Genomic DNA, 144,179 nt, shown 5'->3' with positions numbered 1-144,179 from the left:
TACAGTAAGTTGATGATGATAAATTAACAACTAGTTTGTTTCAAACTTGCCTCCTTTAGCCTGGTTTGACCAGATTGTGTCAAAATAATACTTGTAAGCATTCGCATGAGAGAAAATGCAGATTTAGGGTGGTTTTGAAAAGGAATGTCAGCCTATGCACAAAATAACTTAGATCTGGTCTAATTATGGAGGTTAGTTCTGCGGGGAAGGAACTTTTTGGTACTTGCACAGGTAAATACAGGCAGCTTTATATCAAAGGAGGAAAAGAAAAGATTAAAGGGATCCATCCTTAAGTCTAACCTCCATAGTTAGACCAGGTCTAACTTATTTTGTGCATACAGACATTAGGATTTATTTTAAATCCTTGAATTTTAGAGTGTAACCCCAGATTCCACATTTACTAGATTTTTTTATTCAAGGCAGTATTTTTTTGCCGTAATGATTGATTTTGACTGAAACAAAACAAACACACAATTTGCATGCACACAACTACCATATTTGTACATGTCCATTGCATATAAAGCACCGTCAGCTATTCAATTTTGAAAAAGAAAATTGTAGTTTTTTAAATACAGTAATAATATTGTACAGATGGAATCAAATAAATTGAAAGTGACTGAGTGTTATGATTGAGTTGAATGACTTTACATCAGTTATTTTTTAGGGTTTTGTGAAAAATAGAAACATTTTGCTTGGACCTTGGAATATCCTTCGATGTTGTGCCCATCAGAATATTTCTCGGTTCCAAAAGCAAAATTTTAGGTTTTTCACAATACCTGCAAAACCAATGATGCGCAGTATAACGTCTAACATCATTATAATGTCTAATTAATGTAATGTTGCTAAATCGTGCATTGAACATTGCTGTATTTATTGAATAGAATGCTCATTGTTCAGGTTAATAGACTTGTATCACTTGTTGGGAGTGAAATTTTTTAAAACAAGTACAAAATAATGCATATGTACTGAGATGTTGATGTGTCTAATGCAGGAACCCTAAAGGTGGGCGTGCATTGAACCCATCACCATATCCGTACGAGTGCATTTGTACCATTTCTCAAATATTGGGATCATTACACTGACTGAGGTGCCATATAAATACACAGGAATAAATTCTGCTTCTCATATTTGGCATACAATCAACCGTTTTGGAATAATGGTAATTCATTAAGGGTGATAATTACTCTTTGGTAGATGTTTGACTTTTATTTAGCCTTCATAACTGTAGATATGGCTACTATAAAAGAAGTTCATTACATGAAATCATGTTTCTCCACACATTTCCTGCTGCAGGGCAGTAGCAAGCAGGGCGGCCGGGATGCCATGGCGCCCCACTTTTTGAGAAATTTGTTATGTTTTTCTTTATATCTTTATTTCAATATTGGCGTATATTTGTATTTTGACCGCCCCACATTCAGGGCTGTCAACTCTCACGCATTGGCCGTGAGTCTCACGCATTGGGTCACTTTCTCACGGTCTCACGCCAAGGTAGTATAATCTCACGCCTAGGTAGTAAATCTCACGCAAAAAGCTGGAAAATGAGTATAATCTCACGCATCGTCATGAATAATTTATTTGTTGCTCCTCCCCCGCTTTTCACATTCTCGAGCGCCGTGGCTCAAATAATCATGGTACAAAATGAACATTGGAGTCGGTAAATCCCGGTCTCACGCCAAGCAATTCAAAAAAGTTGACAGCCCTGCCACATTTGTGATGGCCGCCCCACATTTTTCAACCTTGCTGCGGCCCTGTCCTGCTGCACCATACCAAATAGGAAACTAAATGGATAACATATCCATATTTGTATGTAAATGTTTCAAATGTTTCAAATGCTAACTATGTTTACTCTTGTTTTATGTAATAAAAATATTTATGTAAACTTGCCATAATATCCTATTGTGATTATTATGTGTCGCCTCCAATTTGGAATAATATGCATTAAATGTGGATAAATATCCCATCTTCAGTGTTGCAAAAATAATGCAGATTTCTAGGCCCAGTTTACATTAGTTATGTTACTTTATGCACACTTATCCAAATTTATGCATGATTATGCCAATATCTCATTTTAAATTGTAATCTAATTGAAATTTTAGGCTGATTTTTATTCATTTGTATGCGTACATCATTCATATACAGATTTATGCACAATTATGCAAATGTATGCTTGATTATGGTAATTTCTGCTCATTTTAATGGTTAATTTAATTGAAATCTTAGGCTGATTTGGAATAATTTTGTATACGTACACCATTCCTATAGATTTCTAGACCCATAATTATGCTAATTTATGCACACTTATGCAAATTTACGCATGATTATGCCAATATCTCATTTTAAAATCTAATTGAAATTTTAGACTGATTTTTATTCATTTTTATGCGTACATCATTCATATACAGATTTCTATCCCCATAATTATGTAAATTTCCGCACAATTATGCAAATTTATGCATGATTATGATAATTTCTGCTCATTTTAATGGTTAATTTAATTGAAATTTTCAGCTAATTTGGAATAATTTTGTATGCGTACACCATTCCTACAGATTTTTAGACCCATATATATGTTAATTTATACACTTATGCAAATTTATGAATGATTATGCCAATATCTGCTCATTTTAAATTTTAATCTAATTGAAATTTTAGGCTGATTTTTATTTATTTGTATGCGGATATGCGTACATCAATAATCATTCATATACAGATTTCTATCCCCATAATTATGTAAATTTTTGCACAATTATGAAAATTTATGCTTGATTATGGTAATTTCTGCTCATTTTAATGGTTAATCTAATTGGAATTTTAGGCTGATTTTTATTCATTTGTATGCGTACATCATTCATACCCATAATTATGTAAATTTCTGCACAATTATGCAAATTTATGCATGATTATGATAATTTCTGCTCATTTTAATGGTTAATTGAATTGAAATTTTACGCTGATTTGGAGTAATTTTGTATGCGTACACCATTCCTATAGATTTCTAGACCCATAATTATGTTAATTTATGCAAATTTATGCATGAATATGCCAATATCTGCTCATTTTAAATTTTAATCTAATTGGAATTTTATGCTGATTTTTATTCATTTGTATGCGTACATCATTCATACCCATAATTATGTAAATTTCTGCACAATTATGCAAATTTATGCATGATTATGATAATTTCTGCTTATTTTAATCGTTAATTGAATTAAAATTATGTTAATTTTAGGCTGTTTTGGAATAATTTTGTATGCGTACACCATTCCTATAGATTGCTAGACCCAAATTATGTTAATTTATGCACACTTATGCAAATTTATGCATGAATATGCCAATATCTGCTCATTTTAAATTTTAATCTAATTGAAATTTTCGGCTGATTTTTATTCATTTTTATGCGTAGGCATACATCATTCATATACAGATTTCTATCCCCATAACTATGTATATTTCTGCACAATTATGCAAATATATGCATGATTATGATAATTTCTGCTCATTTTAATGGTTAATATAATTGAAATTTTATGCTGATTTGGAATTATTTTGTATGCGTACACCATTCCTATAGATTTCTAGACCCATAATTATGTTAATATATGCACACTTATGCAAATTTATGCATGATTATGCCAATATCTGATCATTTTAAATTTTAATCTAATTTAAATTTTAGGCTGATTTTTATTCATTTTTATGCGTAGGCCTACATTCATATACAGATTTCTATCCCCATAATTATGTAAATTTCTGCACAATTATGCAAATTTATGCATGATTATGATAATTTCTGCTTAATTTAATGGTTCATTTAATTGAAATCTTAGGCTGATTTGGAATATTTTTGTATGCGTACACCATTCCTATAGATTTCTAGACCCATAATTATGTTAATATATGAACACTTAAGCAAATTTATGCATGATTATGCCAAAATCTATTCATTTTAAATTTTAATCTAATTGAAATTTTAGGTTGATTTTTATTCATTTGCATGCGTGCATCATTCATATACAGATTTCTATCCCCATAAATATGTAAATTTGTGCACAATTATGCAAATTTATGCATGATTATGCAAATATCTACTCATTTTAAATTTTAATCTAATTGGAATTTTAGGTTGATTTTTATTCATTTGTATGCGTGCATCATTCATATACAGATTTCTATCCCCATAACTATGTAAATTTGTGCACAATTATGCAAATTCATGCATGATTATATAATTTCTGCTCATTTTAATGGTTAATTTAATTGAAATTATGTTAATTTTTGGCTGATTTGGAATAATTTTGTATGCGTAAACCATTCCAATAGATTTCTAGACCCAAATTATGTTAATTTATGCACACTTATGCAAATTTATGCATGATTACGCCAATATCTTCTCATTTTAAATTATTCATTTGTATGCGTGCATCATTCATATACAGATTTCTATCCCCATAACTATGTAAATTTGTGCAATTTCAGCTCATTTTAATGGTTAATTTAATTGAAATTGTTGGCTGATTTGGAATAATTTTGTATGCGTACACCAATCCGATAGATTTCTACACCCAAATTATGTTAATTTATGCACACTTATGCAAATTTATGCATAAATATGCCAATATCTGTTCATTTTAAATTTTAATCTAATTGACATTTTAGGCTGATTTTTATTCATTTTATGCGTACATCATTCATATGCAGATTTCTATCCCCATAATTATGTAAATTTCTGCACAAGTATGCAAATTTATGCATGATTATCATAATTTCTGCTCATTTTAATGGTTAATTTAATTGAAATTTTTGGCTGATTTGGAATAATTTTGTATGCGTACGCCAATCCTATAGATTTCTAGACCCATAATTATGTTAATATATGCACACTTATGCAAATTTATGCATGATTATGCCAATATCTGCTCATTTTAAATTTTAATCTAATTGAAATTTTAGGCTGATTTTTATTCATTTGTATGCGTACATCATTCACATACAGATTTCTATCCCCATAATTATGTAAATTTTTACACAATTATGCAAATTTATGCATGATTATGACAATTTCTGCTCATTTTAATGGTTAATTTAATTGAAATTTTAGGCTGATTTGGAATAATTTAGTATGCGTACACCATTCCTATAGATTTCTAGACCCATAATTATGTTAATATATGCACACTTATTCAAATTTATGCATGATTATGCCAATATCTGCTCATTTTAAATTTTAATCTAATTGACATTTTAGGCTGATTTTATTCATTTTTATGCGTACATCATTCATATGCAGATTTCTATCCCCATAATTATGTAAATTTCTGCACAAGTATGCAAATTTATGCATGATTATCATAATTTCTGCTCATTTTAATGGTTAATTTAATTGAAATTTTTGGATGATTTGGAATAATTTTGTATGCGTACACCATTCCTATAGATTTCTAGACACATAATTATGTTAATTTATGCACACTTATGCAAATTTATGCATGATTATGCCAATATCTATTCATTTTAAATTTTAACCTAATTGGAATTTTACGCTGATTTTTATTCATTTTTATGGGTACATCATTCATATACAGATATTTCTATCCCCATAATTATGTAAATTTCTGCTTGATTTTGAGAATTTTTGTTCAATTTAATGGTTCATTGAATTGAAATTTTAGGCTGATTTGGAATAATTTTGTATGCATACACCATTCCTATAGATTTCTAGACCCATTATTATGTTAATATATGCACACTTATGCAAATTTATGCATGATTATGCCAATATCTACTCATTTTAAATTTTAATCTAATTGAAATTTTAGGTTGATTTTTATTCATTTGTACGCATTTGTACGCATGCATCATTCATATACAGATTTCTATTCCCATAATTGATCAGATAATGATCAGGCTCCTTCATACCTTACAGACTGCATTACCATATATCAATCAGGTAGACAAGGTCTACGATCTGCTGCAGACACTTCTCGTCTTGTCATCCCACGGAATCACCGGGTGGTTGGTGGTGGGGCTTTCAGCATTGCTGGTCCCAAACTTTGGAACAACTTGCCATCATCCATACGGTCATGTCCCACTGTCAGCAGTTTCAAGAGCCATCTAAAGACTCATTTGTTCACCTCATAAGATTTTTTGTTGTTGTTTTCCTCTTTTCTTTTTGTGTAAAGTGCTATGTTCATATTCCTTGATTTTGTAATAGCGCTATATAAGTGCTGGTATTATTATTATTATGTAAATTTCTGCACAATTATGCAAATTTATGCATGATTATGATAATTTCTGCTCATTTTAATAGTTAATTTAATTGAAATTTTAAGCAGATTTGGAATAATTTTGTATGTGTACACCATTCCAATAGATTTCTAGACCCATAATTATGTTAATATATGCACACTTATGCAAATTTATGCATGAATATGCCAATATCTGCTCATTTTAAATTTTAATCTAATTGAAATTTTCGGCTGATTTTTATTCATTTTTATGCGTAGGCATACATCATTCATATACAGATTTCTATCCCCATAACTATGTATATTTCTGCACAATTATGCAAATATATGCATGATTATGATAATTTTTGCTCATTTTAATGGTTAATATAATTGAAATTTTATGCTGATTTGGAATTATTTTGTATACGTACACCATTCCTATAGATTTCTAGACCCATAATTATGTTAATATATGCACACTTATGCAAATTTATGCATGATTATGCCAATATCTGATCATTTTAAATTGTAATCTAATTGAAATTTTAGGCTGATTTTTATTCATTTTTATGCGTAGGCCTACATTCATATACAGATTTCTATCCCCATAATTATGTAAATTTCTGCACAATTATGCAAATTTATGCATGATTATGATAATTTCTGCTTAATTTAATGGTTCATTTAATTGAAATTTTAGGCTGATTTGGAATAATTTAGTATGCGTACACCATTCCTATAGATTTCTAGACCCATAATTATGTTAATATGTGCACACTTATTCAAATTTATGCATGATTATGCCAATATCTGCTCATTTTAAATTTTAATCTAATTGACATTTTAGGCTGATTTTTATTCATTTTTATGCGTACATCATTCATATGCAGATTTCTATCCCCATAATTATGTAAATTTCTGCACAAGTATGCAAATTTATGCATGATTATCATAATTTCTGCTCATTTTAATGGTTAATTTAATTGAAATTTTGGATGATTTGGAATAATTTTGTATGCGTACACTACACCATTCCTATAGATTTCTAGACACATAATTATGTTAATTTATGCACACTTATGCAAATTTATGCATGATTATGCCAATATCTATTCATTTTAAATTTTAACCTAATTGGAATTTTACGCTGATTTTTATTCATTTTTATGGGTACATCATTCATATACAGATATTTCTATCCCCATAATTATGTAAATTTCTGCTTGATTTTGAGAATTTTTGTTCAATTTAATGGTTCATTGAATTGAAATTTTAGGCTGATTTGGAATAATTTTGTATGCATACACCATTCCTATAGATTTCTAGACCCATTATTATGTTAATATATGCACACTTATGCAAATTTATGCATGATTATGCCAATATAATTTCTGCTCATTTTAATGGTTAATTGACGCATTTGTACGCATGCATCATTCATATACAGATTTCTATTCCCATAATTGATCAGATAATGATCAGGCTCCTTCATACCTTACAGACTGCATTACCATATATCAATCAGGTAGACAAGGTCTACGATCTGCTGCAGACACTTCTCGTCTTGTCATCCCACGGAATCACCGGGTGGTTGGTGGTGGGGCTTTCAGCATTGCTGGTCCCAAACTTTGGAACAACTTGCCATCATCCATACGGTCATGTCCCACTGTCAGCAGTTTCAAGAGCCATCTAAAGACTCATTTGTTCACCTCATAAGATTTTTTTGTTGTTGTTTTCCTCTTTTCTTTTTGTGTAAAGTGCTATGTTCATATTCCTTGATTTTGTAATAGCGCTATATAAGTGCTGGTATTATTATTATTATGTAAATTTCTGCACAATTATGCAAATTTATGCATGATTATGATAATTTCTGCTCATTTTAATAGTTAATTTAATTGAAATTTTAAGCAGATTTGGAATAATTTTGTATGTGTACACCATTCCAATAGATTTCTAGACCCATAATTATGTTAATATATGCACACTTATGCAAATTTATGCATGAATATGCCAATATCTGCTCATTTTAAATTTTCATCTAATTGAAATTTTCGGCTGATTTTTATTCATTTTTATGCGTAGGCATACATCATTCATATACAGATTTCTATCCCCATAACTATGTATATTTCTGCACAATTATGCAAATATATGCATGATTATGATAATTTTTGCTCATTTTAATGGTTAATATAATTGAAATTTTATGCTGATTTGGAATTATTTTGTATACGTACACCATTCCTATAGATTTCTAGACCCATAATTATGTTAATATATGCACACTTATGCAAATTTATGCATGATTATGCCAATATCTGATCATTTTAAATTTTAATCTAATTGAAATTTTAGGCTGATTTTTATTCATTTTTATGCGTAGGCCTACATTCATATACAGATTTCTATCCCCATAATTATGTAAATTTCTGCACAATTATGCAAATTTATGCATGATTATGATAGTTTCTGCTTAATTTAATGGTTCATTTAATTGAAATCTTAGGCTGATTTGGAATATTTTTGTATGCGTACACCATTCCTATAGATTTCTAGACCCATAATTATGTTAATATATGAACACTTAAGCAAATTTATGCATGATTATGCCAAAATCTATTCATTTTAAATTTTAATCTAATTGAAATTTTAGGTTGATTTTTATTCATTTGCATGCGTGCATCATTCATATACAGATTTCTATCCCCATAAATATGTAAATTTGTGCACAATTATGCAAATTTATGCATGATTATGCAAATATCTACTCATTTTAAATTTTAATCTAATTGGAATTTTAGGTTGATTTTTATTCATTTGTATGCGTGCATCATTCATATACAGATTTCTATCCCCATAACTATGTAAATTTGTGCACAATTATGCAAATTCATGCATGATTATATAATTTCTGCTCATTTTAATGGTTAATTTAATTGAAATTATGTTAATTTTTGGCTGATTTGGAATAATTTTGTATGCGTACACCATTCCAATAGATTTCTAGACCCAAATTATGTTAATTTATGCACACTTATGCAAATTTATGCATGATTACGCCAATATCTTCTCATTTTAAATTATTCATTTGTATGCGTGCATCATTCATATACAGATTTCTATCCCCATAACTATGTAAATTTGTGCAATTTCAGCTCATTTTAATGGTTAATTTAATTGAAATTGTTGGCTGATTTGGAATAATTTTGTATGCGTACACCAATCCGATAGATTTCTAGACCCAAATTATGTTAATTTATGCACACTTATGCAAATTTATGCATAAATATGCCAATATCTGTTCATTTTAAATTTTAATCTAATTGACATTTTAGGCTGATTTTTATTCATTTTATGCGTACATCATTCATATGCAGATTTCTATCCCCATAATTATGTAAATTTCTGCACAAGTATGCAAATTTATGCATGATTATCATAATTTCTGCTCATTTTAATGGTTAATTTAATTGAAATTTTTGGCTGATTTGGAATAATTTTGTATGCGTACGCCAATCCTATAGATTTCTAGACCCATAATTATGTTAATATATGCACACTTATGCAAATTTATGCATGATTATGCCAATATCTGCTCATTTTAAATTTTAATCTAATTGAAATTTTAGGCTGATTTTATTCATTTGTATGCGCTACATCATTCACATACAGATTTCTATCCCCATAATTATGTAAATTTTTACACAATTATGCAAATTTATGCATGATTATGACAATTTCTGCTCATTTTAATGGTTAATTTAATTGAAATTTTAGGCTGATTTGGAATAATTTAGTATGCGTACACCATTCCTATAGATTTCTAGACCCATAATTATGTTAATATATGCACACTTATTCAAATTTATGCATGATTATGCCAATATCTGCTCATTTTAAATTTTAATCTAATTGACATTTTAGGCTGATTTTTATTCATTTTTATGCGTACATCATTCATATGCAGATTTCTATCCCCATAATTATGTAAATTTCTGCACAAGTATGCAAATTTATGCATGATTATCATAATTTCTGCTCATTTTAATGGTTAATTTAATTGAAATTTTTGGATGATTTGGAATAATTTTGTATGCGTACACCATTCCTATAGATTTCTAGACACATAATTATGTTAATTTATGCACACTTATGCAAATTTATGCATGATTATGCCAATATCTATTCATTTTAAATTTTAACCTAATTGGAATTTTACGCTGATTTTTATTCATTTTTATGGGTACATCATTCATAATACAGATATTTCTATCCCCATAATTATGTAAATTTCTGCTTGATTTTGAGAATTTTTGTTCAATTTAATGGTTCATTGAATTGAAATTTTAGGCTGATTTGGAATAATTTTGTATGCATACACCATTCCTATAGATTTCTAGACCCATTATTATGTTAATATATGCACACTTATGCAAATTTATGCATGATTATGCCAATATCTACTCATTTTAAATTTTAATCTAATTGAAATTTTAGGTTGATTTTATTCATTTGTACGCATTTGTACGCATGCATCATTCATATACAGATTTCTATTCCCATAATTGATCAGATAATGATCAGGCTCCTTCATACCTTACAGACTGCATTACCATATATCAATCAGGTAGACAAGGTCTACGATCTGCTGCAGACACTTCTCGTCTTGTCATCCCACGGAATCACCGGGTGGTTGGTGGTGGGGCTTTCAGCATTGCTGGTCCCAAACTTTGGAACAACTTGCCATCATCCATACGGTCATGTCCCACTGTCAGCAGTTTCAAGAGCCATCTAAAGACTCATTTGTTCACCTCATAAGATTTTTGTTGTTGTTGTTTTCCTCTTTTCTTTTTGTGTAAAGTGCTATGTTCATATTCCTTGATTTTGTAATAGCGCTATATAAGTGCTGGTATTATTATTATTATGTAAATTTCTTCACAATTATGCAAATTTATGCATGATTATGATAATTTCTGCTCATTTTAATAGTTAATTTAATTGAAATTTTAAGCAGATTTGGAATAATTTTGTATGTGTACACCATTCCAATAGATTTCTAGACCCATAATTATGTTAATATATGCACACTTATGCAAATTTATGCATGATTATGCCAATATCTGCTCATTTTAAATTTTAATCTAATTGACATTTTGGGCTGATTTTTATTCATTTTTATGCGTAGGCCTACATCATTCATATACAGATTTCTATCCCCATAATTATGTAAATTTCTGCACAAGTATGCAAATTTATGCATGATTATGATAATTTCTGCTCATTTTAATGGTTAATTGAATTGAAATTATGTTAATTTTAGGCTGTTTTGGAATAATTTTGTATGCGTACACCATTCCTATAGATTGCTAGACCCAAATTATGTTAATTTATGCACACTTATGCAAATTTATGCATGAATATGCCAATATCCGCTCATTTTAAATTTTAATCTAATTGAAATTTTAGGCTGATTTTTATTCATTTTTATGCGTATAGGCATACATCATTCATATACAGATTTTTATCCCTATAATTATGTAAATTTTTACACAATTATGCAAATTTATGCATGATTATCATAATTTCTGCTCATTTTAATTAATATTGTATGCGTACACCATTCCTATAGATTTCTAGACACATAATTATGTTAATTTATGCACACTTATGCAAATTTATGCATGATTATGCCAATATCAATTCGTTTTAAATTTTAATCTAATTGGAATTTTACGCTGATTTTTATTCATTTTTATGGGTACATCATTCATATACAGATATTTCTATCCCCATAATTATGCAAATTTATGCATGATTATGACAATTTCTGCTCATTTTAATGGTTCATTTAATTGAAATTTTAGGCTGATTTGGAATAATTTTGTATGCGTACACCATTCCCATAGATTTCTAGACCCATTATTATGTTAATTTATGCACACTTATGCAAATTTATGCATGATTATGCCAATATCTACTCATTTTAAATTTTAATCTAATTGAAATTTTAGGTTGATTTTTATTCATTTGTACGCATGCATCATTCATATACAGATTTCTGTTCCCATAATTATGTAAATTTCTGCACAATTATGCAAATTTATGCATGATTATGATAATTTCTGGTCATTTTAATAGTTAATTTAATTGAAATTTTAGGCTGATTTGGAATAATTTTGTATGTGTACACCATTCCAATAGATTTCTAGACCCATAATTATGTTAATATATGCACACTTATGCAAATTTATGCATGATTATGCCAATATCTGCTCATTTTAAATTTTAATCTAATTGAAATTTTAGGCTGATTTTTATTCATTTTTATGCGTAGGCCTACATCATTCATATACAGATTTCTATCCCCATAATTATGTAAATTTCTGCACAATTATGCAAATTTATGCTTGATTATGATAATTTCTGATTAATTTAATGGTTCATTTAATTGAAATTTTAGGCTGATTTGGAGTAATTTTGTATGCGCACACCATTCCTATAGATTTCTAGACCCATAATTATGTCAATATAATGCACACTTATGCAAATTTATGCATGATTATGCCAGTATCTACTCATTTTCAATTTTAATCTAATTGAAATTTTAGGTTGATTTTTATTCATTTGTATGCGTGCATCATTCATATACAGATTTCTATCCCCATAACTATGTAAATTTGTGCACAATTATGCAAATTTATTATGCATGATTATGACAATTTCTGCTCATTTTAATGGTTAATTTAATTGAAATTTTTGGCTGATTTGGAATAATTTTGTATGCGTACACCATTCCGATAGATTTCTAGACCCAAATGATGTTAAAATATGCACACTTATACAAATTTATGCATGAATATGCCAATATCTGCTCATTTTAAATTTTAATCTAATTGACATTTTAGGCTGATTTTTATTCATTTTTATGCGTACATCATTCATATGCAGATTTCTATCCCCATAATGATGTAAATTTCTGCACAAGTATGCAAATTTATGCATGATTATCATAATTTCTGCTCATTTTAATGGTTAATTTAATTGAAATTGTTGGCTGATTTGGAATAATTTTGCATGCGTACGCCAATCCTATAGATTTCTAGACCCATAATTATTTTAATTTCTGCACATTGATGCAAATTTATGCATGAATATGCAAATATCTGCTCATTTTAAATTTTAATCTCATTGACATTTTAGGCTGATTTTATTCATTTGTATGCGTAGGGGGCCTACATCATTCATATACAGATTTCTATCCCCATAATTATGTAAATTTCTACACAATTATGCAAATTTATGCATGATTATGATAATTTCTGCTCATTTTAATGGTTAATTGAATTGAAATTATGTTAATTTTAGGCTGTTTTGGAATAATTTTGAATGCGTACACCATTCCTATAGATTGCTAGACCTAAATTATGTTAATTTATGCACACTTATGCAAATTTATGCATGAATATGCCAATATCCGCTCATTTTAAATTTTAATCTAATTGAAATTTTAGGCTGATTTTTATTCATTTTTATGCGTAGGCATACATCATTCATATACAGATTTCTATCCCCATAACTATGTATATTTCTGCACAATTATGCAAATATATGCATGATTATGATAATTTCTGCTCATTTTAATGGTTAATATAATTGAAATTTTAGGCTGATTTGGAATAATTTTGTATGCGTACACCATTCCTATAGATTTCTAGACCCATAATTATGTTAATTTCTGCACACTTATGCAAATTTATGCATGAATATGTCAATATCTGCTCATTTTAAATTTTAATCTCATTGACATTTTAGGCTGATTTTTATTCATTTGTATGCGTACATCATTCATATACAGATTTTTATCCCTATAATTATCTAAATTTTTACACAATTATGCAAATTTATGCATGATTATGACAATTTCTGCTCATTTTAATGGTTAATTTAATTGAAATTTTAGGCTGATTTGGAATAATTTTGTATGCGTACACCATTCCTATAGATTTCTAGACCCATAATTATGTTAATATATGCACACTTATGCAAATTTATGCATGATTATGCCAATATCTGCTCATTTTAAATTTTAATCTAATTGAAATTTTAGGCTGATTTTTATTCATTTTTATGCGTACATCATTCATATGCAGTTTTCTATCCCCATAATTATGTAAATTTCTGCACAAGTATGCAAATTTATGCATGATTATCATAATTTCTGCTCATTTTAATGGTTAATTTAATTGAAATTTTGGCTGATTTGGAATAATTTTGTATGCGTACACCATTCCTATAGATTTCTAGACACATAATTATGTTAATTTATGCACACTTATGCAAATTTATGCATGATTATGCCAATATCTATTCATTTTAAATTTTAATAAAAAATTGATTTCAGCAGAGCTGAAGACTAAATAGCAAGCTTACACTTAGTTTATGCTATCTTCAGTAGATAGCAAAATTGATTTCAACAGAACTGAGCACTAAACAACAAACTTACACTTAGTTTTTGTTATCTTCAGTAGATAGCAAACATTGATTTCAGCAGAACTGAACACTAAATAGCAAATAGCGAGCTTACACTTAGTTTCTGCTGTCTTCAGTAGATAGGAAAAATTGATTTCAGCATAACTGAGCATGAAACAGCAAACTTACACTTAGTTTGTGTTATTTTCAGTAAACAGCAACATTGATTTCAACAGGCCTGAGCACTAAATAACAAATATCAGCTTACACTTAGTTTGTGCTATTTTCAGTAGATAGAAAAAAAATTGATTTCAGCAGACCTGAGCACTAAACTGCAAATAGCATACTTACACTTAGCAAAAATTGATTTCAGCATAACTGAGCATGAAACAGCAAACTTACACTTAGTTTGTGCTATCTTCAGTAGATATAGCAAAATCGATTTCATCTGTGAACTAAAACAGCTGTTTAGTACAAAACTGAGCACTAAACAGCAAACTTACGATTTGTTTGTGCTATCTTCAGTAGATAGCACAAATTGATTTCAGCAGAACTGTGCACTAAACAGCAAAATTTCACTTAATTTGTGCCATCTTCAGTAGATAGCAAAAATTGATTTCAACAGAACTGAGCACTAAACAGCTAACTTAGGGCCTACACTTAGTTTGTGTTATCTTCAGTAGATAGCAAAAATTGATTTCAGCATAACTGAGCACTAAATAGCAAATAGCAAGCTTACACTTAGTTTCTGCTGTCTTCAGTAGATATAGGAAAAATTGATTTCAGCATAACTGAGCATGAAGCAGCACACTTACACTTATTATAGCTTGTGTTATTTTCAGTAAACAGCAACAGAACTGAGCACTAAACAGCAAACTTTCACTTAATTTGTGCTATCTTCAGTAGATAGCAAAAATTGATTTCAGCAGAACTGAACACTAAACAGCAAACTTTCACTTCGGCTGCGGAGCAGGCGACTACAAGCTTTCTCCAACTGTTGCGATCTTGGGCAAGCGAAACAATTTTGTTTGGCTGCAGCATCCCTTCAGTATCTCCCAGGAGGTGCTGTACATACTGTAAGTACAGTGTCCGCGGCCGTCCCGGTTTCCTCTTCCCATGTGGTGGAATATAAAGGGCATATTCTTTCACAGGCTCGTCATCTTCAAGACGCAGTATATGGCCGAGAAATTTAAGTTGATGAATCTTGACTCTGGCAACCAGTGGAGTGGTATTGGTCAGGTTGTAGATGGTTTCATTTGGGATCCGATCCACACGCTTGATGTTTAACATGACTCTGTAGCAAGATGTTGCAAAGGCATTGATCTTGTTTTCCATGTCCTTGGTGATTACCCATGACTCGCACCCGTACAGAAGAATAGTGACACAAGTTGTCTCAAACAGCTTGATTTTAGTTCCGATTGGCAGGGATGGGCTTCTCCAAAGGCGTTCCAGTTTCCAGAAAGCGGCCCAGGCTAGTGCTTTTCTTCTTTTTAGGTCTCCAACACTAGAGCCCATCTTGGAACCCAAGTACTTGAAGTCTGTGACATGGTTGATGGTACCACCATAGACTTCAAGTGCTGGCTGGGCGTTACAGTTTGCAGTCATATATTCTGTCTTAGGTGCGCTGATGACAAGGCCTAGATCTGCTGCTGCTGTTGCAGTCCTAGTAAGTTGTGACTGGGCCCGGGCTATAGAAGATTCCAACAGGGCAATATCATCAGCAAAATCCAGGTCATTCAGCATCCTAGCAGGATACCTGCTTGACCGACGTGGTAGGTAACAATTCCAGCATCAATTCCAGAAGTTGATTTCTTCAGGAGATAGTCTACCAGGATAATGAACAGGAATGGTGCCAACACATCACCCTGAAGCACTCCAGTTGTTACTTGGAAAGGCTCTGAGATACTTCCATCTACCATGACTGCACTATTGGAGTCCTTGTAGAGCACCTGGATGGCACTGACCACAACCTTTGGTACTCCATAATGCCGCAGCACTGAGAACATGACGGACCTGTTGATGGAGTCAAAGGCTTTTTTGAAGTCCACAAAAGTGACTGTCAAGGGAAGTTGGTACTCCTTGAAGCCTTCCATGATCCTCCTCAAAATGTGTATTTGCTGAGCACAGCTTCGACCTGATCTAAAGCCAGCCTGGTTGCTTCTCAGTAAAGGATCAATGTGAGGTCGAATCCTGTTCAGAAGGATCTTGTTGTACACTTTTGCGGCAATGGACATACCACGGTAGTTTGTCATGAGCGAGAGGTCGCCTTTCTTTGGTAGCGGAATGATGACATTTGTGACCCATTGACGTGGCGGTGTCAGAGTTGAGAATACTTCCATACAGAATTTGAGAATCATATCAATCATGCTATCCCCTCCTCCCTGAAGTGCTTCAGCAGTTATAGCGCAGTCCAATGCTGCTGCCTTGTTGGTCTTCATGGCTGCTATTGCTTCGACTACTTCTTCACGAGTTGGGGGCTCAGTGATAATAGGAAGATCTTCAACAGCTGGTGCAGGAAGTTCTGAAGCTGCTGTGCCACTGTCGTTGTTAAGGAGTGAGCTGAAATATTCCTTCCATTCCTCAAGCAGTTCATGGTCACTGGTTGGGGCTGATCCATCTCTCTTTTTGACTTTTACCCCTTTCCTTGAGTTCTTCCCAGAAAGCGAATGTATGATTTTCCAGGTGGTGGTGTAATTCCCCATTTCATCGGCCAGCTTCAGGTCTTCCATCTGCTTATTGAGTGTAGCAAGCTCATCAGATTTATAGGAGTTGTTAAGGCTGGTGTTCAAGTTCCTCCATCTTTCTCTAGATTGACGAGACTTTGAAATGGAGTACCTCTTTTTGGCCTCATCCCTTTCAAGTTTAAGTCTGATGGTTGCACCTGATACCCAACTTGGCAGTCCGCATGGCTTTTGCTTCCCAATAACTTCCTCAGCAACTTCACGAACTGCTGTCTCAAAGGTCTCATACCTATCAGAGATGGGTGTGGCATCATCCATGCTCAAGACTTGGAATCTGTTTGTTAGTTCCAGCTGAAATTTCACTTTTGTATCAGGATCTTGCAACTTCTTCCAATTGAATTTTGGTCTCTTGCAAGGTTTTCCTTTGCTTGTTCGCAAACTGGTAGCTAGACGGACGCTCACAATACGATGATCGGAGTCCACTTCTACTGAATTGTATGCTCGACAGTTGCGGAGAGAATTTACCCACTTGCTGTTTATTAGAATGTGGTCTAACTGTGCATGGGTGGTTCCAGCTGGATGAGTCCAAGTCCAGAGACGATTCCTGGGTTGGGGAAATCTCATTTGGGCCGGTCTGAGGTTGTACTCCTGGCAAATGTTGACCAGACGCTCACCTCAGTAGATAGTAAAAATTGATTTCAGCAGAACTGTGCACTAAATAGCAAAAAGCATACTTAGGCCCTACACTTTGTGCTTTCTTCAGTGGAAAATTGATTTTAATTGAATATTCACTACACAGGGATCGATCCAGGATGGTCAATAAGGAGGGAGTGCAGAGACTATAATTGCCTTATTTTGCATGAATTCAATTTAGTGGGGTGGTACCCATGACCCCCCCCCTTCTGGATCCACCCCTTGCAGCAGGTTATATTTCTAGACTATGGGGGGGGGTTATTATCCTCATTACAATAATCATGAAAAATTGCTGCTTTTCTACAACAATCTAATATTTAGCTAATTCCAATTAGGTGTAAAATGGAACTTGTATCAACAATTAATATGCAATCAAAAATCAGATTTCAAACAGATATTGAAATTAATTTTTAAAAGGTAATTGCTTTCAGTCTGATATGCTTGTCAATTTCTCATTATTAAAATTACTTACATACTAAGTATGAAATATGAATGACATTAGATGTGAATACAAGTCATCGAGATTGACATACTTACTCCTTGTATGTGACCCACTTTTGATAAAAATCTCATGTGCATCATTGATCTCATTTAGCAAATCACATCGTGATGAAAAGATTATGAAATTGCCAGTTTGTAAATCATTCAGGTTTACATAATGGATGAGATCATTATGTCCTGCAAAATATGTTCAACTTTTTCTCTCTCTTTTCCTCGCTCGCTCTCTCTTTTCCCTGTTTTTAATCAAATTAGTAAAAGAAATATTCTTTCAAAACGCTCGAGATATTTCCTGAAACAACTTTTTTCCAAAATTCTTATTAAATGAGAGCCAACACCACAGGGATTCATGAAGATATTATGACTTGACACATCTCTATATGACTGGTGCTATTGCAGCATACCACTTGCTCACTTTACTCTCTGAGATAGACTTTGATCAGCTCGTAATCGGCGGGACTTATTAGGCTTTTACCTCTACGCCGAAAAGTAGACCCACGTTAAGATTGATATAGTTGATCTGCCTGGTCAATATTTTGTGTGTTAAAGAAAGTAGACAAAGTATAGGACTTCAATTAATAATTTGTAATACTTCTGGCGAGATGTCACAAGACATTTCTCCAAATAAAGTATATTGGTATTAATCCGCGATGTTATAAGGCCCGCCGATTACGAGCTGATCAAACTATATAGGCCTTTTTCTCTCCTCCCCATCATGCAATATTCCAGGGGTATGATATAGTACATCAACCTCATGTGTGTTCAACTGATAGTCTTTGCAATAATTTTGTCTTAATATGGCAAATCGATTCCATAATCGGTAAAGTCCATTGATGTTACTGATTTTTAAATACACAATAGACACAATTGATGCAGCTATAGAGCGATGTAGAACATCTGTGTAAGAGATAGTGTTAATGTAATTTTTAACATTTCTGGAAATAAATGAAATGGATGCCATTATTATATCACTGCATGTCCTGGAAGTGATGCAGCTATAGAGCGATGTAGAACATCTGTGTAAGAGATTAGTGTTAATGTAATTTTTAACATTTCTAGAAAAACATGAAATGGACGCCAATAGTTAGAGAATAAATGATAGGATTTTGTCTTTTGCCTATCAATATCGTGTCATAATGGATGGGCTGGCCAATATTTTGAGTAGTGGATGCCGGCGCAGCCGGTATCCACTACGATAAAATATTGGCCAGCCCATCCATTATGACACGATATTGATAGGCAAAAGACAAAATCTATCATTTATTCTCATTCTTATTCAGTTTTAATGTAATTTTTGCGAGAAAAACTGCCTTTTTTCAGAAAAAAATAAAGTTACTTTTGTGAGGACATCCCCGTTGTTTTAAATGAACGAAACCATCACGAACATCTAAGCCGCCGAATCGCGTTCTTAGTTCTCGCACGTGTATTACGCGAACGCATTATCGCGCGATCATTGAGGAGCAACAAGCGTGCCGCTATTGCGTGGCGGCGCGCGCCCTGACTAATATCACTATCAACTATTGTGAGATATTATACACCCGAAAACCAATCAAATTACGTGAATTCTTTACAAGACGCACCCATTGAATAAGAATATATTATCACTGCGCTGCGTGTCTTGTCATTAGTCTTGCACGCTCAAGTCTATAAAACTTATAAAAAGTTATGTTTAAGTAACAGGAAACTTTTTTCTTGGTGACCCTATGTCTCAACAACACCTAGAAAAATTGGTTGTTGTTGTTTTTTGTTGTTTTATGAGTATTGGGGGTTTTTTTTACCTCCAAGGATACGAGTCATAAACATCAGAGTGTAAAATGGATAATGGATAGTAAAACTTGATTGCAAATATTCAATAGTAAAACTGAGCACATAACAGCAAACAGCACACGTACACTTAGTTTGTGCTATCTTCAGTAGATAGCAAAACTTGATTTCAGCCAAACTGAGCGCTAAATAGCAAACATACTTAGTTTGTGCTATCATCAGCAGATAGCAAAACTTGATTTCAGCAGAACTGAGCACTAAACATCAATTAGCAAACTTTATACACTTAGTTATAGTGCTATCATCAGTAGATAGCAAAAAGAGAATTTAGTTGAATATTCACAATAACAGGTTATATTTCTAGTGTAACATGTAGTAGGCCTACGTACCGGTACAATAGTAATGCGTATTAGGCACAATATGCCAATGTTATGTAGGCCTACCTTGTCGCCGCCCGGGTAAAATAAACCTTGTATGTGTCATTTGCAGGTTGCACACTATATAGAAGATTGGGTTATTCTAGTTGAAATCCACACACGCCCAATGGAAGACATGATCTTAATCTCTCACACAGGGAGTGTGAATTTCAAATGGAATTACCACTTGAAATTCAAACTCCCTGTGTGGGAGATTATGGTCACATCTTCCATTGGGAGGTGTATGGAGTTCAACTGGAATAGCCCATTTCATATACCTGGTTCTGGACCTGACTCAGGATCAGATGACAAATGTAATGTAAAGAAAAGATTATTGTTATGAGTTTAATGTTGAATAGCAATATTTATCACTAATTTTGTTACTTATTTTGAAAGCAATTTGAACCCATTTAGAATTAGAAATTAGGCTTCTGTGCGACTTTTGTGGCTCTCATCCACAGATCCCATTATAAAGGTCATGTTCTCACCCAATGACCCCCTATTTAGGTCCGAAAAAAAAGCCCGTCTGTCTCTCACCCAATTAGCCCACATAGGCCCCTGCCAATTTTCTAAGAAATTTCATTTCATAATATCATTGTCAAGTTTTCGGCCAATGCAATTTGCCAGCTTGAGGTTTTCTGCAAATCTTTTGACAAATTTTTGACCTAACTGACCTAGAAAAAGTGGTCATCGATATACCAAATGGTCAACCAAGTGGCAGGTATACGGCTAGACGTGATTTTTGTAAACTTTGCCTAAAATGTTTTCAGCTCCCATTAACATGATTAATTAACACGTTATATTAACTATCGAGGGATATCCCTGCTCTCAACTGCTGGTAAAGTTCTTGCAAAGATTCTCCAAGCCAGATTACAACAAGTTGCCAGTAAGATACTACCTGAAAGCCAATGTGGGTTCAGAGCCAGTCGATCCACAATTGATCCAATCTTCACCCTGCGCCAGCTTCAGGAGAAATCAATAGAACAGCAAAGACCACTTTACATGGTCTTCATCGACTTCACCAAAGCATTCGACACCATTGATAGAGAATTACTTTGGAAACTACTGGAGCATTGTGGTTGTCCAGACATCTTTGTCAAGATCATTCGTGAATTTCATGATGGAATGCAGGCAACTGTTCTATAGTTGATGGTAATACAACTGAGTCCTTCCCAGTTTGTCATGGTGTTAAGCAGGGATGTGTGTTAGCACCAACCTTGTTTGGTCTATACTTGGCATCTGTTTTGGAAATTTCATCTGACAACCTATCAGATGGTCAGCATGGAGTTTTCCTCCGTTCTAGGACAGATGGTAGCCCGTCTACGTGCCAAGACCCGATGTCAAGAAGTCTGTGTGCAAGAGCTTCTATGCTGATGGCACCGCCCTGGTAGCTCAATCCATTGAAGACCTGCAGAACATGTTGGACTGTTTTGTGACTGCATCAGTTGCATTTGGCCTTACAATTAACATCAGTAAAACTGAGGTCATTTACCAACCTGCTCCTGGAACTCAGCACCAAGATCCTGATCTCTACATACATGGGGAACCTGTCAAATCGGTCTGGGGAGTGTGATATCCATGGACTATTCCGTCGATCTGGAGATCACAAGACGAATTCAGAGTGCCACCAGTGCCTTTGGATCTCTGGAAAAAAGAGTTTGGTCCCAGCGTGGTATAAGACTTGCGACCAAATGTAAACTGTATCGCGTGTTTGTCCTACCCTGTCTCCTGTATTCTACTGAGACCTACACACTCTATCGGAGACACATCAAGAAGTTAACTTCCATTCAACTTCGCCACCTTAGATGTATCATGTGAATAACATATGGCAGGACCGAGTCCCTAATGGAGAGCCCTTCAGAGAGCCAAAATGGAGAGCGTAGAAGCCATCCTAGTGAAAAGCCAACTGCGCTGGGCCGGTCATGTCGTGAGGATGCCTGATGAAAGACTACCGAAAGCTGTGATGTATGCTGAACTCACAGAAGGAAAGAGAAAACGTGGTGGACAGAAACTTCGGTATAGAGATATGTTGTGAAGCGTCATCTGAAGACAGCTGACATGGATCATTGATGGGAGACGAAAGCTAGTGACCGGGTCAATTGGAGGAAGAAGATCCACGATGCTGGGAAAACAGTGGAGCGGAAGCGAAAGGAGAATTACCTTGAAGGATGGAGAAAGAGACACCCATCAACTTCGACAACTGTGCCTTCATCGAACTCGATGGGCAGCCGATGATGATGATGATGATATTAACAGTTATTTTTAAGAAGCAGTACCGGTATCAATTCTAAACTAGTTGACTTAAATAAAGTTTTTTTGGAAAATACCGGTACTAATATTTCTAACAAATTGCAAGCTTGGGGATTTCTACAAATTTTCAACACTAAAAGAAAAAACACTAAAAGAAAAAGTGGTCAAAAATGAGTCATGTTTGCGGCATATCCCGCGTATTATACTATAAATAATAATAGTCATCATTTCTGACCAGCACAGGCCTGGACCAGCATTAAACACAATTTAGCGCCCTCGCATTTTTATCGAGTTACGGTATACGCATTTGGTTGTTAAGCTAATGTCATTCAAAACAGCATTCATGAACAGCCTGAACAGGTTGGCCCAATATTTTTTGATGGTTTGAAAAAGTGAAGAGCAAAAAAACAAACAAACAAACAAACAAACAAACAAACAAATAAACAAAAACCAAAAAGAAAGAAAAGAAAGGATAATAGGTGCTACATAGCAACCGGTTTTTTTTTTTTTTTGGTTTTGTATGTATAATTGCAAATTTTGTCAGATGAGTAGTTTCATGTATAAATTAAACTTCAATTAGGCCTACTTCACTAGTGTGGAATATCTCAAACCCACCAAAACTGTTGATGATTTTAAAAAGGCACTTAAATCACACTTCATTTTTACTGCCCATACAAATAATTGACCTTGTATTTGAACTCTTGCTGTACACGTTAGGACCATTATAGGCCTACAAATAATTGACTTCGTGTACATTAGGCCCTATATGATATTTTTTTTTAATGTTTTGGGTTTTTATGTATTGGTTTTCATCATTATATATATCTCCATGTTTTCATTCAGTTTATACTGTTTCTTTTCTTAAATTGCGCATTGAACATCTTGTATGGTGTGTGCTCATTATAAATCCATCTTTCTGAAGATCCGGCTGAAGATGTTTAATGTGGTGGGGTGTCCCCCCACCAGGCAAGAATACAAAAATCCTTGTTCTTAGCAATGTTCGGTAAAAACATTGACGGGTATTTTACAATATTTAATTTTACACTATTTACAAATAGGCCTAGTGTAAAATTATTTATTTTCACACTACTTTATTATTTATAAATAGTGTGAAATTATAAATTAGGGTGCCCTAGAGGGCAATCAGACACTAATTGTAAGACTATATACGGTATGCATACACCTACTTATATTACTGTCTTGCCATTTTCTTGAGAAACAATTGGCTCTCATCATTATTTTAAATAGCATAGTGTTCTAGAATATAGGTCTTGGTATAATAGGCTAATAAGTTCCGTGCCAGGTTTCGCCTACATACTTTATTCCAGTGGCACAGCTGTGCTGCTGTCCGCACAGGTCCTCTATCGCCCTCTATCATTTCATATGATTCAGCCCTGAATTCAGCCTCGAATACAACACAGTGACGGCAAGCTATTGATGTTTTATTGGTTGCTATGACTGCAAACAAAAATACTCATTTTTTCCCAAACCACTCTTGACTGCCTTTTGGTAATGTTTCATCGCATATCTTCTATTAGTGACGCTTGAAAATAAAGTCTTAGGCAGGTCTTGGGTTTGTTTTTGAACATGATCAGCTGATTCTCAGAAAAGATGTTATCCATAGAGTTGACATGACATTTTCGATTAATTATTGAAAAACTGCAGCATGGATTAGGCCCGATTTTATTAAAATAAATGTGTAATTAAACCCTGCTTTAAAGTGTTTTTAGGATAAAAGCAAATATATTGCCAATATTTCAACTTCTGAAACATTTTACCCGAAAGGATATACTTGAAATAAAAGAGAAGAAGGTGAAACAAATTAGAATTCCCAAAACTGGCAGGTTCGGCTAGACATGGTTTTAAAACTACCTGCCGATTGACCAAAAAAAGTTTTCATTAGCAATTGGACCAATTAGCAACATTGTTAGAACAATTTCACCACTGAAAAAAAAATTGGGGTAAATTATTTGCAAAGCTCTATTCTGATTGGTGATTAAAGTGAAGATAACATGTATTAAATTGACCAATCAGAGGCAATGTTAGATCGGCAGGTAGTGCTCAAGGGGGTTAAACTTTGCCTAATTTTTTTTCAGTTGCTATTAATTGACACGTTATAACATTTATTTTTAAGAATTCTAAACTAGTTGATACAAATTCAATTTCTTTGGGAGATCGTGATATTTCTAAAAATAAATCCAATAAAGCTCCTTTTTATCGTGAACAAGTGTTCCCCTCCAGGCTGTCTTCGCGTGTATTACAATTTATTGAATTTACAAGCAGTCTCCTGTATTTTTTCCACTTATTTTCTTCTCGCCCATTTATATGCATTAATGTGGGTTTTTTTACCCAGTTTATATAAGTTATTAGATTTTAAAAACATTTCTCGGCTGATAGCCTACCATTTATGTTTTGACATACATTGTACATCACACAGTACATGTTCTTGTGATGAGCGTTTACGATAGGTTTTTTTTCTTTCATTTCACCTCTACTTTTCACGAAATCTTATATTTTCTCATTACATACAGCAAATTGCAGACAATAATTTTGCAGTATCGATGAGCGGAGAGAAAGAAAAGATGTCTTTCCCTCATGAATCGAGAGATGAAACTGAACTTTTCTAATAGCATCTCGTTCTCTGGTTTTTATAGTGAGCCAAAAATAGCAAAAGTAATTATACCATAAAAGGATATCTCGTAGTAAGACAAAGTCCAATCATATTCTCTGTACAATTAATACAGTGAACCCCAGACGTGAATGGTAAGAAACAAACCTCATCATTCGCTCACTAGCTTCGCGGTACAGTGATTGACCTTCTGTCGTTTTCTGATTGGCTAACCTTCGCTAACCCTTATTATCATAAATGAATTATGCATTTACTACACTCTCACGGTCTGTCGGTTCCGTATGGCTGTCGAGAGTCGGGGCCGGTGAAAATTTTCGGTGATCTCTCCGCTTCGCTCTAAAATCAAAACATTACTCACAACTTGGCCCTGTAACACCGCAGACCTGGACCTACAAATACATAGAGCTGGTCACTTCAAGGGTGCCTTTTTAGGTGAGACTCCGTGGAATTTTCAGGCCAGAAATCATGGATGTTTTACCAAGCGGTGGAATATTTCAGGAACTAAAAATTCTACACGAGACGGGATGTTATAGTGGCTTGCCATCACTCGAAGAACACTGGCATCAAGTATGTACACAGTATTTTTGTTATTAATGATTCTCATATTGGCATCGCCGATTTAGCTGCACAAAATTACCTATTTGGATTAATCATATGTTGTTATGTATCTTGCAAATATTGTCTTCAGTAATGAGCTGAGTTTTACATGCAAATGCACGCTGTCAAACGTGGTACCATATAAATTTCCATGTCTAATTTTTCCCCAGCCGTGCACATGGATATATTTTCCACACAAGCTATGGTCCCTGAATCGACGTGATCTGGGATCATTTAAATAGCTGGCGTCTGCTCTGCTATTATGCTAGATTTTATGGAGCTGAATTTTGCACAGTTCTGCTTTTGAATTCTATTTTGAACCAATCTATAAAATTATATGATACCCAAGGAGCCTATATAATGCACCAATTCATTGGAAATTGCATCTGTTGTGATGGATCTATTGTCACATGTTTCCCAGGCCATGTTGATATTTTTCATCCTCAAATAAATTATGACGCTCAGATGTTGAGGATGTTTTTATTTATGACTTTTTTTAAATTTTATATTTAAAAAAACTCTTACCTCAATACTTATTAAATGTATAAATCCCGGATTAACAGATGGATTGCATTTTTTTCATCTGTAAAACTTTGGAATTATAATAAAAGAAATACCCTACTACTAGTTAGTACGTACCATCCCGGAGTACCGTACCGTGGCATAAGCTTGCAAATAAATACGATGAAGATGATGATAAATAATAATAATAATAACATCAACATTAACAATATTTTATATTATTATCAAAAAATTGCTGTGATTCTCGACTCGGTACTGTCAGCACAATACGCAAGGAGTGTGGGATCGGTAGCATGTGATTCGAACCTGCCCCTACAATACATGGCAACTTGAGCATACACCCTTATTAATTAAAATTTATCCAAGAAATAAATTTGAATTATTTCATAATTTGTTTACAATTTATCTCAACAAAATACTGAATGAAGATAGTGACAAATTTCGAACCGGTACGTTGTTTGTTAAAAAATCAGCTTTGCCAACATAATTACAATGTAGCTGCAATTATTATTTTTTCTGTTCACGCAAACATTAGGAAACAACAGATATATCATGTCAAGCTTAGCGTTTAATGGAGCTATTTATCATTCTGACGTAATACACTCATTAATTAACAACTAGCTCACTAAGACTAGTTAAGATCAGTCATGAATATTAATGAGATTAGTGATGAATTAGTCATTAAAGATGTAACTGTCTATAATACAAATAAGGAATGTTGACTGTTGAGTGACAGCAGATTGCATGTATTACAAATCGCAACCAGGAAGAAGTGGATGTGTTTGTATGTGGAGGTGGGTCGGATGTGTTGGGGGGGGTGAAGGGGACAGAGCTGTACATTGTGTGACATGTATGCAGCTTTGTATGCTGTACATGCTAGTTCTGAGGAATTGATGATGATGTAGTAAGGCTCCTTTTTTTTTAAGTGACAATATACACAGAGAATTATCAATGACAACATGTAACCAGGAAGTGGCATGACTTATTTACAAATGAACAACTTCAGTCAGCATCATGCTAAGTAATGATATGACCTTTAAAATTCTAGAGAATAAGCAATAAGCATAATCAGTGATGGATGGATAATGTACAACATAGTTTAGGTTTTATTTATATCCTGTTAAGATATTTAAAGTGGAGTATTTTTTAAAACTTCAGGTCCATATGATACCCCATATTATTTATGTTGTACATGTATCGATCATGCAAATATATATGTGACAAATGTGTAGTCACTGTCAGTCTGGACAGTGTGTGTCTATTACTATGCTTTGGTTTTACACTATACATCGGTGTACTTGAAAGACTGATACCCACTTCCCCCCCTCCTCCAGTCCTCAACACCCTACTTGTCCTATTCTGGTGTCAGGAGTGGGAGGAAAGAACTGTCCTTTAAAATGATGGTGATACAAGTAGGGGGTTTAGAAATATGCGCAGAGTTGATACAAGTAACAAGATAGAGTGGTGCGATTCGTAATGTTTATATAATGCCAAATTGCCCCCCCCCACACCCACAAAAAAAAATGGTGCCACCAAAGTTGTTTTTTGACCGGTTTTTCCAAATCTTTGCAGCCTACATGTGTGCTGCACATAGTGTGTAGCTCAACTATTCTTTGACAGCTGATCACAGTGTAGTTGTGTCAATGATGTCATGTCATAGATCCATATATCCTAGGGACTTCCTCCATACTTCCTTCCTCCAAGTTCCTTCCTTCCTGCAATCCACCAATAACTGCCTAACCTGGCTGGTCACTTGTCACTCCCAGGTCACTCAAATTTGGGCCTCTAATATTTAGGCTTTCATTGCAAACATTTTCAATCTAGATCAAGGGTTAAATCATCTAAAAAATCCACCCATTGTGGAAACAAGGCAAGTGGGTCAGCCAATGAGGAAAGTGGCCTTCCCACTCCTGCCACCAGAATGTTCTTTCAATTCATTTGATATTCAGTAAGAACCAAAACAAAGTCCAGCCTACGCCACCAAAAATTGCCAATAAATTAAGCAGTGTGGTCATTCCATCTTGAAAAGTGAGAGGGTCATTTGTCAGAATCGTAAGGGACACCCATGGATGCAATTGGCGTAAATGCTGCTGTATATAATCTTTATGGTCAATCGTTGACCAGGAAGTTCAGGAACACAATTTGTAAAGTCAAAAAAGTTGTAAAACCAGGCTCCATTTCATTTCCCTGGATTTTGATTTGAGTTTTAGAGTGACTAACCTACAACTTTCCTGTGGTCACTCAAGTGGTCAGTCACTTCGACTACAAACTGATCAGTAATTCAATTTGACAAGTTCACTGAAATCAGTTTCTATTCTTCCCTCTACTTTTGAGTATTGGGCCTCTGTTCTCATTCACATTATCTGCAACATACTCCTTCACTATTAAACCAGTGACTCAAATTTCATATTGAACATAGTGTGGCTGTTGTGTAAAATACACATTGCATTAGGTTTTTTTATTGATTGCATAATGGTTTGTCCGCTTTATCAATATTGCACTGATTCATACCTATTGAGTAATTGATCTAATTTGGTAAAGTGCAAATGATAAAGAAAACTGACCTTAAAAGTTTACAGACTTATTTAAAACTTATGTCAATAATTATTGAGCACGCTTTGCACCTATGTTGGAAAATTTACATTAAAAGTCGAGCAATCCCACTTGCTTTCATGTGCAGATTTAATTCTCTGTGGAATATGGGGGGGGTAAATGAAGCATTGTTTCGCACAAAAATCCATTGAAATGATCACTTGTAAGTTGTTTTCAAAATACAGAATCAGAAATTATCCTTGTCTGCCAAATCTGATTGTTTTGGGGCTAAAATTATGACTTAAAGCTTATAAATGTGTATTTAAAGTAAAAACACTTGTAACAGTCTCAATTCCAATTGCATAGTTCATCAGTAACCCGCATTTTTGACCTCTAGCTGTGGGGTATGAGTTTTTTGTACCCAATACATTCAAAGGTCATTCCATGCATGTACAAACCTATAGTGATCACAGAACTTTGTCTTGTCAGATGAGCTTGTTCGAGATCTAGCTACGTACATGCCAACAGTGATAGAAAGGGCCGTCTTCCAAAGGCTAAACTATGGTGACATATTCTGTCTGTGAGTGAGCCAGTTATTAGTTGTCTTAAGCCCACTATTTCATCCAATTTCTCCATGTACTGATTAATTTGATAGACCTACATGTAGGAAGAGCTCACTTGCAATTTGACCTTAATTGAAAGATCCCAGGGATCATCACTGAATAGAACACTCAGTCGGAAGTCATATTTTTATTTTTTCCGTAAAATTTTGCTTGAGAGCATGAGCCGCATTTGCAAAACGTATTGTACTACATTGTCTATATGAAAAAAATACATAGTTCCATATCGACATCGCTGTCGGTAGGCTGCACCTAGGAAAGAAAATGTAATATAAAAGCATGCTTAGAACAAAAGATATATTGTGATTTTAATCATAGGGGACAGCGTGTATTCACACTGCTGAATTATATCGTACATTCATTTGGGCAATACAGAATTAGGCACATACTGCCGTACCGACCAGTATCATGATTGTCTGATTTATATCACAGCCCGCAGGACAACAGCATACACATCGCACGACACATCGCACTATTCATCATTTTTCTCTTGACAACCGCAGAGCTCGGACATTTTTAGAACACGGCATCAGACAGAGTTATAGGCAGTGATGGCAGTAGAATTTCAATGCTTTACTTGATATAGAAACAGGTGCATGAGGTCTGCTTGCCAGCGTTTAGCTCATCTTCCTTTAATGAAGTCATTGATGACAAGTGATGATCACTGATGATACTTAAGGTGGCACTTGTGGATGAAAATAGATCATGAAAACATGTTTTTACTTTCAAGATTTTTGCATTTCTCCGAAGTCATTAGTGATTGAAGTGCTTTTACTGCTTTTGACTTCAAGTTCATGACCTCCAATATTTTACATTTTTCCATGAATTGTTTTTTTAAAATTAAAGTCTGGTCTATTATAATAGTCCTAAAATGCAAAGCAAAACATTGGAATGTATGCTTACCAATAATCAAGTCTTATCTCTCCCTCATTTTAAGAATCCATCGGCAATGAATTCTTACCCCCCCCCCCCCCATTTTATGAAGCCTTGATGATGCAGCAACGCGTACATAATGATAAGATTTGAAATAAACCGGGAAGTTAGCATGGTTTGGTTAGTGTGATTGAGGAGTTGTGATTTTGGAGTTTCTTAGTGTTAGCATGTTGCGTAAATCTGGCCCATAGTGCAATTGTACATTATAGTTTGGATAATTCAGAAAACCAAGGCTATCACCTTAATGTAGAAATCTGTGGTAGTGTGTTCATCAGCTCTGCATCATCATTAACTAGATGATCCAAGGATCTGAATGAGGCAATGCCATAGAGATGGATAGGAGTAGAGATCGTGATTTGTTTTGACGTGGGTTGGTCCATGAAATCCTATTTGTAAATTTACCTGTCAACTAGTGGATTAGACAGATGTGTATGGTGGGGGTGTTTGTTTGTGTGTTTGCATGTGCGGTGTGTTTCATGTGTACTGCATATTAATGTAGGCTACACAGTGGCGTAGCCAGGGGGGCAAAGGGGGAGCTGCCCCCCCCCCTGGCGAGAAGTCTTGCTCCACCTCTTTCCCCCCTGTGGGATTCTGGCTGCCTTGATATGCAAGTTTTTTAGCCCTTTGCACTTTTTGCTCCCTTAAAAGTTGGCTTGGTCCCCCCCCCCCTTGCCCACCCTCTGAAAAAGTGCTGGCTATGCCACTGAGACTACATTTACATTACGTCATTGTTTTGTCACATGTCGGTGTGTGGAGTAGCACAATATGCATGTGGGGGTGTATGGGGTGCACAGTTTGATGTGACTTTGTGTCACATGTGTGTTTGTTTTTTGGGGATCGTGTACAGGAGAGATGGGTCAAGGTTTTTTTCTCTTGACCATTTGAAGGAGGGAATGGCAGGTATCTGAAGAGCAATGTGATTTAATCAGAAGTCTGACTTACCGAATTATTTTTATTGATAATTTTATGATAATAGTAATAATACTGATACTGCTGCTCTGCTGAAAGAAACATTCAAATAACAACTTGATTTCTTGTACCGGGTAATAGTTGCTCAATTCCTTTTAGTGATTTCAGTAAAGAATTTGAAATTTGAATATCATTTGGAGAAACTTTAAATACCAAAGTAGACAAACACAAAATCATGATAAACCAAGTGACCATGCATATGTCGGTACCTGGGAAAAGAGACCTTAGTTGAGAATGCCAATTGTTGAAAATCATTGAATGATAAAGAATGCGACACCCACATGTTTGTATTCTAAATTGTATCCAAAATACAAGGCATTTCAAGTAGAAACTGTAGGCTCAGTTTCTGATTGAACAATTTTATATACTACCTGGTCTATCATTGATCTTGCCAAACAAGAACACTGTAAAATTCAGGATTTCTGCATTTTTTTGGAACAAACACATGTGCTGGTGCTTATTAGGCCAAATAAAAAAATAAACATGTTTCACGTCCCCTCCCGCTTCCTTTTTTGAGGTTTCTTCAATATTATTTTTATTTTTTGAAATTCAGTTATAACTTTCAAAAAATATGTCTAGGAAGTAGAGGTGCTTTCTATAGCCTTGCGAATATACAAGAAACACTTTTATAAGGTTTTGTGATGGTTAGAGGGAGCCTATCTCTCAACCCAACAAATAAAAAGAGGCCTCCTCCTTTTTCCAGGCATTATTGTACACGCTAAAACAACTCTAATGGGTATTTACACTGATTTTGCGAAAAAAATAAAAAGCCCCCTCTTCCTCCTTTTTTTCAAAAACCCGGACGTGAAACATGTTTTTTATTTTACTTGGCCTTATGGAGAAAATGCAAATTTATGTGAAAGCATTAGAAGCCAAAAATCTGAAATTAAGTCATAATATGTTAAATGTGATGGAATCTGTCAAAGCAAGGGAGTAAAATTGTAACATTTTTGTAAGTTCATTGATCTTTTGAAGATCTATGAACATTATAAACATGAAAGCATGTGATGCTGAGTTTGTTAACAGCATGATTTAAATCATGTATTTTGAAGATCTATGTTTAAATCATAAGACACATGTTTACGTCATATGATTTTTTGGATGCAGTTCATGGAATAATCAGCTGGACCGACCATCATGAGCATTGGGCACCTAGGTAAAACCATGGAAGTACAATGTACGAGAATATTGTACTTCCATGGTAAACCTAAAGTGTGTATTCCTTGTTGCTTGCACAAATAGTACAGTGCGAAAAAATTCAATTACAACTGCCCAAGGCATCTCATACGAACAGCAATGTCACACTGACTTTCAAGTGTTTATAGCTGAACGGAAATAGCTTCAATAAAAGCATTGGTTTGGCAAAGCCGTAGAAATGTAAGCTTTAGCAATAATCATGATGGTGTCAGCGAGGAAATTGATTATGTTGCTGACAAAGCCGTTAGCTGTGACATGCAAGATACAATCATCAATGATAGGCATTGTATGTCAGAATGTACTATTTGAGCTAGGCTAACAAGTCCTAAATTAAACCTATCTGCATCGTGAGCCAACAGGTAGCTAAATTGTCAAGTTGTTGCTTCTAAGCAAAAAATATCTGTAAAATTAAAAAAGAGAAGGTCTCACAATATTTCAACCAGTTTCACCATACTGTACTAAGTCTACTGATTAAAGTTCAAAAAATCTAGTCAAACAGTATTTTACATGGAAAATTTAGGCACAGTTATATCAAATTCTTATTCAATGGGTGCGTCTTGTAAAGAATTCACGTAATTTGATTGGTTTTCTGGTGTATAATATCTCACAATAGTTGATAGTGATATTAGTCAGGCGCGCCGCACGCTTAACGGCTTGCACGCTTGTTGCTCCTCAATGATCGTAGCGATAATGCGTTCAGCGTAATACACGTCGCGAGAACTAGAACGCGATTCGGCGGCTTAGATTTCGCGATGGTTTCGTTCATTTAAAACAACGCGGATGCCCTCCCAAAAGTAAATTTATTTTTGTCTGAAAAAAGGCAGTTTTACTCGCAAAAATTACATTAAAACTGAATAAGAATGAGAATAAAAGATAGGATTTTGTCTTTTGCCTATCCAATATCGTGTCATAATGGATGGGGTGGCCAATATTTTTATCGTAGTGTGCGCGGCATCCACTACTCAAAATATTGGCCAGCCCATCCATTATGACACGATATTGATAGGCAAAAGACAAAATCTATCATTATTCTCTAATTATTCTATTATTTTTTGCAGAATTCCTTTTACAAATTTTAGCGTATCTAGCCGTCCAGTGCATATTATTTTCCACAAAATCCTATGCACATGCTTGAAGTTGTGCGCGTATATGTGGTGGTTAACGCTTATTAAAGGAACCTTGCAACAGATAATATACTTTGGTAAGATAGTCATGTGCATTTACCATATAAATGTATGTTCATTTTATACTCCCGGGCCCCTGGATGTACATTGTAACCTGTACTGGTGTAGTAAATGTGCATGCACTGAAAATATGGTCATGATGTTCAAATCGGTCCTGTCTTTGTAGATCTGATCTGAGTATAGATGGTTGATAGTCTCATCTACATCTAAAGAAATACTGGACAGGACCAATTGGTATCGATGTCCAGATAGTATTGGATAAACTAATAAGTATGATTGTAAAACCTTTCCAAATGTAATGTTATGTTATGGTAACAAAATCAGACAAGAGAGCAGCAAGACCAGCAACATCATTAAACCTCATACAATTATATCTCATTTCCATCTTTATCATTATAAAAAAATATCAATTTATTTTTTGCAATAAAAAGTTACATTTGTCTGCACAAATGTGACCTTGTGACTTTTGGATTTAAAGGAATAGAAGGAATTTGACAAGTTAATGATGTATGGTGCATGCTAGCCATTCAGCAACACAGTGCGATCAGACATTAGATGATTAAGTAATTTGCATTGTTACACACGCTCCTCACATGCCAGGCTATCTAGCTAACCGTGCACAGATACACGTATCCCGCTTTTCACAGACCAGAAAACAAATTATTTGGATGGTTAGTATTTTCACACATTTCCACACTATGTTTGTGCAAAAAAGAAGAGTTCTTCTGTATCAAGCTCAATTACCAGCAAGAAAAGAATAACTTTTTTTAAGTGATGAGCATTGCTGTTCGCTAGAGCATTATTTAATTAAATTTCTGCTTGTAATTGATAAAAATTGGGAAGACATGAACATTAATTTGCTTGTCAGTGCATTGCTATGTAGGGTCACTAGGCTGTCTGTAGTTTTCTGATCAAAATTTTGATAATTGATCGTCACTCAACAAATAGCATGTTTCAAGTTCACATACCGGTAATGTAATTTTGATAAGAGCTGAAATGTTTAAATTATGGATTTACTTAGGGATTCAATCATGTTTCACCGTTGTTAATCACCGTTTAACAACGATGCGGCCGCGTCGTCTGCGTGGTTTACTTCGCGAGGGCAGCTTTAGCTGCCCGTGCGAAGTAAACCATGAACGCAGACGCTGATTGACGCAGTTGTTAAACGGTGATTAACAATGTGAAACATGATTGAATCCTTTCAACAACGAAAAGAAGCTAAATATCGTATAATTCACGATTATTTTAGGAGGAATGTCAGTTAATCATTGCCACTCAGCCTTACAAAAACTTCGATGATTTCTCTTTTGATATCAGCAATAAAACTACAGAATAAAACGGCAATGTTTAGCCGCTACCTGAAAATACTGAATTCAACTTGTAAGGTGGCATACGCACAAAGGTTCCAGGCATGACGAATTTTACGCTCTCGCAGAACGCGTAGTCTCGCTGGCGTTCGGCGTATCACGCTACAGTAAAAGTGTGGGTTCATCACGGTTTAACAACGGTTGGCTCCTGTACAAAGGTATAGGAAGAGTTGTTGAATTTAGTGTCTACATATAATAGGATATGGTTTTCCCTGGTATTTAAGTAAGGGACTGTCTTAAACTTTGTCTGTAGCAGAAAAAAGTGTGATTAACCAGTCCAGATTTAAACCGGGCCTTCAGATAAATTTGTAAGTTGTCGGGGAAACTGATTGGATCCTAATGAAGTACTTTTGCGAAAGAATCCACAGATTCAGACATGTGTTCAGTGGCGGCAGGAATTTTTTTGGGGGAAGGGGGAAGTGAATTTGGGGAGCAAAATCAACAAATTTTGTGCAAAATTGCATAAAAAGTGGAGATTTTCATAATTTTGGGTTCTTACTGGGGGGAGTTCTGACTGGGGGAATCCCCCAGTGGCACCGCCACTGCCTACAGTGTTGGCAAAATTGACACAGGGCAGCAGTTGCACATGTACATGTAGTAGACATGATTTACAATGTCGATAGGTACATGATATGACAGCATGTTGGTACAAGAGCAAATGTGAAACTGAACCTTGTATCATGAACTCTTGACATGATCATATTCTGACAGACATTTGATCTAGGATTCCAAGGAACTGTAAATTTACATAATTCCGGTTATCTTTTGATTTTGCAATAATATGTGATGGCATTTGTGACCCCTGTTTCTCTCATATTTGTTTGTATCGATGTGTCATAGGAAAGATAGGCTGACTGATCAGTTTTACTCTTGGAATTCAGAGACTTCTGTTGTACACATACATACTCTTGTTTGTACCCAGTGGTGTACCATGCAATTTTTCTAAGGCTGGGGAGGGGGAAAATTGCAATGTTAGCCTACTGCCATGCTCCCAAAATGAATTTCTGTGACAAATGCATGGAAAATGTGTGAACATTTGGGTTGATTTTGATCTAAACTGAGAGGTTAAAAAAAAGATTTGCATTACAATATTTAGTTGAAGGTGTCTCACAGTCTTTTGAAATTCCCCTCCCCTTCTACCCAATAATATGCCTGGTCAGTGGTCTAGATGTAGTAATCTACTGCCCGCATCCTCTATATTACACCACAGTCATAGAGGCTTACATGTAGGGGTTCTTTTCAATTCAAACAATATCTTGAAGAAACTAAAAAAGGGTCAGATTTTGAAATCACATAAAAATTATTTGCTTTATCATTGTTGCTCCATGCTTGAACCATTTGATCAATACCAAGTTTTTGTGCTTGAGAAGTTATGAAAGAACTCATTGGCCTATGACATCAATAAGCCTCAATAGGTGGATGGTCTTAGCGTGGTCACAAAAAGAATAGCAGTCAGGACTGAGTCTGTAGATAATTTTGACGAAAATTATGAAAAAAATATGCAGTGTATTTATTCTGTGTCTGTAATTTATATAACATTCCAAATGCATAAACTGAATTTTGTGCCGCAGGGTCTTCAATCAGTAATATTGGCATTGGGACTTATGCAATGTATATTGGATGACTTTTAAGTAAACACTTGAAAATACTACAATCTATGTTTTATCGTTATTCACATTGACCCCCGTCTGCATGTTTCCTGTGCTTGCTCATGAGTATTTATCCAAAAGACGAATATGTAAACATGGTATTGTGGAATTGATTTGGTCAATAGCCCTTTCAGTACTGAAAGGGTTTAGTTCATATGTGACAAATTTAACATTAACGATTATGAAGTTTTACAAGCGTGTAATATTATGTTATTGTATTGCGTTATATTTTTTTCCATTGATTCCACTTTTGACATTTAGGAAAAAAACAGAATTAACATGTTGTATAATATAAAGGTCAATGAAATTTTTTGTGTTGGTTTAAAGTCTTTCAACTTGTTTATCATCAGTTAACCGTAGCGTCCCCAGTTGTTTTGCCTTGTGTGTGTATGTATATACAACAGGTACGCTAACTTGTCACATGCGTATGGTGCGTGGGAATGCACACCGATAGTAACAGGTCTTTGGTTGAGCATTCCGGCCTGGACACCTAACCCCTTTCCCACAAGGTTGCTGAATGAATCACTGATAGCCCATTCAAACCCAGTCAAGTGGTTCCAAATTCTATTGTAGTTACCCAACAAAAGCACAGCATTTATTCTGTTACTGAGCTAAGGTTGATTGGAATATTTTCCCACAATGCATTGGCCAAGCAATACTACAGGATGAAAAGCTTGACATACTGTACATTGTGATTGTGCAGAAGTAGGGATCTTTTGGCGAGAGATTTGATGCCCCAACAAAAAGGTTTAAAAACAGTCTTATGGGTAAAATTTTGACAATTTTTGGAAAAAGATATTAAACAATATTCAGATCAGTATCAGAACTTATCTAAACAAAAAGTGTCTTTCAGTGAGACAGAATTGAAAAAAGAGGGGTCAATAATTTTCGTTGAGTGCCCCCATCCCCTTTCCCTGGTGACACACAAAGGTGCAATGATATTGCCATAGGTTACTAAAATGAATGGGCAAGGAAGGCACAATAAAACAAAACAAGAAAATAATAAACAACATCAAAATTGATATAAAGGAATAAATACCCATTGCCAGCTGCTGTCAGTCATGCGAGTACTCTATTTACACAACACCGCACTGCATGGTGGTATTGGGTTTATTCTTCACCAGACTCTAGTGTGTGTATTGTTGCTAATTCCTGACAATTCTTTCCTCTCTAGTTCTCCATATTTGCATTGGGTATGCCTTTTTCCTTGCATTCCAATGGGCTTATTGTTGAGTGCATAGTGCATACAAGCATGACTTTAAAGTTTTATATAATTGTAAGGATTTTACATAAATAATAAAATTTATTAAAAGTTTGAATCAACTTTGGGAGCAATTGGCAGTTTAGTGTTGGAAACTGATTGTAAATTCACTTTCAAGACTTTTTATTTAAGTTTGACTGAATTGAATCAAAAGCTTTCCACAACCCTTTAAGTGAACTCACAGATCGTGGAAAGCCAGTTCATACAATATTCCAAACTGTACAAATGGGTAAGCTTATAATCATAAATGAAATTATATACAAGTGCTGCCATTCAGTGAGTACAAACATGCCTAGTAATACTGGTTCTGTGATTCCTGAGGGGAAAGTCCTGAAATCGACATGGTGAAATTGATCAGGAAACTCAAGGTATGCGCAGTATTGAAATCTTTCCCCTTTAGAAAAAGACTTCATCAATTAGTGTTAAATTCTTTTCTAAATATTTTCCCTTAGACTTAAGTTTGTGGTTTGAGGATTAGCTAATGTGGAGTCAATTGGTTTTATTGTAAATTTAGAATTCTATAGAATGGATATAAATTTAGCATCAAGTGAGCTATGTGAACTTCACCTACTTTTTCGGGGCTATTTCTTATCAATGATACTCATTTTGAGGAATATTGCAGGGAAAACTGCATTGTATTTGAATTTTGAATTAAAACCTGGCCAGTGTAAACTTCAAGTGCCATGAAAAAATCAGGACACTTTCATCTAAAGAAAAAAAAGAAAGAAAAAAGATAGGTACTTGAATATCTTTGATTTTCTGATTTGAATTTATTGTCATAATAAAAAAAAATTATTTCATGTCTGCCTCTCTCCTCACTTTCTTTTCTTTCTTTTCTTTTTTTGCCACATGCAATATCAAGAAAGTTCACCACAGGATATTTAACATGGTAACCGATGACTTATACTAGGGTTTCTGAGGCTTGTTAAATTAGAGTTGTGCAGTATGAATTACAAACAACTACAAGCAAAACATTTTACAACATTTTTATGTATTTTATACCAAATATGAAAAAACAAAATAAATTTAAATCGTATAATGTTACAACAATAACAAAATGGTTGAAAGAGAACGCGCAATCCAGACTAGAAAATGGAGTACATGTAGGTACAATGCCATTTCTATATCTCGGCAGGGAAGAGCAACAACAACAGCAATCAAACAACAACAGCATCAATATACATTTGTAGCAGCAGCAACAACATCGTACAAGGTTAATAATATGCATTGGTGACACAAGTTTGTGTAGGTGTAATTAGTAATTTGCATTAATTAACGGATGACTAAGCCATGAAATTATGCTGAATAATATTGAATATTTTTGTGATGCATGTATTTTCATGCTTTTATGCTCCAAGCAGAAACTGTGAAAATAAGAATGCGCTAGGTACATTCTTAACATGTATTATAGGGCCTTTAAAGTCTGTAATAAAAAAGCTTAAATTCAATAAAGAAACATGTAAATAAATCAAAATCAATGAAGCTGGGGAAAATGAATGCAAACAAACCTTATTTTACAGAATGGAAGATTCACAGTGATTATGTAATCATGGGTAATTAACCTTGCATTAGGTCTCAAATCCGAGCCTATTTATAATCATGATGATTATACTAGGAAATCTGAATATTTATCTATTGTATAGTACAGAGACCCCTGCATTATTAAGCTGAGGATACTTTGATTTAAGTAGCTATGCATGACTTGTTGGTCCCATCAATAGTTTTTCATTATAATATGCAACCATTGCTTTCACTGATTCAATCAATTCTTGAAGACTTATCAGTGTACTTTCAATCCATAAAATGATGCATATATTTTAAACACATGTGCGAACTTTTGGTTGAATTATTTCACTATCAGTATCATGAGATTCAGTCACCATGTAGCATGAAAATTTCTGATGTAGGCCCTTAATTTTATTCCATTTTTTTATGAACCTTTCGAATACTGTAACCTGTAAGCACAATTTTTTGGCACAAAATTTATGCAATTTGAAAAGAACCATTATTTTGCAAAGAGCTTTTAAGTTGTTGCGGTATATAATTTTTGCAAATTTGATACATTTTCTTGAACTCGTAGGCATAGGAAAATAAAATATTTGCCAGCATGAAAATTTGTCATGCATCCCTGTCATGCATGCAAGAATTTTCAAGATTTATCCTTTATTTTGGTTACCCAAATTTACATGAATAGCATTGTATTGTGGGTGAGTAATCCAGGCAATTATCCAGTAAACAGGTAGTTGTGATAAGTTTACAACTTTTCACTTTGTGTTCTACCAGCATAAAAAAATACACAAAACATGCCAAGCATCTATTTTCATTCCATGTTTTCTTCAATAATGCATGTAATAGAAAGTTTGTTTGAGCTTACTAAAAATAGGCACAACAGCATAATACAGCCCATTGAATGCAGTGCAGATCTCTGAATGCAAGCTATGTGACTTCAAATACACTATGAATTGTGTTTATATTTCTGTTTTATAAAAAAAGCTTATTATGTAAAAGACTTTAAAAAGCTTATTATGTAAAAGTTTTGGTTAGGATTTGAAAGTAGGGTCAAAGTTTGCTTTTAGGAAAGGATACATTTGAATAAACTAGTGAGCTTACGGAAATAATAGAATATCCCTTTGCTGGTAGGTGTTTGTGGTCCAGGGTATACATAGCAGATCTTCACATGTAGTTGTGAAATAGTATGATGTCATTTTGCAAGGTGTGAATTGCTGTTTGGAAACTCACAACTGCAACTAGTGGAAAACATGTTATGTTTGGTGTGTTTGATAAGAAATGGCTAGATTGTGTGGTTCTGTAGATATCAAACAGGATTTGAGTAGTTCCTACTTGGTTTATGGTTACTAATTTTATAATATTCTGCAAACATATTTACGGTAATGCTTCCATTTAGCAATTTAAGTGACATGTTCAGAATATCATAATGAAAAAACAGTGGTATATTTGAACAAGTTCATTTATGTTGCAAGTACAAACACAGTGGTAGTAGTAGTAGTAGTTAAAGTATGCTTAAATTTGGAAATTATTTTCTTTCTGGGGAAATTTTTGTCACCAGCATTCAGCAGACATCAGATGTACTAATAATAACTCAAAAGTAATAACTTCTTAAAATAGATAGCAATTTCTTCATATGCAACATTATCATGATTATAGATAGTGAAAGGCCATTTTACCACTTCAAGTACAATGCAGAGAGAGTAAGCTTATTCATGGGTCATCATCCACTGTAGACATTTCTTTCATCATCTATAAAGATTTGACTATGGTGTAACAATAGGATGAAATGACATGAAGAATCGCTGTCATTGTGGCCACCATGGTTAAAGAATGCAGTTGGGCATAAAAATGGGATTTAATACTTCAATCAAATTGTCAAATTTGTGGTGAGTTTTGATAAAATCATGAGTGCAGTTTAAGATTTAACATGTCTGTGTTCATGATTATGCATACTAAAAGCAGATTTATCAGCTTCATAAGAAGTCATATTCACTTCAAACAATTGAAGTGGAATTCTTTAGCAGACAACACTGCCACCATAGAAGATGTCTCTTTGAAACACCTGTTAACAGCTTCCTGTACATTTTGCTAGACTAACAAAATACCGGACTAGAAATTTGCATGCGCATGCAAACCCTGACACTTGACGTTCACCAAATATCCTTGATTTAGGGTCTTTGCTCTCACGAAGTGTTGACCAATACAACTTGAATGTACCTTTCCAAAAAATAATTCATATTTTCTGAAATGCATTTCACTTGACAATGGTTGTCTACTGAAGATAGCAAATTTCAGGGTCTTGGTCATGCATTTTTCGAAATGCCATTGAACAATAATTATAACTATTGAAAGTGAGATTTTTGTTACAAGGTCATATTATAATTGTTGGCTAAACAAGTTCAAAGCCAAAGAACTTTTTAAACTGAAACCACTGCTACCTTCTTACAAATGACCTAACACCCACCAAAGAAAAGAAATTACAAGGTCAGGACATTGTCCCAAAAAATGCTGTGTCCGCTGGCATTCAGGGCATTGTGTGGCTGTGGGCTCTATTACAGGGAGAAATTCTTGCAAGTTTTTAGCTAATGCAGTGTTGGATGGTTGTCAATAGTAGCCAGCCACATGGCATTGAACAAGACTTCTTCCTAGCCCTGTGGCAGACTTCCACAGGAAGCATGAAATAGTATCACTCAAAAGTTCATTGAACTTATCTGCCAGGTACTTGTAGGAAGGTGATGATGATTGCTAATCCAGATTTGCTCAATGCCATTATACTATAATAGAACTGGCCAAGTTCCCTCATATCACAGGGACTGTCTTTTGGAATTTGCAGGAGAGCATTAAATAGCTCTTCTGGAGGCTTTAAGGAGAGCTGTTTAGAGCATTTACAATAGAATGTAAGGAGAGAATGGTCAACTAAGGAGAGCTTAAAATCACCTTCCTATATATCAGAGTTAAGAAGAGCAGCAGAGAGCGATTGCAAAATAAAAGGCAGTCCCTGACTGATATCCTGATGTCCCACAACTTTTGCATGTTATAGCAAGAATTGTGACATAACATATTGTGCATATGAACTGGGCAAGCTTCATGAACATCACACATCGTGCATCCTCCTTGCTTTGAAGGGGCCATTAGGTTCACACGATATCACAAATTTTGCATGTTATGCATCAAATCGACCACCTTTAACATCAGCACAACTTGACTCATCATCTATTCACTGTGGTTCGAGTGAAACTGCAGATAGCTAAGCTTATAACCTGAAACTACTGATTAAATATGTAAATGAAAACATGTAATTTTATGGTGATTTAATAAAGCCAAAGTTTGTATAAATACAGTCGCTTGCAAATTGTGAATAATTTAGGCAAACTTTTTGCCAAAATTTCATTTTAAAGATTTATTTTTGCAGAGGAGTATTTAGTAGCCAACATAAAAATACAGTAAGGATTTGAGTGGCATAAACAGTACAAGTAGGAAGTTGATACATAGTATTAGTAAAAGCATCTTGTCACCAAGGTTACCGACTTACCGCTATTACTGGTACCTGGGAAAAAAGAAAATATTTTTCCAAAGAATAAAAGAAAGTTTGAAACTAATGGGGTCAGCCAGATTAATGATAGATAGAGCAGGAGGATTTGACAAGCTTGTGGTAGAATCCTATCAATGGACATAAATCATTATTTTCTTTATGTGAATACACTTTCAGAAAGTCTTTATAAGCCTGGCTATTGTTTTGCTTCTGACTTTTGTGATATAAAGATTGCAAATAATAGTTGCATTAGATAAATCCTGTATTTTCCTAATACCAGGTCAACTGAAATCACCTTGGTCTACATTCCAAACCCTGCTCAAAGTGCAATGGTTTACTGCACCAGTGATCACAGTGTCACCAATTCCTATTGGTGCAAAAGATCTGAACTCATTTGCATATCAAAACAGAAGCAGTGCCTTGATTGGTGAAAAGCTGTTGCCATCCACAGGTGGCTGCAGGGGATTGACTGATGCAGACTCAAGTGGTTTTTGATTGGTTGAAAAAGTTGAATGGGTTGTTTCATTGTTGTGAATGAATAGGGGTGTTACCCATGCATGAACGAGTGAAAATCTTGGCAGTGCTACCAAAATCGTAGTATTTGTGGAATTTCAATCCTGCAGACATATCCATTGACTGTAATTTAGAATTAAAGTCTTGCATATTTGAAATACATCTTTATCCCCTTAAGGAGAGGATACAATATATTTAAATACTTTCATGATTATATCCCGAGAAGGAAAGCTTTTTAAAAATTACATAGAAAATGGGGAAGGACTTGATTTCCAAAGTGTTGATTTTTTGGCCTCATAATTATATGAACAGTTAATTTGAATGTTTGGTTATTCATGCATGTAATTTTACACAAAATTAGGGTTAGGGTTAATTTAGGGTTAGGATTAGGGTTAGGAATTAGGGGTAGGGTTAGGATTAGCTTACATGAAATAATTACGTGAATGATCAACCGAATGTTTTCTTGCAATAAAAACACAAAAATTTGTCTTGCCTGTTTTGGTGTGGGGGAGGGTCATTTGTGATATTTAGTTTTCTATGGATGGGACTGTATACATTTACTTGTCACAGCCTTAGAGATATCTAATTAAATGAGATCTATAGTCTGAAGAATGCAGTCTGATACTTAATATTGTGTGCTTCTTCTCTACGACTAATTAGCTGTCATGTACTATTTGAAAGCAGCAGTAGCGCCTATATATTGTTTCTAGTTCATTATCGTGATTGGCATGGATGGTCAATTACATGCACTAGGATCCAGAACATGCTCATCTATCAGGGCACGGTTCTTTAACCCAATACATCTGTACATTCATTAAATGACCTCTGAAAATTTGGGTACAAAAACTTGTACCCTGCAACTCGAGGTCAAATTTGCACTATGAGTGTTTAATTGAGGTTATTGAACTATGCCATTGGGATGAGGCCATTGTGGTCCAGTGATGGCTGCTCTTGGTAATCATTTGGCCATGTCCAATTTAGACCGATACTCAATGTAATGGTCAAGTTAATGACAGGATAGAATACCAATATTGGGCTATTCCGGTTGAAATCCACACTCCCTGTGAAGTCAAGACCTTAATCTTCCACACAGGGTGTGTGAATTTCAAATGGAGCCACTCATTCGTTCCCCATTTGAAATTCACACTCCCTGTGTGAGAGATTAAGGTCATGTCTTCCACAGGGGGTGTATGCATTTCAACTGGAATAGCCCAGTTTGCACCAAAGATTGAATTGAGCAGTAAATCTATAGTTGGCGTAATTAAACTGTGAATCTCAGTTGTAAATCTATTGATGCGCCATTCATTACATAGTCCCTGGTCAGTTCTGTGGAGCCTCTATGGAGACTTGTCCAGACTAAATATATTTGGATAGAGAGAACTGTGATTGGACTTTTATTAAATTTCAACTTGGTCAGTTTTTTGCCTGAACTAAATTAGGATGTATGGGTAATGAATCAAAATCAAAATCGGTAGAGAACTTGATATCTAGGCGTAATCAATATTTGCCTGCAATATCATGCATAAATGAAAATAGTCATGGTGCATGGTGACCCAATTAATTTCATGGTGATTTACATGGAATGCTGATTATATCTTGTTATGTCACTCAGTAGTACCCAATGTAGAAGCTGCAGTTACACATGTGGCGTCACAAACATATCAAGCGTAAACAGCGAGCCGGGCAGCCCGGCAGGCCGTTACGTTCCTTTCTCTCTGGATGGTATAGGTCTACTATAAAGCAACAGAGCCCATTGGTCATGTTACCAATGTAGTACAGCATTAGTCCCTGATTAGCCTAACCATACCAAAGAGCTATTGGCAAGAATAAAGTTAGATTAGGTTATACATTTTTTCAACTTATTGGCAAGGATAATAAACTTTAATATGTAGGCCCAGCCTCAGAATGATTATTTCTTACTAAAAGCATAAAATCCATTAGCTTCCATGGGACGCTGCCCCCTGGGCCCACCCCCTGGGCCCACCCCCTGGGCCCCATGGGATGCTGCCCCCTGGGCCCCACCCCGGGCCCTGGACCCCATCAGGGTCCCTAAGGCGGGCTCTTGGACTCCACCCGTTAGGGCGACCACCAAGGCGCTCGTTTTGTTTGGATCATTTTGTTACAAATTTGGCAGAAAATTTAAAGCAACACAGTTTTAGTTCCCAGACAAGATATATTTTGATGATTTTTGGGATGGTTTCTGATCTGATTTGGGGGACTAATAACCCTGACATGTACTAGCCACAGATCATAATCTACAATACATGATCATATCATTATCATAGGAACACTTAACAAGTTATCAAGTCCTGTATAATCTCTTCCCATCTTCCGTGGATGTTTCACCTCCCACGCAACACTTCCTTCCTCCATATCCTTCCACACTACAATCAAGGTCAATATCATAGCACTGGACTGGATCTACCCAGGTAAAGACTCCACATCGCAGCACGATGCTGGTGATGAAATTGAAAGCTCATTTCAAATTTCATTGTGCGATACTGCAACGTTTTAAAAGCATGTCAAGGGGTCTGATCTCCTTTTATGGTCATTCTGCTGATCTTGATTTTATTAAGCCAATCACAAGCGTGCACTGAAAATTCAACTCTCATCACAGACGAAATTTCAGATTGCATCGCGCTGCGATGTGGAGTCTGAATCTGACTTGAATGCTAATATTATTTGTTTTGTGATAATCTGATATTGTGGTCAAAACCAGGATATGTACCGGGATTTGATTTTGAAAATGCCGTAATCTGAAATTATAATGAATACAGGAAGCTTGTTTTTATAATTCCTTACTGGGGGCTGTAGTTTCCTGTCGGTGTTTAATATCAAATTTATTTTCAATTGCATGATTTGGTTAGGAAAATTTAGTAAAGGATAGAAACATTGGAGTGGAAACCAATCTGAAATTAATCAGACTGGAGAATGCCAAGTCATAGAATTAGGTTAACTTCAATGGAATAAAGTGTAGTAGTAAGCATTATGTAAGCATTTTAAGAAGACTAGGCAAATAGTCTTACTATTGAAAGGGTGGTAAGTCCACATAGTTGCCATACCAGTGCATTTTGTTCACCATTATGAACTTTTTGTGTTGTGTTTGATGTTTTCAGAATTAACCATCAGAACAGAATCTATTTTGAGTGTCACTGGAAGGGTTAATGTTTACTATAGCCTATACCATAAACAAGATGTCAAATTTTTATGAAATGTTTCATTTTAAAATTGTTTTAAGAATAATTGTTGAACCATTGGAAGACATTTTGCACTGCATTTTCCTAACATTGATTTCAAATGTTGTGAAATTGGTGAGAATTTCTGAAATAATTTTTGTTTTACCAAACAGCGTTCCATTATAGATCTTCAGATAGTGGGTTAACACATAGTTTTGCAGATATAAATCAGTGATTTTGCTCTCAAATTGGTACTTAAATAAATAAATAGAAGGCTGAAGCATTTATGGACATGAATATGCATGAACTGGTACTGTTTTGATGAAGTGATGGTCACATGGCCTAGCATAATGTGATGTTGATGTTTGGTGCAAATAGAGAAGGCTATATCGTTTGCTGTTTTGATGAAGTGATGGTCACATGGCCTAGCATAATGTGATGTTGATGTTTGGTGCAAAAATAGAGAAAGCTAAATATAGATACACATCATTTCCTGCTCTGTTTGTGGGTGGGTTTGGGCAAATATCATGAATATAGATGATGAAAATATTGGCTGAATACATAATATGTTTGAGTTTAGGAGTAAATACTGTAAACAATAGGCCTACATCCTCAAAACAGGTGCTTGTGTATTGCATAAATTGCAACTTTGCAGCAAATAGATGCATAAACAGGCTGAATCCAAGACCACCATGTTCTGGAAATTATGAATTACATAGAGCTCAACTTGCTCAAAACCATCTACTTCCATGAACCAACACAAGTTGAATGTTAAGCTTACGGCAGTTAACCAGCCCGCATTTATCTGCTCATACTTTTGTTTACAAAATTGGTACCCTAGTAAATTGAGTGGATTTCCATGTGCTGCAGGGATCCTTACACTATGGACCACAATAGCCTCACCCCAATGGCACAGTTCAATAACCTCAATTGAACAATCAGGGTGCAAAATTTGACCTCATGTTGCAGAGTATGAGTTTTTGTACTCAAATTTTAAAAGGTCATTCAATGAATGTGTAAATGTATTGGGGTTATAGAACTGAGCCCTGATAGATGAGCATGATGTGGATCCGAGCGCTTGTGTGACAAGTTAGCATTAAGATCAGGGGAGGGATACTGCAGACAGTGGCTGTCATCATCCTAGCCATCCACCCATTCAGTCATGCCAAATTAAGCTTCACTGACTAGTTTGCCTCCAGCATTTGAGATCAAGAAAGTGGTTGTATAGTAGCATCTTAAAATTGGAGAACATTATTAAGTAATTGCACACGCATCTTCCATTTGAGAACATCATTAAGTAATTGCACATCACACATACAACAATTTATATTTAAGGAGAGCATGTTTTAGGCGAGTTACAATATGGGCGAGTTAGGTAAAGGCGAGTTAAAAAGGCGAGTTACCCCCCACAGAGTCAGGCTATTTTTAGATATTCCCATGGGTAACACTATGAAGTCCCAGTGGCGAGTTACAGTAACACTATGAAGTCCCGGTGGCGAGTTACAGCAACACTATGAAGTCCCAGTGGCGAGTTACAGTAACACTATGAAGTCCCAGTGGCGAGTTACAGCAACACTATGAAGTCCCAGTGGCGAGTTACAGTAACACTATGAAGTCCCAGTGGCGAGTTACAGCAACACTATGAAGTCCCAGTGGCGAGTTACAGTAACACTACGAAGTCCCGGTGGCGAGTTACAGCAAGACTATGATGAAGTTCCAACAGTGAATTAAGTACTGTGAATTAAGTCACAGTGTATTAAGTACTGTTTTTTTTTTTAAAGCTGCTAGTCCAAAATCAGCAAAATCAGTTTCCATTTATCATATATTTCTCTCGGGCTTGCAATGATCTTGGGAATTAATATATAGAGACAGTGCTACTCTCGCCTGTGCATAGGCTGCCCTCTTCTTCTAGTATAAATAAAATCCGAAAAAGTTATACAAATAAAAGTCATAAAACTTTTTTTAACACTTTTTAAAAAAAAAACACAACACAAAGGGCACAACACATAATCAGTCAATTGATTGATTACTCAACTATTTTATGTACCATGAATAATCGGATATACAAGCAACCACTAATATAAAAGAAACCTAATCATATCTCACTACTCTTGAAATAAAAAATCATACAAATACATTTTCATCAACATCAGTGGCGGTCACTGTGCATTTTACTGATACTGAAATCCTTTTGTTTTTACCATCAAAAACTAGTTAGGACATACTGCACACACAGAAAAAAAAATCAAATTGTATGTGCCAAAGTCAAAACACATAATGCCTAGGCAAATTTGTACAGTATTAATGGTATTTGTAATAACTATTGATTGCAGTATTTAAAATCAAGGCTGATATCTATTTATATGATAAAGTATAATATGGAGCGGACATGAGTCAAAGAATACATTAATGGTATCAATTTTTTAAATAATCATTTTTGAATTTTGACCAAAACTGCATTTTTCACAACTCGCCACATGGACTTTCCGGAAATTCACAACTCGCCATGTGGACTTTCCGGAAATTCGCAACTCGCCGCGTGGACTTTCCGGAAATTCACAACTCGCCTCGTGGACTTTCCGGAAATTCACAACTCGCCGTGTGGACTTTCCGGAAAACACTGCAGGGGGTAACTCGCCATTTTAACTCGCCACGTGGACTTTCCGGAAAACACTGCAGGGGGTAACTCGCCATTTTAACTCGCCTTTTTCTAACTCGCCTATTTTTTAACTCGCCAATAACCTGTTCTCATATTTAAGAAGGGCTCCAAAACCACTTAAACATTGAAGTATTTCAAGCCATAATTTGCAACAGATGCAGTGTGTGTGTGTATGCATGTAATCTTTACAATCAGGTGGAACTTTAGTTTTGAACATAATTCTTGAAGAAATCTGGATGCGATTCCCTTTGAATGTGAAGGAAGTTTAGGGGTTCAAAATTCTACTTGATCAGAACAAGCATAGTGGATGTTCATGTAGACTTCAATTATGAGTTTCAAAGCTTTATCCTGTTAGAATTTTGCTTGTTGCAATAACGTGGGGCAATGTGCCAAAATATCTGCCTTTTTCTTCAAGTTCAAGGCAGAGATTACAATTTTTCAAAAGGGACGTTTATTAGAAACAAATTTTCAGTGAAAAAAAGCTTTAAAATTGTGGTAAACAAACAAATTATTTAACTTGCTCCAATTCATTAGCCTTTGATTTGATCAGATTGAAATATATAGTCCTACTACCTGTAGGACTAGATGTCTGCCACAATTGTAGCCTCTCTACAATTTGACATGTTTAGCCCCCCAATGTCATTCATTCCCTGGCCTCAAATGTAAAGTGGAAAATCGGTAGAGTTTAGCGAAAGGTCAATGTGTTGGAAGCCATACTGGTGCACATAATAATGAAAAGGAAATTAACAAATTGTCGCAATTCATATGAATGTGTGTGGAGCAATGTGCAGAGTGGCTTGTACATTGTATGTTAGCTGTAAGCATGATATAAAGGATGGGAGATGATTCAAATTACCAGTGCGCTTTGACGTTTAAGAATGGGGTGAAGAGCCACTTGTGCGAGTTCCAGTGTGAGCGAATTTTAATTTTGCAAATGTTCAAGAGCAGAGGGTTATCATGTGAATAACAATAAGGCGCGTGATTTGGGGAAGTTCACCCTTTTAAATTGACACCTTTTTCTGCATGCCTTTAACTCCCATGATGCTGACACCCCTTCAAATATGCATCCATAGCATATGTTTTAAAGCCTCTCAAATACATGTATGTTACACTGAGGTGCATGTCAGATGATGGAATTAAATGTTACCGGTAACGAATTTGACAAGATGACGACACAATTTTATTTTGCTAAATGAATGCTATAAATCATTTTTTTTGCCCAAATTTCCTTGTTTTTATTTCTTTTTAGCCCGTTTTGAGCATTTTGGTCGTATTTCATGCACGTTTTCCCTTTTTTTTTTTTTTTCTTCAGAATTTACCCTTTTTTTATTGAAATGTATTCCATAATGCCTGTAATGTTGCAAATTGCATAGAAAATTTTGGGTTTATTCTTTGTATAAAATTTTTGAAAGGATATAATAGATCCAAATTCTGTCATAAAGTAATGTAGAGGAACCTTGTGAACATTTCAACATGACCCTTTACATACATTATACAGTAACTGAGCACCTTACAGCATTCAATATTTACAATGTATACCTGATTTAGGTTTAGTCAACCAATAGTCAGGTATTGACAACGCTGGGTATTGACTAGCGGACTGTATTTGTTTGATGAGCCAGTAGCAAATTACGCATTCAGCCATTTTCACTTTATTGCACTATTTACATGGTTTACCATTATATAGTATTCTATTGCTCACATGGTCAAAGCATGATCAGATAAAACTATTTACTCACTGACCTGGTATTTTTTCCTGTTTTTAAAGCCATTGAAATTTCTTATCGTCAGAATATTTCCGCTAATAAGTTGAAATTTTTCAGGAATATTAATTTTCAGGCTCAATGCAGCTATGGTGTAAATAACAATGTGTGAAATGACATACATATTAGATATCGGTCTATGTAAGACTCAAAATCGCAAATTTAAAACAAAACAAAACAAGCAAAGTAGTACAACATCAACGAGGCCAAAAAATTCCAAACACAAAAATGACTGCTTTAATTGTACAGTACCATACATGTAGTTTCATTAGGTATGGCTCAATGGTTGCTCACTTTTCCATTGCAAACTGACCCATGTGTGACTCTGTAAAAGGAATTGATCTAAATCAGCACTGTCAACTAGAAAATAAAGCCAAAGATTAATTGTAGAAATGGATAAGGGAAATTAGAATTGAACAATGAAAACTGGCCTGTGGTTGGTGTTAGGAGACAATCGATCCTAATCTAAGATGGGTGGGAAAAAAATTTCAATTGGAAGATAAAAAAAGCATGATATATTTTTGGTAAGAAGATGACCTGGGAGATTTTTGATATAATATTTGAAAATAAATGGTAAGTGCAAGTGTCTTATCATGTCAGATCACTTGTAATCCGGGGCGACAAAGTAGCTTTTAAAAATTTGCTTTTCCAGAAAACAAACACGCAATTTTAATTGAAAATGCTTCAATTTGCTAATGGTTTGCATAGTTAGTTGTAAGTTGTTGCAACTAAAGTATGCTAGTGATGGAAGGACTTCAGCAATAGCATGGATTAGTAAGAAGTTATTGATGATACTAACTCATTTGTCAAAATTGTCCTCTTCGGCCTGATTGGATTAGATTGTGTGACACATCGAATAAATGTATACGCTCAGATAGACATTTGATTTGACATTTATCATTCCAACGACTTGGAAATGTAGGCTCTAAATCGTATTTTCCCTCTAATGTATAACCCTGCATTACGCATTCCAGATCAATGATGGTTGGCCTATTAGTAAATTCTTTAGTTTGTAATCTATTCAAATCATTGTAGATTAATTATTTATAGGATTTCAACTATTGTAGGAATGACAAAGAAAAAGCTTTATAACTACTAAGTTAGGTATTTTGTTGAATTATATTTATTGATTTATAAATTAAATGAGTATTAAGGGGGTACTACACCCCTGGCCAATTTTGTGTCTATTTTTGCATTTTTCTCAAATTATAGCACATTGGTGACAAGTAAGATATGTATATTATAGGGGCAAGGACTACAACTACTGTACTGAAAATTCAGCAACTCAAAGCAATTAGTTATTGATTTATTGATCAAATATTGGTTTTCCCTCATTTTTGACTGTAACTCCACAACTGTTGTCTGTGCTGAAATAAAATTTCCAGTGCAGTAGTTGTAGTCCTTGCCCCCGGTTCTTGCCCCTATAATATACATTGTCCCCTTACTTGTCCCCAATGCGATATAATTTTTGAGGAAAATGCAAAAATAGGCACAAAATTGGGCAGCCTGGGTGTAGTACCCCCTTAAAATTTAAATAAATGGGCTTTTACATGAATTTGAGCACCCATCCAAAATGACTTTATTAAGCGCCCTGGGCAGTTAATGGAACTAATATTATAGGTAAATCTATGTGAGAACCTTTTTCCTATAGTAATGTTTCAATCGCTGGTCATTTTATCTGTTACTTCTTCTCTAGCAATGTCTAGCAAGATGGCAAATAATATTCAGACCTTATATAAATGGTAAGTAGCCATTTAAAATACAATTATAGCAGTGGTATCTGTCTACATGTAATGTTAAGTTTTGAAATGATGCCTGTAATGAGCATTGAGTGGGTACTTGAGACTGGACTGCAAAAATGGAAATTGAGTTCTTATAGGTGCTTTAAGGTTTCTGTCTCTGAATATCAGTTTAAAGGGACCAGGGACTCCTGTCTGGAGTGGCTACAATTATTTGAAATTCTGATGGGCATGGCAGTTTTGGGTTTTTCAGGAAATTTCCCAGTTTAGGATATCATATGGAATCTTTGTTCAGGAAGTGAATCTTTAGGAAAAGCTTGAAATTATAAAAGGGTATGTCACTGAGATTCATTTAAATTGCTGAATTTTGCTTAATTCTTTTGATAAAAGGACTATTATTAGCTCTTTTGTAGAACACTTTGGGTTTCTGGCCCGGCTTAATCAGGTTGATGTGTAGACTGGTGACATGGAGTTCCTCTGTCAAAAGCCAAATGACTTGCATTGCTATCAATTTACACCATGCAAATCTGACTTGAAATATAATTTTTCATTTATAATACTTTTACTGAATCATTAGCTGAGTTGACTCCTTCCTGCAATTTGCAATGTTTTATGCATCACTTTACTCACATTTTCAAATATTATGTTTATGAAAAAAGGACTTTTACTTAGAAATGTGGTATCGCAATTTTATAAATTCTGTATAAAAATAGGTTTATTTGTAACATTTTGGTTAAATTGTGAAAATTTTGTAACCTTCAATAAAAGAAGTGAGCAATTACCAGCACTCAACATCCACAGAGGGTTTAAAGTTTCTGGGTCCCATCATCATCATTTCCCTTTCCTCCCAATTAGGCTTGACATTAAGTGACGTATCCAATAGCCTTGCTCCATTGTCAAAGCCATCAACGAAATCTCCATGGAGATCAAGTTTGGAAAACCAAACACCAGCATATGTTCTCAAGAAGGCCGCCGAGCCTCTTAAAATTGGAAAATTGACACCCATCTAAGTACTCAATGTCAAAATCACTCCCATGTCCTTTGTAATGGATTATAATGCTGTATATTCTCAAGAACAAAATATTTTAATATCATCTACATGTACACATTCACATATGTAGATGACCTCTGTGCGACCCTATTTAGATTTGAGCTGGACCCCAGAAATTCTCACCATTTTTAGCACTGTCCCTTGTGGGAAGATATTTCATTTATTTGCTTTCATATTTCAAGTGAACTACCGACCTTTTTGTCATAAAAATATGTAAACCTATCAAGATATTTCTTGCCTGGCTCTATTTTGTTCTTGTTGAGTAAGTTTTTGACAGCTATGTTTATCAAAATTATTACTGGTGATTGGAGTACATGGGATTGTTTTATTTTCTGACTTCTCAAGTTTTACCTTTCAACCTCCATTCACAAGGGTCTACAACATGCTCATCTATCAAGGCACAGTTCTTTAGCCCCAATACATTTGCACATTCATTGAATGACCTTTGAAAATTTGGGTACAAAAACTCATACTCTGAAATTTGAGGTCAAATTTTGCACTATGATTATGTAATTGAGGTTATTGTACTATGCCATTGGGATGAGGCCATTGTGGTCCATAGTGATTTCTCTGTGATAATAAATTTGATTTTGATGACACACAATATTCTAAAAGTTCAAAATCAAGGGATATGTATGAAAACTTCCCTTATTTGATATCAAAATACATATCAAGGAATATTATTATTCATCCCAAAATTATGAAATCAAAATGTTCAAATTTTCAATGGCACAGTTCGATGAGCTCCATACATAGAGCCAGGACATAGAGCTCTCGAAATTTGACTTCAAGTTGTGGAGTACAATTTTGTATACCCAGCACATTCAAAGGTCATTCTATGCATGTACAAACGTATTGGGGTTAAGAACTGTGCCATAGTGGATGAGCATATCCGAGATAGCGTCAGCCAAACTAAGTTAATCGTAAACAGTAGAAGCAAATTCCACTTCCTTTGCATCTTAAAACAAATCAAATAGCTCCTAACGATGGTATAATTGCCATTTTCATAGACTGCATGTAAATGTCATCACTATCATTCCCCCGTTTCTCCGCAAATTCAAAAGCAAAAACGGCAGTGTAAGATAAGACTGGCTGGCTGGCCTCTTTTGATGTTTGAGATATATGCACATAGAGAACATGGTTGGTTGCAAGAGGGTTCTTCTGAGACTAATTATCCAAAATGGGGCAAGCTTCTTGTTTCACTTCCACAGAGAATTTGTGCACAGTGCTTTAATATACATCCTATGAATGCATAAGGATGGGTAGCGATCTTCCTTTCATCATCATGGCAGATACGTTGAAAGCTCTATTTTTTGTAGGTGTAATTTTTCATTCTGTACCATTTTGAACTATTTTGCTTATTTTAAATTCACAATTTTGAGTTTTCTTACATAGACATATGCATTGAAGTACGTATTCGCATGTTTCTTAGTTCGGGGTAGTTCTGCAAAAATGAACGTGCTGCTAAAATAACCACTTCAGCAGTTACTGCATTGAGTCTCATTTATAATACAGATCTCACAAAACAGAATAGATCCATGACTGATTTCAAAAGGTTGTTTTTCTTTTTTTAAGCATTTTTATAGTGTGACTGTTGATAGCATCTCAATATACCGTAAGGTCATACTCACCAGCTAAAATTCAATAAAAAAAATTAACGGTATAAGAACTTTTTCTGCAGGATTTAAAAGGATTTTGCTGAAATTTTACATGCATGCAACTGAAAACGAAATGGAATGGTCACATGTGACGGCGTAGTAAAAAACGTTTTTGTCATATAGGGATGCTTATTTTTAAACCACTGTTCATATTATTCATGAAAATATAAATGTTTTATTGAAAGTATAAGTTATCAAGTAACTTCCCCAGTGCTTTGCATTGCAAACATTTATGCATTGCCATGTTCTGTGGTATTATTCATTCGAAACACATCACAAGCTTTTGATATCAAAGAATGATTTGGTGGCACAATTTAGTACAGATTTTCTGATTGGATTTAAATTGTATTTTGTTTTTATAAAATACAAGGGGATGTTGCCCTGACCCACATTTTTTCATATTGTGTTACCATCTAATAAATGAGCAAAACTGACAATCATTGAATTGAAAGATGATTGCATGAACATGTTGCTCACTTCTAATATTCTAAGTGTATTTATGCATGTGAACAGTAGGGTGGATCAAATTTGCCTCATTTTATGAAAGCACTGTGTCCCGGCACTGTGTAGGCTAGCAGTGTAAGGTAAAGCCATAGAGTGTGTTTCTACAGAGCCAAATACCATTTATGAAACGGTATGGAACCGTTTATCACTCCTGTGGAAACAGTTTGCAACGCCTTTTCAACGCCAACGGAAACCTCGTTGGAGTAGGTTTTTGGCGTTGACGAAGCAGGTAGATTTTCTGTAGAAACAGACCGATAGTGACTAGTGTGGGGAAGGTTCACAAAAACAGTGAAAATCAGTCAAAATGTTCCATTTTTTAAGTAAAAAACATTGGAACCTGGCATTTTTTGGAGGAAAATTTCCCAAATTTTAGAGAAGGTCCACTTTAGAGCCTGCTGCACCGTCCCTTCCTCAAAAAAAATTCTTTGCGATGGACCTGTAAGCCTTATTCAGAACCATTTTAAATGTGTTCTATTACACTAGATCCAAAGTGGGACCTATTTAGTAGCCATATAACAAACACTCTTACCACACACAATTGCAAGTTTACAGAGCCTTTACACAATGAGTAAACATATGGCTCATTGATTCTTTTGATTTCTTTGTGATAATCTTTGGTCAAGGATTTCCTTTTCACACACCAATTCTTCCTGTAATGATCAGGCAAAGGATATGAAAAGTAGTAGACCTTGGTGCCAATCTTTCTCATCAAGTGATTACTTTTGAGCCTTTTCAAAATCACTGGTCTGGTTTTACTCTGTAAAATAGTACATCTATAATAGGTAATTAGTTGTTGATGAATGGATGGAATTCATAACCTGAATAATATGTTATTAGCCAAATGTGACCTACTCCACAAAATGTTGCAAGCAACCCTCGAATTAAGGATCTGAAGGGGCACAGCAACTTTTTTAGGGCAAGTTGATAATTGCCTTGGATTTTCACTGAAAAGGCAAGGCAGCACAGCAGTTTGTAATATTTCAAGAGGGCATCATGGCAACTGTTGAAATTTTGAGAAGAGCACCAAGGCAATTTCTCAAAAGTGAAGAAAACACACACAAACATAGATAGATGATTTTATAATGAAGGGGCAGGGCTGGGGCACCGACAGCAAATTCATTAGAGGGCACAGCAAGTGACTGCCTTGGGTAAAGGACATATTTTGAGGGCATTACGGCAGTGGGGATGGGCACCCACGGCAAAATGCCATGGGTGCTGTGGGTTAATTCGAGGGCTGGTTGCAAGTTGAGAGCAACTAAACAATTGACTGTTCTTTGCTGGAAGACAGTATAGTCGGTTAGCACTGGTTAGTGGTATCCCATGCGAAAATTAATTCAAGCTTGATCAGGATTGCTGGAAACTTCCAGCTTTTACTTGAATAACCAAGCTTATCCAAGCTTTGGGTAAGGGAAAAATCCCGACTAAATTCAAACCTTGAATATTCTGGTTTTAAGCCAGGATAAAAAGCTGGAATGAAAATAATCCAAGCTTTTCCAGCTCGTTCTACCTGTAAGAGCTTGGACATCTCAAACTTGGAGAGAAAAGCTTGAACTCCAACATTATGAGAATGTCCTTTTGTGAATGGGACATAATTGAATAACATTTTGACCTCAATTTTAAATTGTACAGTATGATTTTTTAATACAGTCTACATGTATTCAAAGATTATATTGGGGTCCTGATAAAATGAGCATGTTTGCGATCTCCAAGATTAAAAAACAAAAAACAAAAATTTACTGTGCTGGTATCTATTTATTTTCTTTCAAAATGTTGGCTTAGTATTTAAAGTTAGTGCAGGCAACAGAAGCAGTGCAGTAGTGTGGTAGCAAAGTGCCCAGAAAGGAAAAATGGATCAAAATTATTGTGAAAGCATATAATATCAGACATTGTATCTTTAATGATCTTAATTATTTTATTCCATGTCATGCATTGCTATTTCAGAAAAATATCTAAAATGAAATAATAAAAAGCATGCAAAATTAAAATGTCTTTTATTTGTCATTGTTTTATTTATTTTTTTTATTTTATACTGGGCGCAATTAATTTGTCTTGCATTCTCCAGACGTGTATGTTATGATAACTCGGTACTCCACTTAAATTTACAAAAATACTGTCTGCAATCAAAGATGGCCCCCAGCCTGTCCAGTATATGCAGCAACACATGAAACAAAAACATCTCGTAGGGATCAGGTGTTGAAATTCACGAGGCTCCCAAGCTCCTATTTCCCTCGCTATTTAAAGTGACTCTTATGCGTTTGAATCATCTGAAAGCAGTTTTATTTAAAAAAAGCATATGCTGGAGAATGATAAAATGTGAAATTTTGATAAGTCACATGGCTCTATAGGTCAAAAGTTCTCAAACACACACAAAAAAAATCAGTATTTGATATCGGACAAACTACAAAACCTGCTGAGTTGTGAATCAACAAAATTTGCAAGGCACTAGAGTCGATTACTTTCAGTGTTATTACAGGTTTTGGGGAAAAAGTGACAAATTTGACAAAACCTGACTGTCGTACCGGTCAGTGCCTCCAAAACTCATCCCGGAGTAGCATCGTTTTTGATAGTTGGTGATGTGTGAGAAAATACACGTAGAACAGACTATCAAGAAGTGAGAGAATAAAAATCGCTCCATGCCATTTTACAGTCTTAGAATTATTCATATACCTTGTCTATGATGTACGTATCAGTCGGAGGTTGGTGTTGCTGCTAGGCAATTTAGTAGGTTGTCAACGTCGTTGTCGTCTGCTGCGAGGGAAAACAAGTCGTCGATCGACGACGAGGTGCATAATGGATGTGGCGAGTGTAGATTACTATTAGCCTTAATGTGGCACCACAGTTTGTAATTATGTTTGCTCCGACTTGATGTAGATGAAGATCTCGGCGTACATTAACTTGATTCAGCGTTAATTTATTGTTTTTAGATCGAGGGGAAAATATTTTTGTAATGAAGTTTGAGTTTTGGGCACATATAAGGCATGCATTTGGTTGATAAAACAAGTTTAATGTACATGAAGGGTGTATTCATTCAGGTACTAAAAGTTGGAAGGTTTGTGACGATAATAAAGCCCTTAATGTTTGCAACAAGACCCCATTTCTTCAGAAAAAAAAATTGTTGCTTGGCAAATCCACAAGATCGGACAAAAATAGCATAAGGTAAAGGGCAATTGTCAAAGTAGCAAATATTTTCATGTTTGCTGCTCGGTGTAAGGTCATTCAGGCGATTGCCACAGTATACACAGTACGCATTTGCAACAAGACCTTTTTTCTTCTCGGGGCGAAGGGGTTAAAATATATTTATTGCACATTAGAGCTATCAGATCATACAAAAATAACGTAAGATGATATATTGATAGATCTTTTAAGCGATTCTCGCAGTAGAAAATATTTTCACGTTTGCAAAAAGACCTTTTTTCTTTGGAAGATTATTTGCTACACAATATATGTGATAATACTGATAAGCCATAAAATCAGGCAAAAATAGCGTAAGGTCATTTGGCCGATTGTCAAACTAGCAAATATTTTCATGTTTCAAGAAGACCTTTTTTTCTTTAGAAAAGTATTTGTCACACAATATAGAGTCATAAGCCATAAAATCAGGCAAAAATAGCGTAAGGTTATTTCGCCGATTGTCAAAGCAGCACCTATTCTGTTTCTATCTTGCTGATATGCTCTAGGAGTCAACATGTTATAGGCTCATATCACGCTCTACTGACGTCTTTAAATAGGGTTCTTCTGCTATAGACATACTAGAGATCAATGTTAATTCGCTCCATGCGCATGTTGACTGCAGACGACACGTCAATTTTTTTTTTAATTCAAAAATTTCAGAATTGTAAATTGTCATGACCATATTTAGAATCAGCATGAAAAATGTATTAAAATGAGTACAAACAAGCCTAGTATTGGTGCAGTGGTTCTTGAGATAGCTCTTACTATTTTGAGAAAATATGTTTTAATTATGTTGAAGCCTATGGCTTGCATACAGAGCATTAACCCTTATGAATGTTATGTCAATACCAAATGCATCAAATTTATCGTAACCATTTGAAAACAATATTTAAAATTTCATTTTTTTTTCATGATTGTTTTTGAAAACTGCATGAATTCAAAAACAGGCCTAGTATTAGGTCAGTGATTCTCAGGATTTGTTTTTGACATTTATGAAGATTTGTTGCATTTTCAGATATTGGTACAATGCAACCAGTCGCCAGCGAAAGCATTATACCCTCTGGTTTTAATCCATATAGCAATAATTTGACTGAAATGAATGTATCATCTTGGATTAATTTGTTGAGTGACATGGCGACCTGTTGACGATTTTAACAATGATTTTTGCGTCGTCGCTAGCTAATGAAGCTGGTACGATAAATGATGGAAGTACTTACAATGTAGGATGGAACATATTGAGGCAAAGAGAATGATGATTAATATGGGGATGGGAATTGTTCAATATGGAAAGGAGGCGCTACCAAGAAATTGTATTTTATTTGAACAGTTGTTTTTACGGTTGGAGAGCAGAGGTTGGAGAGATTGAGAGGGGAAAACAGGCCTGTTAGGTGATGGAAAAAAAAACACTGGTCTATGTAGGGTGTTCAGGGTCAGTCGGTCAGAGGTTTTCTTTTTACTTCCTTTTTTGAAATGTCTGAAATTACTTCAAAAATCTTTAAAATCTGTAAAAACCTGATTGTACAAGTACTTAGTAGTAGTAAGCATACAGCATTAATCTATAGAAATTAAAAATGAAACAATATATGTTTGAGATATTGCTTAAATTCTCTACCCAGGAAAAAATGTTTATTTTATGCTACATCCATCAGACATCATCTGGTGTCTGATGAATGGAGTGATTGATTAATTCTAAGGATTAAATAGGAAATATAGTTACGCATCGTGTAGCAGAACAACCAAATACATCGGGGATAAATTTAATGATACAAAAGGAAACCGGAATATTATAATTTAATCATAACAACAGAAAAGAATCCACTCAATAAATTTAAGACAAACAAAATAAACAGTGCCGAAATGTTCTCCAAAATAACAAAACTGTGATTCGAACCCACAACCTTCTGCTTGCTATTGGTACTACATCCTGTAGAATGATAATTAACCAGTTGTTTTTATTTTCCTTTAATTTATCTATTTGCAGAACTGTCTTGAAATGGAAAGATACCTGAAGGCGGAACCATGCCAGACTCACAACAAGAAAATAAAGGAACCCGAAAACCCCTGGAACAAATTTATCCTTCCCAGTTGCGACAGAGACCGAGAGACGGAATCAATGCTTGGATACTCTGACAGCGAGAGCAATGACAGTAAATTTGACACAATTAGTCTCAGTTCCAGCAGTAGTGTATCATGGGATAGCTCGGTGAACTTTCACCGTCACCCCTGCATCTATAGTTTGTGATCCTTTCAAAACTGAGTTCAGGAAGGTCAACGAGATCACGTTAACACCGCCCTCATCGCCGGAACTTAGTCGGGCGGCTATGATGCCTGTATTACCTGTGAACCAATTAGTTGCAGTTAGTATGGTGAATGGACATCACGGGATGACCGACAGAACAACAATGGTGCGGAATATAAATACAACAACGCCCTCATCGAGATCGTCAGGGGGAAATAAACGGACTGAATCACCTGATAATAAACGTCGTATCCATAAGTGTCAATTTCCAGGATGTAGGAAAGTTTATACTAAAAGCTCACATTTGAAGGCACATCAAAGAACACATACAGGTAAGTTTAAACACTATGGACCACAATATTTAGCCTCATCCCAATGGCATAGTTCAATAACCTCAATGATACAATCAAAGTGCAAAATTTGACCTCAAGTTGCACAGTATGAGTTTTTGTACCCAAATTGTCAAAGGTCATTCAATGAATGTACAAATGTATTGCGGTTAAAGAACTGTGCCCTTATAGATGAGCATGTTGTGGATCCTAGTGAAAGATCCATGTGATGCATGTATTTTTTGCGCTTTTCTTACACACAGGAACCATAGATTATCAAAAATCTATGCAGGAACTATGAAAATGAAAATTTGGAATATTGACCCTGTACACGTATTCGCCATCTTGCAGTCTTATTACCAAATGAGGCTCTCCATGCAAACGCATATGGTCATTTTTGTTTTTCGTCTCTTTCTAGCAACACGCCATAAGACTTTCACAAAGTGTACGCTCTAATTAAAAGCATGCATATGAAAGGTGTATATACACAACACTCACTTTTCAAACAGAACCTCATTTTGAGATGACTGCGAAAAGCATCAACAGCTTTTATGTATATACAGTGTTTATGGGGTTTTGCCCACAGAGTGGCTTTGGGGTTCAACCCTGGTTTTTTTTAAATCATACAATATCAGCCCCTGTTATGAGCATATTTCGGCCACTCAGCTCCAGGGTAAGCTGCAAGCCACCCAGAGTTGGTGGTTTCTGGGCGGCTCCTGAAACATAAAAGGAACATGTAAATTTGTATTGTGCATCTCAAACTGTGCAATATTTACCAGGAACTCGGAACCACTTTGAAAACAGTTTCAAGCTCAAAGTAAGACACAGATAGTAAACTGATTATTTCAAGAAAGTAGCATTTAGAGAGTCAGAGTCATTGTTTGAAGCACCCTGTAAATTGATACAGCATTTTGAGAAAATACATCTAGTAGCTTCAGAGCTGGGGGAAGCTTAAGTTCAACAAAACAACAGATATTTAGACACATGCATCTTTGCCCTGTAGACAAACACATATCAAAGAATCACCATAGCAATAAAGCCGACAGGTGAGTTGGCCAGACATCAAATTACATAAGCCAGAAAACAAAAATTCCATCAATTTGATCAACCTCTGATTGGTACCAGGATCTCAACATGCTCATCTACAAGGCATAGTTCCTTTAACCCCATGCACAGTTTCTGATGGAATGAACTTTGGATTCACAGAATGAGCTCTGAATATATTGGAGACAAAAAGGTTGATGAACTGAGCAATTGGGATGAGACCATGTTGGCTCATAATCATCAAATTGGGCTATTCCAGTTGAAATCCATACACCCCTTGTGGAAGACATGACCTTAATCTCACACACACTACACAATGAGTATAGATTTCAAATGGAGCCACCCATTTAGGTAAATCAGATCAAAATCACACTTCGTGTTTGGGAGATTAAGGTCATCCCTTCCACACAGGCACTAGGATCCACAACATGCTCATCTATCAGGGCACAGTTCTTTAAGCCCAATACATTTGCACATTCATTGAATGCCCTTTGATAATTTGGGTACAAAAACTCGTACCCTGAACATGAGGTCAAATTGTGCACTATGATTGTTTAAGTGAGGTTATTGAACTATGCCATTGGGATGAGGCCATTGTGGTCCATAGTGAGGTTGTATGGAATTGATCTGGAATAGCCCATTGCATAATCTCAGGACGCCTGTCACCTGGGGCTGCCAAATAAACTTGAATGGTAGAAATATTAGGAGCTGCAGCTGCAGTCAATGCATTCATTGGTCCCTGGATTTATACCTCAATGACCTTGACCTTGAACTTCTTACATACTACACATTCTCTCATGTCTATCTTTTGAACTTTAATGGAAAGGCTTTTAAAGCAACCAAACCAATGTATAGTTTCAGTGCACTTTGCTTGAAAGCCACAGCAACCTTGGCTCATAATGTAGTCAATAGAGGACTAACAATAACTTGCTTACAGGTAAAGTGTTATTTTAAAGGGAATTTTTGTTTTCAAGGAAATTATTTTTGGTTTCCATATTTGCACACAGTTTCACAATAGTTGTACATTTTGTAGTATTTTCTGGTTCTTAAAACTGATATACAGACAAAGTGAACAAGATTTGGTATAATTATATTTCACTTCCATCAGAACATGAAAATGAATGCATCGTGAAATTTCCACCTTCCCCAAAGTTCACCGGGAGTTTGGTGAAGGGGAAGGTTATTCCGTGTTGGAATGTCTGGGTTGATTTAATGTTATAGTGTTATGTAAGTTGGCGGAACATTAACATGTTCAGTGTAGTTGTGATGCTTCATATGCTGCGGTGTTAATTCCCAGACACCTTCAAGGGGGAATGTGGTTGTGTAGGGATTTATTCAGACACCTTGAAGGGTCGCATCAAATCTCCAAAGAGCCCCCACGTATGTGCCAAAATGGTTTCCCAGTGGCATAATCCAAAACTCTATCTCAGAATTTAACCTCAAGTTAGGTTTTCACATCAAATTCTTATGATGTATGCATATATGTCCATTGCACCCCTACCCAGTCAATCTAAAAAAAGTCCACTTTTTCTGTAAAAAAAAACATTGAAAATCAGCCCTTTTTTTTTTTTTTTTTTTTTTTTGACGGAAAAACTCTCAAAAGGTCTGCTTTTTTAGGGAAAAACATTGAAATTAGCCCTTTTTAGAAGGAAAAAATCATAAAAGGTCCATTTTTAGCTCCCCTCCCCCACAATCCTGGCTACAGGCCTGCCTGTAAAAGTGCACTTTATGACTAATATTACATCCTTGTTCTGATGAGTTTTGTCAGATAATATCCTATTATTAAATTAAAGCATTTCTGGCATCAGAGAATGTTTCCTCCTGATTGAGATCTCCGGATAGAAGCAAGGCCACAAGATGATCATTAGCAAGACTTATGAAAAGAAAATGTTTGAAGTTATTGAGATTGTGTTCGGTTTGACTGGAATGTTAACAATAGCAATGGATGAAGGAAGAGGAACTCGCAGAACATTATCAAGGATCATTTAGAAAATCAGGATTTTTTTTATTCCAACCCATTTTACTTGAAATACATTAAGAATAAGATCATCTGTGGATTATGTGAGAGTGAGTTAAGAACTTAAAATTTTAGTAATTTACATGTAGTTACGGAATGTTAAGTCTGAGGAAAGGATACTCTTCTTTAATAGCAAGATTCAACAGGGAAAAGGGTTTAAAATGATTATAAATCCTTTTGATATATGTTATTTTAATAACTGAAAATAAGATTATCAAAATAATGCAAAAGAGATTTAGAAGCACAATTTGTCCATGATAGAATGGACAGAAGAAAGAAGGGATCCTTTGTTGAAGAAAGTTGGATACATACCAGAGAGCCGAGGCAGTATACAATGTAGTCAAGGAGACAGAGGGATAGCTTAGACTAGGGTCACACAGGAAATTTGTGGAAAATTATAGTATAATTTGCGGATTATGATGTGTAATGAACAAGGGAGCACACGGTAAAAATTTTATGATTTAATATGTTGTTATTTTGCTTCTGTGAGAGATTTGCACCCACAATCTGCTCTTCATAGTGCCGCCGTGCTTGTGATGTTGGGCTATATTCTGTAACTGCATTGATTCAAGTAATAAGAAAAAAAATACTGTCGGCTCCGATAGCATGCGTAAACCTTTTAATTCCAGGTAGAATCTTAATTTTTTTTATCTTATTTATTTTCTATTAGAGATAGGATTAGGATAACAAGCAAATTGAAGTATCAATTAGCAAATTGAATTTGAAGTATCATGCTCAATATAAATGAATAGTCGCCATATTATAGGCTTAGTTATCTACATGAGATAAGGTCCAGGAGAGTGATTGTAGGTCATCAAGATCTCAACAAATGCCTTTGATCATTACCAGTGGGTTGAACTGAGCGATGAAACCAACTTTGCTGTTTTTTATTCAATAAAGCCCCATTTGTGCGAGCATTGTGATTCCATTCTCAGAAACGCTAAATTGATAATTTGTATTGTGTCTCGCACAGACTAAGATAAAAGCAAGACATGTACAGCCAGAATAAAATCCAATCCTTTGCATATTATTATAAGGATGTAAATGCATAAAAATAATAGAGAACTTACAACATTCTTAGATTCAAGTGTTCAATATGGGCTAGGGTTCTGCATCCTGGTACATTGTACACGGAGGGGGTAGATGAAGAGAAAGATAGAAAGAAGGACAGTGTCATAAGTTGAATGGGAGATACTTTCAGACAGCAACAAAAAAAAAGCCAAAGAAAGACAGAAAAAAAAGAAAAGTGCATATTGACAAAAGCGTCTATTGGAAGTGGAAAAGGTAAAAAAATACATTTCACTATGTCTATAAACAGTTCCCTAATGCGATCAATGCATCCAACTGTAGCGAGAATTGAAAAGCATTCAAACATTTTTCATGACATTTTTATAATACATTCATGCTCTAATAAACATTTTTGACCCAAGGATAGACATTCCCTCTCAGACATATGCTAGACTGACATTATGTAAGCTTGAGTGAGCCGACTTATTGGTACTTCAGTGACTGATATTTGATCAAAATCGTAATTTGTGAGGCCTAGGAACCTTTTATCATGTTTATGTGCAGTCCATGATGTTTTGTACATGTATGATGATGTGCCTTTCTTCACTGAGCTACAATGATAGCTCAATGACCCCCTGTGCCATACGTTTCAACATAATACTTAATAGACACACATCCCTGAATAGACCGAGTTCTGAGATATTTTCTCAAAATATCAAGATATATTTCAAGAACCACTGAACCAATACTAGGCTTGTTTGTACTCATTTTAATGCATTTTTCATGATGATTCCAAATTTGGTCATGACAATTAACAATTCTGAAATTTTTAAATAAAAACAAATTGAAACTTGTCGTCTGCAGTTAGTTGATCTCAAGTTGCAGAGTTTGAGTTTTTGTCCCCAAATTGTCAAAGGTCATTGTATGAATGTGCAAATGTATTGGGGTTAAAGAACTGTGTCCTAATAGATGAGCATTTTTAAGATCTTAAATGTTTTAGTGATCTGAGAAATGTCCTCAGATTGAATTTGCACATTAAAAAAAAAGACCCACAGAGTTGGCACTAAATATATTGAATGAGAAAATCCTCTGTATGGCCTGAAGACAATTTAGATCTCCATGTTGCATCATGTGATCAACTTTTCCCTGACTAAATACGCAAATCTGTGGATTTAGGGATAGCTAAACCTTAGGCAAACCTCTTCAATGGGATCGTCTACAATGGAGTAAATCTGGACTAGTGTTTGTACAGGTTGTGAGATTGCACAATTGTATGTTGTCTCTCCAAATATACCCAATGGTAGGAAGTATATGGTTTATATAAACCAGTTGTGTTTATAATGAGAAATGAAGATAGCTTGCATTCATTTAAGCATGTAGCATCTGGTATGTTTAAGGAATGTTTAATAGATTGCTATTAAGTATTATGCTAGAACTAAGATGTCTGTAAAAACATCTTTGCACTGCAAATACATAAAAAAGATGAAACATTAATTTTACCCTTCTTTGCATATGCCGAGCCAGCACGGTGCTATAAGACACTAAAACAGTAAAATACTTGATGTTTTTGTGATTGAACATTACTGTTCAGCGTAATAAATACATAAAATACAATAAATCTTTAGTCTTAGTATAATACTATCAGTGTAATAGCGGTTCTTGAGATAAAAAGTCTTCTGTTCTATGAAATTTGACTTTATTATTATCATATTCAGCAGGTGCAATATGAAAATCATAAGGTTTTAATGTATCAAAACATGTTATTTGAGTGACATTTAACATCATTGCTATGTAAGAATGTTTAGTCATGTCAAATGTTTTTTATAAAAGCAGTTCTGAATCACCCTATGAAAATGAAACTGAAAGAAATTGGGTTTATTGGAATTGGGCCCAGATTCTTCACATCCTAACATGATTAAATTTTATAAGCTCCAAGAAAGAATGGTAGTGTGGTGGTATTATTCATTGTTTGTCATGGCAACAGTTGCCATAGAGACATGTTATGTTTGATTAGACCCAGTTTGGATCAAGTGCATGTTGGTTTAAAATTCCCCTAAGATTTTATAAGCAAGTAGGGGCCTACATGTATAAAGTGTACAATGGAGGCAGCTGACAAGAAGTGGTATTTAAAAAAAAAATCTTCCAGAAGAAATTAAACAGTTTCATTAATTCATAGTGAAATTTTACTTTCAAGACTTGTCCTAGCTGAGTCTGTTATCAACTCAAATTCATCAGGACCAAACAACAATGTTAATGCATGAATCAGCCAGAACAGAAAAACTTGAGTTCTATTTTTGTGAAGTCCAATCATTTAGCCCTGACATTTTTCGATGACTAACTGAAGATTGACCAGTGAACTTTGTGTTTTTCTTCTGTACAAAATGCAATTCAATTGATTAGACAAAATTCAGTCATCCAATGCTAACAGGTTTGACTGTGCACCATACCATAAATGAGTCCCCTTTTGGATTGCCGAACTTTTTCTCATCTCCCATGGTAAAACAGGTTGTTATTCTGTTCAGTATCAGCATGACATTGCATACAACTATGTGACTATTTTGACCCCTAGCTGACCCTGATTGACCCCTCACCCTAGGTAGTACACCCTTGGCAGTGGCAGTGTAAATTTCATTCCATTTATATAATATTACATTTTGTGGAATCTGTGCATGCCAATTTCTGACCCTGGTACTGCTTGCAAGCCCTCTCCTGTTGATATAGGGATTCCTTTCAAATGCCTGACATTTTATAGAAAATTTGGCTAACATTTTAAAGGTGTAGGCCTACATGTATTTTGTGATTTATTTTAAATCAATGTTCAGAGCTTATCTTTGTCAAATGAACAAATCTGCAAAAAATCTTTATTGTGCACACAATCATGATGTAGTCCCAAGTTTTTGATGTAGGCCGAACTAAAAACTTTTTGGAGTAAGTTGGGGGCATGAGGCTGTGGCTCACAAAGTACCCCTCTAAGTGTGGAAATTAGGTGACTGTATCGTCATGGGGCCTGGGGATATTTTTACATAAAATGATGAAAAGAAAAAATGGAGATAGTAAAATTCAAAGATTTTAAAAATACTTTTATTATCAACTGTGTCCCTGAAGTGTCAGTTTGATCCCGAAAAAAAGAAAAGAAAAGATAACCCATTCAATAATAGACTCAATTATTCCCTCAGAATACTATATTTTATGCATTCATTTAATTGACAGGCAAATTGTATAGCAATAATATGAGAAAAAAAATCATCAAAATAATAAAAATCCCCTACTTTGCCGAAAAGTTGAATGTACTACACCATGCTGAAGATTGGCAAAAAATACTACTGTAGTCGGGCTGTGTGAGTGACTTCAATCTTCAGGTGGGTGCCAACCAGCTGAGAATGTTGTTCATTATTAACCAATGTAAAACCAATTACCATATCATTGGAGACCCAGAATACAGTGGGGGAATACAGCCTTATTTTCGCTCCTTGGGATACAACCCAAAACAGTAATTTTCGCAGCGATTTGATTCACAGTACATTGATTTCAAAAACATTTTGTGTATTTTGGGACTTACTTCCAGCATTTTAACTATGCAACATGTGATGTGCAATAAAAGCTCAGTAATTTGATGAAATCAAGCAAAAGTGCCACAGAAGTGTAGTAAAAGTTGAAAGTTAAAGTCATTTGAAAAATAATTTCCACCTTATTACCCAGGTCTCTCAGGAATGACCCTAGAGAATGGTGAATTTGGTTGAGAAAGAATCTCCCTTTCTCTCTAGTACTACATGTAGTAGTAATTTGCTAAATCTAATTGACTTTTCTTGTTTCATGGGTCATGTAGCTAGGGCAGAATGATGTTAGAATGATTTTGTTACCTGAATGCATTTTGTAAAACATTATTTTCCCAAGCAGAGAAATCCAAATGTTTTTTCTCATTTACAGGGGGGCAAAAGTCATATAGGAAAGGATTTGATATTAATGTGGAATTTGTCTTTGAATAGAATAACACTTGTTAGTTAAAATCAGTCAAAATTGTTTTAAACCAATTGGGAAAATACAAAATTCATGGTACACATTAATACACAAAGTTCACGAACAGGTTTCTTATTGCATTCAACTATCACCTGTATTTCTATGCCCTGTATTTCTATGCCCTATCTTATGGCATTTACATCAAATTTAAGCCGATTACAATTTCTGTATTGTAATGCAAAAATCGGAAAATTTACTTTTCATGAAGGTGTCCTCATTTTGGTCCATTGCTCACTTTGACGCAATTTTACATGTGGTTTGTCAACTTGAATTGAAAAACAGCACAATAGGAAGCACACGATCAAAATATTCAATCACATGAAAATTATCCACTAATTCTCAATTTTCGGTGAAAGAATTCATGGGATTTTAATTTAGCTTAAATGTAGTAACCCTGGCCTGGATGAAGTTCATTTACTTCTTCAAAGACACCTATATGATGCCATAATGATCTCATCCCCAGTGGCATAGCACAATGACCCACATTGAAGATGCAAAGCTAAAATTTTGACCTCAAGTTGTTAGCATGAGTTTTTGTACCCGCCACATCCAAAGTTCATTCTGTGAGTGTAGAAGTATATTGGGGTTAAGGAACTGTGTCTTGGGGATTGTCATGTATGAGATCTTGGGATGCCGACAACCTGTGAAAGTGACTTTCATTGATGGGTTGTTAATAAAGAAAGGCTTATTCATTCATTCCAAGGATAGATGTGCAGTGACCATGTCCAGACCATCTGACCTGAGATAAACTTTGCGCTGTCAATTTGTGGATGGACTGATACATCATTGATCTGTAGGGAAAATTGTCTTTGCAATGGGCCTTTTGCATGAAAAGAGAGTAAAGTTTGTAAAAGGATCTGACTATATGCAAATTAAGAAAAACTGGAAGTATTGCTGTAAGTCATGAAACTAGAGCGGTTACCGCACCATAGCTGAACCATGGGGATTTGGCAGTATATTGTGATATATGTATATATCACTCCTTTATAACCCCTTAATGCCCTTAAATGAATTAATATTAAAATATTTTAAACATGTTTAGAATGTCATAAAGATCATTGCATTTAAATATCAGCTCAATTGGAGCATTTTTGACAACTTGACCTTTGACCCCTTTATGACCCCTTAATGACCTTAAGTGAATATTAAAATATTTTAAACATGTTTAGAATGTCATAAGGATCATTGCATAAATTTCAGCTCGATTTGGAGCATTTTTGGTTAAAATGACCTTTTTTGACCCCTGTGACCCCTTGGATGACCTCTGATTTTAGGAAATATTTTTATTATATTCTTTACTTCTTTCTCTTTTATTTGACACCACTTGGGGGTTCATACCTTCGTGGCATTTAAAGATATGTCCATTTCAGACCAAATGGTTGGTAAGGAAGTAAGTAAGTAAGCAAGTAAGTAACATACACTCATATAGGCTGATACCATTTCATGGTTCAGCAAAAATGATCAGGCAGAGCAAAATTAAGCAATTGAATGATTGAGAACAAGAAATTCAATTTAATCAAACGATCGATCTGTAGGCCCTATATTTTATTTGATTCAATAAATCATACAGTCAATCAATTAATCATTCATTCAATGAATCAAGTTGTGACCTATATTGTAAATTCAGTCCTAGAAAGAATTGGCAATTTGGAAATCTCTCCGCAAAATTTGGTCATTTGAAGGGAAATTTTGCTTTTCTGGATTAAGAAATACATAAGAAATGGTGGGAAATCCTGATAAGTTGGAGGAAAATTTATCTCACACAAAATTATTTCTTGTGACTCTTGACTAGATTGCACTAGAATTTAAATATATATGAACCCTTCAACATTGATTTAACAGACCAAGTTTATATTATTGTATTTGATTAGAAAGATCCTTGTTCCATTTTATATCTTTCATAAGATAACAATGTATGTACATAGGTCCCCAAATGTACACAAACGAAGTTTCAGACAAGCTTTTATTAAGCATACGTCAAAATGCGTGGGTTTCCTAGCGACACAATTTGATAAAAGGACAACACGGTATCTTATCCAATCATCTTATCACAGTTGAGAACACTCTTGACAAGCTCGATGACGACTGTCGTCTTAATTTTATCCTATTATAAATGGTTTATAAATTGATAAATTTGTTGACTTATTGGATGTTCGTTGTGTAGAGATGACACACCAAGTGTAAACAAAACATGTTGTTGACAATTTTTATTTCGGCCTGTCATCTTATATATGGGTCATGTGGGATATCACGTGTTGGATGAGTGCAGGATAAATGCTCATTAATTTAAATGCTTGTTTGTGTCCATATTAAGTGATAAACAGAACAAAATATGTTGGGTTTTTTTATTACCGGTTACATTAAAATTTGTGTTCTACATCAAATTGTCATGCTAGGAAATAAACAGATCGACTACTCAGTACCAGAAGTAGGTAAGTACAATATAGCTGCCATGTGTACAATATACTGTGTGTAAATTTCCAAATATTCACAGGGCAGCTATTGCACTTACTTCTGGCACTGAGCAGTTAAGATATGACATATTTTTGTTGTTACATAAAATTGTTGTTTTGATGACTGGAGCCTCTGTAGAATAGGTTAACAGTGACTGCAATTATTTCTGAAGATCTGTGGAATTTTTTTCTCACAAATTCTCTTTCTTTTATGCAGGGTATTAATGAGACTATGTTGGTTCTTGCGAATCTGATTGATGCATACAAATTGGGTGGGAAAAAAGAGGGAATCCAGAAAAGTTAAAATAAAGAAATTTATAAGAAATTACTGTATATTGCTATCTTTGTATACAAAAATTGGCTTGTATCTTAGCAAAAAAAATGCCAGGTCTTTTTGCAACTTGACAACATGATCAACCCCCTGTGACCAGTTATTGACACCTATCAACCAAGCATTTCATTCAGATTTAGCTTTGACATATCAGCTTGGATCATCCCCTTTGTGTTATAAACTGTGATGATACTATACTACAGAATCCATCAACACAATGCCCGACTTAGCCAAATGACCAATTTCCTTCGCCACAATATAAATTCTTTATGTTCCTCTAGACAGTGTACAATTAATCAAAGATATATGAATTAATAACCTTTCTCATCACATTCACAGAGAGTATATTAACCCTCTGCGCACTACCTGCTGATCTAACATTGCCTCTGATTGGTCAATTACATGATATTTTCACTTCAATCACCAATCAGAATGGAGCTTTGCAAATAATTCACCCCAATTTTTTTGAGTGGTGAAATTATTCTAACAATGTTGCTGATTGGGCCAATTGATAATTAAACTTCTTTTTTGGCCAATCAGCAGGTAGTTCTCATGGGGTTAATTAAGATAGCTGTAGGTAAATGACCAGACACAGTCTGAATGTAGATCACACTAAACCGCACAGACATATGTTCGCTATCTATAGGATGGCCCCTAAGTCACCTCTCTCCTTCGTATTGAGTATGTAATATTAACCTGCTGTACGCGAATATCAGTCTGACGATGCACTGCACGTATCGCAATCATTCTATCACAAAATCAAGACATCGTATTTTTTAAAATTATATTTGCATTCATCAAACATAAAAATGCAGTCAGATATGTAGAATGTAGGTCTAGTGGTTCTTGTATCAAATCTGGATTCATCAAGATCAAATATGTAGATGATGGATCCACGGCGTTCAAAACATTTTAAACCTCTGACTATAAGTTCATCAAGTGCCATGATACATGTGTTTTGGTTTCACAATCCCTTTTAAATTTGACAAGTCACAAGAACCACTGGATTGCAGTCAATTTAATAAAGTTCATACACAATCTTGAAAATGTAAGGTTCATTATTATTATGGGACATTTTGCAGAGATTTTCTTGTTGATTATCATACACCGACTCTCACTCGTAGAGAGAGTTAACATGGAATCTCATTAACAGTGATGTTTAAGTCCATGCTAAGCTAGGTTAATCTGGTACGGTTCAATAAATTTCACTAGGAACACAAAATTAACCATGCAGAATTCCACTACCTTTGGCTGTTATGACATTCTAAGCCCCCTCCCCATTTCCAGGCTGTTATCCTGATAGTCATCGGGAGATACTTATCCCCGCAAAAAGAAGAGGCTTTTCTATTTTGAATACAAGCTCCCATAGTTTGTTTATTTTACAAAAGCCGCAATGAGTGGAAATTTTGCCCCTGGGTGAAAAACGTTTTTGGTGTTGAACCATAGGATTTTGTTACATTATCGAGCACAGTGACCTGAAACAGTCATTGATGCTGAGCTGTTTTCTGTGTTTTCTCGTTTGACAAACATTTCATAGATTAAGCTGCAGGATTTCTGTTCTTTTGTGATGTAGTATCGTTTTTTACCTTCACGCTGTACAACAGTAGCTGTAAGTGTTGGGGAGAGTGCATTGACCGATTGATTGATTGTGCACATGCTATTTCTTTCCCATTAAGGTAAAAGTCGTTTGAAAATTACCCTTTCCTCCTGATAATTGCTATATCATTTTAAAAGTCTTTTTTTTTAAGTCTTCTTCCAAAATCTATAATAATAGTGATTTTATGCAGCTTCTTGTTTAACATTTTGGAGAAAAAAGCAATTTAGTTAAATTTTATTCACTTAAAAGCAAAGTGTAACCATGAATATTGACACGAAAATGCAGTGCATATGGATAGTGCTCTTCTGATTCTGAAGCAGCACTTTTACTGCAGGTGTAAAAGAGCTTTTTGAATAAAATTAATGAAAATCATTCAATTTTTTTGACAAAATTTTGACATTTTCCTTCAAATTTGCTATTTGCACTGTGTTGTAATTTGTGTGTGATTACAAGAGAATTAAAACTGACAAAAACTCAAATTTGTAAAAAAAATGAACAGAATTTCCAGAGTTTTGTTAAATTTGAACATATTCTGCCCCTGTAGTCTGCCCAGTCATTTCATCTCCAGATATTATAGATGAGACAAAGATGGAACAGGCATCTAAGTAGCACCAATGGCAATTAGCGAAGATTAGTATGCAAATTAGTGTAAAATTATGAACTAGCACGTAGCTTTTGTTATTGTTTTTGTTGCAAATTTCACCACAAGGCATATTTTTGTCCCAAGATAATCACAGCCCCTCAATAGGCTTAATTAAAGTCACACAGTTATGTAAACACGTTTTCATAACTTTGTGAAATACACTACATACCAAAATTGATATAGGAGTGCTGTATAAATGGTTTAAGTCCTGAGGTACAATAATAAATAAGCAAATAAAATCTGTGTGGCCAAAGGCTCTACATACTGTTAGCAAGTCTTATTACCATTAATACTGTCTAGCGAACCTGACTGCAATTGTTTATATATTTGGGGATAAACCGACTAAAGATCAGTCCATAATACTCCAAATCTAAAACGGGTCTTTAAGAAATTGCATCATTTTTCAATAAAATGTTTGGTGTTATTTATTTGCCAAGTTTAACTTACAGTGCGTTTAAGTTTAATTCCATGAAAGAAAGACACCATCGTATAACTTAGCTTGTCTGGAACCAGAAAAGGTATATTGAGGAAGTAAATGAAAATAACTTGTGTATGTGATTTCCATTGTAGCAATAATGAAAAGATCAATATAATGAAGAAAATGTGCTTCCTGATTGGAAAGAACACACCTATTATCATGGAATTGATGGGCTTTTACCACTGTGCCAAAAGATAGCTGACATTAAGAGTGATATTGTTGACCTGTCTGGTCTATAATTTGTGCGTTTTACTTCACTTAATAATATTCATCACACTTCTGGAGAGATGTCACAAGACAATCCTCCAAACAAAATATATTGATATAATCCATAATGTTATAAAGCCCGCTGAATACGAGCTGATCAAAAGATAGCCACTGGCAACTGCAATAGCCACAGGAAGATGTTGTGCACATCATTTACAAGTTGGCAAGAATATGTGTTAAAAAAGCACCTTGCCGTTTCAAAATTGTAGTTTTGCAGTGCAGATTATGTATCATACAATGTACATGAAGTGTTGTTGACTAGACTGTTCTTATACATGCATGATGGCTGACAGCCTGACACTCATGTATTCTGTATATGATGGGGTTATTGTTGCATTACTGCACTGGCATAATACCTTAAAACAATTGTTTTTAGGAGTTATAATGACATGCAAAATACATGCTGTTGTGTGATGTGTCATCATAATAGCATTTTAAACTAACTTAACTAATTGCAGAAGTCAATTTAATTTAAGCAACGGGCTATTCCAGTTGAAATCCATACACCTCCTGTGGAAGAAATGACAAAGAGTGTGAATTTCGAATAGGGTTAGTTGAATGGGTGACTCCATTTGAAATCTACACTCCCTGTGAGGGAGATCAAGGTCATGTCTTTTACAGGGGGTGTGTGGATTTCAACTGGAAAACCCCAATTTTAAGATAATACTATCTGTTAGAGTACATCAAATTCCATGCAGCTACTTATCATGCAGCGACGTCTACAGACGTTATTCAGGGACGAGACTGAGCTTGTGTTGTCAGGTTTTATCGCTATCTTCGGAAGATAACATGTTGAGGCAAATTGGTAGTAAAATATAAGAGCGATCAAATTTCAAAAATACAGTTTTATACATATCCAATTTTACTTTATGCACATTATGCAATGTCTGGTTGGTTTAGTTGCTGTCTTCAGTAGATAGCATGTTTGAACAGATAGAATTAAGTAGATTTATATTTTGTTCAAATACATCCAAGAGAAATTTATCGTTCAGAGCCCATTTCATAAATAATGCACTTGTCTCATAGGCATGTGTTGCATGTCTAAGCTGACATTTTAGAAGACGAGAGATGTTTTTATGAAGGTATAGCGCAAATATGAAAAATATTATTTCTTAAAATACATCCAGACATAGTATTGAATCATTAATTAGTATGCGCATATTGTAAGCATGCAGTGCCTGTAGAGTTGTCTTTAGAAGATTGTTTGAACAAACATGGGAAGCAACTCCACTCACATATTTGCAGGGCTGAAAATATTTTGATTTCCTGTGAACTTAAGTTAAATTTCACTCAAAGACAGTAGATTTGTCATAATTTCTTATGTGTCTTGTTATATTGGGAAAACAGATTTCTCTCCAAATCCCAAAATTTCCAAGGAATGTGCTTTCTGTATTTATTTTATTCCAGGCCTGCATAATTGGCAATTTAGAAAATGTATCATGATCAATTTTTTTTTATAAAGAGTCAATGATTATTTGAACCCCCTGAGCACTACCTGATGATCTAAAATTGCCTCTGATTGGTCAATTACATGATATCTTCATTTTAATCACCAATCAGAATGGAGCTTTGAAAATAATTCACCCCAATATTTTTGCGTGGTGAAATTATTCTAACAATGTTGCTGATTGGCCCAATTGATAATGAAAACTTCTTTTGGCCAATAGGCAGGTAGTTCTCATGCGGTTTGGATCTGCACATGTGAGTTAGTATATGCTTGGTCATCTTCAGTAGATAGCATGTTTGTATGAAGCCATTGAGTAAATATACACAAACCGCAGACATGAAATGCCCAGCATTCTTGGGTTTCTTTGGTGTGTGGGTTGGATAGATACAGATAAATGGTGAACTGGATGGATGAGTGGTCAAGCTTACTGGTCAGTCTGCTGGACATCTGGTTGATGAGATGATATGGAATATGGCATCAAATTTGTTTTTGTTCTGCGTTGACTGACCCTTGTCCAACTGGCAAGACACAAACAGACATGCATGTGCAAGCTTATACGAGGGGGTATCCAAAAGTTTTTGACATCACCCAGAAGCAAAGGAGCTATATCGATGAAATTTTGTCAGTGTAATTATTGGTCCTTATGTACATTATGGTCCAAAAATGGTCTCATAAGTATGTTTACTTTTTTTACAGTTGGCGCTAGATGGGCAGTAGGCGCATAACCTGTAAAATGGTGAAAATTGAGGCACGCAGCGTGATTAAGTTCCTGCATTTGAAGGGTTAGGCCTACAATGCTCAGAAAATCTATGATGAAATGAAACCTATCTAAGGTGATGATTGCCCATCATATGGCACTGTTGATTTTTGAAAAAGGAATTTCCAAACTGGCCACATGTCCCTCACAGATGAGCCAAGAAGTGGACGTCCATCACTTTTGGATGATGCGGCCACAGTGAAGAAATTCAAGAAAGTGGAGAATCTTGTCATGAAAAGGTTATGCGCCTACTGCCCATCTAGCGCCACCTGTAAAGAAAGTAAACATACTTATGAGGTCATTTTTGGACCATAGTGTACATAAGGACCAGTAATTACACTGACAAAATTTCATCGATATAGCTCCTTCGCTTCTGGATGATGTCAAAAACTTTTGGATACCCCCTCGTATACAACCCATTGCTGATCGAGATTGATGGGCATGGGAATGTAAAGGGCTCAAAAGCTATAAAATTCGTCACCCGAGATCGCAAATTTGAGCCCTTTTCCTTCTCAGCTTGCATCACTTTTGCCTATCGATCGCTATCAGCAATATACCTTATGCACACATCAACACCACAGAAAAAGAAAAAAATGCAGAAAAGCACCCATATGCTTCATAATCATTATTCCTTTATTTGCAGCTTTACCTCATAATTGAAAGTCTCACAATACAGAATGTCATGATCAAAAGTTTTATAATATAATTGCTTGGATATGCCATATGGATAGTATGGGGTTTGTTTGCATGCTGAAATGCTCAAAAATCTCAAAATATAACAAGATATATAACATATCTACACTATCTGCAGTGATAAAGGATGGCATGGTAGAACCTCCATTCATCAAGTAAAATTCCAGGGTGACATGACCAAGATATGACATCACATACCACCAGTCTGATAAATGATATACTATAAAAGTGGGCATTTTCGCACTACATTTATTTTCGCGGTTTTTCATTCCAAGGTGCTACGCAAAAATAATAACATGCCAATATATTCTTTTTAAGTTCAATGTAAGGAAACTAAGAATTGCAAATTTAAAAACAAGGGAAAACGTTCAAAATTAGCAAAGCGTGAAAAATTAATCGCACAAAATTTCAACTTTTACAGTATTCGTCCATCCTCGGGCATGACGGGCTCAAGAAATTTGAATCCATTTTACGCTATTATTTGATATGATTATAAAGCCACATCATTGATGAGATATGAAATAGGACACGTGGCATATCTACATTCATTTTATTGTATTAAACATAACATTGACCACATGGGAAACTAGACACTGTCTTGTCATGTAGTACCAGATCAAAGAAATGTCATTGGATGATGCGCCGCCGTACGTAGCCCTGGGGTAACCGATGATTAAATTCGCAGAAAGAGCATCATTCTACAAGCCATTCACATGAGTGGAGGTCTGGTGACAACACCATACTAAGTACTAGAAGAAAGGAAATTTTCATGCAATTATTTTTGTGTTCACACTTTTGAACTGTTTCATTTGTTGGTCTCATCATATACAGAGCTATAAGTTGAATACATTTTTACTTGAAAGATTGACATGAAAATTTCACCAAAATTAAAATTAAATGTCTTCTTTTTCCTAAAAATACCCTGCCAAGCAAAATCAATTGAACAATATTTCGGGCATTATGCTGTCTAACATAACATGTTGCATCAAATAAATCAGCATATGTTGTGACCAACATTTTGATTTTCAATTCATGATTCTACACTTCCTTTAATACTTTGATTAATACACAAAAGGAATATGTTTATGCAAAGTGATTTAAGGGAAGGCGTATGAACGTTTGGACAGTATTTATTGTGAGACATTAGAGCACATCAGACATATCGAATTGCATTCTGAATACGAAGAATGTCCTTCTGATTCCAAATAATTTTGATTTTTTGAAATTCGCAATGTATTACACATTTTGTGGCAAATCATTAAAATTGATATTTTGATATTTAACAGTACTTGAAGTAAACTTTATAAATCTGATGATTTATACTTAAAGTGTATGTAGGTGGGATGAAAAGCCGACGATCAATTGAAAATTTTGACCTTTCAGTAGATTCAATAATTTTGAAAAGAAAATTTGTAAGTACAATGTACATGTGCTAATTATTGCTGGATTCAAACATAACTGTTTACTCTTCAACATTAAACGTTTAATGAAACTTTAATAATTGTTACAAAAGACAAAATCTAAGGCAGATTCTATAATCTGTCTAGTTGTTTTGCAGGATTCCTCCTTTTGACTTCTTCCTGCAAAAGGCTTTAGAAAGCAGCTGTCTTGAAACACAGATGCTTGAAAGCAACATAATGTTTGCCCAGCTTTCATCAAATCTTGACCAAATTTATATACTCCAAATCTATATCGATCAACATGTTCCATGCCCTTAGTGTTATGTGGCGAAAAATAACAAACATCATAAGAGCAAGTCCATAATAGATACAAGAACTAGATGCTATGGGATGTCAATTCTCTGAATAATGCCTCTTTAAGACAACACTTGTTGAATCTATTTTAGGTTTGAATCACCTTATTTAAATACAAAATATTTTGCCAATAAGTACATTCAGCACTTGACTGAAAGCTGAAAAGGCTGGCAAAAGACACTTTAAAGGACCACCCTGGACCTCTTGAACAGTCAATGCAAAGCTTCAGTTTGGGGTATGGATAATGGGCTCCATAATCCTCCAATCTGTATGGGTGAACTTTTTAAAAGAGTTCTGTCAATAAAGTAGTTTTTTTGAGAGAGAGGAAATGTACTTGCATAAGTGATGTTGTTAGGTTTACTTTCCCAACATTGCAGGTTTGGTTTTCTTTTGCACTTCTAGTGTTGGTATTTCCGATCAGGTAGTTAAATGCGCAATGGATAAGGCTGGCAATGCCACATATATCCCATTCTATTCGAATGTCAACATTATATGAGGCCAACTAGAAATTTGCCAAAATTCATCAATTTCAGAATGTGTCATCTTTCATAACCATTTTTAGTCTGATTCATCTAAAAATGAGTACAACTATGCCTAGTATTGGCTCCTGAAATAAAGCCATGAATTTGTGATTATGCAGATTAATGATTTTCTCCTTTTTATAGGCAAATAATTATCACAGTGTGCAAAGGGTAAATCCTATTTCAAATGAAGTGTAGAGTGGAATTCGAACTTTTTAAAAGGTTTTTAAAACTTCAGTGAGTATGAGTAGAGGTGGTGAAAGGAAGTGAACTCTTCTTGAGCTTAGCAGAAAGGTCAATATGTGAGACTCACCTGTATGGAATAGAAATGTTACCTTTACAACAGCAATAATGAACAGGTTTCACTTGAAAACAGTTTTAGGGGAGGGGATCAATTAGACACGCAGACATTTTGAAGAGACTTGCAACTTTGAGGCTACTTGGACCTTGGGCTTGAACCCTGACTCAAGAGATTGCTTACAAGTTCAAACCAGGATGAATGTGAAATGCATTTGTCCTGTGTGCAAATCCTGCTTGTTCAGTGAGTTTCCTTTCACTAGCACAATTACTTACATTGGTAGCAAGGAAACTGGTACTCATATATGCACAAGTGCACCCCCCCCCCCCAAACAAAACACACAGTTCAAAGTATTTTTACCTCACAATCAGGGTTTTTCTACTGATTTTGAGTGAAAAACATGCAATAATTCCCCCTATATGTAGGAAAAACATGCACACCCCCACCCCTGCATACACCCCCGCACAAACCACAGTCAGGTACCCATTCAAGTTATCAATAGGATTTTACCATGCAGAATAGATAGTTCACTTAGCCAGGCAACCAGATAAAAAAGTAAAGTAACAGAATCGTAATCCAATTAAAATGGTTATCTTCACTGGCATGGACATGAATAAATACGTCTTCAGTAACCGTGGACCCCGCTCATGTTCTTTACAACTTCCGACAAGTATAATAGCATCGCACAAATTGATCTTAGAGCTCTTAAAGAGGACCTTGCGTCATTTTCTTAACTCTCTCCATGCTGATGTTGACTGCAGACGACAAGTTTCATTTTTTTTTAATTCATAATTTTCAGAAAATTTTGTAAATTTTCATGACTATATTTGGAATCAGCATGAAAAATGCATTAAAATGAGTACAAACAAGCCTAGTATTGGTTCAGTGGTTCTTGAAATAGTTTCTCAAAACTTCAGACTTTTTATGATGAAGCCTATGGCTAGTACACAGAGTATTAATGATGTCCTTAGTCGAGTAAATCTGAATAAAGGTGTTGTGTGTTTCTGCCATTTCTGTATGCGCGGATATTAAACTCAGTCAATGAACTGATATTCTTAGCAATGTTCAAATAATTATATCAGCTTTAACTCTCTTCATCATTATTCTTAACGTTACATGCAATAAAGCCCAGTATTGATCGCTGAGTATTGATTGTTTTTGCCACAGGCCTAAAATAAATTCGGGAAAGAATCAGCAATTTTTGTATGTAAAACCTACATTAGTGGGTAATAACATTAGAATAGCACTACTTTAGGGCTCTGTTGATGCAGAGAGGTTGCATTGCACGAAAAGCGCTTCGGTTGGACACCTCGCGCTATGCGCTCGCTAAGTCTGTGAGGGCCACAAACTCCGGCTAGTAATAACATAGCTTGTGTATGATGATACGATGTAAACACTTATGCCACAAATAAAGCCGGTTGTCCATACCAATTACGGCTAGCCCTAAATCAAGAAGTATCCATCATGCCTCGTTAATGCACGTTCAACCTACTCAGACCACTCTTGGCTGTATGTTTTCTCCTGTCCCGTCAGAAAGCTAACCGTCATAGCTAGAAAGACGTATGCAATAAAGGCTGCCACTTGCATTTCTGAACAAAACAGGATCAAATAGGTATTTTGTGTTGTATGCGAGAAGTATGATATATATAAGGCAGCTACAATTTTCCTATTTCTATAAATCATCCTTGTATTTGAGGTAAGAGTTGACGTCACAGCGAGTAGTAAAATTGTACACTCACTGTTCTTACGTTACTCGCCGCAAATGGCCAGGAACATTTTTCCCTTGTCGACCTCATTCATCGGGAGATCTACCCACAAGGTACTTTTCGGAGAATCGTCTGTATATTATTAGCGGTGAAAGGGGTCCCTAACTTAGTATCTAGAAGAAACATTAGCTCTAAAGATTACCCAAATAAATCAACCAAGATTTGACTTGCAGCGTATAAAGAGATTTTCTTTTCTTCCATTGTGAAAAGGCAGATGCACTGGGGTTTATAACCCCATGTGAACAGAGCTTGATTCTGATTCTCTTTGCGGTACGATTTTAAAATGTAAGCTGTACAAATTTTGATGACTTTTCAAAACATTCCTAAATGATGAATTCAAATGAATGCTAAGAAAATGTAATCTTAGTATATGGATGTGAAAAATTAAATTTTACAAATTGGTAGGTTTTTTTCACACTGTAAGACTTCTGGTTAGCAATGTGTGTGTTAAGAATTAAAGAGCGATATGGGTATTTGGTATAATGCGATTTTGTCCAAGTCTAATGGAAATGCACGGTGTGTATCTTTTAAATCGCGTGTATCTGGCGGTATCTGGAGCACGTTCAAGCTTGTTATGGTTCTATTTTGATGATGCTTTAAATTGGCTTTTGAAAAATGTATGTGTGTGTTTTCTGTCGTATGCATGAAAGGGATTTATTCACGCATTCAGTTGAAGAATTATCTGCTTTGAAATTGTGGGCCGAAGTACGTATTGGCGCATTATAGACTACATATTTTTCATCTTTTGCCTGTCAGTTTGCTGAGATGAAAATTGATTTATTTGACAGTAGATTTAAGAAGGATGCTGCATAAGTCTAAATCATTTACCGATGAGCAGATGTAGGATTTTCAATATTGTTTATTCAAATTCAAGTTTTTTTCAAATTCCAAATTAAGGTTGACTGGCTCTAAAGATGTGGGCAATTATTATGAGCATGCAAATGTTAAAAACTGGTGTTCAGTAGAAAAGCATTGATGTTAGTTGGTTAAAATTAAAGATAAAATGTTAAACCCACAATCAGTTATTCAGTTTGTAATTAATCTATGTCAGATCGGAAATGATAATAGTTTGTTGACTCGTAGTATGTAGTTTTTTCCAAATCACTCAAATGGCAATTGCCATTGCAATGGACTTAATGAGGCTCTTCAGCAAATAATGGGCACATTACATTAATGGGCATCTGATATCTGTATATTATTATATCCATAGAATTAAACTGTGAGTACACAGATTGGCCATGTTTCAAGTCACCCAGTACAGTCTCTTGGTCAAATTCTATGATTATACCCAGTAAACAGTTTTACTATGCTTCCATGTACACTAGAACAGCAATTTATGCCAGTTATTTTGATATTTTCCATATTATAATTTTAATTTGTTTAAATAACCCTTGTTAAATTCAGACTTTGATTTAAAATTCAAATTCAGTATTAAAGCTGTTAAGATAATTATTATCTAGTAGAATATATATTAAATCTTGTCAGCTCTAATTTTCTAAGATAAATTAGAAAATCTCAGGAGACTGCAGTATAGTGATGAATATGCAAACTCCATCCTCCATAATTATTGCCGCTTTTCCGTGTCGTCATAAAAAATAATACAAAAATAATTAAAGATTAATCAGGGTGCAATTAATTTTTCAAAATGAGACATTTTATTATTGTAATAATAGCTAGCACAAGTAAACATGACCCCACATTATTTTTAGTAAAAATTGATTCATTTGTGTTTCACCTCTTCTGTGCCGTTGTATTGATTTCAAATTATGCAATATTTATGCTTCAAACCATCTGCCTCCGCACGCATAGGCCATATTCCCTCAACTGTGATCATTTTACATATTTTAAAATACCGCAAAAGATTTGATTTTTGGATGTAGCATTTTTTGAAAGGATTGAGCATTTATAAAGATAAATCTACCATATTCTGCAAGTTACAAAATTCAATGTATGCATCTATATTTGCATTTTTAGCATAATATTAATATAATACATTTGATAGTAATAATTGAACAACTGAAAAAATCATTTTCAAGTTAGCGAAAATAAGTCCCATTTAAAATTGTGTGATTTTCTTGTGCGGTAACTCAAAGCTGCACTTTGGTAAAATTCACTCAGCTTTAAGCTTAGAGCGTCGGTTCATTCATCATTGACATTATTGATTTTGAAAGTGAGTAAAAATAAACAAGAGCAATTTTCAGAGGATCAATACTCGTCCAAAGCCATGGTGCAGTGAAAACAAAAGGGAATTATTCATGAGTGGGAATCCTATGGTGTACGCTGGTACCCTGTGGGTTTCATAGACATCGCACTGATTTGGGATACCACCTTAGTAGTGAGGAACCAAAAGGTGCAGAGAACCGACATTATGTTTGTTATGGGTTTAGTGAGAGCTCGTTATGCAAATGATAAATGAGGGTTGTTAATTGAGCATATAATTAGTCTTTGTAGCATATTGCAGGGTCATAAGAACTATTGGTTTTGGGTTTTATAAATCCCATCTGCATAATAGATAAATATGAGTAAGGGCTTAGCATGCTTAGTGAATTAATATGTTACTGTTATAAATGTATAAATTACCGGGGCAATTAATGTTATTGTTTTGTATCATAGCCCATACTGTTATAGGCCATTAAAGGTACAGGGATTTATTGTTCATAAAATGATACTGGCAATTTTGTTGCAGAGACTATTATTAGGTAGACTGGGATTTATTGTTCATTGTTTTAAATGATACTGGCAATTTTGTTATTACCTTACTTCATCATTGTCCTTGCAATTTCCCTTGAAATTTGAGATATTGAGATATATTTTTTAATTAAGTCTTTTTCAAAAATTCTGTATTTTATTATCATAAGAGCTACATTATGTAATGTTTTCTAGTATTGTTGCTTTTTAGCTACATATTTACGCTACCAATTTTGATATACATTGTATTCTGAACATGAATGTAGCGTGTCATTTAAAACACATTGAAGCCAAAAGTTGTGATGGTTTAAAGTGACTTTTGAAAACTTCAGGCATTCAAATGATTCAATAAAATTAGCATCATCACAGAACTGAAAGATACAAGATTCTTTACTCAATACATGATGTTATTCACTGAAAAGAAAAAATGAATACTATACATTGGCATTAAATTTGCATCATTGCGCACGGTCGCGTTAATAAGAACCAATATTTCCCCGTGGGTTACTTTTTGGAGTGCGAGGATTGCAAAATAAAACGTCAGCATCATCGACACGGGACACATCTTCCACTTGAGAAACTAGGGGTAATCGGAGCGGAATGCATACACTTGGTTCAGTCTACTTTCACTTTGTACCACTACTACCAGTCCTCCGGCATATACAAATAATCAGTAATGCAGAGAGTTATCTCAACAACCACTGAACCAATACTAGGCCTGTTTGTACTGAATTTGAATGCATTTTACATGTACATTTCATATTGCATGATAGATATATATTCAAAATAATTTCATCTGTAATTTTTTTAAAACAATTTTGCACCTGTTTATATGGAACATACCATCTGTTTGGAGGAGGTTAGATGCGGAGGATGACTGGCAGCATTATAAGAGGAGCACAATTTCCTTTAACACATTAACCAAGTTGGATCGAAACTCTCAGGTGACTTTGTAGTTCATCTCTGAAAAAAATAGAGCTGTAATATAAGCTTCTTAAAGTTAATACATTAATATACATCATTGCATTAAACATTACGTACAAGCTGCAAATTTGTACTAATACTGTAACACTTAAATTGTTTGCGTTCTGTAAAAAAAACATGGATTTGAGACATTTTCATGCTCGCAAATATATTTTTCCCTAGTATCAACCTTTCAGAAAATGATCAATTTCATAAAAATTACATCTCGCAAAAATGATGGTTATTTTCAAAATCGCGAAAATTTAATGCAGTGAAAATAATGTGCTTTTAATACAATATTATGAGGTTTTTAATAATGTTAATAGGTAATACATTTTCTGGTTGCTTGTTTAAAATTAAAAACGGCATAAATCCGCTATGGAATAAAAGATATGCGTATGAACTCACACTTTTAATCCTGTCAGTTTTTGAACAGCATATTCACTGGGGTATATTGAATGGCTAAAGTGTGATTGCCTGTGTAACAGAGCAAGAAACATTGTTTGCTAAAGATCATCTTTTTTTCTGTAACACAATAACTTAGCTTTTAGTGTTGCTCCACTCCAGATTGGTATCACTCTCCAGAGCCAGATTGCTACAATTGTGTGCTTTTTACCGTGTTCTAAATTGGTAATTTACTAAATATTACTTTACCATGACTTATGGAAAGAAATGGGTAAATTTATAGTGGTTTTAGACATAAATTCTTAAATTGTATTTTTAGTGTAAAATTTCCAATTTGATGTTATCTTGATTATAATGAACACCTGGTTATTGCATTGTTTTCGTTGAAAAAACACTTGATTAGGAATTTGGGATAAAATTTGATTTGTAAAAACACTTGGTTAGGAATTTGGGATAAAAAAGGTTTGGGTGCTTTTTATCATCCATATTGCCTAAAATTGGGTGCCTTTTATAACAGGTATGCGGCCACAAATGAACGAGGAAATCTAGCAACTCTGAATGACATAGGGATCCTAATGGAAGAATAATAGAAGGCTATCTGAGAGGAACTTGGCCGGCAATCGTTTCAGCGTCTGGTGACACCAGCGTCCGGACCGGTATAATTTCACAATCTCAAATTTGATGCGGTGTAGGATTTCATCTTAATGAAAGCGGGTCAGATGCAAAATAAATACTGATTATCATGATGATGGTCATGGCTATTGATATTCACACCTTGTGGCTAGCTCACAAGTATGGGGCACAAGTTTTTATTAAAATTCATGGCAAAAATTTATTCATGGGCATTGAACTTTGGAAGTCAAGCAAGACCTGCACCATCTCTGTTTTCTGATTTTGTGAAATAATTTGAAGATTGGGAGGATATTATAAAATTGGTGAAAATGGGAATTATTTAGCCATTGCTATTTGCTTGTTATATTTGACTTCTTTAAAAGTATTTATTTATTTAGACAATTTATTTATTTATGTATTTATTTTGTTAGAAATTTGTTTATTTATTTATTTATTTATTTAGAAATTTATTTATTTATTTATTTATATTTATTTATTTATTTATTTATTTATTTATTTATTTATTTATTTAGAAATTTATTTAGAAATTTATTTAGAAATTTATTTAGAAATTTATTTAGAAATTTATTTAGAAATTTATTTAGAAATTTATTTAGAAATTTATTCAGAAATTTATTTAGAAATTTATTCAGAAATTTATTTAGAAATTTATTCAGAAATTTATTTAGAAATCTATTTAGAAATTTAATCATTTAGAAATCTATTTATTTATCAATTTATTCATTTAAAAATTTATTAACCAGAAATTATCAAAGAAATTTATTTATCTACCAATTTATTATGAATATATATATTTAGAAAGTTTGTAATTTATTTGTTGCATTTAGATTTTACTTCATAGTCAATGTTACCCATTTTCTTGTGTAGGTCACATCTCTGTTGGATCTGTGGTTCCAATTAAAAAGACAGAGTTAATAATTGTTTGAAGATGCGCATATAATGATTGTAACAGATGTGGTGCAGAGATAGATAGGTTGATTGCATTCACAGACATATATTGTAATCCGGAAGCTTACAGACTGTGATTACAGGAAAAGCTAGATTTTGTTGCTAAATTGGACATGAAATCTACAAAATGAGAGTGAAATTACATTTCAGGTTGGTAATTGAACATTCCACTACATTGGTAATGAGAGACACAATGCAGGGCCTAGATTTCATGCCAGTTTGTGGGAATCAAAAACCATCTGAGTCGTTTCACATACTGCATGATTCAATGAAAGAAATTGATTCTCGCAACAAATGTTACGAGAATCATTACGAGAATAGATTCAGTGATTCTTGTCAAATCTGAGGCCTGATAAATGTGATGATGAAAAAACAACGAATAAGTTTGATAACAGAAAAATGAAAGTACCAAAAGAAAGATGTAACTATAGTAAATGCCCTGCCACAACATTACAATGGTTTTTGTCTAACTACAAAACGTATTGAAAAGATTTCACTTTTCTTGATAATTTTGTCATGAATTATGACAAAATCATCAAAAAGAAAAATCATTTTTTGTTACTTTGTTTATTTACTGGTTTGTAAATTTACAAATAAATGTGATTGCATTCCAATGATGTTGTAAATAATAATTGCAAATATCTTTCTCCCAGTAAATTACAGAGTACAGCATGTTTTGCTAAATTAGATAAAAATTGCATTATATTTTAATCAGCTAAAACGAATACCAGCACGGATCTCAAAAATAATATTTAGTATTTTCCGATATATGATTACATCTCTAGCTTAAGTGGTCATAAAAATAACTTTTAAATTATATTTCTACTTAAGTCAGCGGTAATCACATTCCTACACATATTAGTGATTAATACAGGACATGTTATTTTGCAGGTTATTTTGTCAGGTTTTTTTAGCTCTTGATGTGAAAGAATGACACATCTTGTGTGTGTAATGCAAGGTCAACAGCAATAAACGCTGCAGGTGAAATTGAATTACTCTGGAATTCGCCTTAGCTTACAATAAGCTTAATAATAGGGGGCTATGATAGTGAAGCTGTACCAACGCTGGGCACACTGATACTACAGACAGAGACTGTTATATAAGTGTAATGTGTTGAGACCATCCCTAGATGATAGGCTGCTTGGCACATTGCCAACTGACAACACCATTGACTCACTCCTGTATTAGCTGCATCACTGTGTAGACTTGCATACAGTCTTGGCTCGCTATCACTGACACCATACGCAAGTACGGCATGCGTAAAAGACCACATCATCGTTGAGAGATTCGCAGCGCTTCAAGCTAAGGTCTCTCTCTCATCTCATGAATCAATTTTTTTATTTTTTCCCTTTCGGTCTGCATCGTGGTAAAACGAGCATGCTCCGAGTTCCGGCAGACGCTCGTAGGATCAGGTTTTTCTCTGCCTGCGAGTCTACTGGCCAAATAATATTGATCAGTCTGCACGCTCTCGCTGTTAGTATCTGAATCTTACCTTTTTCCTGTTTTTTTGTTTTGTGGCGCTTGTTTTTTCCTCATTTCCAGGCCATTATGCCTGTGTGTGTTTTTTCTCATTACCAATTTACTCAGTCACAGTAAATTGTTAGGTTGTGTGTGATTAGGTCAAGGTTATACTGATGAAGCAGATGCAGTCTCGCATGCTATCTGTTAGTCAGATTTAAATAATTCGATAAAAACCTGTGTTTTTTCCAGATTTTCAAATACAATTCATTGGTTTTACCTACATATGCACTAATCAAATACTCTTAAAACAAACAAATTTGGCTTGCGTTTAAATACGGGTTCTGGCACGCGATAATGTTAACTAAGCAACAATATTTGAGCCATTGCATCAAAACATTGCAGTTTTTGGACACCAATATTTAAAGGTAATGTAGAAGAAATGCATAAAATAATAAGCAATTTGTACTATATTGATCACATCATTCATTTCATTTCATTCAACTGCGGAGCAGGCAACTACAAAATTTCTTTAGGCACCACAAATCCATAGCTAGTGAGGCAATAGCGTTTGGTTATAAATCTTTTTTGTTATCTTAACAGCTTTACATATTAAATATTAATATTATGCAGCCGATATCAATTAATGTGTGAGGAGTCTTTGAAAGTAAAAAAAAACACCAAGAACTTGGTTGAGAAATTGAAATGTACATTTTCAACGACAACGGTATGGTGTTACCATATTATTTCATGTCTCATCTGAAACCTACAAATAAAATAATGAGCAAAGAGGATAAGACATGTTGCATATTTTGTGACCAGGCTAGATAAAAATTAATTCTATTATTAAATGCAGATGTGAAATTTATAATTGCTAGGAAAAATCACTCAAATACCCTCAGAATGCCTGTCATTGTATTCAAGCACGTGTAGATATCAATTACAAATTTATGGCCATAAAAATGTGCTGCTTGATCCTCTCTTTAAAAAAATGAATCTCGCAAAACATCTGTACCAGAGTGTTAGGCTCAATTTCCTTCAAATTTGTTCCAGTGTTCAAATGTAACAATATCATTAGCCATGCTCATTGATAGCAAAAATGACAACATGTAGGCATAGCTGTAGTCAGAATTTGTGGGTAAATACTTTTCCATTTCATCAGGGAATTGGCAATCATAGAAATTTGACATGCTTTTCCATAAACTGGTTTCAAGCCCCCTTCCCCCGAAAGAATTTTAAGTTTTACTAAATCAACATTTGAATATTCCTGTTGCATAACAATTGAAGATTTGCATGATTGAATGAACACAAAATTAGTCGATTAAGCATCAGTTGTCAGTAGATGCAGTCATTCCTCATCAAGTGTTGACAAAGGCCACAGACCCTCTAGGGTCTGTGCAAAGGCAACAGTATTTGCTGAAACTTTCACAAGTTTTTGCATAATTGGATCAGATACTAAGAACATTGTTTTACTGAACTAAATTAGTTGTTTCTAGACTGAAGTCCCTGGGTCATGACCTTGTTTGGGGCTCACAACCTCAAAAGCATGGGGCTTACCCAGCCAGGAATATAATGGCACATGTGACAATTTTATGCGGGGTGGGCGTGACCAGACTTTTAAGAAATGGTGTCACATTTCAAAAATCTTAGGAACTTTAACTTATTTTAAAATCTAGAGCCAAAATGATAGGCCTACAGTCTTAACATTTTTGGAATATACAGGCTTCATTAAAGGCCAAGGGAGTGTTACCAATAACTGGAATAGCCATTCTTTCAACTTGATCTTGAGGGTTACCCACAAATGGTTCATATTGTCAGCTGTTTACTAATGCTGATTTACTCATGGTCCAAGTATGAATATTAGTAATGATTTAGTATACTATGTCTCTCCTCTGCTCAAGACAGATGGGATTCAATGCCACAACATACATCAAGGACAGAAATGCACATTGAAAATTTATTTTATTTGGTGAAATAGAAAATGAGCTGATTGAATTATTTTATGGGAGATAGAAAAAGTAAATGAAAATTGTGTTTCATTACTAGGCATATTTTTAATAGGAAAATTTTGTATATCCTTGTATTTATTTATTTAATTAATTTGAAATAGATTTTAAAAATAAATTTTGAAATAAACTTGTACACTTTCTGTCTAAAGTGAGGGAAGTTTTGATTAATTTGAGGTTTTTGTTATAGAAACACTGTAATATAACATCACATTTATTGACCAAATAAAAACAAAGCCAACACACACATACACAAACAAAATAGAGCACTCTGACAAAATTAGATATTCAAACGAAGAAAACAGTCACACAATATGTGAATTTATTTGAGTCCTGTTTTTATTTTCGTGGTTAATTTCGGGTTTTTATTTTCGTTGTTAATTTCAGAACCGTGAATATAAACCCCTCAAATATATTTTGTAACAATAGCCTTGAATGTGTAGGCTAACCGTTTGTAATTAAGAATATAAGAAACCGAAAAACTGCTCTAAACAGCCCAAATCCCGAAAAATTATTGTCACAAAAATAACACGCTTTAAAGAATTTCCGTTGGAATTTATACAGTCATGACTGGATTAGTAATTAACCAGATCAAGTAATGGATGAACATTGCATCAACCAATTAAACATTGCGATTTGGCTCTGGCTTCAAATCGTTATTCAGATTACATAATAGCGCTCACTCGAGTCATCATCTCTCGGTCCCAACCGGTGAAACGCTAATGGCTTTTGAGACCTATTGAACTCATTAATTAACCCACTCTTTGCTTTCGATGATCAGTCAAAATGATAAGAAATTAATTTTTTTTAAATTATCAATTTTTTTTAAAAATATTGGTTACCATAATTGATATGTAGGCCTACATGTAAAATACATTCAAATAAGTACAAACATGCCTAGTAGTTCAGTGTGGGTTAAAATGTTCAGAAAGATGTTTTTAAAAACAGTTGATTTTCCTAGTGGTTTAACCATAGCCTATTGCAGCATACAAAGTATTATGACTATAGTATTAACTATTAGTCAAACATTAAGGGCTGGGGTATGAACGTTTGGACAGTATTTATTTTGGGACATTAGAGCACATCAGACATATCGAATTGCATTCTGAATACGAAGAATGTCATTCTGATATCAAATAATTTTGAATTTTGAAATTCGCAATTTAATACACATTTTATGGCAAATCATTAAAATTGATATTTTTGATATTTAACAGTACTTGAAGTAAACTTTATAAATCTGATGATTTATACTTAAAGTGTATGTAGGTGGGTTATCGACGATCAATTGAAAATTTTGAGTATTGAAGATATGGATTTTTTTCCCAAAACACCAACAAAAATTAGGTCTTTTTGGAAAAAAATCCATATCTTCAATATGAAAGGTCAAAATTTTCAATTGACCGTCGGCTTTTCCTCCCTGCTACATACACTTTAAGAATATATCATTAGATTTATATAATTTACTTGAGGACTGTTATATATCAAAAATTCGAAAAATATCAAATTTTTATAATTTGTCATAAAATTTGTATTATATTGTGATTTTCAAAAATGAAAATTATTTGATATCAGAAAGACATGCTTCAGATATTCAGAATACAATTCGATAGGTCTGAGGTGCTCTCATGTGCCACAAAAAATACTATCGAAACGCAATAAACGCTCATTTTAGATCCCTTAAGCCTGCAAGAAATCGTTTTTCATTGACTCATATAACCTGTACATAACCTGACCTCGCCAATCGGCAATGCTTACTTAAATATACAATATTTTTTTATCTAATTTGCTATCAATGCAATTGGGTGAATTCTAATCATGGTGGTCATCAGTCAATAATGCAAAACAAACTTTTAATATTATCGATGTTATTGGTAGAGGAGTCTGTGCATACCGGTCTTCAGGGCACAAGAATTTATAATAGCGATTTATTGGAGTGGAGAAATTAATCGCTGCGCTAGGGGATTAGGGCTTTTAGCGAAAACAGGGTATGTCATCAGTCAAAATAACGTCCCGAAAGTGGAGCTTGGCCGATAGGTTTGATGAAAATTAAGATATGCCCGAGGGGAGATTTACGACATTGCTTGTGTTGTGCTGTTACATTAGATTCATTTCTGGTAACATTGGTAACAGTCTGGGTGTATTGTCAAATGTTTCTATCACATTTTTGTGGTTTGCATAGTAACCTTTTTGCAGACGATGTCAAATGTAGTTCAAATATTTTGTCATTTATTTGAAAGAATGACTTTTTATGAAGCTTTGACATATTATTTATTTGAAAGAAATTATATGAAAGGTGACATTTTGTCAGACTGATCCTGGAATTAAATTAAACCTCTTGAATATTTCTTGGCTGGAGTGATTTGCAAACTTGTAGGGCAATATTCGCCAGCAAAGTGTTATGTGTAATCCGATTATCACTGTGTCAACTGGATCACGCTTTTGAGTTCTGCACCACGATCGAAATGATCGCAACACAAAGTAATGTAATGTAATGTCAATTCCAAAAGGTATGTGATCCAGTTACCCAGGGAGTTTATGTAGGCCTAGGCATAACCACTTCGCTGGTGAATATTTAAATGGAATTTTCTGACTTTTTTAACTGAGAAACTTATCCATATTGTATGAATTTAACTCAATAGTTGGACATTTGTATGAATAATCATAACAATGATAATAATAATAATTAATAATAAGGAAAACTTATGAAGTGCAGGTAAAAAGATGCTCAAGGAGCTAAGGTAAAGACATACCTCCACAGTCCAAGATAAAAACAATCAGTACAATATACAACATCACAACACATTTTCTTGCTGTTGTAATTCACTTTCAAAATACCAGAACTGTCATAAATGTTCAGTCAAAGCATTAGGTTATTAACCACCCATATGTAGTCCAACATGTTGCAGGCTAAATTTACCGGTTACATCGCCTGCAAATATCACCTCCCAAACATTGGCGATACTGAACGTTATTATATCTTACTTTCAATGAAGCGAATTAAGCTGGCGAAAAGCAAAAGGAGGAAAACAATGTCTCACAAGTCGGACTACCAATGCTTACTCACGACCCCTATTACCCCAGTTCTCAATATGGCCACATGTACATACTGAAGCCATTGTTTGGCTATGTGATATGAAAACAAACCCCACATTTTTGTGTGTTGTGTGAGTTATGACTTGATTGTGGAGGAAGGGTAACAATTACCCCCGGTATTTTGGTTCTGAAATCAATCCAAGTTTTATTTGGGTCAAAGGAAACACAGAGTATGATTGTGAGATGGAGGCATAGAAATGGGAGCAAAATAACAAGGCTTTGAATTGAAATGATTATATGGGTATGTTCAAAGGATAATTTCCCCAGGGGGGTCACTCCCATTGTGGCCTGTACACCATCCGCGATAATGAAAACACGTAAAAAGGGTCGTTTTTCGTGGGTAGGCACGATACGCGCGTATCGCGTTTAGGGTGTCAAAAACATGAAAAACTGGAAAAAAGGGTAGCAAAATTGTAATTTCTAAATACGCGGAAATGAAATTTAGGGTATGAAATTTGATGTTAGGAATGAAATCCCTGTTTAGGGTGTCGTTTTAGCCAAGGGTTAAATCCTTGTTTAGGGTGCTTTTCAAAAGTTGATTATCGCGGATGGTATACAGGCCACAATGGGAGTGACACCCCCGGGATAATTTCACAGGGGGTTGATAATAATTTGATTGTATCAATGAAGTGATCCCAGGGATGTGATCACCGAGCCGAGTAGAGTGGGTATTAACATAAATAAAATACAAAAGTAGGAATAAAATTCCATAATAAACAATTTGATTGTGCATATCAAAGTATGTGGCCAGGCCACACTATATAATCCACAACATGCTCATCTATCACTGCACAGTTCTTTAACCCCAATACATTTGCACATTCATTGAATGACCTACATTTCACTTTCAAGATCAAATTTAGGAACTTGAAAATTTGGGTACAAAAACTCATACTCTGAAACTTGAGGTCAAATATTGCACTATGATTGTTTAATTGAGGTTATTGGACTATGCCATTGGGATGAGGCCATTGTGGTCCATAGTGCCAGGTGATAAAATGAAATCCAGGAAAAGTTTGTTGCCACTATAAATGTCAGTAGATGATGGTGTAATTTCAACAAACAGATCATGAAATAATCATTTTCTCATATTATTCCCATTTTGGGCCTCCCAAGGTTAGGATTAGTTCCTAAATTTGATCTTGAAATTGAAATGCATTAGCATTAGTAATGTTGGAAATATGATTTTAACATCTGTGAATTTATGTACCAGTAGCTATTTTTTTCCAAGGGAAGAAATGGTTTGAAGTTGGTACACTGTTGCAACTCATATACCAGTGCAACATTTCAAACTAAGCAAAAGCAAATTAAGTTCTTTTAAAATCAAATTTGGCTGGAATCTTACAAAATATGCATAGGCCTACTCATTTTTTTTTCAAAAACCACACTTTAATACTAGATGACATTTAAATCTAAAATTTCCCAAATTTCTTTTATCAAATTGGTGAAATCTTACAAATTCTTAACAAAATACGCAATAAAATCAGCATACCATTTAATACCATCATAAGTGTTGAAACCACACTCTTGAATTGAGAAATGATGAGACATAATTGACAGGTTTTTGATTGATAAAATTCATTGAAAATATCCTTATTATAATATGTGACATGATCAAGGGGAATGAGTCACATGTCGACCCTAGTCGAAAATGAGTTTTACATATTTTTCTAAAGAGGATATTCAGAGCTTTCAGAAACTGACAACCTTGTCTTGATACAACTTTTCTTTGCGAGGTTACATCAATTGATCAGTCGCTGAAAACAATAAAAAACAAACGAATTTCAACACTTTCTTTGCCAATATCTCAAAATCAATATTAGCGACATCCGACTCATTTCCCTTGATCGTGTCACATATAACTTGATATAAACGAAGTGACCCAGCAAGCAAGCTAAAGAATAATAATTGCTTTTTTGATTGATGGAAACTCATTCAACTTTCAATCATCATTCAATCAAGAATGGTAGGAACAATTATTAATATTATCACTTTCTCTAGCATGGTATACATCACTATTTCGCGAGGGTGTTATTTTCGGAAATTTTGTGAGTAGGGTATTATAATGCAAAATTACAATAATAACTGATATAAATTTGATACTAGTTATGTATTTGACATACATTCTGTGAAATTTATAAACAAACTTGCATATTTTCAAATTTGCAAATAAAATTGAAAAAATGTGTATGCAAAAAAAACTTATATAAAATGTAGAATGATTTAGTTGCAGTTTCATACTTTGTCACTCCATTTTAGATACCAGAGTGGTACTCTCAAGTATTATGGTTATTTATAATAAAAGTGATATTTTATGTACTTTAAAACTGAAAAAAATTGCTGCCTGAAGCCTCAAAACTGAAAGATTATTATTAAACAGAAGTATTTATAGTAGTTTTAGTATTTGTTTTATGGGTGGTATTAAGTGGCATTAAGATATATTTTAAATTATTAGATTGGCTTTTTAACACCGATTATGGAATATGTTCATACCCGCATTAACTAAGTCGAAAGTGAAAAAAGGTGTTTGTTATTCATACTGCAAACTACTTGTACCAGTCACACCAATAAAAATATGGACAAAAATATATGTGCATTTTTGTACAAGGAAACCATTTTAAAAAGGGAAAAATGTTTTGACTCCACAATAGCCATAATGTGAACATTTCAATTGTGTGAATTCCTCACTTACATGCTCCACAATAAGTTTCCCGATTTAACAAACCCCTGCAGCAAAATCGCAAGTAATTGTCGCATATTTTCTAGTTTTTGTTTTTCTTTTGAGGACCAACAACTGCGAATCAGGCTGGGGTCACGTCCCACACTCCCAGCTCCTCTCTCTGGATGTTATTTTTCAGAGCAAAGTGCAAGTAACATTCAGGGGCCGCTAAACGTGCTATACACTCATACAGGTTTCTATTTTGAGTAAATTTATTCACAAAACATTGCTAGTTCCCTGGGAGCTTGGCACTGCATGCGATGGAAGTGGATGAGGATTTTAAAGGAGAGTTAAATACAGACATGAGATTTCTCAGTTTTAAAACTGATTTTTTTTTTTTAGTAAACATTTTCGCAACTGTTTTAATTTCAGCCTGTTTTTAGTACTTTTTGCCCAATTTCACACACATTTTCAGTTTTTTTAGGAAAGTGCAGTCTCATGCCTGTAAATACTGGAGTGCAAGTTTTTGATCACAAAATAACAGAAACTTTTGTTAATAAATGACAAGCTCTTTGGAGTTTGATTTGGATCAAATGTAATTGACAGACAAATTATTCATGGAGTCAGACAGTGGCGTAATCAGGATGTTTCCAGAGGGGGCCAATTGTGCTGGGGCAAGGTGACTTTCAGCCAGGCAATATTTGGCGAATAAAGTGGAGTATACATCGAACTTTAGATCCAGGGCTCATCATCATGTATGATCAAGTTTTCCTTGGAGATGGGCTCTTATGTAGGCCTATGGGATAGAAATGTTTACTGCATTAATGGAATATTGAAGGAAACCAATGCAATCATTGAGGCTAAAGAAAAGTTGAACTCAACTCAACAACAACAAAATATGTCTATTTATAATATTGCAGAACATTGTTCTTGTTTTAACTCTGTGAATGGAAAATATGACACTTGTTAAAGTAAAACAAGGAAGTAACGTAATCAGTTTTTGATAATATTTCCGCTTCTGATAAATCTGTTATGCATTATTATGTAGTCGGGCATCCAAGTTATAAATTGTCATTTGAAAAAAAACAATTCTATTACACAATTGTCTTTATCATCATTCATCACCTGTTTAGCACTTTTTTATGTTCATATTATTGAGGACGAGGGGGTTAAAACAGTATGGGGACATGGCTGCTAGGGGGGTGTATTCAATGTTTTTGTCGGCAAACATTGACTGTTGATCCCCCTCCCCCATTTCCAACCTCATTTCAGCAAGGTTTGTGATTTGAGTCAGGTAGCTGGCATTTTTACAGGCAAGTAAAGTTTGCTCAACCTGAATTTTGTTCAGTGCCAACATTTATAGCTGAAATGGGCACTTGTGTGGCTTTTTAGCTGCAATACTTGCAGTAGTATTATAGACATAATAGAATATGGGAATAAGTTTCCCCCAGATTCCCATTATTCTCCCCGATTCTGTGCATCACCTGTGCATCAGCACACAAACTGAGCTCAGTCATTGGCAATTTGCTATTACAGTTAGTGTCATTACTCCCTGTAACATTCCCACGATGCAAATGTTCCCATGCATTTGGTGCATGTAATAGTAGCCATTGACACTTGGCACTTTAATATATAGTAGACATCGAGTTGGCACTTTCTTTATCAATGCAAGCAATTGATTTAGCTATTCCATCATGTGTCATTCCCCCCTTGTTAATAAGGGTTTCCAAAACCAGATTCTCTCAGTGCAGTTTCCCACAAATGCAAACACTAGCTACACTACAAACATTTGTAATTTTTGACAGCTTTTATTTTTGCAACCACCAAAGAAATCTGACTGTAGCATGGCGTTGTAGTAAAAAGGTAAAAAAGCAGATGCAAACTTCAATGTAAAGAAACACTAGGATCCACAACATGCTCATCTATCACCAATGGAACAGTTCTTAAACCCCAATACATTAATTTGTACATTCATTGAATGACCTTTTGAAGATTTGGGTACAAAAACTCTGGAACTTGAGGTCAAATTTTGCACTATGATTATGTAATTGAGGTTATTGGACTTTGCCATTGGGAGGAGGCTCTTGTGGTCCATAGTGAAATGCTCTTTACAGGATCTGTGGTGGAAACAAGTTGCATGTTTTTGTGAATATATTGGTGTCATTGGAGAAATCTTTTCTGAAAATAAAATTGCGCAAAAATTTGTTTTTATAGTGTGCCCTAATTTCCCATAGACTTCAAATTCTTGGCAAACACAGAACATGATTTTTCCTGCCATCTTCCAACGCATCTACCACAGTTAGAAATCCGACACCAAAACCCCACGAATCTATTAGGAAAATCGGCCAGCACCGTGATGGTACGTATTCATTACGATGAGAACACGGCTTCCTGGGAGGCTTTCGCTTGCAATGCCGTGGCTGTAGGGGTAGCCTGGGGGTGCCATGACCTCATTAAGCACTCAAAATCGTTAGGTTCAATAGGTGGGAGCCTGTTATGTTTTTATTTAGACGCAGTTGTACATCCATGACATGCAGGGATCCAGGGTAATACAGTTACTGAAACATAGCGGTGAAAAAGATAAATGAATTAAAATATATTTGTGAAAGACAGTGATAATTTACATCAATTTGTTGGGGTTCTATTAAAAATAACTTGCCAATGGGACAGGAATTTGATGATATTTACTGGTACTGCTGGACATCATTATGGAAATTTTCAATTGAATACTCATCCAGGGGTATATAATTTATAAACTTTATATTATATGAAAAAAATGAGTGCTTTTGGAATTTATGGAACAAGAAAGCTTATATACCATTGAAAATCATGTCAAGTTATGGAAATATAAATATCTATTGATTTATATTTATGACATTCAGCCGAAGCCAGGCTAAGCCCTATAGTGCTCAGAGGCTACTAAATCCAAGGGATGCCATCCCGATATGATGGGACAGGGAGGGAAGAGGTCCGATTTTAGATGCAGGAGGAAAACCGGAGCACCCGGAGAAAAACCTGCGAGGACGAGCATGGATCGGCAACCTCACATGTGGCACCGCTGGGAATTGAATCCCGCCACAGCGGTGAGAAGACCACTACACTAACCCGCCCTCCCAAACAAGGTGTAGAAAAATTACGAAACCCTTCTACAAGGTGAGAAGACAAAAAGTGAGAAATATCGATCAATAAAACAGGTCAATATGTTAGTTGGTGAGATAAATGACGCCAGCTTTTTGATTTGATTTCTAAGCAATGACTGAATCGGTACAGTTAAAGGTAACCTAATTGTGAGTGAAGCACAATCAGGTAATTATTTGATTAGGAGTGACCCTTGTGATGTTGGAAATGGATGGTAAAACTGGAGGGAATCAGACTGTTTTCCTGTGCCAGCTAGGTCAGATATAATTTTATCAAATGTAAAGATAGATTCCCAGGGATCCTGAGGTTTGTGTACTTCACTCAGGAACAAATTAGCCAATAAACCCCATGATGTATATTCATAATTTAAGTAAAATTAAAGTAAAGTTTGGTTGCAAACTTAAGAATTACAGTATTTAGGCTGCTTTTATTAGTGAAGTTGTTTAATTTTATGTCGCATCTCCAGGTTTGCCTGTTGTTTTCAGTGGTGAACAATTTCACTTGTTTAATGTTATCGAAAAAGAAGTCAGAATCTTGCAAATTGTACTTGACTACTTGTGGATGATACGAAGTAAATCACTATGGACCACAATAGCCTCATTCCAATGGCATACTCCAATAACTTCAATTAAACACTCATAGTGCAAATTTGACCTCAAGTTGCAGAGTATGAGTTTTAGTACCCAAATTTTCAAAGGTCGTTCAATGAATGTACAAATGTATTGGGGTTAAAGAACTGTGCCCTGATAGATGAACATGTTGTGGATCCTAGTGAATGCCATGTTGATCAGCCTCTAAGACAGCTGCTGTAAGCTTATGTGATGAACACTTTTAATGCCTGTGACTTTAATAGGTTGCACATTCAGGACATGTAGAGATAAAGAGAACTCTCTGGACCGCAATCAATTCCATTCATATAACAGTCAAGAATGTTTGAACCTCACAACATGGTTATTTTAAAACAACTTCTGCACGGACTCTTCATATAACAGTCAACAATGTTTGAACCTCACAACATGGTTATTTTAAAACAACTTCTGGGCGTACTCTTCATATAACAGTCAAGAATGTTTGAACCTCACAACATGGTTATTTTAAAACAACTTCTGCGCGGACTCTAAATCAAGAGAATATGAAAGTTGAATGAGCTCTACCTTCGTATTGCCTTAATTAAGTACATGTTCAGCAAAGATGGACATTATTTAACCCTCAGCATATCCTTATGTGTTAAGCCAAGTTACTTATTGCGATAATACCTTCGTAGTTGTTGGCTTAGTGTTGTCTTAGTCAGGTATTGGCATTATGTCATAGCGGAATCATCCGGATAGATTGACAAGCGTTCATGCTGTATTATGAGGTATACAAAGGGATGACATGTTGTTTTGTATCCAAGTTGCCATGACATGGAATGGATGATTTGCGGAATAGGAAGTGAGTCCTACTTCTTGGACAAACTTTACCCCTTATCTTACATGATGGAGCATGGTAAAGGGGGTGTGTGGGGAAATCCCCTAATTGTTTCACATTGTAAAAACACATTGTTGTCATGTTCTCTGAGTTATGGCTATGATCTATACTGCCCCACCATGACAAAAGGGCATAACTGACATATTGATCATTTCGAGATAATTGATTAAAACACTGCTCAGCCTGCATTGACTTGTACAGGATAACCATATAGGCCTATATTGTATAGCCAGAGGAAAGGGAGAATTATGTATTTGGTTCAGATTCCCTGGTTTGGATATTAAACTTGGTATTTTTGTGTCAATAAGGGGATCAAAAAAAGCTTGTTACAGGGCCGACCGACACAGATTTTGCATTTGGGATTAAAAGCAACTGTTTTTGGCCGGAGTGGACTGACTATGACACTTTTTGTGTTTTAATCAGAAAATTTTCAAAATTTTCAAAAATTTTTGCAAGATTTTCATTCAAGCTTTCTTTCTTTTTTTTTTTTTTTTTAGTTATATCTTCTTCAGAATATTTTGTTTCAAATTCAGACCAACTGACTGTACTTGGCAAGTCCTTCTGCTAGGCCTGGCATTTTTGGGTAATTTTGTACCCGGGTACCCGCCGCAATTTTCGGGCGGGTAACCGGGTACCGAAATAAAAAAAAAAAAAAAAAAAAAAAAAAAAAATTTTTTAAGTTTTTATTTTTTCGGTTTTGTAGTGTCTCTGGACCTAGACCTAAATGCCAGGATCATTCATGGTTGACCTAAAAAAAAAAAAAAAAAAAAAAAAAATTAAAAAAAAAAAAATTTCAAGATATTTTGTTATTTTTTATATGAAAATTGATAATTTGTATTCATGTCATAGTCTATTAATGATTTCAAAATGTATTGAATTTGAATGCATTTTGAAATCATTAATAGACTATGACATGAATACAAATTATCAATTTTCATATTAAAAATAACAAAATATCTTGAATTTTTTTTTTTTTTTTTTTAGGTCAACCATGAATGATCCTAGCATTTAGGTCTAGGTCCAATTTTTTTTGTATTTTGGTTACCAGGGGAGGGTATTTCCTATCCGGGTAATGTAATCTCGGGCGGGTACCCGTTTACCCGACCGAAAATGCCAGCCTTACCTTCTGCCCATAGAACAGGTTATATTTTTACCTTATAAGCTCCAATATGTGATAGATCAGTTGGGCAACAGCACGTGAAACATCATATGACACATGTAAAGGGAATTACTTGTTACAAACAACTTGTGTGGTTCGTATTTTCTTGACATGCAGTGTACCAAAATAGAAGTAGGGATCTAGTGAAAAGACAAATAATCTTGAAAAAAGTGATCGATGCTTTTCGCTTTGTTAAATTTTGACTTCCGTAGTTGTGACAGGGATACAGGCAGTTACAACAGAAAACACAAATGTTGTGTGTTAATATACTAGTATAGTAATTAACATGATTTGTCACTTATTTCGGTTCTTGCATTCTCTTGAGATTTTGTGTATTACTAATTAGGGGTTTTAGTAGTAACATTTATTTTGAGGGGGTGAATGTATTATCAAGAAATAATGTTTGGGCTTTTTGTGTTCGTGGGAAGGGGGCAAGGCTTTCAGGGGGGGGCAGTTGCCCTTCCTCTAGCTATGTCACTGCACTAGTGTAGAAAGGAAAAAAGTCATCTTGCATTGCAAGCATTGAATCACCAAATAACCATGGATGACACCATATTGTCAGCAAACCATGGCAACGCAAACAAGAGATAGCACCCACTCAAGGCTGGCCCAGGGCAGTGGCCAACCTCACTGGTCAGCCATCTATTGCTGCTGCATGCCCGTATAAGTTACCCTTCCGGCCTTTTACTGATAGGATCTCATTGGGAAATGCTAAGCAAAAACTTGGATGATTTCACAGCGGGTTGATCAAATCATAGTGGCACACCATGAAATATGACCCCTCATTTAGCCATGTAGTTAGTAACCGCAAAATGATTAGAAGTGATAAGCAAAATATATCATGATTTGCCAGCAAAGTAACAGGAAGCTTAACGCTTTTAGTTTCATCATAGATTTCTATATATATGGGTTTCATAACACCAATGGAAAAATATCACAATTTTTTTAAAAATTTATACCTTGTAATAATATTGTGAGTGAAGTAGATGATAGTTCTATATATTCCAAATGTATTTTCTAGGTACCACATGAATGGATAATTTATAGCCAATTTTACAGCTGAGTTTATTATAAAATACGATCCTCATGTGACTGCTGTACTGATCATGTGAGTGGGTATGATGTTTGGTTGAACTTTTACCATAGTAGTAACATATTCACAGCTTTTTAAAGACTGCTAGATAATATTATTCTGTTTGTTTGCTTGCTTGTTTCAACCTGAGACTAGTAAACCAAGGCTCAGTTCCAACAATCTGCCCCTTGCAGACACACACTTGGGTCCTAACAGGACCACATTTTGCTATGCTACTGATGCTGCTGTCAGTATACCGTAAAAACATTATAGAATTTTTACATTATAGAATTCTCTATAGGTGTGTCGTTCAATCTGCACTATGCATCCTGTCTGCTGTCTGTCCATATGTCTGTGTTTCTATCTGTCTGTCAGAACTGGTTTTGTGCCTATGAGGAATTGACAGTAGTAGTACTGCAGAACTTGTCAAATTATCAAGACTGTTTGACTTTTAAACTCTTACACTGAGAAATCAAATTTCTTTTCTGAACTTTTCCTCTAATGCATTAACACTATTAGCCGATACGAAATCCACCGCAAAATGAAAGGAAAGTGAGACGGGTCGTAATTGGGAGCGCAAATGTGACAGCTTCACAGATAACTAGTCTGGTGTGTATGATAGCCTGCTTGATTGTGTTTTTATCTTTCTATTTTTAAGAAATGAGTGTGGAAAAGAGAGCTATCAAGCTCACATCGGCTTGTGAAATCAATATATCCACAAGCCGCAGGCAGGCAGGTTTTACAGTGATGGATATAAGTTCATTGTGCCGACATACTTCTGTCTTACAACCTGTAAAGGTGACGATAATTTTGTTACCATTTTTTAATCCCGTCGTCTGCTTAGAATATCAAGTGCAGTCAAAAGTTAAGAAATCATAGCAAACTTCACTGAAATATCTGAATTTCAGTATTCCATCAAAGCCAAACTTTGTCAAAATGCTTAGAAATGATTGAAGTAAGCCTATGATTGAGGGTCAGTGGTTCATGAGGCAGACACATCTCGCAATCAGTACAAGTATCTATAATTTATTATGCAACCATTTTTAATCCCGTCCTCTGTTTAGAATGTCAGGTGCAATCAAAAATTAAGAAATCGCAACAAACTTTGCTGAAAAGTTCGAGCTTTTAGAATAATTGTCCATATCAAGGCCTTAATGCAATGGATGGATAAAGCAAGCATATTATTTGGTTATTGGGGCAGTGGATCTTAGCATTACAATCTTAATGCAAAATAAGCTTTGGTTCTTGTGACTTCCGTGAGATACGGATGGTGTGTTTTAAAACTCCCCCAAATAACCCCCCCCCCCAAGCCAGTCACACTTCTATTGACTTTTCCATTACAGTAAAAAATTCATGGAGTTTTCACTTTTCACTAATACAGATGAGGACCGCTTTGATTATTACATCAAAAGAGCTGGTTGTGCGATGCGACTTTACGTGGTCAACCAATCAGATTCTGATATTTCATGTCTAGATTCAATCAGCCAATCAAAATCCATTTTCCGTATTTGCACATTTCCATGATTCATTGGGAAAATAGTGTGAAAAAAATGTAATATTTTAGTGATTGAAACAAAACATGTGAGTTTACAATGCGCTATTCCAACCCACACAAGGATTCAGTGTACTTATCAGAACATACAATTACAATTGTATGTATGACAGGTGCATGAAGAATTAATGCAATCCAAATATCTAGCCTCAAACTGCAAGATTAACTGATCTTGCCATAAAAACCTTTTATCAATGTTTTGATAAGCCGTTTCGATATAAAATTTACAGCAAAAGATTGCTTTAATATTCAGACAATGTTGTTGCTTTAAATTTTCCAGGGCATGTGCTATGCCTCCATATTTATGCTGCAACACATAGTTCCTGCATTACATCCGCTGTACCGTAAAAGTGTTAATTTTCGCAAGATTAATTTTTCACACATTACTCATTTTGAACTGTTTCACTGAAAGTTTAAAATTTGTTGATTCACACTTTTAATACATTGACCTACACACAAAATTAATATATTTGTGTTGTTATTTTGGCAGTAACTGTTTGGGAGTCGAAAATAAATGTAGCGCGAAAATAACGCTAGTTTGAGAATTCCTGTCAGTTTTGCCGCAATACATGACACAAACCAAGTTCTGCTATGTGCAAGTGTCAATTTATGCATGTCAGTGTGAGGTAATGACTAATTACAGAGAATTATCAAGTTATAGGATGAGTTGTACATTCTTATTCAATTCATTTTCATGTTCTGATTGCAAGCTTGAATATTTGCCGTGGGTGTCAATCTAAACCCATCCATGTAGTCCGACTTACAAGCACGATTTTCGATTTACCTTGGAAGAATGTGAAATAAGATCTATTGAAATCAGGTCACTGTAGTGAGACTGTTGATGTTCCTGAATGCTTTACTGCCGCCTTTTTGGGGTCAGGTTTCTCTGCCATTCTCATTCCTTGATCGGGCTATTCCAGTTGAAATCCATACACCCCTATGGAAGACACAACCTTAATCTACCAAACAGGGAGTGTAGATTTCAAATGGAGTCATCCATTCAGGTAACCCCATTTGAAACTCACACTCCCTGTGCGGAAGAATAAGATCATTTCTTCCATGTGGTAGATGTCTTCCAGGGGGTGTATGACTTACAACTGGAATAGGCTAAGTGATGATGATGAAATGTGTACATCAGATGAGATGGGTCAGAGCAGATCATTGGTAGTAGGGTCAATGACCTTTCAGTCATTTACCAGATGATGTGTAATGTTAGAAGGAAGCATTGGGTTACCAATGCCTTGGTTTAGATCCTGCAACTAGTGCAAGATCAAGATTTTATCACTATAAGGGATGTGGTTCAGTTCCTCAGATCATGACACCATCAAATAGAGGTCTTGTGAGCATGCAGCCATGGAGTGCACAAGTGCAGAGAAGACATGTGTCAGGGAAGTTTGCCTTGTGAAAGGTTGCCTGATGAATGAATAATTGAATTGGGGGTACAATGTAGTTGCACACATTATACATGGATTGCATTCCCCTTCTCTTCCCCCTTCCCAGGGACGCCTCCCCCTTCTCTTCTCCAACCCTTCTTAACTTCCAGGGTAGTGTGATACTAGTACTACATTGTTGCTCAGTATGTGCTGCTACTGAGTGTATTGAATGGTGGATTTAGTATAGCATGTCACTTGCCTTTCATGGCAATGCAAAGTCTCCCACATCTGTCATGGCAACAGACTTGCACTAGCTGCTGAGTGCCCAGCTTGGCCTCCTGTAGAATTTCCTCAATGCTGAGAGGCCTATTCATACCTTTGCTATCATCAATGTCATTTCCCTCATAATTTGTGTTATGATAAGGGTACAATATATCATTAGTCTGTCACAAACACTTTTTGTCTCCAGTTTTGATTTCTCTCTTTGACCCCATCCGGATGACCCCAGTTGGCAAACCCCTGGGAATCACAGAAAGGGACCTGCAAGGTATAATGGTGAGGGAAGAATTTGAAAACTTTGAACTGACAGTGAAGTGAACTTAGGTTTAGTTCATTGTGAAGGGAAATGTTTATTATTAAAGGTAATGGTTTCTCACACTATGAATTGTTTTATTATTGGGGAAAAAGCTACAGTAAACTTGTGGAGAGATTGGCATGAGAAGCACAGTTTGGGTAAATTGTGGGAAATAAAGGATTGGTGGGAATTATGCAGAGGCATGGCAGGTTGTAATAATAAGTAATTAGAGCTGATTTTAAGTATATGAGATGGAGCACTCAATATGAAATTTGTGATTCCAACAACACAATTTTGTATTTTACTAGATTTTCATAAAAAGTTGAAGGTGGAAAAGTGATAGGAGTTAATGTTTTTTTGCTGTTTCAGTGTGCATGTTCTCATCATTGATGGTTTGGTGGACTGTCATGAAACATGCATGTAAGCGTGATCCTAAAAATGCATTTTCACCCAAACTAAGTAATTACAAGACCTCTTCTACATTGAAGCTGGCTTTACCTTTTAGGGAATTAGAAACTGATTTATTGTTTGAAATGCTGAAATACTTTTGGAGGGGGACACCTCTTGTTCCATTATAGATATACCCCAGAGATAATAAATGCAATGCAATCCTAGGTGGGGTAAGTACGGTTGATGGAAGGGTCAGTCTTCTAATTCATCAGTGAATGATACATTAACATTTTATGCCTGATAAATGAGGAAAGGGTTCCAGATAGTGGTTCAGTAGCAAGTGTTTATAGCATATGGGCCTAGGTATTATGTTATCAAATGACGTCTATATTGCGGCTATATTCCGTTCAAGTTGTCACGTCGTACATGCCGTACCTGTCCACATATCCCCTTCAGTGAAGGCTGTCAGCAGGCTAGGCCTATCATGTAATAAATAAATATGTTAGTTGTTGTCAACACTGCAGGCACTGTAACACAAGATGATATAAAATAGGCAGGATCTAAACGGCCAACAGAAAAGTTTTAATACCTTTTATATTACAATGCTCACAGGCAAAGTCCTTTTCATCCACTGCAATAATTAACTTTGTTAATTTTGGGTATGGAAACTCATCCTCCTCATCATGAGGTCAAATCTTCCTAGTTTGTTAATAGATACAGGTTATTTAACTCTGTCACAAGGATGAGACTACAATTCAAGTTCAATTACAACCTGCAGGTATTACAGATGTGGTGCTGAGATTAATATGGACTATTTTTTGTTTTTCTATGAAATTTGAGATTTATAGGTCAATTTCATTAATATCTTTATGGATAATTTAAAACCCTGGATACATGTTTCTGGCATAGTTTGCAGGTAGGCTGTTATACTAGAAATTGAGTTATCAAGTGAATTTGACAAATGTGCATTGTGCATTCTTTTGTTGCCACACACTTGTAAGTAGGCCTAAAATAAAATGAAGTTCCTGCTGTTTGTTTTTTGTCAGATTTTCTTGAGTATTTGTTCTCATCATGTCAGACATACTATTTTCATTTAACAGACATAGGTGTCAATCCTGAGGGGATCCTCCATGTTTTTTGGGAAACTCAGCCATTTTTTGTTATTTTCAGCCACTAACAATTTAGGCCAAATGCCCTCCCCAACTTTTCAAGATGAATTGCTGTTTGCTACTGGTAACAGATTGAGTAGATGAAGTATGAAGTAGGCTTAAGTCAGTCATGCAACCAGCCTTGCATGGCATTCTGAGGTGACAAAAGCCTAGTCTGTGATGAAAATTTAGTGATTTTTGTTCCAATAAGAAGCATCCAAAAAGGGCTGATATAACACAACGTTTCATTTTCGTTTCATCCTGATTTCACCTGAGAGCATTTTCAGAGGGGCACAGTGTGCACCCCCTGGTTACACCACTATGTTAAGTCATAGTTGTGAAAAGGGATAAAGGTCTGACCTACTAACCTGCTATCCAGGTTAATAATTAATGTACCAAAATAGTCCTATCAGCAAAAACTGTATTTCCTATTAAATAAAAATGTATCTGATCAGGCGCCCTATTGTCATACTATAAATGACCTCATACTCTAGACTGTCATTGATCACATTTATACATACATACTATACTAGTAGGTGTTTTATGTTTTATTGATTTCCTTATAAACATGTAAAGTGTTATTTTTAACACCTATAGATATTAAAATGTGTGAAAATATACAATCACAACAAACCAAAATATTACTATGTAATTTTATAGCCAATTGCCATGTTTAGAATGATTAAGTACATTTCCACGTTTTGTAAAAAAGTAATTAATGTTACCATCAATTTATGGTACCAGCAACATAGGTATATAGGGTCTATTATTTAATTTTTTTCCCCATTTCAATCAAAATTGACCCAATAATTTGAATTGAATAGATCCCTATAGATCCCTTGCATATTTAGGAGCCCCAGTCATTTTGAAATAAGACACTACCCGCAGATAGCTACCTCTGATAAGGCCTGTATATTAATTTCTTTAGAAATACCTTTATGTAATAAAGCAGGGAAAGCAAAATAGAATATTTTCCGCAGCGATTTTTATGTGAGTGAAACATGGCCTCTGTCTGACCTTGGGATGCCTGATCGATATCAACATAGATATTTGTGTCTGTCGCAATTTGCACGGGTTTGTGTAGAATCACATCGTCAGCATTGGATAAGAGTGAATAGACTTGAACAAAAAGTATTGTAAATTTGACCTAGCAAGGCATCAGAATTGTTAATAAAGAATGCATAAAAAGGTATATATAATTATTGTTTGAAGGAAAACAAATTGAGTTGGGTACAGTGGCAGTAACGTATAGCTGCAGGCAAAAGTCAAAATATATTAGGCCAAACAAAATTCTTTTTTGTCTCATTTGATCTTGAAAATATGCAGTATGCAGTATTTAAAAAATGACACAAATTTACTTCCAGTTGTTGCTATTTTGACATGAATATTTCAAAAAATGCTAAATAGAGATGTAGGATTTGTTGGAGATGTTTCATAGGAGATATTTAAGCTTATCTCTAATATTATAAATGACTAGTCATTGTTGACAATAATAATTATTAGTCTATGCTTGTCGGGGGGGGGGGTAGCTTTGTTGACAATATTGTCGACAACGGCCAAATGTCGACAACAGCCCTAATTCAATGTGAGCTGTTTTAGTAATACACATTGGAACTCTGAAACAAATTAATTTTGTGTAGTCTATGGTTACAAATTATAACTGTTTATAATTTATTTTTATCCAAAAGCTCACAAAATATATTTTCAGCTTTTGTATGACTCCATAATTTGAAGTCTACGCCAGTGACTAATTGATTAATATGAGAATTGAAGCATATTGATTGAAGCAGGTCCTTCATTCACATTGATTCATGTTGATGAATTTTTTCAATTAACATTCAAATTTATAAGTACATGCAGAACTAAATTACAGCTATTCAGATATGAGTTTGGTTTCAGTGAAATATTCAAGTTATTATCAGTATCCCCGAGTTATTATCATACTGCCATATTTGGCCTGATTGGATCAGAATGCATTTAAATATATTAATGTGTGTTGCATGATAGCTAATTAAAAAACAAATGTTATTGTTCTCTGAATAATGGGACATTTCATAAAGTAAGTTGCATAATAAAATTTGATCTGTCACAATCAGCGTGTTTATACTGAGCGTACGGCTTTTTGACCCGCTATTTTCCGGGCACAAAATACCGATCATAATCCGGCCACCGTTACCCAGCTTGTTTCTACTGAGACCAGAAAGCCGTGTCTCGCACGATGCACGGCATTTTTTCCTGTAAACCGAAGTACGGAAAACAGATTTGACGGTTAATTATATCCTAAATTTAAATGTCTCACGGATGGCAGCTCATGGCATATGACCTACAATCACAATTTAGTATTTTCGTAAAATCCAAATTGCATTAATTTACCAGTGGATCTAGTAATTGGCTATTATGATAATTAATTTACAGCTCATATATAACCAACTCATTAATTATAAAGATATAACCAACTCATTAACTAGGGGGCCTATAAAGAAGTAGGCCTAGGCCTAGACTAAGTAAAGTCATATCCATTTTACTTCATCAAGTTCATGCGAGTCACACATGTGTCCAGTGTATATAATATCGGAAAGAAGGAACCTACTACATCATAGGCCTAAGCTAGACTATACAAGTAGAATATAAATCGCGTTATATTTGCAACACGCATGACCTCGACACGGCAACAGATGACACGGCTCGCTTCTACTGCGCAGATTACACGCTTTGATCGGCATGATCCACCTCAAGAGGTGGATCACGAAAGGCGAGCACATGACCCGGCATGACACGGCAACCGATTACCCCAAGTCGTTTCTACTGGGCACGTTACCCGCACGGCACGGCACGTAACGGCATGGCCCGAATTTTACCCTCAGTAGAAACACGCAGAATGTTGTATGTGTGTGTTGACCAGGCAAACTTTCAAGGGTAACCCAATTAAGTAGGCTTAAAATATAATCAAGCCAATGTTTAGTTATTGTTCACCTCTATACCAACAAACTTTACACAGCTCCTAACTTAATGTGTTTTCCAGATATTTATAGTGGCCTTTAAATATGCATTGTTAACTCTCTCCATGCAGGTGTCGACTGCAGACGACAAGTTTAAATTTTGTTATAGAATTTCAAAAATTTCAGAAATATTAATTGGCAAGACCATATTTGTAATCAGCATGAAAAATGCATTAAAATGAGTACAAATAAGCCTAGCATTGGTTCAGTGGTTCTTAAGATAGCTCTTGATATTTTGAGAAAATATCTCAAAACGTGTAATTTTTACGTTGAATCCTATATGGGTAGCATGCAGAGGATTAATTTGGTAGTTCATCCAGTATCAATGTGTGTAGGCCAATTCATGATCAATCAGCCAAATCCACCATGTCGGGATGAATCAATTTCATATCTGGCTAATTATTTTTATTTACCACAGACGTTGTTTAACAATAATAAAAGCGTAGTATGTAGGAAAAATGTCTTAGTCACCTGGAGAAGAAGTAGCGCAGTTATCACGTCTTCTACATGACTTGTTGCATGCTAAATATCTTGGTTCGTTTATTATTTATCATGTTTGCATTTAATATGATGAGCTTGCTGATTCATATGCTGTAATTGTAGCGATTAATGAAGCATGATGAATTATTCATGGTGTATCTGAAAATGAGGGTCCTTGAACGGTATGGTTGCAGAAAAATATTCAGTACCATCTGCACTTGGGTATTCTTCAAGGGCATGACAAAGTTCTATATAGTGAACATTGTGAATAGCCTGTGTCATGGGCATCAAAAAATTCCTTTAAAAAGTAGGGGGTGGGTGCTTGAATACAATTGCACAATGTATGTTCAGGCAGTGGAATATTTTGTTACGGGCACACAATGGGCAATTCCATTTGAAATCCATACACCCCCATGTAAGAAATGACCTTAATCTTCCAGTTACGAAGTATAAATTTCAAATGGGGTATAAACCTGAATGGGTGCCTCAATTTGAAATCTATACCCCATGCATGGATGGGAGATTAATGTCTTCCATAATTCCATAGGGGGTGTATGGATTTCAACTGGAATAGCCAATGTCAACCGGGGACTAAAATGGCAGATTTTTTACAACCAGTGGTGTCCCTGGTTGTACTAATCGATGATCCCGGTTATGCCCAGTTGCAATTATCATTTTTGGTATCTTTAGACACTGGGTGTCATAGCCACAACCAAAAATTGTTGGACCCAGTTGGTGGGAGAAATATCAAATCATCCCTGATTGCTGGTAAAAAATAATTGTGCGCTACGCTGTATTGGATATATTTTGATACGAGCTCAAGGTCTTTACTGATGTATGAATATATTCATTTAATTATATATTTTTGTTCTATACCCGCTGTGACCCTACTTCAACACATGTTGCATGGGTAAGATCCATTATAATAGAATTGCACTTTTATAATGCTAATAATTTATTTAATCAGGAGTTAATGAGATATTGATGAAAATCCATGAGGATTTAAATTTGAGCCCTTTTATAGCGCATCGCACTGACAAAATTATGTTTTTAAATGGCTAATGGGGTGTGGTATAGATTTTAAATGAGGGTTTAAAAACACATTTTAATTTGAAATGTGTTTTGGTGTTGTGAAGAATATTCTGTTAAATGTTATTCAGCAAACACAAGTCAGCAACAGATATCTTACACTTCCCATAATGCATTTCTCCCATTTCAATTTTCTACTGATTTCCTATTAGTGTAACCTTGTAAGTACTCTCTCGTACTTCCATGGTGCAGCATGGGTGGATGTACCTCAATGATCAGAGCTCATCCAGAACTCAGTTCCAAAATATATGTTTATTTCTTGACGATTGAGTCATGGGGAATAGCCATTTTCATCATGAAATCAAAATGGAGTGTAATATGCCAGAATGAGGGGATATATTATGTTGCAAAGGATTCTGGGAAGGGTAAGATACCTTCTCTCGACTTGGTTGCAGTATCATTTGCAGACTTTCTTATGTATTTTATTGTTTTATGCTCCCTATTTTTGCCCATATCTTGCAGCGGCTTGTGGCCTGATTGGATCAGAGTGCAATAACTTTATATATGTGCTGCATGATAGCTGATTAAAAACAAATTATAAAATTGACCACAGTACTGAAGCATATGCAAGGCCAAAGGTCCTTTTAATAGCGCTATAAAATGGAACAAATTACTATTAATTTTGTCCTTGCTTTTAGTATATCTAGTGGCCTGGTTCATAAAATAAGAATAATTGATGATGATCTCAATCATTAACAAATTACAACCTTCATTAAGACAGCCTGACCTCTTTAATACTCATCTATTTTCAGAAATTGGTCAGGTTTAATAGAAAGATTGTTTAGAATATTTTCTCTAGACACATGGGTGTAATTTAAACCTTGCCAAAAGATCATGGAGATTTCAATATAGTGTCAGTGTTGGGCCAAAGGCAATAATTCAATAGATCCACACTAGTCTACACTTTCAGTATTTTTGTACATTTGGAGCAACAAATTTAAGGGTAATAATACTTATATTAATACCATGGTTTTAGACCAATTATGGGTCAAATTATTGACTTTTTGACAAAGCCTGGGAAAGAGGGTGGTTGGAAAAGATTCTGCCAAGGAAATGTGGGTGACTTTTACTTTAATTGCGGGTGACAACAAGTTATGAGATGATACTATTTTTGCTAGAAATGTGATTGATTCTGTTTTTCCAGGCCTGCATGTGACTTTCTAATCAATTAAGTGTAACTAGAAAATCAGCTTGTAGAAATAGAAATATAGTAATTTAAATGTCAATCCTTTTGACTATTAAGTATCACTGATTCATGTAGCACAGGCTTGTACATGAGAAAGCTCTTTAGAAATATAAACATTAGTAAAACATAAATGCCTTAATATGAATCAGACTGAAATATTAGCTGTAATTAGTCATGGCCAAGTTCCCATAATTTAAACACCATAGAAATAGAGTAAACAAGGAAAATGGAACTTTGAGAAAAACATATCTGGTTTTTGCTTTCATCATTGCAATCATCAATCACTTGCACTATGTAGCATAGAATAAATCAAACAAGGATGAATGGTAATGATGGAGCAAATAAGAAAAATAAATTTTACAAATTATCCCTGGCAGACATATATATAACCTACCCACTCACTTTGTTGTTTGCATTCAGTACCCATAGGTAACAGAAGTCGCAAAACAAATACATTAGATATTGAAAACTTAGAAAATACACTGTCTGATATGCATGGATGCGGTAACTTCAAGTAGAGCTTGACTTTATATAAGCCCCAATGTTTACAGCCCAGTTGCTTTATTGCCTGACGCATGACGCCGCAGTGCATTTTCCTATTGCAGCATTTGCTTAATTTACAGGATTTCGCTATTCCAATTCGTATGATGGGGGGGGCACAACACTGTAGCCAGTTGGACATAATTTTAACTTAATTGATGACCAGAAACTTGAGACAGATGAGAATTTCCATTATCAAGATTATAGAGTGTGTAAAATAGTTTGGCTCAAATTCATTCCATTGTAGCGTAGCGTAATCAGTGGCGGCGCTACGGGGGCATGGGGGGAAATTTCCCCAGACAGATGCTCTGTCCTCCAATTGCCCCCGAAAAATTGAAAAGAGGGTGAAAAGCCACTTTTAGCCAAAATTAGGTGAAAATGCCCCTCCCCCATTCGGAGGTCAGCCTCTTCTTGCTCTCCCCATCAAAATTTTCTGGCGCCGCCACTGCGTGATGAAATTGAAATATAGGCCTATTCCCAAGCGATGTATAATTATCACTAGGATGGTGTTCCTGTTAGACTCTAGCTCATGCATATTTGCACAAATAACCCAATTTTGATTTCCAGACAACCAATCAGAAGCATACAGCTTTCGGCGATAGTCAGAATCCAGCGCGCTTTTAGAATTTTCTTGGCAGAAGTTGTAAAAATCAGGCTCTAATTTCATGGCAGCTGGGTTTGTGGAGTCTACAGGGCAACCTGAATATGTGTGTACTACTGTGTAGTGATTTATCTATGTATCATGTTTATGTAGAAGTCATAAAGTAGTGTTGTAAATTTTACAAGTTATTTGTGATATAGGAGTGAGTGTGAACAAAATGGCAGGGTTGGGTGAAAAGTTCATGCAATGGCCATTACTTGGGCTTCTACAGAATGGGATCAGATCTAGTCTTGCTATTCCTCAGATCTGGAATGGATCTGAAGCTGTGGATCCTGGGTTTGTCTTTTGGAAGTCAAGTTGTACAGCAATTTCTTGCCACATTGCAATATGCCCATTTACCTTATGAGAAGGAATGTCGCTACAAATTTACTTCTGTTAGAGATGCCCAAAAGCCATTTATTGACCCAGTTGCATATAAATGAAGGGGGTTTGCATTTGTAATGAAGGGGATTTAGGACAGCCTGTAACCCTGTGTCAGGTATCTTATATTACTGACACTCTGTAGGAAAAACTCCCAAGAAGAAAAGCCTTGATATTTCAGTTTCACATAAATAGCAATACTTGGTGTAAATATTTTAATCTACCTTAACATTTTTTACCTTAATATACCCCATTTCCAAGGAAAAACTAAGTGTTTTTGTTTATTTTAGCATAAACAGTTTTCTGCATGTAAGCCTTAGGCTTCATACAATTTAATGCCTTACTAGTTTAAAAACAAACCTTCAATTTAATCATTAAAACTGGTAAACATGGGGGTGGTTTTCATGACAGAAATGGAAGGAATTGGTGTTTGTATATTTTTACAAATATTTCCACACCCATGGGTATATACCAGTAATTAAAACAAACCTTCAAATGAATCCTTCCATGAAAATGGGCTTGAAACAAACAACTTGTGAATTTGAAAATGTCAATTACAAATTAATAACTTTTCAAAGCACCCAATTTTCAGATAGCTTTACTGTTTTGATTTTGGACTTGCAGGCACAGTTTACAAATGCAGAACTCTTTATGCCATTAAAATCTTGGTGTTTGAAAGGAATGTTAACCATGTTTATACCACATAAAGAAATATATAGCATTTAAAAAGGTATTTTCCCACCAAATATGTGTCACCTTTGAACATGAGATCTGGGTTACAGCTCTAGTATTTCTTGAATCATGTGTATAAGGTGAGAGGTGAAACTGATAAGTGAAATACTGGTTCCTTATTGGTCCATGGATAGACCAGGCATAATGACCTCATTCCCAATACATAGCTCAATGACCTACATTTAACAATCAACACTCAAAATTTAACCTCAAGTTTGGGAATATGAGTTTTTGTACCCAAACATGTAGAGGTCATTATTTGAGTGTAGAAGTATATTGGGGTTAAAGAACTGTGCCTTAGAGATTGTGATATCTTTGTATATGTAATGGATGATATTGACAGGGTGTTAGGAACATATTACAGGACCCAGGTGGCTAAGTGTAGCTTGGGTTACAGAAGTGAGAACAACCCCCTGTCACAAACCATCAGTGGTCAAGTGAGATGATGAGAGATGGGAGGAGGAGGAGAGTGTCATCATCATCTTTTCATCAGTGGAAATAGTGGTATCACCTGTAAGCATCTTTACCATGGAAGTAGAAAACACCTCCATAGAACATATATGCACACCTATTGTATAAAATTTTGTTGGCACGTTTGGTTCCGGCCAGGATTGAGCAATACCGAAATTAACTAATTGCTAAATGGTCCTTTGGTTTCAAATTGCAAAAATATCTCTTACACAAAAATATTGGCCTAAATGAATGCATGTAGGATTTCTAGGGCTCTTGTAATATGATAAGAGCCCTAGAAATATCATAAAAACTTTTATTCAAGTCTATTATTTTGAGTTTATCAGCTCCTGGATTTATTATATTATTTATTTAAAACTGCATTGAGATGTCTTTGATATGAATGCCCTCTACAAGCATGGTAATATCAGGGAAGTGATAATATATTTAATACGATGAGCTCCAAAAAAGCCATGTGAAACTGTAAGAAGTGTGTCATAAGCCACTTGCTACCTAAGGTGGCCATTCAAGCAGTCAGTCCACCTGGATCCATCTTGGCTGGTGTTCAAAGTGTCCATACCAGTGACGTGAAGCAACTCATTCATTTTCATGGGAATTAGAGCAAATCAAGCACTAAACTATGACCAACAAACAAAAAATTAAAATTCCTGAGAGGGAATGAGTTCGTCAACATATCCCAAAATTTAATAATGAAACACTTGTGTTATTATCTGTGTTGTTGTGTGGGAAGAAGTTCAGGTGTCATGACAATAGTTATGTGGGGGATTGGGTGCAATTAGGTAAATATAAGTAGGTACAATTTTATTATGTGCAATACACAATTCTAGGGATGTAACCAGAGGGGGTGTACTGGCTGCACGGCAAAAAAAAAATTTGTGAGTAAAACAATCGGGAAAGAAAAAAAATTATGACAAATCAGCCCTTTTTCCTTAGCAATTTGCAAAATTGCTAAGGTCTGTTTCTGTCAAGTTCTTTGTTTCTTCCTTAGCAATTTGCAAAATTGCTAAGGTCTGTTTCTGTCAAGTTCTTTGTTTCTTTCTTTCTTTCTTTCTGTCAATCTTATAATGAGCCACCGTAGCCATATGCTTTGAGCCATGTTGACCATAGTTGGTCATTAGGACCATTGGGTGGGGGGACAAATGAAACATGGTCAACTTCAGGTCAAAGGTCACCCACTTCCGGTCAATGGCCAAAAACGTGATTTCACTAAAAATGCTACTTCTTCCACAAATTATACAGCACGATGATGGCACTTGAGTACATGCATCAGCTATACCCAGTGTCTAAAAGTTATTGTTCAGAATTGGGGTCAAAGGTCATTAAGGGGATACTTCCGGTATATGACCAAATACCATAAAATGCTGCTGCTGTCGCAAATATATATGGTACAACAATGTTACTTGGTCATCAGGACCAATAGCTGGTGGCACAAATGTCACGTGACCAACTCAAGGTCAAAAGTTATGGAAAGGTCATTATGGCCGAAAATGTTATTTCCTGTTATTTTTACTAAAACTGCTACTCCTTACACGAATTACACAGCAAGATGACGTCACTTGACACATGCATTAGCCTTGAGGTCAAAGGTCATACGAAGGTCATTATGGCTGATGTGATTTTCTGTTTTGTTACTAAAAATGCTAAATCATTCCACAAATTATAATTTAGTATGATAACATTACACATTGTATTCATCCATTGGGGTCAAAGGTCATTGGGGTCAAATGTCATGCAGATATTACGTCCGTTATGTAGAAAAATACCTTAGAAAGTCGCACTCTAATAGCGCATGACCAAAGTTGCACAGAAATATTTACATGAATATTGAATAATTTTGGTTAACAAAATGATTTCACAACTATGGAAAATAATTATGTAATATAATTAATAATTATAAGGCCAAATAAAAAAATTAACATGTTTCATGTACCCTCCCGCTTCCTTTTTTGAGGTTTCTTCAATCATATTCAGTTATAACTTTAAAAAAAATATATCTAGGAAGCAGAAATATTTCTATAGCCTTGCTAATATACAAGAAACACTTTTGGAAGGTTTTATGAAAATTAGAGGAGCCGGCCTATATCCTCAGAACAAAAATAAAAACAGGCCTCCTCCTTTTTCCAGGCATTATTGTGTATGCTAAAACAGCTTAAATTATGGGTATTCACACTGATTTTGCCATGAAAATATAAAATAAAAAGCCCCCTCTTCCTCCTTTTTTACAAAACCCGGACTTGAAACATGTTTTTTATTTTACTTGGCCAAATTATATGATACTACAAACTTCTGTTCTAGTTATACATGTATATTCCAATGAATTACACCAAACTGCTGGACCTTTTGAACTCACATATGCTATAGGTGAGCTAACAAATTAACCTTGCTCCCATTGTCCCTGTGGTCAATTTCAAATTACAGTGCATTTCAAAAAAGACCTCTCAGTAAAATCAGCATATTATACTACTGCTGGCAGTTTATGCCTTAATACATCCATACATGCTAGATAGCTAGCTGGGCTAATTAGCCATAGGCCTAGTTAATTAGCTTTTGCTAAGGTCGCGTATATGTGTATGCGCAATTAGCTCTAGTTTCTTTCTTTCTTTCTTTCTTTCTTTCTTTCTTTCTTTCTGTCAATCTTATAATGAGCCACCGTAGCCATATGCTTTGAGCCATGTTGACCATAGTTGGTCATTAGGACCATTGGGTGGGGGGACAAATGAAACATGATCAACTTCCGGTCAAAGGTCATCCACTTCCTGTCAATGGCCAAAAGCGTGATTTCACTAAAATGCTACTTCTTCCACAAATTATACAGCACGATGATGGCACTTGGGTACATGCATCAGCTATACCCAGTGTCTAAAAGTTAATGTTCAGAATTGGGGTCAAAGGTCATTAAGGGGATACTACCGGTATATGACCAAATACCCTAAAATGCTGCTGCTGTCGCAAATATATATGGTACAACAATGTTACTTGGTCATCAGGACCAATAGCTGGTGGCACAAATGTCACGTGACCAACTCAAGGTCAAAGGTTATGGAAAGGTCATTATGGCCAAAAATGTTATTTCCTGTTATTTTTCCTAAAACTGCTACTCCTTACACAAATTACACAGCAAGATGATGTCACTTGACGCATGCATTAGCCATGAGGTCAAAGGTCATACGCAGGTCATTATGGCTGATGCTGATTGTCTGTTCTGTTACTAAAAATGCTAAGTCATTCCACAAATTATAATATAGCATGATAACATTACACATTGTATTCATCCATTGGGGTCCAAGGTCATTGGGGTCCAAGGTCATTGGGGTCAAAGGTCATGCAGATATTACTTCCGGTATGTAGAAAAATACCTTAGGAAGTCGCACTCTAATAGCGCATGACCAAAGTTGCACAGAAATATTTACATGAATATTGAATAATTTTTGGTTAACAAAATGATTTCACAACTATGGAAAATAATTATGTAATATAATTAATAATTATAAGGCCAAATAAAAAAAATAAACATGTTTCACGTACCCACCCGCTTCCTTTTTGAGGTTTCTTCAATTATATATTTATTCAGTTATAACTTTTCAAAAAATATATCTTGGAAGCAGAAATATTTCTTAAGCCTTGCTAATATACAAGAAACACTTTTGGAAGGTTTTATAAAAATGAGAGGGGCCGGCCTATATCCTCAGAACAAAAATAAAAAGAGGCCTCCTCCTTTTTCCAGGCATTATTGTGTATGCTACCAGGTATGCTAAAACAGCTCAAATGATGGGTAATCACACCGATTTTGCCATGAAAATATAAAATAAAAGCCCCTCTTCCTCCTTTTTACAAAAACCGGACTTGAAACATGTTTTTATTTTACTTGGTCTAATTATATGATACTACAAACTTCTGTTGTAGTTATTCAGGTATATGCCAATGAATTACACCAAACTGCTGGACCTTTTGAACTCACATATGCTATAGGTGAGCTTACAAATTAACCTTGCTCCCATTGTCCCTATGGTCAATTTCAAATTACAAAAAAAAAAAAAAAAGACCTCTCAGTAAAATCAGCATATTATACTACTGCTGGCTGTTTATATGCCTTTATACATGCATGCATGCTAGATAGCTGGGCTAATCAATTAGCCATAGGCCTAGTTAATTAGCTATTGCTAAGGTCGCGTATATGTGTATGCGCAATTAGCTCTAGTTGGGTGTTCTTTTCTCTTAAAATAAGACAAATTTCTCAATAAGGCTAAAAAAAAAAAATTGTTTGTTTGTCCTCCACAACCATTTGAAAATTGGTGCGGTCGGGCGGATTTTTTTTTTTTTTTTTTTTTTTTTTTTTTTTAAGAGCATACAAATTGTATGTTTCAGTAGGAGAAACAGTACTCCACGGTCCATTTCTTTTCTCCCCCACCGCTATCTCCAGGCCGGTAAATTGATCATCAGCAGTAGCCGGAACATCTGACATTACATTATTAAATAATTCCCGTAAATGTAGGGATATAGGGGCACTTACAAGGCGATCTACAATCACTTTCCTTTCGCAATAAAACACATACGCAAACCGCGAGGGTCGCCATGTTTGGACTGCATCACTTGAACGTTGTTATGCAGACAATATAAATCACCACGTGAAAATATTTAAAAATCAAAAAACTATTACATATATCATTCAAATATGTATTTCAAATGTATGAAAAATATTTTAATACAATGTATTTAGTACATTTTTGTAACTTGTGAGAAAAATCGGTATATTTACACATTTTCACCCCTGCGTTTTTGTCCACAAACAACGCTAGCTATCTGATATAAATTCAGTTCTTTTAATAGTACGATCGCCGAGTACAAAGTTCACAACGAAATATAGATTTGTATAGTGAGTTTGGACATGCGCCACACGTATGATATGGTCTGCGTAAAATGCCTAAATCAAGACGTAAAAAGTCGTAGAAAGGTAGAAAATCCAACAAAATCGATGTTTTTAACTTACAGTTTTGGGGAAAATGTTAAAAAAAAAAAAAAAATAGAAAAAAAAAGTTGTAGGCGGGCGTAAATATAGGTGTGGCGATCGAGGACAAACAAACAATTTTTTTTTTTAGCCTAACTAGTGTGAATTTCAAATGGGGTTACTTCTGGGGTCAGTCCTGTGGGGATGTCACCCTCCTCACCTTTTGGCAAAATGACCCATTTATTGTTATTTTGGGCTACTTTTTGACAGCAGGTGCATGTATTTCAAATGGAATAGCCCAATAGATGATCCTCTTGACATGCTGTAGCACACGGGCTACAAGCTGTTTATTAGTTTGCCATAAGCTAATTAAGTTTTAAATATTCAATTATTTAACTTGAAGATGCACTATTTATACAGGTGAACTCTGCATCACACCTCCTCATCAGCATCTTGATCAAAATTCCTCTAAGTAGGTCAGGTTTTAGTAAGGACAGTCTAAGGACAGGTCATGATATTGGTCTGTCTGTCCAGCTAGAGAGAAAGTTGTGTGGTCAGGTTGGGTGCTGAGTGATAACTAATAGACTACACACCACTCTAGAAGATCTAGGTGTTTCTAGTATAAAAACTTATCTATAAATTTGTGCATCATGTCAGATGAAGTAATGAGCACATGATGAGGGACAACCAATGAAAAAACTTAACATCACCTATGTGATAGCGGTTTTGGAGGCAAGAATAAAAGGGGCTGTAAGTTATATATGAGTTGGACTAGTGTAAAGACTCCATTGAGGAATTACGCAGCTTATGTTGCTATATAATCCTTCGATAGAAGACTCCGGTGCTACATGTAGGCTAATTCTGTGCTCCTTTACAGGAAGGATAAACCACAAAAGAGCCCCTCTATACCATTTTCCACCCTGATGTGGCAGTGATGTGAACACATTGAGGCAGCTGTCTCGGATGCGCATCTATGCAGCATCTTTGAGTGTGTGCGTGTGTACGCCATCCAGCATTTGAGCGAATGTTTGCGATTTAAAGCTGTACTCCCCATCAGGGTAGTACTGGTATATAGCCTACATGTAGGAAATAATGAGATCCAGCAAACTTTAGGCTATAATTTAAATTTTCATGTATCTTGTAGAATTGCACACAAAATTTGTAAAAATTTGCCAGCGAAAAAGCAAAGGTGGTGTGAAAGTGGTCCAACTAACACTCTGTGTGAACTCAATGCAGTGAGCTATTAAAGATGTGTTTGTGTGAAATCTCATCTTCAGCCAAGAAAATTCATTGATTGTTTACATCAGCATGCAACCAGCTAGCACACTCAGTACCCAGATGAACTGGCCTAGGAAGGAATTCCCACTCACACACAAACAGTATTACAGAATTGATTTCTTAGCTTGGAGCTAGTCTAGTACTACCTGGTACTAGAAACAGGGTCATGCTGCGACCTTTTACCTCAGCTGGGGACATAGGCTACACTTTGGATCTGGACAAAAATGGCAGAATGTATTAATTAAAGATGGGATTTGATTATAAAACAATTGAGGAAACAACTTTATAAAACTTTATAATTATGTGGTCAATATAATAACTCTCATAAATTTTAACTTTAATTAAAGATACAAATTCTGAATTTTGTTCCTGGTTTTATAGGCCTAACTGCTTCCCCTGACTACTTCTTGCTGCATAAAAGACAAATAATACACAAAGTATTACTATAAATAAGTCTACAATTTCAAATTCATCATCATTTAAACACAATGTCTAGTTTAGAAGAGTCTCAATTTGTGGACAAGCTTCTGGGAAATGGCCAGCAAGCATAAACAAACTTTCACCGAGGCTGGCTACTGAACCAGATCATGAATGATCAGATGCTGCACATCCTACGCTGTTGAGAATGAAGAGATATTTTAGTCCTGTAGCTGTATCAGCTGTAGTGGGTGGGTGGTTGGAGATGATGGTGGACCTCCTGTAGCTAGTAGGCTGGCATTATTGCTATGGACATGCAGCTAACTATGTGCCCTTTGGGTACACATGTAACCCATATGGGTTGATGAATGGATACAGGGCCATACAAAAATAAAGTCAGCCTTGATAGTAGTCCAGTAGAGATGGGACTCTTTCTTCTGCCTGTCTTGTTTATGAATATTGAAAAGCAGGATTTGGCTACTTGCTTCATGATCAGCATGACTTGAAAACATATCCTGCAGATTGGACCTTTTGGTGTATGGGGTCCCTTCATGTACCCCCACACACACCACCTGCTATGTGGATCTGTGTGACACAAGAGAGTTTAACTTGTTGCTGTTGAGGCTTTGGTCTGGCTAGCAGTACCTGTGACAGTATAGTCTTCCAAGTCAGCACATCCCCATTCCCCACACACAACCACCCCCACACACAGCCCCCTAGTAATGTCAATACCACCAACACCACACCACCACCAAGCAACTCTGATGGTACTCTTTCAGCACAGATCAGCTACTGATATAACTATATGTACCTCCATAGCACAGGCTCTGTGCTGTACTCTTATATACTTATGATGATCCAAGATATTCCACCAATAGTACGCTATTCGAGAGGCGTCACGTTTTGTGGAACGGGGCTAGTTATTTTCGAGAGGCATCACAGTTTGTGGAACGGGGCTAGTTCTACATGTAGTACCTCCAGTGAAGTAAAAACTTATCAAATAAACCCTCACATAATTGGACTACAGTGACAGGGGCTAGCTGTGGCCTTGTCCTCATCAGGACATAGTTGCAGCATACACCCAGCATGCAGGACTCTTCATGTCAGATCAAATAGCCTGGTTTTCACATCAATGTCATGAATGCAATTAACCTCTGCACAAGGCCTTGATAGGGACTCAGTGACCCATGTCTATGCTTCATGGGGGCGTGACACTGAAATGTGTTTGAAACCTGGCAGCGATGTGGATAAGAATTCCTTATAAAAAGGAGGTGTGGGTAAAAAGTATGGAAGGACATGGAACTGATTGTGAGTGAAAGTGATGTGTATAAGATTGTGAGTGAAAGTGATGTGTATAAGAATTCCTTATAAAAGGAGGTGTCACTAAAAAGTATGGAAGGACTGAAACTGATAATAATGTGAGTGAAAATGATGCGGATAAGAATTTCTCATAAAAAGGAAGGTTGGTCCATAATATTATTGGGTAGGTAAACTGAAATGTTCTTGAAATGTGTGTGTGATTAGTGGATTTTAAATTTCTGTAAAAGGAGTTGAGAGTAATAATGTTGGGGACATGAAACTGAAATGAACTTGATATCTGGGAGTGAAAGTGATGTGGATAAATCTGACAAAATGTTGACAATAATCTCCAGTTGCAGAGATAGTACGCAAACCTCTCCTTGGAATATATTGATATTCTTAGAGCACGCTTTTCACACAAAACAAAAGGATAAATTTTCCACAAGTAAGTTACAACAGATATACAAATATTAGACTGTTGTTGATGGCCCTGAAAAGGCTGACGGGATTCATGAGTATAGATAGATCTCCCACACAGTAGCTCTACCGCAAATATCAGTCGGGTTCAATAACCGCAACATAGGCACTGAATAGCAATGTTATTGCATTTATATAAGAAAAAATCTATATTTAATGTTAGGGTCAGCTGGCTGCTTAGATTTAGCTGTCTTGTATATTATGATATTATTGATGACGGGGAGGAACTCATGGATGTGTTAATAGTATCTTGTCTCTTAAATGGGCTATTCCAGTTGAAATCCATACACCCCATATGGAAGGCATGATCTTAATCTTCCACATAGGGAGTGTGAATTTCAAATGGGGTTACCTGAATGGGTGACTCTATTTGAAATCCACACTCCCCTGTATGGAAGATTAAGGTCATGTCTTTCACAGGGGGTGTATGGATTTCAACTGGAATATCCCATGGCCAGATGTATATGTGAGTGCAATGAACTCAGCTTTATAAAGCTGCAGTAGGACATTGATGTTGTTTTGTTGTGGTTTTTTTCCTCTTTTCACATCATTTCAGCATAAATATGAAAACCTGAGAAAAGAATTGCCTAGTACAGGACACTGAAATTAAGATCCCTAAAAATGTTAAGAACTATTCAAAAATCACAAAAATGAACGCTGTGAAATTTGTGTTGCTAGCAATATTATAAAGCATGAAAGAACAAATTTGGCGAGAGCATTTGATACGCAAAATATTCATACACATGAATATTTTTTCTTCCAATATAGGAGTTTGCAAGGAAATGCACAAATTTGCAAAAATTTCATGTCGCAGAAGCATGGGTTTGAAATTTTAACGCTGCAAAAATATTGTGCTTGTCTTTGACAAATGGTTTTGATCACAAATATCATATTACGTACTGTGAAGATGGTGTATGTCATCTGTGTGGATAAACAAAAGAGTTGTTGTTTTTGTCATCCTATATCATAAATAAGTGACCTGGCTGTGTTGATAGTATTTCTTGTTTTGCCACTTTAAAATAATTATGTGTAATTTTAATCAAGAGATGATTATGAACCAAAATGAAGTAGGTATATGTTGTTTTTTTTGTGATTTAATACAACCAAATTGACAGAGAATATTGTAGTATAAATTGAAGCTTGAGCTGTTATTGAGGGGAAGTCACATTCATTTCAAGGTCTTTTTCCTCTGGGATAAATGTGTTTATTATGGATAAGTTGTGTTGTAAACATGATTTTGCAGACTTGCATCATGCTTGCATCCACCCACTCAATCCATGCACAGTCCCCTGTACTTGAAAACAGTTCTGGAAAGAGGAAAACCTGATCCCCGCAATGTGTGTAATCATGGTTAGGTATGTATGCTCATTCATGAACTAAATTGAAACACCCCATTGTACACCTCATTTTGCAAAGTTTTCAGGTGAAAATGTCAAAAATCCCAATTTTTAAGCAATTTCATTTCAAAAAAGGCTTTTTAATGAACTATACAATATGTTTTTGGAATATTGAACAATAAAAGTTCAGCAACATTTTAGACATATCAGGCTTATAATAAAAGTTTGTATGAAAATGATTTGCACCCACCCACACAATGTGTGTTGTAGTTGCAGTCACATATATATTTAAAGGGATGGATGTTATTATAAACATATGCTAATTGGGCTAATGTCATAGAGGGCTTGTCATGGTCCCCTACGCATTGAACAAGTGCTCGGCTAACTTCGCTGTATGCTTTATTATGTGGCCTGGCTTCGGCCGAATGTTATAAATAAATAAATAAATGTGTAGCTGTAACTGAAATAAATACATTACTGAATTAATAATAACCAAATCCCATTTATTAAAAAAAAAACCTCTTTGAATAGGACAAAATTGCTTTAATTTCAGTAAAATGGTTGCCAGCCAGCCAGCCAGCCAGCCAATATTTCACTAGGAGCCACTCATCTATCAAGACACAGTTCTTTAACCCCCAATACATTTGCACATTTATTGAATAACCTTTGAAAACTTGGGTACAAAAACTCATACTCTTAAACTTAAGGTCAAACTTTGCACTTTAATTGTTTAATTGAGGTTATTGAACTATGCCATTAGGATGAGGCCATCGTGGTCCATAGTGTTTTGGCTCTATATCACTCTATATAGTGGAAGTGAATGTGGAAAGACTTGGAGATTAGTTGAGACATGAGTTTATTTCCTCTTAGGACCCTAGGAGATTTGTGCCAACTTCCGCTACTTTTATCATAATGCTTCGACATTTTTTGCTGCAGTGTTCTTTTGTGAAAATATCCATTATATTTAGTAGCAAGAGATTTTTAAAATTTGCCGTGATTAAGAGTCCAATTACTTCCATTTGTGTGGTCATTTAAATTTGCAGATTACAAATTGTTAATTTAAAAAAAAAAGTAGATGCTTACAAAATTAAATTGGTGTATAATTTCAGTTTGCTTCACTCTCATGTCTGTTGCCATAGTAATCGTTCAAGTGATCATAATACATGTATGAAACAGAAATAGTAAGAATTGTTGACTTTCTGTTTCTTATTCCACTTTTGCATTAATAGCAAATTACTTTATTAATAAGTACATGGATAGTAGTGATATGTTAATAAGAAAAGTCATAGCCGTTCATTGCGTTCAACTCTACAAACAAATTTTCATTGTCTAGATGAAGGGATTAACAAAAAGTTACACTTTGAAGATTTGAATGGAATGCTTCTTGATCTTGTTTTAAAAACAGTATCCGAAAAAAGATGTTTTCTGGTTTTCCCATGTTGCATACAGAGACAGACACATATTCATTGTGTTGCCTTATTGTGTTTCATGTTTTACTTTATTTGTTTACCAAACAGGGCTTGTATTGATGCTATGAAATGTACCCCTCATGCATACTTGTTGCCATTTAATAACAAATATTTTCACAATGCTATTTGTAAAAAAAAATTTTTGCATCTATCATGTTTCCTTCCCCTAATCCAGAGCCCTAATACAGAGATAATTATGAAGAGTTTTGACTTCTATTTTATTGCTATGCAGGAGTCTGTGTATTTGTATGATACTGGGTTATTCCAGTTGAAATCCATGATACACTCCTATGGCAGACATGACCTAATATCCAACAAAAGGAAGGGGTGTAGATTTCAAATGGAGTCCCTCATTCAAGTGCCCCATTTAGGTAGCCCCATTTGTAATTTACATTCCCTGTGTGTCAGATAAAGGACATGTCTTCCATAGGTACAGATTTCAACTGGAATAGCACAAACATTTCTTTTGCCTCACTGAAGATCAATGAAACTTGAATCAAATTTTTTCTCACCTATCACTTATTTCTTCTTTGTGTGTTATCTACAGGTGAGAAACCATACAAATGTACGTGGGAAGGATGTGAATGGAGGTTTGCACGATCAGATGAACTCACACGACATTACAGGAAGCACACAGGAGCCAAACCCTTCAAATGTACTCATTGTGAGCGATGCTTCTCACGATCCGACCATCTCGCACTTCACATGAAGCGCCATCTTTGACCATTTGGGGCCAGTCGTGGTGCTGCACTGCGACTCTGCTAGCTGCCTCAGTCATAGGACTCCCCATATTCTGCCAGGTGTTAAAAAAAGCAACAGCGACATAAAATCCACTTAACCCCATGAGAACTACCTGCCTATTGGTCAAAAAGAAGTTTTCATTATCAATTGGACCAATCAGCAACATTGTTAGAATAATTTCACCATGCAAAAAAGTTGGGGTGAATTACTTGCAAAGCTCCATTCTGATTGGTGATTAAAATGAAGATATCATGTAATTGACCAATCAGAGGCAATGTTAGATCGGAAGGTAGTGCTCAGGAGTTAAAAATCAGGGTTTATGGGAATTCTCTGCTCTTAATAACGCAAACTTTGTGCATGTATTATGCCGTTTTGTCTGGTGTTTTTTTAAAAAGCGAGGTACGACGTGAATATCTTAAATTTGATCTCTGTATGGTGAAAAGTATTGTCGGACATTATCGTCAACATACGTGGGTTTGTTCCTGCATACGCTACATGTTTGAGCGCAAAACACCATGGATTGTGGATTAGCAGTGATAAGACAGCGCCTGTTTGGTATGTAAATGTATAATGTAAAAGGTGTTGAATTTTCCAGCAGTTGCAAAAAACTGCTGGAATTTTTTTTTGTAAAAATGGAAATAATATATGTAAACGCAAGTTATGAAATGTGACAATATGAGTCGTATATTTGTGTACAATGTAAAATAGAACTGGACTTTTCTTTGGACGGTAACGGTCACGGTGGAGGGGCTGTATTGTAATTACTTGGAACGAATGCAACACTGTAGAGACTGTGGATGGAAGGATGGTCACAACTTTACCAATAAAATTCTATTACTCCTTAAACCAAAAAAATGTACAAAAATAATTATTATTAATAGAAAATTGTTTATTTTGGGGCTGGTATCCTGGTTGTTACTGTAAACATAGGAATATATTATTTGACTGTATTATTTGCATCTTTTTTTATTCACAAAGGAGAAGCATATTTTATGTTATGGCAGGGGTATTTTGTGATTCTAGCATCCTCCTTTTTAGGGTGCAGTTCAATGGATATCCATAAAAAAAAGCTTAATTCCAAAATGTTGGTTGATTCGAATATTGAACTTGTGAGTTACAGGTATCTTTGAAACAACTGAAAGTGCAAGAAAGGTCATGTACATGTGTACACAAACATTTGGCAGTCCAAGATCTATGCTGGTATAAAAATCTTTTTTGGAGTAAGTTGGGGGGGATGAGGCTGTGAATCACAAAATGCCCCTTTATTGCATGGTTACTAGGAGAGGAAGTTGTTTATAAGTTTGTATATTGTATGATTTTAAGACCGAAAATACCGGCCCCTCTGTAAATTTCTTTTACAAATTATATTTTTTTCACTGTATAGAATGAATTATTGAATTTACCAATGAAATATTGATAAGAATTAATTTTTTTATTAAAGATGAATTTTGTTCGTTATGAATGAAGGAAAAAAAGAAAAAAAGAATAGAAATATTGTAATAACTTTACAAACTCATGAAGGGTCTTGGTACATGGCAGCATTGTTGACTTATGTGACTTTAGGTTGCTAAGGCAATGTTGTGTTGACTTGGTAGCTTTTGGTTGCTAAGCAGCAACCAAAATGTTAGATTCCAACTGCTCGGACTAGTTTTGTCAGAGAAATGGTTCTGTTTTTTATATGGTGAAGAAGTTGACGCCCATAAATTTTGATTTTATATTCTGAGAATGCAATTTTATTATGATACATTTTGAATGACACTAGAGTTTTTTATGTTTTTATTTTATTTGAACTAGTTTTATGTTACATTTTGGTAAAGCTCTGAACTATACAGGACATTTGAAATCATTAACTATTTGCCATATGCTAGAGAATGTGATCATCAATCAATTAAAATAATGTAGCCTTACTCAAGTTCGTGGTACCATCAAAATTGCTTTTTAAAATCATTACTATCGGACAGAAGGTGACTCTTGCTTTGGTACTGGAGGGCTTGATCAAAGCTGTTTGCCAAAAACTGTCTTACTTTAATGGGAGAAACATTGTTCATGCAACTCAAAATTAGTCATGTTTTACTAATTGAACTATGCTCCTTGACAAACAGCATAATATGCTCAATATAGCTCAATATTTTCGTCATTATCATTATTATATGGCAGTTTTGAGAAGTATTGAAAATCCTAGATGCCAAAGTTCAAGCTCATGTACAAATCTGTCCAGGTACCAGTGACCCAAGTTCAATTCTTAGATGTCAGAGTTGCACTAGAAGCCAAAATACTCTCATTCCTGTGGCACAGTTCCTTACCTTCCATATAACATAGCCCAACATTTGACCTCAAATTGCAGAGTATGAGTTACAGTACCCAACACATTCAAAGGTCAATTTTATGAATGTGCATTGTATTGAAGTTCAAGAACTGTGCCCTGATATATGAGCATGTATGAGCTCATGGTTGGTACTAGGGATCCAAGTTCAAGTCTCAGATGTCGGAGTTCAAACATGGGGGTATAATCTTACTTTGTGCAGGGATCCAAGTTCTATAGCATATGGCAAAAGCAGTTGATGAGTAACCTCATCCCCTTTCGCAAGATGACACAAATGTAAACCACAGCTGTTACTGGTTCATGTGATGGTTTTATGATAATGCTGGGTGATATTAAATGGCCATGTATTACATGTGAAATTCAGATCCTTGGTAACACAAATAAACTTACTCAAACTGTAGTATTCTCTTAACCAAACCAAAATCATTTTGGTGAATATAAGCTTTAAAATAAATGTTGATATTTACGCAGCACTTTTCACATGTATCAAAGCGCTTTACATTAATATACCGTTGTCGTTAGAATATGCTGCCAAACAATGCCCAAGGCATGCTCATACCTTTGGGCGGTGATCAGTGGACAATATATCTTAACAACTTCCCATTTCACCCCTGGGTCGAGAGAGGCAAGTGATGTAAAGCACCTTGCCCAAGTGCACAACATGATGGCACTGTTGGGGCTCGAACTCTCAACACTCCGTTTGCGAGGTAGAGTCCGTACCACTGCGCCTCTGTGCCCCTGCTTTGACCAATACACCAGCAGATTATATTTATTGTATGGTAGTTACAGCCAGTTGTACATGATGTAGGTAGAAAGCCTCCTGTTAACCGGACAATCTGGCCAGATTATCAACTATTTTGATTGGTTACAAAGAGGGCTGTACCATTTATTGAGCCAATCAGAGATAATTAAAGAATATAGTCAGTAGGCCTGAAGCGGATTAAGCTGAATATTGGTACAAGATCTAAAAGCTCAATTTTGATTGGTTACTCAGATGATTTTATCTGGTCATTAACCAATCAGGGCCCTGTATCTTTGAAATATATCTTTTGGGCTTGTTAGAGAATACTATTGGTTGAGTAAGTATGTGTTTCAAACGGGGCATGACGATTTGGAAAGATGAAAAGCTATGAAAAAAGTCCCATTATTAACAGAAAGTAAAAATATATGAGCACTCATTTGAATGAAATTCAACTCAAGCAGTAGTGTTATTACGTTCATGTGCATGAAGTATAGAATATAGTTGTGCCCCTAAAAGTAGTATAGATTTTTATAAGAAAAAACAAAAATGTGCACAAAAAAATGACGGGAAAAGAGAGAGAGAACGAGACATCATGGTGCTTGCTTGCATAAGTACTCCATTTAAATTGACAGTTTATTTTGTCAATGTTTTTGCAACTTTAATAACTCTGCATTATAATGTGTTCCGTAAAAAATGTACCCCAGGATGAGGTGGTTAAACCATGTTGGTTGGTAATATATTCCTGTTGGTATTATACATATCTTCATTTCTCGGACACACTGTATTGTTGTTTACCATTTCTATTATAATGGATAGCATAGCGCTGTAAAATTCTCCTGTGTACAGTGTAGCAAGACTTGAATTATACTATGTTTGGTGGACCTACATCCGTCATCAGTTATTGCAAACACATTCACATATCTGAAACGCTCAAGAACAGCTATCTAAATCTTGGAAATAACCCGTTTTTAGATTCTTGATGCGTCCACACCACTTCAGCGGTGGTAGTTGAATGCTTGATTTACCAATCCTTGATCAATTATATGTGGACAACCAAAGCAATGCAATTGTATACATTCCATGGGCTATGGTAACCATATACTGAAGCCCTATTACAATTGTAGGTCCAACAACTGAACCCTGTGGTACCCCCCAAACAACATGCCATTAATTCAAGTCTTGCTGACTAACTCAAGTACAATTCTGATTTTGAGTGTACCGTATCCCGTCTGTCCTTAGGCCTCGTCCTGGGTTTGTCCCGCCTTCATATATATGTCCTGCCATGAACATATGCAAGGCCACTTGATCAGCGGCCGGCAAGTTTTGGAAGATCCTCATGTGTATTAAGTGAGCTATCATTTTTCTTCTTGTAGATTTTAAACCAGATATTAAAATAGACAAGCATTATAGTTTTAGTTTTGCTGTAGTGTAAATTACTGACCATACCAAGGTTCTTTCCATATATAATTTGTTGATAAGTTTCGAGTAAATAATTCACATCTCAGTATCAAGTTTTTATTCAAGATGGTTATGTTTTAATATGTTTTATTTTTATTTCATACATTACACACAGAAAAAATGGGCCAAAAAGTTTAAAATAACAAATCGTAGGTCTCTGCACTGGTGAGTCCAAATTTTTGCAAGATTTCATGTAGTATTGAAAAATGTAGAAAACTTGTAAAAGTGGGCCCAGTAAATGAACCTTGAGGTGCACCCATTAAAGTTTTGTTGAGATTATATTACTATAGCCAAAAATTAGGTATTGTCCATCTCCACCAAGTTCAACAGTAGCTATTCCAATTGAAATCCATACACCCCCTATGAAAGACATGACCTTAATCTCAAATGGAGCCACCCATTCAGGTAGCCTCACTTGAAATTCACATTCCCTTGTGTGGAAGATTAAATTCATGTCTGTAGTTGGTGTATGTATTATAACTCGAATAGCCCAATATTAATGGTGCTCTTGTTGAAATCAACTCCAAAAATACAACCCATTCCATTTCTGTAGGTGAATATGATGTTTTATTTATTTTAAATTCATAAGGTAGCGACAAATATGAACCTTGCAACGACACGGCCCTGTTATGGCTAAAAGATGTGTGCTTGGATTCACTTCTTGACTATACCTCCTTTTGTCAACCTGGTCATACCATGTGAGAACACACAGGGAGTCCTGAATGACCTCAGAAGAAAGTATAGGATTGAAGGGATGCACCGTCTTGCTATGAAAGGGCCGAGAAATTATTGTGCCTTTTCATCATCATCATGTACATGTTCACTTGCGTATGTATGTATGCTGATAAGTGTAGTATTTTCCAAGATGAGATTACATTTGCAGTTATTCTTATTCTGCTTTTGAAGTTTTGTTTGAAGATAAGGCAACCAAAATTTCCAAATTTAGTAATTCAATTTTTACAGCTGAGCTGATGTTGTCTTTTTTAAGACAATTCTTGTTGAGATTCTGTCCTGATAGTTTGTTCAGTCTTTTTTGGAAACAAATTTATTACTGTTAGGATAAATTAGTTAGAATTAATATTACGATAAAGGTGTTTAAACCAAATTAGAAATAAAATTCACAAAATAAACAACCAAATTGATGAAAAAAACTTGTTTGCAAAATGTACAAATTCGGTCAACTTCCATTTTGCAAACAACAGAAAATAAGTAAAAATTTGGGAAATCCTGCACTTTACAGCAGCACACTTTTAACTGAAAGGGCTGCATATACAATCTTTTTATATTATCATACCATCATCAGTACATTATGTAAAATACCCTATTTGGGTTTAGTCTTTTTTACTGTTTGTATTTTACACTACGTATGTAAGAACATAAATGAACATCTCGTAAAATAAGACTTGGTTATAGACTAGCTCACACTGGCACAGAAATGTGTGGATCTTCCTGTAGACTTGTCACAAGACTTTATTTTTCAAATCCAAATTGTGTTGAGTAGCTTTCCATGAGATGGGAGCAATGCAGTGATAGCCAATATGGAGTATATTTTTCCTCTTTATAAAAGTGAAATTACTATAAAATCAACTTAATATCACTGTTTTTTGACGAATTTCCTTGAACTTTGAGTGAAGATTAAGATTGTGACTGACTATAGCTTCCTGCTTCCAAAGCATTCTTTAGCCCACACATTTATTGGGCTGAAATGTGAAACTCATGCATATTCATATGATGTTAACATCACTAATGATGCCACGTTACCATGGTAACAACTGTCAATCTTTTAAAAAAAAACCCATAAAAGTCAAAATGACAAGTCTACAATTTGCTTGGTTGTATATGACGGAGGTGTCTGCAATTTAATATGATCATGGCTTTTCTCCTTCACATAAAATTCTCTCCCCTATTTTTGTAGACCAATTAAGTAGCAAAGAATTGTTTTACATTATGTCAACATATATTTTGTCATTGTTATGTGACTACAGGGCAGTAGAAATGACCTGCAAAAAGAAATAGATATGGGTGTTTTGGGAGTGTATGTCATGAAATCAAATAATGTTACGCCATTAGTTTTCAAAATCCAACCGGAAAGAAGACGAACATAAGTATTAATGTTGTGGAAGTAGAATGCTACATTATACTACACTATGGACCACAATAGCCTCATCCCAATGGCAAAGTTCAATAACTACAATTAAACAACCAGAGTGCAAAATTTGACCTCATGTTGCAGAGTGTTAGTTTTTGTACTCAAATTTTCAAAGGTCATTCAATATGTGCAAATGTATTGGGGTTAAAGAACTATGTCGTGATAGATGAGCATGTTTTGGATCCTAGTGCTAGTTGTGTAAGGTACCTTAGCACTTGCCGATGAAAAAATATGGTAACGCCAGGATGCTATGGCTTTGTGTTCCAAACGAATAAAGTATTGTTGTGATTCAACTGGCTAATCAGAAGCAAACTTCCGTATTTACACCGTACATGCAATGCTACTTTGGCAAGAAAGTGCGAAGGAACGCATACGAAAAGTGCAGGTAGACATGTGACTTTATTGCAGGTACACGCTTACTGTATCACGTCATGACGTACCATTCATTTACCTTCCTACCACCAATAAATTGTACAAAACAGTATAAAAACATGAATATTAATTTCTTTTTTTTTTTCAAAAAATCAAGTTAATTGTTATTATTAATTGTTATGCACCATATTAAGACCTTTAAATCCTTGCGTAAGGTTGTAGCATTTTGTCAGTATCATTATCATTGTTACAAATTCCTGGTTGTAAACTGTGTCAGAGTTTGTCATGCTTATTTAATAAGAATCGATCAAGTGTAAAACTATTGGAATGAGAGAGGAATTCGCTTCCTGGTTCAATGTTTCTTTCACTGCAAACTTTTCATTATTTTGTTGTTTATTCAAACCACAACAAGGTCATAATTTTTACCGCAAATCATTGTTGTGTAAACTACCTGACTCCTACATGTACAAGCCCATGCTCTCTGTACATGTGCTTATATGTCGCTCTGTTGTGAAGTGCAAAAGTACTGTACTGTGGAAGAGATTGATGAAGTTGTCTCTGATTGGATAAAAGTTTTCAGTCCAGTCTCTTACACAAGCTTTGGAATGTAATTACATCACACATGTATGAACACTATTCAAGTGCAGAAGTAGCTGCTTGTAAAAGAGGTTGATGAATTTGGTTGTGATTTGATAAAAGTTTTAAATCTCTTACACAGTACAGTCTTTAGCATTACACTCAATCCAAGCCATTCATCAGACCCCATGGAGCGGGCCATGGAGTCTCTTGTACATTGATTGTGTAATTAGGAACATCATAGACACTCTTGCACTTTTATGGTCAGCTAAAAAACAATATGTAGCTGCATAATGGTGAATATTGTTTGTTCAAAAACTGCTGTTCTTCAAAACCTGTCAAAGGCCATGTCAGTTGACCCTACAATCTTGGCAAAATCATTGCATTTTTGTGGGGGATATTGCCTGTAAACTTGGCAGAAAATGTGACATATTTGTGGCTGAAAAGCTTAAACAATTCACACCCCAAAACATGTTACCATAGGAACTTGTCATAGAGATGAATGATGTCACAGACATGATGTTTTGAGGTGTACTGTTGGCGTTCACAAAAGAGCTAATAATATCAAGTTATCAAAAGAGAAGTCATTTCATTTCCTCCAAAACAAGGAAGTGCCACAAGATATTCAACTTCTTTGGCATTGGATAATTGGCAATACAAACTTAATTAACTATTAAAATAACCAACCCAGGATTTGAACCTAAGACCCAATCCAGGATTTGAACCTAAGACCTTGGTTTGCAGAGTTGATTCTTTGGTTATTCAATCAGATTTGATCAGATTTTGAAGAGCAGATAGTCTTGGTTCAATAAGAGAATATATTACCTACGTGCACTACTACAGGTTGTCAAATGTCAAACCAAATATTGTGGGTGCTGGCTAGCAAGTAGGTACAATGTACAATTGGTTTAATGCGTGGGTGTCAATGATTGTATGAAGTCACAGGCCATACAACTTCAAGATATTTGTGGCAAGTAGCTATGGGCACGAATGCAGACGGTGATTTTGCAAGCATTAGTTTCTTAAAGTTCCATGTCAATACTAATCTTTGGTGTTGTGGTACAAGTTTGTTAATTAATTTCCTGCAATACCAGGTACTCGCCAACTGTCCACAATAATTTACATGTATTGTTAACAATTATACACATGCAAAATTAGGTAACTAAAAAGTAATGCAACATTTAATAAGCTCGCAAAGTTCAAGTGCCCTCTCCAAACCCTTTACATCAAAATTAAGATTTTGACATTTTTGGAACAAGTTTTGCTTGAAAATGGTAATCTAATATAAAGACAAGTCATATGTTCAGAGCTTTTATTCTGGTACAAGTGAGGTTATGGAATCCTTAAGCCATGGCTAATAATATACAAACACTAGCAGTCAACGCAGGGGATAGCCATTAAAAAAACCAGAACGGGTTACTTGCAATGTTTTATGAACTAAACATGAGCAATGGCCTTTTAGTTAGGCATTTTTTGTATTTTAGGCAAACTATTTGCATAGGCCTAATTATTAAAAATCTCCTGAGAGTCTCTTTAAGACCCATCATTTCCGGCCTCCAGACCCAGACATAAAAAACAATCCTATAGATTTGTTGATGACACAATTTGTTTTGTCAAAGTCAACTTGTCATTCTTAGCATGTCAATAGAAACTCTGAACTTTTATCAACAACTTCAATAGTCCTTACACACACTATTTGCTGAGTCAACAAGGCTTGTTTACCATGTATGGGCATTAAAAATATTAACTTTTTTGCATATGTATGGGGGTGCCCTAATTTTTGTGTGTTCGCCCACAGCGGCTAGCGTGGTTTTTCAGCTAGTCCTGCAGCAATAAGGTTTGCCCATTCACGTAGATATCCCACAAAATTATGATGGTGTGGGTTTCAACAAAATTATGGAAATCATAAAACAAGTGTGTCAGGAATTTTATCATGTTCAGTCATTAAATTGTATCAAAGCATGTGGGAGAATATATATTTTTCCGGTAATTCTTGTGGCAAATTTCAACCCCTACTATTACCTTGACTGAAAAAAATATTCATATGTTTATGGTTCTGGCCATAATGCCCACACAATTTATTGTACTTTGATTTTGAAAACTGAATTCTCCAGCATCTTGTACTCAAAAATAAAATGCCGACAAAAATTAAGATATTTTAGAGCTATATTCCAAGGGGCGTCCAAGCTCAAAGCAAATAATAATTTTATCATGCGTTGGAGTGAATAGGTTGTGTTTGAATTGCCTTTCATAAAATCAGCAAACTTTGAATCATAAATTTTGTATTTTGTTATGCAGGGTCATCATGTCTATTCATAACGGGTAGAAATCGTTAATGCACTCCATTGAGTTTACATTCAAATATAAAGATCTTTTCAGAAGTAGCAAAATATTGAATTCATGGTTTATGATATAAAAATGAAATGAGATTAAAATGATAATATGTCTTGGTATATATTCATGCTAGGGTTAAGACCAAAATTGAGCAAGAAACTGAATTATTCAAATTTCACAAATTATTCGTCATGAGTCTCACGTGATACATCTGGGTATCAGACAGCAATGATTTGAAATTGTGTGCATATAAATTTGTTATTAAATTAAAATTAATTTGTGAAACACAAATCAATTTGATGATGCAGGTGTTTGTCAGACATTTTAATTTTTTCGGAAAAATTTCAAAAGACTAGCATTTATTATTTAGGTTAGGGAATTGTGAGCATTGAAATTACTAGACCTTTATAATGTCACCATTAATTTACAATGAAATTTAAAATATATTTCAGCTGGAATGGTTCGGCATTGAAAAGCTGCTTTGGTTCTCTAGACCCTATACATTTAAGTGTTGAATTTGCTTGGTATGAACATCGCAGTAAAGCACAAAGTACGCTTAAATTTCTTTATCGAACATGCACACTATTAAAATGGTTGCTTAAAAAATAGCTGTCTATAAAACCTAGCAACATAAAAATGATGCAACTTGTTTAACAATTTATCTAACCTTTTGAGTAAAATTTTGTATAATTTTAAACAACATCTCTTATGTTCATATAGTAAACAGCACTGTATAAAATTTTAAACTACCCTTTTCACAGTGTACAGCCAAAATAGCGTATTTACAACCATAATTGCGTGTTCTTAAAATGTGTATCTGAGGCAAATGCTGCAGGAATGCATGACCCAACTTGCATCACTGATTATTCACAGAACATGAGAGAGTTTGTGTGAAAACTGAAAAGTGGTTAACTCGTGCAAAATTGGGGACTCTTTCAGGAAGTTCTTGGCTTAAAACAGCAAGCTGTATAAATTTCAACTGTGAAACGATATATTGACATGCCGTGATAGAATAGAGACTTGTTTCTTTTTTCACAACTGATCATTTTGCTAGAAATTTGACATTTTTTTAGTAATTTACCGATATCCAATCTTACACAAGCATTCAATCCAATTTGGATGAGAACAATCAAAGTTAATTAGCAAAATGATGTTATAATGTCACAAATAGAACATGTTATGATTATGTTACATACAATTTATCCGTGCACATCATCATGTAATAATGATGTATTATTAATGCTCTGCGTGCTAGCCATAGGCTTCAACATAAAAAGTCCAAATTTTGAGATATTTTCTCAAAATATCAAGAGCTATCTAAAGAACCACTGAACTAGGCTTGTTTGTACTCATTTCAATGCATTTTTCATGCTGATTCCAAATATGGTAATGAAAATTTACATTTTGGAAATTTTTGAATTTTTAAATTTTTTTTAAACGTGTCGTCTACAGTCGACACCCGCGCGAAGAGGGTTAATGCAAACTGTTTGGTAAAGATTGATATTGGTGAGCTTATTTCATTTCTACATAATACGATGAAATAAAATTCAACAAAATATAACGCAACTTGAAAAAATAACACTTAAACACTCCAAATATGACTTGTATACAATACACACAATGAGTGGATCCCTTAAGGGGGTGAGTCAGCTTGATAACACAGCACTGTTACCATGGTAACTAACAAAAATATGCTTGCAAAATAACTGTCTGCAGTGAACAAAATAATACCCCAGGTTTTAATTCCATTTGCTCAATAATTTGTATTGCAATAAATGACAAAACAGTACCAGTATATTTATTTGTACAATCACAGGTTTTATTTTGTGACAACAATATTTTTGACATTTTTTTTTCTTATCGTGATTATTATGGTGGTCATACATAACGAATTTGTCCTTCAATATAATTACCGGTTCGGAGAATTTATGCATTAGTTTTTGATTAATTTTCATTAACATCGAACTGAGTACAAATTTTGCCACAGAAATGCTTCAGTCTACTCTTCCGTATTTAGATTTTTGAAATATTTATATACTGACTGTGACATTTATATACCTATATGCATAATGTCACTGAATATATTCTTTTTCACCAAATAAAAATGGGCATTATTCATTTTCAGCTGGCGATTTTAATATTATTGTTAAACAATGGCATAGCAAAGATATTTTCTGCTATGTTGTTTATAGGTTAAAATGGGTAACAAATGGCTGTACCCTGGGCTGATTGAAATCAAATGGGACTTGTATCATTAAAATCTAATTTCTAGTGGATGGCAACAGCTTAATATGGTTAACTCTTTACATGCTGATCACAACATAAATTGAACCTGGCTCATGATAATTATGCTAATAGGTATCATGAAAAGGTGACAAGAACATGAGAGAAACATCCATTTAACTTTGATATACCTCAAGTTTGGTAGTGACGTATAGCTGAATATTTCACTGATTGTTAAATCGTGTGTGTTACCTAATCCAGGAGAGTGTATACATGCGTATACAAGTGCGGTCTGTCTGCGCTATTGCGGGGCTATCGTGTAAACGCATTGATGTCACTACCAAACTCGATGTGAACAAAGTACATGGCTAGTGGATCTGCAGAATGGTTCAGACGCAAGTCTGTGTGTAGTATAAGGATCCTATTTGGGGTATCAACACTATAGGCTTTTCTCAGCCCATGATACTTCGGCCTCGGTTTTCTATCCTCTTGGATCAACCTGGATATAGCATGCAAAAGGATACAGCACCATCCATAAAGTATGGTAATTGGTTTCTGCCATGCTCAATCCAATTTTTCATTTTCATCTAAAATGTTGAAAAATGTTCAGCTAGGTTGATTGTAATCATATCATTTGAAGAGCATCATTTTGTTGTTTTATTTTATATCATGGAACTATTTTGCATATCAAAAAGTGTTTTTGACACATCTGATCGGTGACATTTTTGTATTGTGTGTTGTTCTTGTAAAACTTATTATGAACACTTGTAGTATGTTTGTGAGAATGTTCAGTCATGCTGGCTTAAAATGAAGCGTGACCTTTGACCCTGGCCTTTGACCTTCAGCAGAGGAGCTTGGTTTACAAACAAACAAACAAACATACAAACAAAAGTGCTAAAACTTCTGAAATGCTTCACAATGGGACCATGTAGTGCAACCATTTTTTTCTGTAAACTAGTCATTTTCTATTCCCAGTGTTTGCTATACCCTAGTCCTAACCAGGAATGTGAATTCAAGCCATCGAAAAATATATACAAAATGTTCTTGTAAACACAGAACGATCATTGCTTGGCTGGGACTCAACACAAAAAAAAAATTATAAAAAAAATTAAAATATCTAACATTTGTATATAATATATATATATGATAATAATATTAATATAACCTTTAGTATAAGTGTGACTCAGCCAGTTGCAGTCATGACTTCAGTGTATTTTACAAATGGTATGAAAGAAAAGTCGGTTCTCAGTACATATTTTGTAAAGTGTTGCCATTCAATTTGTCTCCAAGCCACTGTCCATTGATGGTAAAGGACACCCCTCAACCTTTGGGTTCTAAACGGTGCAGATTTTGATGCGTCTTAACTCATGATGAAGCAAATGTTGCAGTTAAATACAGCC

General features: G+C 35.1%; 1 protein-coding gene across 1 annotated transcript; it reads left to right on the top strand.

The window, feature by feature from the left end:
• Window positions 1-25,891: 25,891 nt before the first annotated feature.
• LOC140167925 (Krueppel-like factor 6) lies at window positions 25,892-133,325 on the top strand. Its single transcript, XM_072191215.1, is given in 5 exon segments — window positions 25,892-26,194; window positions 61,715-61,931; window positions 61,934-61,954; window positions 61,957-62,304; window positions 130,409-133,325. Coding segments are annotated over 5 exon segments (864 nt in total). The 5' UTR covers window positions 25,892-26,092; the 3' UTR covers window positions 130,585-133,325.
• Window positions 133,326-144,179: the final 10,854 nt, after the last annotated feature.

Source organism: Amphiura filiformis, chromosome 13 (assembly GCF_039555335.1).
Source record: "Amphiura filiformis chromosome 13, Afil_fr2py, whole genome shotgun sequence".
NCBI lineage: Eukaryota > Metazoa > Echinodermata > Ophiuroidea > Amphilepidida > Amphiuridae > Amphiura > Amphiura filiformis.
The sequence above is the reverse complement of the archived record's forward strand: the minus strand, read 5'-3'. Positions and strand labels throughout refer to the sequence as shown.